Genomic DNA, 109,503 nt, shown 5'->3' with positions numbered 1-109,503 from the left:
TCTCTCTCTCTCAGTGTGGGAGTGGTCGGTCCCCTTTGCTTTATCACTACAAAAGTCTCGTGAATGTACTATAGAAATTATGCATCTCTCTATATAAAATTGCTCTCGTAAATGTATTACAAAATATGAGGTACGGTCAAAGGTAAAAATCTCGTGAATGTCATGTACTATATAGAAGATGAGATACGTACATGAAAGTCTCATGGCAAAACCTGAATAGGTTTGCTTGAATTAACGGAGTTTGGTGCTGCTGTTAAGTTTATGTTTGAGTGGAGGAGTAAAAAACTACTTCATTTCAATTATGGAGGAGTAAAATTACGTCGTTTCAATAGTGGACGAGTAACACTGACTATATATTAAAAACCACACTCTCAAGATAGATTTCCCTAGCTTTTTTCTATTTAGTTCAAAAAATAAAAATAAAAAGAAGAAGATATATTTCTCTTGATTGAATATTGAACGAACACTCTACAGTAAAACTAGACTTCTATAAAATGAATAATCTACTCTTTTCTTTGTAAAAAATATTAGTGAGTACTCTGTGTCGATCAATCACAAACTTAACAATAGCACAATACTCTATTAAAGGGCCCGGTGAATACCAAACCTTTCGGGATCCATTTTGATGATCAAGACCCTTAGTATTTTAGACCTCGTTGAAGGTTTTTTTTTTTCTTTTTTCCCACAGTTATACAGAGGTTAAAATGGGTAGTCTTCTCGTGAATGTTGAAAGGGTGGAGGACGAAGAATCTTGTGAATGTGAAAAGTGTTCGCAACTTGCAGTCCTCCTTAGTCCTTGCATACAAATGAGGTGTTTGGGGGGAATGAGGATCCTTTGTCCAGATTTTGCACACAGAGTGACAACAAAACACAATAATGAAGAATTTGATGATCCAGGGGCTGATTCGAATATAGCTAGAGATCTGTCAACTTTTACTAACAGAGTGACAACACAACACAGTAATGAAGAATTTGATGATCCAAGGGCTAATTGGAGAATAACTAGAGATCTGTCCGACTTTTACTCACAAAGCGACAAGACAACAAAATAATGAAAAATTTGATAATCTGTCGAACCGCATGATAACGGTATCAACAGCATCATCCACCGATGACGTTTCTTTTATCTGCCATTTGTGCCTTACTCGGTATGATAAAGATAAGAATGACCAACTTGAAGGGAAGATTTTGTAGAGAAACTTTTTAGCCATAGAATTTTCTCTACTTTTTTTTGTTTTTTTACAAGGACAATAGCCTTTAATAGAGTATTGTGCTATATATTGAATAGGTAGATAAGCGATCAACCAAATTTAAAAAAAAAAAAAACACAACTAAAACCCTAAATAACCATGGAACTAAAATCAGTTTCATGTCACAGACCTTTGGGGAAGAATCCAAAACAGAATTCCAATGAAGCCCAGGACAAGCATAATGAGGACAAGTAGCATTTTGGGTCTTGTATCCCATCACCCCGTGAAAAAAAAACACACACGTTTATTTGGAAAAGAAAAACATTGAAAGAGAGAGAATGGGTTAAAAGATGAAGTACCATACATAGGTTAAAAGGGCCGGGCAAGTCTTCTCGTGAATATAAATTTTTTTTTTTTGTCATGGTTTTGCGGGTATGGGGGAGTTAATGAGTTAGTAGGTTAGTTCACAAGAAGTCCGAGACTGTCTATAACCCTGAGTCCCACCCTCGCCCCTCTCGGGACTCGAACTCCTACCTCCACTGAGGGAGGAGGGAGAGAAGACCAACTTGACAAACTTGGAGGACGAAGAATCTTGTGAATGTGAAAAAGTGTTTACAGCTTGTAGTCCTCCTTAGTCCTTGCATACAAAGTTAGGGGAATGGGAATCCTCGGTCCAGATGGAGGATGAAGACTCTCGTAAATGTGAAAAGTGTTCACAGCTTAGTCCTTGCATACAAAGGGGGTGTTTGGGGGGAATGGGAATCCTCGGTCCAGATTTTGCCCACAGAGTGACAACAAAACACAATAATGAAGAATTTGATAACCCAAGGGCTGGTTGGAGAATAGCTAGGATTTGTCCAACTTTTACCAACAGAGTGACAACACAACACAATAATGGAGAATTTTTATCCAAGGGCTGATTGGAGAATAGCTATAGAACTGTTCAACTTTATTCACAGAGTGACAACACAACAGAATAATGCAGAAAAGTGCTGACATCTCTCTATCACGACTGTTGGACAAAAAAGTAAAGAAAATATTACTATTAAGTTGTGTTTCTCCTCTCTTTCTCTCCTGCAGAAAATGGGAAGTGAAAAGGATTGGGTTTAGTTGTAAACGAAGATGGGCAGCTGGGAGATTGGGTGAGTGATTGGACTCTCGTGATTGTACTATGTATTCTATCTATAAAAAAAATGTACTACTCCTATATAAGAATCTCGAACTCTCTCTCGTGATGAATGTACTATGGATTCTATCCATCAATAGAAGGTACTATAGTATATATTGAGCTCATTTACTAGATGACAAACTTTATGATTCCCATTTTACCTATCGTAAGCCAGGACAAGGCACAACGGCAATGGAGCTCTTGTTTATCAAATGAAAATTTTGTCAGTTCTTTTCTAAATCAAATTTCCTTGTAATTTGAGATCTATAAATTTGTTTAGAGTCCCCGTGAAAAATAAGTTTCATCGGATACCAGTAAGGGGTTTAAGATACATCCAACTTTCTTTTAGAATTTAGGCTTATCAATATCCAAATAAACTTAATTTTTACAGGGAACCTAAATAAAGTATTTTAATTGAAAAAGATGAGTGGCTCTGATCATTTTTTGAAACCCGTCCAAACCATCTGCCTGAATTTTGAAATAAAATTGGATGTATCTTAAATGCTCTTACCAGTATCCAAATAAACTTAATGTTTATAGAGACTATAAACAAAGTATTTAAAATAAAAATTAGCGGCTCCGATTATTTTTTTTAGAACCCTTCCAAACCATCTATGTTGCTACATCTGTACCGGTAGCATCTCTTTGTATAAAAGTACTCTCATGAATGTACGATAGAAGATGAGGTAATTTTGAACCCTGCTATTGGTACCAACCAATAGCATACCGATGGGTTACAGACGGGCACGCGGGGCCTTTTCTAGATTTTGCACGGATGATTTGAGCCGTTCAATAATTTTTTTAAAAATTGAGTGGGTCCATTAAAAACCAGTTCAATCCGATATGTGTAGATTCTCGATCCAATTTTTCATTCAGACTTCGAATCTGAAATGTGAATGAAAAAATAGAAGATTGGATTGAGCATTTAGACATATCAGATTGACTGCTGATTGTTAACTGGCCCACTTGGGTTTATTTTTTTTAAATCATTGAATGACTCAGATTATCCATGCAGGAAATAGAGTGGGCCTTGGGTGCTCATCGGTACACTATCGGTATGGGAGTGATTGGTCTCTGGCCTTGGCTTTATCACTACAAAAGTTTCATGAATATACTATAGAAATTATGCATCTTTATATAAAAATTCTATCATAAATGTATTATAGAATATGAGGCACGGTAAAAGATAAAAGTCTCGTGAAGACGGAGTTCCTTTTTCTTTTCTTTTTTTGTTTGTTTGAATTAACGGAGTTTGGTGTTGCTGTTAAGCTTATGTTTGCGTGTAGGAATAAAACGTCATTTCAATAATGGAGGAGTAAAACTACATCGGTCCAATATTTCCCTAGCTTTTTTCTCTTTATCTCTATCTTTATTCAAAAAAGAAGAAGATGATATATTTCTCTTGATTGATTGAACGAACGCCCTACAGTAAAAGTAGACTTCTATATAAAATGAATAATCTACTCTTTTCTTTGATATGTGTCAATCACGAATTTGAACAATAACATAATACTTTATTAAAGGAACGGGAGGGTCTTGTCCTGGTGAATACCGGGTCTTTCTTGATCCGTTTTGATGATCAAGGTTGTTATTTTAGACTTGAGAACATTAGGCACGTCAAAATGCTCATGTTAATAAGAAAACCGTTTATAATATAATTTCAAAACACGTTTATTTGAAGAAAAAAAATAGAAAGAGAGAAACTTGGGAGTAGAAGATGAAGTACTATAGTATACAAAGGTTAAAAGGGGTAAGTTTTCTCGTGAATGTTAAAATGGGTGGAGGACGAAGAATCTTATGAATGTGAAAAGTGATCACAGCTTGCACTCTTTGCATACAAATGAGGGTGTTTGGCGGAATGGGAATCCCCCGTGAATCTCCCGTCCAGATTTTGCCTCTCTAGATATGTCCAACTTTTACACACTAGATGACAATACAACACAATAATAAAAAATTTGATTATCCAACGACTGACTAGAGAATAGCCCTGCTGCCCCATCGCCCCCTCAAATATTACTGAAACCACGTACTATTTTGTTTCTTTCTACTATTTCTCTTGATTGAACAAACTAGGGGTGAAAGAGAAACTGACTGATAAAAAAATCGACCGATTAGTTCAATTTTCGGTCGGGGTAAAGGTGGGTTTGGTCGGCTTTGGTTTGGACTGAATCGAACCGATTAATTTTCGGTTTGGTCTCGATTACCAGAAAATTTCTCTGAACTGAACCGATATTCCCAAAACCATACTAATTTAGACCAATCAATCTTGGTATGTGAAATTACCCTCTTGCCCTCCCTCAAAAAATCAAAGTCATCCATCTTAAACCCAAAATGAATAACAAATCCCAGCCGTCCGTCTCAATCTCAACCGTCCATTTCAATAATAACGCAAACCAAAACCCCCAAAAAAAACGACCGGACCAAACCACCTCGAACCGATTTCGATCATTGTTTTTTTCTGTCGGAGCTGGTTCTTGGCTACATTATCCAAAACCGATCAATTCGGTTTCAAACACCCCAAAAATCGATGAACCAAACCGAAAACCAAAACTAGACCAAATTGGTGACTTAGTTTTGATTTCTAGAGGTAAAAGGTTTAGTAAGGTTTGAGTTTATGCCAAACTGAAATGGTTTAGTAAGGTTTAGTTAGGTGTCAAAGCCTCACATGCTACTTGTCGATGTCCAACTATCACAGTAGTTCTACAATAGGCAATGCTTCCCACAGAGACCAACCGATGCCAACCTAGTGGGTTTTTTTGCAGCTTCGGTAGAGAGCACTACGCACATGGGAAATACCTCATGCAACTAGATGGCCCATAAGCCAACTACAATGCAGAATTGATAGTGAAAATGCAAAATCACACCGGAACCATGGTTATTGAACTATGAACTATTAACAGCAAAGAAACCACCACCGCGAAATTGAACCATGGTTATTCAATTTCTTTGTAATTTCTGATCTATAAATTTGTTTAGAGTCCCAGTAAAAAATAAGTTTTATCGGATATCGGTAAGGGCGTTTAAATTACATCCAAATAAACTTAAATGCTCTTACCAATATCCAAATAAACTTATTTTTTAGAGAGATCCTAAATAAAGTATTTTAAAACAGATGAGCGACTCCAATCATTTTTTTAGAATCCATCCAAACCACCGTATGTTGGGTCTGTGTTTGTACATCTACATGGGTAGCATCTCTTTGTATAAAAGTACCTCATGAATGTACTATAGAAGATGAGGTAATTTTCAATTGGTACCAACCAATAGCATAACGATGGGGTACCGACAAGCACGCGGGGCCTACTCCTGATCCCGCGCAGATGATCTGAACCGTTCAATAGTTCAAAAAAAATGAGTGGGTCCATGAAAAATCAGCTCAATTCGATATGTATAGGTTCTCGATCTAATCTTTCATTTTTTTCATTCAAACTCTGAATCCTGAAATCTAAATGAAAAAATTAAAGATTGGATCGAGCACCTAGATATATCAAATTGGCTATTGATTGTTCACGGGCCCACTTTGGTTTATTTTTTTAAATCATTGAACGGGTCGAATTATCCATGCGGGAGATAGAGTGGGCCCCGAGTGCCCATCGATACCCTATCAGTATGGGAGTGGTCGGTCCCCTTAGCTTTATCGCTACAAAAGTCTCGTAAATGTACTATAGAAATTATGCATCTCTTTGTATAAAAATGCTCTTGTAAATGTATTACAGAATATGAGGTAAGGTCAAAGGTAAAAGTCTCGTGAATGTCATGTACTACGTAGAAGATGAGGTACATATATAAAAGTCTCGTGGCAAAACCTGAATAGGTTTGTTTAATTAACGGAGTTTGGTGCTGCTGTTAAGCTTATGTTTGGGTGGAGGAGTAAAACTACTTCATTTCAATAATGGAGGAGTAAAACTACGTCGTTTCAATAATGGACGAGTAACACTACTAGATATCGAAACCACACTGTCAAGATATATTTCCCTAGCTTTTTTCTCTTTAGTTCAAAAAATAAAGATAAAAAGAAGAAGATATATTTCTCTTGATTGAATATTGAACGAACGCACAACAGTAAAATTAACTAGACTTCTATAAAATGAATAATCTACTCTTTTCTTTGTAAAAAATAAGTGAGTCAGTGTCAATCATAAACTTAAACAATAGCACAATACTCTATTAAAGAGACTGGAGGGTCTTGTCCTGGTGAATACCAAACCTTTCGGGATCCATTTTGATGATCAAGACCCTTGGTATTTTAGACCTTTTTGAAGTTTTTTTTTTGTTTCACAGTTATACAGAGGTTAAAAGGGGTAGTCTTCTCGTGAATATTAAAAGGGTGGAGGACGAAGGATCTCGTGAATGTGAAAAGTGTTCATAGTTTGCAATCCTTGCATACAAATGAGGTGTTTGTGGGGGAATGAGAATCCTTTGTCCAGATTTTGCACACAGAGTGGCAACAAAACACAATAATGAAGAATTTGATGATCCAAGGGCTGATTCGAATATAGCTAAAGATCTGTCAACTTTTACTAACAAAGTGACAACACAACACAATAATGAAGAATTTGATAATTGGGGAATAGCTAGAGATCTATCCGACGTTTACTCCCAAAGTGATAACACAACACAATAATGAAGAATTTGATAATCTGTCCAACCGCATGATAACGGTATCAACAACATCATCCACCAACGATGTTTCTTCTATCTCCCATCTGCGCCATACTTGATATGATAAAGATAAAAATGACCAACTTGAAGGGAAGATTTCGCAGCTAAACTTTTTAGCCATAGAATTTTCTCCACTTTTTTGTATTTTTATATGGACAATAGCCTTTAATAGAGTATTGTGCTATTGAACAGGTAGATAAGCGATCAACCAAATAAAAAAAAAACACACACACAACTAAAACCCCAAATAATTATGGAACCAAAATCAGTTCCATGTCATTGGGGAAGAATCCAAAACAGAATTCCAATGAAGCCCAGGACAAGCATAATGAGGACAAGCATAAAGATCATGCAGCAGGGATCGTGTAGCATTTTGGTTCTTGTATCCCATCACCCCTTGAAAAAAACACATTTATTTGGAAAAAAAAACATTAAAAGAGAGAGAAACTTGGGGTTAAAAGATGAAGTACTATACAGAGGTTAAAAGGGGCAAGTCTTCTCGTGAATATAATTTTTTTTGTTTTGTTATACATCAGCGGGTTTGGGGGAGTTAATGAGTTAGTAGGTTAGTTTACAAGGGGTCCAGAGACTGTCTATAACCCATTTATATGAAGAAAAAAAATTATATTCACGAGAAGACTTGCTAGCGATGATGACGCTTGCGTAGATTCGTACATTATGGGTAATAAATAGTTGGATTTTCTGACGTACCAAAAAAATAAATAAATAATGAATGATTGGATTCTTCTAATAAGCGTACCGGACCAAAATTGCAAATACAATTAATTTGGATAAATGATTTGTCACTCTCTTTTTTGTTAACGTCACTACCCTGTAAGTGTATTTTTGCACCAAAAATATACTTGTAGGGGAATAGCATTAATAAAATAGGGAGTAACAAAATCAGCGGCCTTAATTTACCAGGTAATCATCATCGCTGGCAATAGGAGGATATATCTTATTTTTTCTTTATATATAAAAAGAAGACAACAGCAGCAAGAAAAAGGTAATCATCATCGCTGGCAATAGGAGGATATATCTTATTTTTTCTTTATATATAAAAAAAAAGAAGACAACAGCAGCAAGAAAAAGGTATCATATCGAATCTTTTCATTCACTAAACCGTATTCCTCAAAACATGACAAGAAGAAAAGTGACCATTGCCTAAATGGAAAGAGAGAGGAACTGGGGGGTAGAAGAAGAAGTAGGTTAAAAGGGGTAAGTATTCTCGTGATCATCATCGCTGGCAATAGGAGGATATATCTTCTTCTTCTTTTTATATATAAAGAAGACAACAGCAGCAAGAAAAAGATATCATATCCAATCTTTTCATTCACTAAACCATATTCCTCAAAACATGACAAGAAGAAAAGTGACCATTGTCTAAATGGAAAGAGAGAGGAACTGGGGGGTAGAAGATGAAGTAGGTTAAAAGGGGTAAGTATTCTCGTGAATGTTAAAAGAGTGGAGGACGAAGAATCTTGTGAATGTGAAAAGTGTTCACAGCTTGCATTCCTTACATACAAATGAGGGTGTTTGGGCGAATGGGAATCCTCCATCCAAATTTTGCCTCTCTAGATCTGTCCAACTTTTACCCACAAGATGACAATACAATACAATAATAAAAAATTTGATGATCCAAGGACTGATTGGAGAATAGCCCTGCTGCCCCATCCCCCCCCCCCCAAACATTACTAAAACCACGTACTATTTTGTTTCTTCTACTATTTCTCTTGATTGAACAAACTAGGGGCAAAAGAGAAACTGATTGATCAAAAAAATCGACCGATTAGTTCAGTTTTCAGTCGGGGTAAGGGTGGGTTTGGTCGGCTTCGGTTTGGGCCGAATTGAACCGATTAATTTTTGTTTTGGTCTCGATTACCTGAAAATATCTCCGAACCGAACCGATATACCCAAAACCATACTAATTTGGACCAATCAATCACAGTCATCCATCTTAAGCCCAAAATGAAAAACAAATCCTAGCCATCCATCTCAATCTCAATCTCAACTGTCCATTTCAATAATAACGCCGGACCAAAAACCCTGAAAAAACTGACCAAACCGAACCACCTCAAACCGATTTCGATCATTGGTTTTTTTAGTCAAAGCTGGTTCTTGGCTACATTATCCAAAAACCGATTGGTTCGGTTTCGAACACCCAAAAACCAATGAACCGAACCGAAAACCAAAAGTAGACCAAACTGGTGACTTGGTTTTGGTTCCTAGAGGTAAAAGGTTTAGTAAGGTTTGAGTTTATGCCAAACTGAAAAGGTTTAGTAAGGTTTAGTTAGGTGTCAGAGTCTCACGTGCTTGTGCTTTTTGTCGATGTCCAGCTATCACAGTAGTTCTACAATAGGCGACGCTTCCCACAAAGACCAACCGATGCCAACCTAGTGATTTTTTTTGCACTTCCAGTAGAGAGCATTGCGTGCATGGGAAATACCTCATGCAACTAGATGGCCCATAAGCCAACTACAATGCAGAATTGATAGTGAAAATGCAAAATCACACCGAAACCATGGTTATTGAACTATGAACTATTAACAGCAAAGAAACCATCACCGCAAATGTTTATCTACCCACCCCCAACATACAGAAAATTAAAACTGAAAACTTGTAACAAAACATAGAAAACTTCAACTCATGCATCTCAATAAATCACAACTGCAGCCGGTGGCGGCCAACAAATAGCGCCACCGCGTCAATCAAGCCACTTGATCTATACCACCTGAACCAGCAAGAAAAGAACAAAACAGGGAACCCCAAATGAAAGCACAAGACATTCACGCATAAGTCAGACCCGAGATGGCCGATCATGCCGGACGGGGAAGGGGAGAATGAAGAGAGAAAAGATGGAAGGGGGAAGGGGGAAGGACAAAGAAAGTTTCGATCGGTTGGGGTGGGTTAAGCCGGAAGGGGAAGGGGGGTGATCGAAGCAAAAGGACAACCTGTTGAACTGGGAAAAGGAGATGGAGCAGTGGAGGTTGATACGTGGACGAGAGGAGCTGCTGTCACCAGATCATTACAGACTACAGCTGCAGAGGACCGGAGCCAAAAGAGCTGAGGTATGGAGGATGCTTATTCGGAGGGGGTGGGTTTACAGTGGAAGGGTGGTGTAGCGGGGGTGGGGGATGCTTATTTGGAGGGGGTGGGTTTACGGTGGAAGGGCGGTGTAGCTGGGGGAGAGGCGATAGCCTCCCGCTCAAAACCTAGACCAGTGTTTTGCTTCCTGTGTCAGCTGAGTTTCTCTCTAGAACACACAATATTTGCCATTAACGTTGCCACAGTGCTGCTACATTCTACTCACAATATTTGGAACACAATAACACTATTGCGACAAACGAGCCCATAACACGCTTACATAGTTTGTCAGTACACTTGCCACAAAGTTAAAAGTAATTGTGCTTTCAATCCAAAGATAGTAACAAGAGTTCTATTAACATAACTACAAAACTACATAAGTGTATTACTACATTGCAGTGGCCGCTATGTCTCCCCCGGAGACCTGCAAATAGCACAGGAGATTAGTAAGTTGAACAAACACCGTGAAACTACTGTGATGTCTCTTTGGGACCTGCAAAATAGCATAAGAGATTGATAAGTTTTAAAAACAAACATTAAAAATCTGTAAACGATTAATATATTCTATTCAGAAGCCCACATGGTTTACTATATCCTCAAGAATTTTCACACACACACTCCAACGGTCCAACCACACAATTTCCATTTTTTTAAGCAAACACTCAATGTAGATGTACACCATTATCAACGTTGATGAACATTACAGTTATTGCTACTTCCTTTTAAGCTTCCTAAAACATCATCAACTGCATCACTAAATAATCATTGCTTTACACTATTTTACACATACAGGCAACCTAAATTCATTCCCACCTTGCAGTTTTATTAACTCCTTCACAAACTATTGCCCCCCACGCATAGGTCTCCTCGCAGTTATATTCAAGGTGGTGTTTTGGATACGATGTGAACTTATTTTCCAATTATATTCATGCAAACAATAGGAACATGGCTTCAAAAGAGTCGCTATCCATTGTACAGCTACAAAAGAGTCGTTTCGCATTCAGAAGATTCTACATATACCAAAATCAATGATTTCAATGAACTCTCTACAGTAGTTTAGCTCGCACGAGACTGTCCTTAGGTAACACACCACAAGGACAACAAAGGAAGTTCGACTTTTTTTCTTTCCAAGCCCATGATCTTGTGTTTTTTTCGCAGGTAAAGACTTTGATTGCCATATAGTAAAATGACGATATCATTTACCAAAATCAATGGTTTCAATGAACTCTCTACAGTAGTTTAGCTCGCACAAGACTGACCTTAGGTAGCACAACAAAACGAAAACAAACGAAGTTTGACCTTTTTTTCCCCTTATCTTGTGCTCTTTCCATAGGTAGAGTATTTGGTTGCTCGTATAGTAAAATGATGATATGATTTCGTTTTAAATGATGTCTCTTAAGTAATAAGCACATTGCAGTTGAATTAAATGACACGTCATTGGAACAAATTTGGCAGTTAAGTTGAGATAAATTGGGTTTTTTCCCTCAACTAGGCATCTAATTGACTCATAAATCCTAAAAATGCTACAATAGTTGCGGTGATTGCAAGTAAATAAATGCCAATGGTGTTCTATGTACATATACATTTTGTTTTTCCTTTCTCTAAGTCGGTGAAAATAAGAGCAAGGGGAAATAACACAAAACAAAGCAACACAAAAGAACAAAGATAGCAAGACAATGGAAAGTTATCCAAGGAAAAATGATGGCAGACAGTCAGACAACCCCCTTATTAAATTCATCCCCCAAACCTGCTTCGGTTTCCAGTACTGCTTCTGTTACTAATACGTTAGTGGGCTCTCCATGAAAATCAAAACCAATGGATTTCACAACTAACCTTACCCTTTTCCACCCACATTTTGTGCTGCCAAAGGCAAAGCCTCAATTGGAACTTGTGAAGAAAATGAACAAGGATGGAATGGAAATTTTTGTTTGATTACCCGACTATTAATGATCACTTGCGGAGGAGACCCAGAACTGTGTTGATTTCAATCATGTTATCTATGCACGTGGATGGTAATTCATGCAGTCGAATTCGATTCTTAAGTTTTTGTGTTTACTTTTAGCCTTGTCACCTGATTCACTATCATATACTTCTGTTTGTCCAAGAATATTCTACTTCCTTCCTTTGGTGTTATGTTCGGTATCTTCATTGGTTCGTTTCACTTTTTCCAGAGTCATTACATCACTGAAGCTCATTCCCCATAAAAGAAACAAGGGAAAAAAATACTGTCGGGTGCATGAGAGCTTATTGATGATTTTATGATGCTTTAATAGTGATACTGTTATGTATAGATTATGATCTCGATACAAAATTTGTGTGCCTCAACTTCTAGTTCATAGAATTGCATTGAAACTCTAATATCAAAAAATACTAGCTGACATTATACCAAACAGAAGATAGGCAAGTGAATTTCTAATACACAGAAACATCAAATCCTTTCACCACAGTAACAATATGTTGAGATCCTCTTCTTTGTTACCGCCTAAATGTTCCAGAATATAGTGGTTCACTGAGAAACAGTTGCTTGTTAAATCAGCCCCCCAAAAAAAAGGGGGGGAAGGGGGGTGGGGGGGATGATCTTTGCATCGAGAATTATGAATGCTTCAAAATTTACAACACAAATCATATTAGAAGGAACGCGAAAGGCGACACACAAAACATCAATCTTTGCTAACAAATCTACCATATGTTCATAGTCCACATATATAACTTTGGGTTTTCATGTTTTGGAATAACATGCAAGGAGGAATAACCAAACCAAATTACTGAAGTATACTTACAGCCATTATGACAAACTGGGCATAGGCATGTATTTTGTGGAAAGGGAAACTCAAGATAAACAATGGTGCAGGAACACAGAACAATTACCAAAGGTGACAAATGCAAACACTAGACATTGGATGGGAAAACAATTTTGAATATGCTGAACGAATCCAGGTTCTCTTCCTACCATTTGTAAACAACACTAGCGTGGCATTTTATCTGGATTGAGGATAAAGTCAAAAGAAACATTATTCAGAAAAAGGCCATCAAACTGACAGCTGATTTTCACTTTGTGAAAGGTGCAACAGTGCAGTGAACAAAGAAAAAGGCCAATAACATGGAAAGCGAGAAAACAAGTTAAGGGACCAACTAGTGGTCAAGAGCCATGGCATGAATTTGAAAGCAGCATAAAAGCAAACAAAATGAAACAATTAGTACCTCCGGGTGGTTTGGATACTTGTTCAACCCTGCAAAAGAGGACCTTAGTGTTGTCCATAAATTTAGTCACAAGAGCTTGGAAGTTCTGTGGAGGAGAACAAGTTGTGCCGTCCTTGGCCTGGAAGGTAATGTTATATGTACTACCTCTATCCCACCTCATATTGGCTTTGATGACCTCGACAAACTGGTACGACGTGTTCTACAATTTAACGAGCTAAGTTACAACTAATAACAAGAAACATAGTCAAAAACATGAAGGACGTTAATGAACCAAAGAGCGCGAATATACATTTTGGTCATTGTAGTGTTTCATAGCTAAGTCTGCCATATCTTCCAAGCCCTTCAGCTATTCCACTTTAACTGGCTTGAGGATACCAGGGATAGCAATCTCAGGGGGAACGTAAGGACAATCAAAACCCTGTACGTATGTATAGGAAACAATGAAAATTAGAGATCCTATTGAACATACACATATTGGACACACTTGTATACATACATCGCTATCGAAGACCATCTTGTTGTAAATCTCCCTCTCCTCCTTGGTGAAGTTACGAACTCTAATCCGTGGTACTTCGAGAGAAGGCAGTAAATATGGCACTATGGAAAAACGAGGCTTCTTGGTCGGCCGTTCTTCTCCTTCTCCATGCTCCTCCTCCTCATCCTGCTGTTGGGAAGTGTGGGGAGGATACCAACCAAGGGCTCGTGCTCTTGCTACTCTAAAATTCAAATTCCGTTCAAGGCCCTCCAACCAACTCTAGATGAAAAGGGGACAATTAGTTTGATCAAACGTAAACCACAAAGCCCATATTCTTGATTTAACATTGCGGACTTTATTTAGGTCTACAGGGGAAATTCCAATAAATATACTATCTATCGACTTGATTCTCAAAGAATATACAATTTCAGTCCTCCACCAAACCCTAGATGAAAAAGGGGACAATTAATAATGTAAGAAATTGACCCCATATTCTTTCTTAATAATAGTAATAGATTCACAATTTGTATACCTTGGGAGGTTTGTTTGGGTAGTCGGGCAAGTTGTAGGCTTCGATCATCGGATGCACATCGATAAAGGCTCCGTAGAAACCATACGGCGAGTAAGACGACGACGACGACAGAGGTTCGGGAGGGAGCAGGGATCGATAAGAAAGTGGATCGGTTTCTGGGGTGGTACTTGGAGGCGGTGGGTTGTTTGCGGTGGTGATCGGTGGTACATCTTCTTCGTATACCTCATTGAATAGCGGTCCGGACACAATACGACCGGTAGGCACGTAAAACGGGAGTTCCGAAGCGTACGCCGGCTTGTTTGCGGTGGTGGAGCTCGATGGTACATCGGATGCCTTCTCGGATACCGGTCTGGACACAATAGGACCAATAGGCACGTAAAACGGGAGTTCTGAAGCGTACGCCGCCTTCACCATAGATCCTCGTGATCGAGAGTGAGAGAGTTAATTCGGAGAATTTGAAGAAGACGAATTCACTCAAATGTCCTCTGGCTCTATCAGATGGCCGTATAAAAGAGTTTTGAGAGTTCGAATTTTAGAAAAATGGCGTCAGTATTCGCAGCCCTTTATTTTCTCCCATAGCCCGTTAAAATTTTTTAATTATACTCGACAGTTAGTTACTGAAATTGAGATATATTATCAGCATCCAATTATCGAAATATAATATTTTTTTCAACAGCTATTTACCAAAAATGTATGTTCGGCAGTTGTTTACCGAAAGTTGAACATATTTTCGACATGTAGTTACCGAAATATAATCTTGTTTTCAACAGTTATTTACCGAAATGTTATGTATGATTTCAATAACTATTTACCGAAATGTAGTGGACTATGAGAGAAAATAAAGGGCTGCGAATAGCAGCGCCCTAGAAAAATTATTCGTGCAAATAGTTTTTTAAAAATTCGGACAATTAATTGTCAAAACAGACGACTAAGATTGTACAGCTTCGTAAATACGTTGTTTATAACTGCACGAGAAATAAGTTTCTCTCATTAGATATAGTAGACATATATCCCCATGGCCCTGTTTACATCTCACTATTTAGGTTAGGAAAATAATAACGCCAAAACTGTTTTTATTGGCGTCAAAACTTTAGTAAACAAAAGACTTGTACCATATGCAATGTACAAGACTTTTATGCACCGATTGTGAGTTGAAAAAAAACCATTTGATAAACATATTAATCATTGAATTAAAACAAAAGATGAATTAATTTTATTTCCTTTAGTTATAGTGATTATTTTTTACTTTTACGAATGGTTACCATGTAATGTGGTTGTGGTGGAGTAGTGATTGTGATTGCGCGATAATAAAGTGGTGATTATGGTTGTGGCATGATGATTGTGAATATACTCCACTACTTTGCGAGTCTTACAAGATAAACGGTTTCAATTTTTGCAATGAACACACCACAATAGGTGGTGGGAAATTGGTATTTTCTACCTATGGTGGAAAGAGTTTAATCCTTATACAAGTTTTGAAATTTTCATTATGTGCATATATAAAATTGCCATGATATGCATATCTCTAGGTTTGCGAGCCTAATATAGCCGAAAATTGTTAGGTTCATGTTCGACTTATTTATAAAACAAGCCTAAAAATAAGGCTCAGGTTTGGTTTATTTAGACGAATCAAACTCGAACGAGTCTTTATCGAGTTGAATTTTGAACATTTCACGGACAACTCAATTCATTTACCGTCCTAGTTTTAGTTGGTTTTTTTTTTGGCTTTTCGGTTAATAGAAACAATCGAGTTTAAAGGGTAGCTATGCTCGTAAGAGCTTCATCTTCTCGATCCAGAGCATGTAATGCAGTTTGTGTTTACCATTGCATGCATAATTTGTGGGATTTGCTACCCAAAACTGCCCAGCCGGGCTTACAAGGAAGCAAAAGATTCTTTAGCTAAAAGAGAGGAAACAAAATTTGTGGGATTTGCCACCCAATTCCATGGCAGCAGATTCCTAATAATAGCCTTAGAAGTCACCACATGAGAAAGACTGTTTGCAATTAATCCAGGCAAATCTAATCTTCATCTCCAAGTATCCACATCCACTATCCATGTCCATATAGATAGAACTACTACCATTGTCTACTTTTGGAAATTTTGCCAATATTCCTGATCATGGAAGAAACGTTCACACTCTTAATTTCCCGTCTATGAAGTGGTAAATTGTTTTGTAAAGTTATGACGACATCGATCTCATTCATCGAGAAAAATAGACTCTATATATACCAATTAACCAATTAACTAAGCAACAAGAGCCAAAGCGCTCACCAACAAAAACAGGATCTAATTGAAGAACCGGCCGGAAGCACCAACAAATCCATGACCCGCCAGTGAATAAATTAATATCATCTGAGGCATTCTCTAAATCATGTTTGTAAAACTTTTCTAAAATAAGAAGTATTAATTTTATTCAAATAGTATTTCAGAGCGGATATATTTACGTGCAAATCAAGTACATATTCGCCTAACCGAGTCAATTACAAACCCGTGGCTCATTGTTGCCACCAAATAAAATAGAAAACGTGCAAATCAAGTACATATTCTCCCGACACAATAAGGCTCTGGATTTCGCAGGCGGCCAGCGATGGAGCTTCGTTTCAGTCCGGGGAAGAAGCCAGACAGCTTTCAGATTTGCTTGGTGACTCTTTGCTTCAACTCACCTGGGCGACTCAGCGAGTTAAATCAGGGTGATAACTCAGTGGCTTCTGGTGGCTGTTCAGTTTTTTCTTTTATGTTCAAGTTCCGGTAGGTTGTCAATTTCTGAGTCGCTGATGGGTCTCTCATATATACCAGCACGTAGTGTAGGTTTGCTTCGGCAGAGTGTCCTAGAGTCTGTAGCGTGTGTGCTTAAAGCAATAACTCGTGTCTCGATTTGGTAATTTTTGGTTCTTTCCTTGTATTTATGATGAAATCTTCCCCTTCGGGTGATATAATGAATTGACATTTTCAAAAAAAAAAAAAAAAGACTACATATTCACCTAACGGCGTCAATGACAAACCAGTACGTGGCTCATTGTTGCCACCAAATAAAATGGAAAACTCACAAGTCTCACAATTCAATATTACAAACCGCAAATCCGATTTATTGAAAGACAACCACTACAACTGCAATCACCAAAGTAAATCACTCGATAATAGTATCACGTACCTTTAACCTTGAATTTCTGAAAGGGTTTCATACAAAAACAAATCCATTTCAATGAGAATTATGATATACTAAGGTTGTATAATTAACACAGGAAATAATTGAAACACAATTTGATTCTTTCACAAGATATGATTATTAATAATTTTAAAGAGAGAACTCAATTTTCAGGCTCAAAACTGTTAAACCGTAATATTGAATTAAACATCTATGTTGAGCGGAACACCAACAACTATTTGAGGAAGTGACTCCGCCTATTGGGAAATGATATCAAGTCTATAGGATATATACCTTACTATATCCTTAATCACTTTGGACACCAAATCATCACCCAGATGTTTCGATATATAACAAAATGATTTCACTCTCTTTCCTTTTAAATGTGAATCCCATGCTTATCATTGAATTTTCATTTTAGCAATTATTGCTCATTATGCACTAGACGCTTTCATACAAGTCATTTATTTTCCCAAATTCAACATTTCATAGTCGTAGAACATTATAAATAAACTATGTAACCAAGTTATATTCGTAGTACTCACCTCTGTAGGGTGGATCCAAGCTAGCACACGTACGAATTCTAATAGTTTACTTCGGAACCTGTACGTTTCGGCTCACAATAGTAGTTCCCAATTAAGAGCTATTTAAGTCATGAAAATCTAATTCCTATAAAACTATGTTTTCAGAGAAAGACACATCAGATTCTACTAAATCCAGCTCCCATTTAGACCAAAACATATCAGATTCTTTAAGCGAGAAAAATGACATATATGTTTTGGAGGGAGAAAATATTTGCGGGAAAAGAGAAAAGATGGAAGGTTACGCGGCAGTGGGAGAGAAGAGAGAGAAACCACGGGTCCGGGCGGGGCGGTTATGAGCGAGCAAAACGTGAGCCTGAGAGGTGGTGGTGGTAGGAGGTGGTGGCGTACGGGATGGCGAGGGAAGTGAAAGGTGGTGGTTCGGGTAAGAGGTGGTGGTTCAGGCGGCCTGCAGCGGCCAAGGCTACCATGCGTGCTCTCTCTCCATTTCCATTTCTTCTTCTTTTTGTTTAAGCCGAGAAAAGAGAGACCAAGAGGGAGAGAGAGATTACCTTGGAAGAGCGAGAGTTTGCCGGAGCAGAGTGCTGCTCGCCCGGAGAAGGTTTGGTGGAAGTGGTGGTGATTCTTTATCGGTGAATGAGAGAGAGAGAGAGAGAGAGAGAGAGAGAGAGAGAGAGAGGTATGTTTGCAGGGAAAGGAGAGAATGGGATTTGCTTGGAAAACAGTTACGGAAGGAGAGCTTGTTTAGCGCAGTTGATAAGTCTCAACCTTCCTTTCGTGGAAGGTCTTAGGTTCGAGCCTCACAGGAGACAAACTCTTTGAAGGCCAGGATTATGAATTGCTTTAATTTGGACCTGACTGATTATATCGCTTGATAAATAAAAAAAATACCGACAGTGTATAACCGGTTCCCAACCGGTTGCACTGTCTGCACCAGCTCATTTACAGAAAAACATCCGATATTTACCTTGACTTTTAAAAAAATATATATCCCAAGATTAATTGTGGCGACGGAATTACACGAGTAATTTTGTTAAATTTATTTTGGATTTTAATTTAAATAAGCAGGTTATCACAATATATCATTTTCCATTAGATTTTGTCGTAAACATCACATTACACAATTATCAACGAAACAAAACTTATTCTTTACACTTATACAAATTAACGGGTACGACATACGTGTTGTGGACGTCACCTTTCACCTAGTTTATAACACTAGAGTAGAGTGTATACCCATAATTTTTACGTCTCTATTATGTGCCTTTACCCCATAGTCTAATATTTTCTTAAATACCACAACATTCAAAGTGAGTCCACTAAATTATTTTGATGTAATCGATTATCTCGTAAAATATGTAGCGATAATGCTACGATGTCCCCGCCTTTTTTGGGGACATCAATATAACAAATCACAAAATAGCATAACATGTTATGTAATTATGTGGATCATTTTTTAAAATGACATAACATTTATTATTATTATTATATTATGTCATAACACTTTTTAAAAAATAGCATAACACAACCACTCGAAGGTATAACACTTTTTTAAAATGACATAACAAATGTTATGCCATTATTACAAAAATCTATATTATAAAACAGGACGGGTATCTTACAGAATATTCTTTCTCAACGGTTCAGATTTATCCCTATCCAAAATTTATCTACCCATACAAACAAATCCGATGGTCCATATTTGTTTTCATCATTCCTTCTACAACATGGCAGTTGGTAAATATCGAAAACTTCAAGACCACAAAAGGAGCTCATTTGAATTGAAATATCCTAATCAATCATGGTAATCTAATATTACAAAAATTTGAAGTTTGAAATATTGGAAAGGAACACAATCAAACCTTCAATTGATTCCAAACGGCAATCAAAGCTTATTTTATTCCCAAAATAGTTACAAAATAGTTAACAATTCAAATTTCGGGTTTTAGCTTGAGTAAAGATCTCTTGCTCCATGTTTCTATAGATGGTATAGAAAAACGGCAACCAAAGCTTATTATTTGATTCCTAATTACTAGCAATTCAAAGCTTAATTGATTCCTAAAATAAATTTAAATTGCTGAATTCCAGTTAGGTACGTAGGCTGTATCAATTAGGTAGGTTCCATAAAAGCTAATTCCTATGATTTTATACCTCTATACATAGAAACAATTTTTTTGGGTAAAACTATAGAACCAACAAAGTATTTCAAGTTTTCAACCCCGGACGCCGACGCCGCTACTTCAAACCACTTCAAGTTAGTGGGCTTCCGAGTCTGTTCTTTTTCGTTTGTTTTTTTGAGTATCTTCGTTTCTCTCCGAAATTTTTAGTATCTTTGTTTTTTTTGTCCCGCTTACAGAATGAATAATAAGAATGTTAATCCTAATATTGTCCGACGCAATCGAAAGCGGCCATTATCTGTATGCCACACCGATACTGAGATGTCCAAACAAACACGCCATGTTAGGTCAAGGGTCCCACTCAACAAAAAAACTTATTCGTGAAGATACTAATATCCATCACCCAATACTTCTTTTTAATCAAGTCTTGCTTATGATCAAAGATGCTACATGCACAACGGTTGTGCAAAACATCAAACACAACCAATTTTCATCCGTCCATTGTTGTAATAAATGGTCAAGATTCGTTCAAACTTTTCCTTGAAAGAGTTAAACTTTTCTTTTGAAGAGTTTTTTAAAAATCTAGAGCGTTCAAACACATCTGAACGGTCAGAATTAGTTACACAACACACACAACGGTTGTGTGAGTATCATTTGCGTATCAGTTACCATGAAGTATTTTTTAATAATGATAATGTTAAACGATAGGGGTGCATACTCAAGTTCAACCAATGAGGTGTACGCTAGAGCATTGAGGGAGATAAATTTGAATGGCACAGCACCGCATGGTAAAATTTCTAACCGCACGGTTGGGTCAACTGATCATAAATCAAAGTCGTGATAATTTTTAAAAACGCACGTGCATAGAAGAGATTCTCTTCTTCATCAAACAATATTACTTCTACTTTGATAAAGACCACCTCTACTGCTAATTAACAAGGATTGCAGCCAAAAATATTATTTTGAGTTTTTTTAAATTGATTCAAGATCCATTTGGAATAAGCAAAATCGCTTGGCTTACAATTTCCTTAACAATTTGGAATAAGCAAAATCGATTGGCAATTCAAATTCCTTTAGCTTGAGTAAAGATCTGTTGCTCCATGTTTCTATAGATGGTATAGAAAAATGGCAACCAAAGCTTATTATTTGATTCCTAATTACTAGCAATTCAAACTTTCTTTAAATCACTTAGACTTACAATTTCCTTATCGATTTGAGTGTTTTTAAATTAATGATTCAAGGACTTGTTGCAATTATTGATTTCCTGAAGAATCTTTATGATGGTATCGGGTAAAAGTCCTCGGCAGACATATAGCTAGAGAGATGCTTTTAGTTTATCCAAATCATGATTTTGTTAGTTTACTTTGACTTTTATAGTTTATTTTTAATTTCAGCTATAGTTCCTAATTATTAACTCTTTTTTACTTTATATGGTAGCAGAAAGGAGGTGATGATTGTGTTTTTTGAGGGAGCCCTCAAAGTTAGTGTTTTATTGTGTTTCTGAACAAATTTTTTCTAAACAAAAGTCAAATGACTCACTACGCACCCTGGTTGAAATTAGTGTTTTTACTTTAACGTTAGTGTTTTTGCACCAACATTTAGATTCAATATGCACGTATCTAGAGATAGAAGGTGGTGGTGGAGGTCATACTGTTGGCTATCCTTTTCCGAATGACTCACATTCTATCTTCTTCTTCTTCTTCTTTTTATATTGTTGGCTACCACTCTATTTTTTTATTGTTGGTAGCTGTTAAGTGCTACATCAATTATGGTGGCTTCGAATTTTAGGGGGATGGCCCCCTCTATGTACTGAATTCATTAGTCTTTAGTGACATTGAATACATTTTGATCGACTTAGTTAATGTTTGTGAATGGAATAGCAGCTTCGAAACGGTTTTGATTCCTAAGTAATATTTTTTATTAAAAGTAGGTAATTTTATTGTTGACAGTGCTAGAAACTTTTATATTAGGTTAATGCCTTTTAATTGATAAGCGCTTTCAAGCACAGACTCATTTGTTGAGAACGTGTTGCATCATGCCTTCAGGTGCACAATCTCTAGGGATTGGAAAATTGTTTGTTCTTTATTTGCTCATTCAAGTTAAATATGTCAATGAATATGCTTGGGTTATTATTTTCCGCATAGTTGGATTTGTTGGGCAGTGATTGATATATTGCACGTGGGTTCAAAATTTATTTGTGTGTACTGATCGTTCGTTCCGTGTCTTCAAGCACGGGCATATACTAGTAATATAATATAACCACTCCAAAGCACTACATTAAACTTTTGGGAGGTATAGCAGTGTCCCCTTTGGCGGGGGACACCATTGTTTTTTCCAATATGTAGGCCAAAGAAAGTCTTTTTGTTTTGCCTTTTCCCACACGAGTGGTGCTGAAAGCTTAAGCTAACCCAATAACAATGACCTTATTATTATGATGATAATAATCTTGATCATTTTTTTCTAATAAAGCAAGTATATGGTTCAAAAGAAAATGTGGGGATCATTAGATTAAGATTTGATAAAATTTTTTTTGCTTGAGCAAAAAAAATTTATTAATCTTTATAAAGGATTACAAAGATTAAAAGGATCAAAGGCACACCGGCAAAAGCCACTCGAAACCTAAAAGAAGGTAAGACGCCAACTAAACACCAAAGTAAACCACAGAACCTTAACAACCAACAACCCAAGCGAGCCCTCACACCCTAAGTCTAAACCCCCATCCGCAACAAGCCGAAAAATCAAAGAACCAAACAAAAAAGAGAAAAAAGCCAAAACTAAATTAAACCAAAAAAAATAGCCAAAACCAAAACCACAAAGCCACTAAGCAAAACCAAAATAATCAAAATACCTCAAACCCGCCCAATCTTGAGTTCAAAAAGCCATAGAGAGAGACATCCTCCTGGAAAACAACATCGTCCTCTGAAAACACCATTAGATTTGATTATTGGCAAAAGGTTGTTAGTTTTGACTATTTAAAGGCTAAAATTTAATGAGTTGCCAAGAGATTGCTAAATTTGGTTATTACAATGTGAGCACTTTTTTGAGCAAACATTATTAACTTTAACAACCTTTTGGTTTTGATTATTATATTGCGGATTCTCTTATAATAATAATAATAATAATAATAATAATAATAATAATAATCTTTATCATTTATCTAATAATAAAGTCAGTATATGGTTCGAATCGATGACATTGACAACCATAAAAGAAATAATTAGGTTAGTCTTGGAGCCAAAAAGTCTAGCTGGCTGGAATCTCAGTTTTCTAATTATATAATCCCATGTGTAGAGTTTCGATTCCCGAAAGCAACATATCACCCAACTCTGATGATAGCAATCTGGCAAATTTCCAAATAACCCCTAGGTACAGATTGCGTCATTCTATTTTCTCCCTCTATATATGGACATCAACCAGTTTGCTTTCCTTCATCACAATAAAAATTTAGCCTCTTTGCCCGTCCTTTAATTTCCTTTGCTTCTCAGTATCCTTCCATAACTTCTTGTCCTTCATTCTGCTCAACAATGGCTTCTATCGGTTACCTTTACGTACTTACCTTTGCACTTCTCTGCATTGCAAGCACTGAAAGGTGCGATGCGGCTCGTCATCTTTTGTCCACGCCGAGTCCAACTTTGGATTATGATATAGCCTTAGTGATCACACCATCAGCCATAACCTTAAGTAATACAACAGTCCTGGCCATAACCTTAAGTAATACAACAGCCCTGGCCTTCGGTAATACAAACCCACCTTAAAAGAAGTAAGCCATGAAACTAGGCAACATGGGGGAACTCTAGTTTATGTATTGTGCCCGTAGGAGTTCACCAATAATCCTTTGCTGGTCTGGCATGGTGTGTGGCGCTCTGCACTTGTAGTGTGTGCTAGTATATGTATTTGGAGTTTCATTTGATGTACCTATATATTGCTCTACGTGGCTTGATGTAGTAGTGTGTTTATATGATGTGTACCTATTGCTCTTTTGTAATGTGTTTATCATCATGGTATTTATAAAGTGCATTTATGTCATCAATGAGTACGGTAGTTTTCCTAATTCATAATGGGAATTGATGTTCACACCCCCCTTTTATCCAAATACAGTCCTTTTCGGTTTCCAACTAATGCCTTGCCTATTTCGGTTTCCAATCGTTTAGACACGCTGAATAGGGACTTCCTCTGGGGTTCAACAGCTGAGGTCCGTAAGCTCCATGCCATTAGTTGGAATAATGTAGTGACACCAAAAGCTTTGGGAGAGGTCTGGGCATTCGGAGTTCCCATGAGGCGCCTAATCATGTGGCCCTTGCTAAATTAAATTGTAGGTTCCATAATGAGCCTAACTCGATCTTTTTGGTGCAAAGTTCTTAAAGGCAAATATGGCAGTATTGATAAACATGCTTCCAAACCTTCTCCTTCTCTTTGGTGCAAAGTCCTTATTTGGCAGTATTGATAAACATGCTTCCAAACCTTCTCCTCTTTGGCGTAGTGTTTGTAAAGGGAACGAGCTGTTTAAAAAAGGAGAAAGGATTGGTAGTGCATAACATGGGGCTAGTACCAGCTGTTGGTTTGATAATTGGCTCGGATCTGGGCCTCTTAGGGTTATGATTGAAGGGCCTCTGCTTAATTATATCTGATTGAGCTCTAAAAGTCAGAGATATGTGGGATTTGGATAAAACCTCTTTGAGTATTCCTTGTCCTATCAAGAGTTTGGTCACGAGTCAAGCTGTCCAATGGTTTAGTAATGTTCCTGTTGTGGTTTCCCGGAACTCTTTGTCCGGTCGTTTTATAGGTGGAATTTGGTTATTTGCTAAAAAACTTGTAACTTTGCTTATTATAATGTAGAGTGTTTTTTGAGCATTGTTATTAAATTTGCTTATCCACATTATTTACTTATTACAATGGGGATGCTCTAAGTTTCTATTTTGATTTTTCCAATAGCCGAACTGAGTTGTTGGGGTGGCTATGTTGTGGACTGCTCTATAGCCTTTAATGTAGCATCCCTGCCGTCCAGAAGTGTCTTCAACGGTCCGAATACAAATTGGGAGAGTTTTGACATCCAAACCATTGATTGATGATATGAATGGTTGGGAAAATGACCCCGAATCCAAGTTGCACCGTTGCCATCTCTTAATAACAATATTGTTCAGAAAATTTGGAGAAGGTTTTTGAAAGTAATGAGTAGAGAGAGATAGATAGAGAAAACAAATTGGAGTTTGTGTTTAAAGGTTTTGAGACCCCCAAACGAACAAGGATAGATTCGGGTCAAATTTTTTTGCATCACATTATTCATCTCGACAAAAAAAATTTCAAAAGTATAAAAACATACACTAAGGTAAAAGAAGTCCACCACAGACAAAAAAATTCAAAGCCTCTCAGGGGGAAGGCCAACCAACCGGTATCTAAAAAATACGATCTTCTAGAGTATTTTAGCGCTAACTTATATGAATTTTTCAAATTAAAATTTTACACTTTTCGGACTCCTCGTTGAGACAATCGATATAACGCAAAAATGATAACGAAAGAAGACTAAAAACATACTACTACCACCTAAAAGTTACTAAATAATATCCACGGTCTTCTTTGGAAAAATTAATTTCGTACAAACTCAGCCTTAGCTGTTTTTTTTTTTTTTTTTTCACGGTCAGCCTTAGCTGTTAAATTCCTTTGTTTCAGCCAAAATGAAAATCTTCATTTTGCCTGAAACAAATGAAGATTTTCATTTTGGCCGAAACAAAGGAATTTCATGATACTCCACAAGATTTGATTCAAATTTTGGGATAACAGGATCTTGCATTGTGATAGGGGACTAGGATTCAACTATTGTGGAATGGAAATCGTGATACTCCACAAGATTTGATTCAAATTTTGGGAAAACGGGATCTTGCATCGTGATAGGGGACTAGGATCCAACTGTTGTGGGATGGAAATCGTGATACTCCACAAGATTTGATTCTAATTTTGAGATACCGGGATCTTGCATTGTGACAGGAGAGTAGGATCCAACTATTGTGGGAAATGTTTCCATCCAATATTAAGGTCAAGCATCTAATCTAAAATGTTTCTTTAATTTTTGCTTCTATTGTACTCATCAAGATTTTGCTCGAACGTTGACAAATCTTTCAAAATATAACAAATCAAAAAATTATCTTAATACATTATATGGTGGTCAATTATTATCATGTGGCATTGTAATGTCATAGTCCTTGCAAATAAAAGAACGAAACCATACAATATGGATCACTCATTAACTCCTAACTATGTGACAAAAGTGAACTATATTTCCATACCACGTAATCATTTGTCTCTATATGATAATGGTTAGGAGTGTCAGGCCATCTGGGCCCGTTGAACTCCAGGAACGCTGAGTAATTACTCATACATGGTCTGGATGCTTAGTTGGTTTCATTCAATGTTTATAACCCAGATCTGACGGCCCCATTCAACCAATTGAATGTCGACCGTCTAAGCTTTCGGTCCGGATGAGTGTCCGAAACCATTTGGTCTTGTTTCATCAGTGCTGGGCCATTTGGAAGTCTGGGAATGCCTTCATCTTTTCGGGTAAAACCTCTGAATCCGACGGAAACAATTGAAGCTGCTTCTGTGGGTGTCCGTGATTACTTGCTTGATTACTTGCTTGCGTTGTTTAAGGGTTCTAAAATTAGTGCCTCACGGCAGGTTGGGGAGAATAGATGGACCCCTCCCCCCTCCTCTGTCGTGAAATTCAATATTGATGGAGCTTTTAAATTTTCCGCAGCTTGGCTGCCTTTGGCGTTATCGCGAGAGATAGTGGTGGAACAGCTCAATTCTGGCGTATGGGAAAAACGATCGCAACTTCGGCTATTAGCATTGAGGCTTGGGCTCTCATAATAGCTTGCAGCGTAGCAATGGAACTGGACATTTCTGAAGCAATCTTTGAATCGGACTGCCTGGAACTTATCAACTGTTTTAAGGACTCCAATTTTTCTGGACCATGGGAGATTAGAACTCTAGTAGATGACATCAAAGAGTAGGCTACCTCTGGGAATTGGTACTTTATTTGGTGTTGTAGAGAGAACAACAAAGTTGCGCATTGGCTAGCCGCAAATTATCTTAGTAGGAATTGTATTTTCTTTTCGGGTTGAATTCCGCCCACTTTGCAATTCCTTCTCGATTCTAATGTAATGCATTGACTTTGTCTTAGATAAAATTGAACTCTTCAAAAAAAAAAAAATTAGAGACTAGTCCTTATTTTTAGGTTCGGTTTGATCCCAACCCTAAATATTATTCCCAAACCTACGTAGGCTTGGTTACGTTGAATAATTCCTTTTTTGCCCGTCCAACCCAGATCTCTTCTTTTCTCCTCACTTGCTTTTTCTGCAACCATACTCCATCACTCGCTCTCTCTCCTCTGCTTATATCTATCTGCTTTGTAACAAGATCTGTAATTCCACGTGAGAGATTCACCGGAAAGCTACCGGACGCTCCGATTTGTCTCACGAGCTCCGGTCATCATCAATAACGACGGCGAGCAAGCTCTCTTCACCGACACTCCCTCAACCGAATCTATCGAGGGCTCAGCCCGTCGAGGCGGAGCCGGTCGCCGGCGACGTTCTAAGTTTTTCATGGACGGGGATGGAGAGGAAGACTGGTGGTGGAGTCGCCGATTGGTTTATGCACCGATGCTGGAGGAAGTCGGTGTTGGCAGAGTGCTCCGGCGAATATATACAGTTGTGGAAATGGCGTCGGCAGAGAGGAGGTGGAAATGGTGTAAACTATTCAGGTTTTTAATACTAATTTTAGAAACCTCCCCAAGTTCCTCGTCTTTCCTGCCGTTAGCGGTGGCTGTGGACATGCCGTGGATCGGGAAGTTGAATTTGCAAGGAATTTGAACCAGTTTAGATTACTAATGACTATGGTCAGTAGCATCTTTCCTTTTTTTTATTTTTTCTTGTTGCCACGGCAACTGAAATTACCACTTGGGGGGTCGTGATGCAGTTTTAAACAAATTTTAATACTTTGTAAGAGATACTTTGACACTTGAGGTGTATTGTGGGGGTAATGTTAGTGTGGTGAGACCACGAGAATTGAGTATATTTTTTTTATAAAAATTGTGTATTGTTCATGACAATTGTCTATGAAAATTGTGTATTTTTTATCATTTATATTTTCTATGAGAATTGTGTATTTTCTATGAAAAATGTGTATTTTTCATTTGAACTATCTATGAGAACCGTGTATTTTCTATGAAAACTGTGTATATTTTCAATTTGATCTGTCTAAGAGAAATGTGAATTTTTTGTTTTTGTACATGTGTGTATTTTCTACGAGAACTGTATGTTATTCATGAGAATTTTTTATGAAAACTGCGTATTTTTCTATGAGAATTGTATATTGTCCATAAGAACTGTCTATTAGAACCGTATATTTTCTATGAGGACTATATATTTTTTATGAGAACTGTATATTTTAGTGTATGGTAAGATTATGTAAACTGTGTATTTTTCAGTTCACATAGCCAATTCACATAGTACAGCTCTCATAACTGGTTCATAAACCTAGTTCTCTATGAGAACAGTCAGTTCTCATAGCTAATTCTCATAGAACTGAATATAAGAATTGACAGTTCTCATAACTCAGTTCACATAGCCAGTATTGAACAATTCTCATAAAACTGACTATGAGACTTTGCAGTTAAAAATTCAATTCTAAATCAATTTATTTTCTATGTGAACTATTACTTTTTTACTTTGATTACTTTTTTAAGACATGGCGATGAAAACAATTATAATTATATTTGGTTTTGATTACCTTTTTGTTTTTGTTCAATTTTTATTCGTGTGTGTATTTTCTATGAGAATTGTGTGTTGTTCATAAGAACTGTATATTTTTCTATGAGAATTATGTATTTTTTTATGAGAACTGTCTATTAGAACTGTGTATTTTCAATGATAACTATATATTTTTTATGAGAACCGTGTATTTTAATGTATGGTAAGACTTTGAAGTGTGCATTTTTCAGTTTACATAACCAGTTCACATAGTCCAATTCTCATAACTAGTTCACAAAATTAGTTCTCTATGAGAACAGTAGCTTCTCATAGTCAATTCTCATAGAATTGACTATAAAAAGTGACAGTTCTCATATAACTGACTATGAGAATTGGCAGTTCATATTGCCAGTTCTCATTACTCAGTTCACATAATCAGTTCTCTATGAGAATTGAGCAGTTCTCATAGAACTGACTATGAGACTTGGCAGTTCTCATAGCCAGTTTACATAGCCAAGGATATTTTTGTCAGAAATAATATGATTCAGGAATTACTTTTAAAAATATAGCTCTCATAGCCTCAGTTCAGGAGTATTTTTGTCCAAATTAATATGTTAACTCGGGCTATGTGAACTGACAGAGATATTTTTGTCCTAAATATTATATTAACTCGTTATGAGAATTGACAGTTCTCATAGCCAGTTCTCATAGCCAATGGTATTTTTGTCCAAAATAATATGGGCCTGGAGTTGATTCTAAAAATATAAATTTTACTAAAAATGGACATGTACACAAAAAGTTAATAAAAATAGGCAAAATAGTAAAAATACATGAAAAGTAAAAAAAAAAAGGACTGAAATAAAGAAGAAATATTTTTATCAAAACTAAATTAAATCCAAACCTACTTTTTAGGATTGGCCTCTAAATCTCCATAAAAAAAACCATTTGGTCTTGGGAACCACTGGAATTTTTTTTTTTTTAGTCAAGCGGAAATTCAAACCACTGGATTTACCCGTTGAGCCGGTAAACCTTTTAAACCGGTCCCGGAACATGGGAACGAGCCGCCCAACCGCTTCACCAGTTATACTAAAGCTGGAAAAAATTCATGTAAGATGACAAAAATGTCCCCAACAGACAGCCTTTCCCATATAGACTATCTTATAGACTATCTTTTTGGGTCACATGTGAGAAAAATATTACAAATAACTAGGTGCATCGAGACTTTTGTCATGTCTGTTTTAGATATCGATTTTGATTGTTTCTAATATTATAAATGTGGATGAGCATAGCAAATGTTGTATGCGAGTTCTATTTAAGCAACAAGTTCCGTTGTGTGGAAAGCAAATCATACACAGTTCGTCTTTCCAAGCCAAAACAACCATATGACCGCATACAAAATCAGATCCAAGCAACACTAACTCATTTTGAATCCAGCCAACATGACATGAGGGGTAATATGAATCTGGCATAACCATTGTTGCATATGCCACAAATCAATTATTCTTGAACAAGCTCTCCAAGCCAAAGTAGTCAATCCCGTACCAGCCAGCGTACCATTTTTATTACTGGAATGGTACGTACCGGTACCAGGCTGTATCTCGGTACCGTCCTAGATTTACCGCAATTAATATTTTATATATATCTGCCAAGTTGCAAAACCATTTCCGTAAAACAAATGGCAGCAAAATATTGTCCAAAAAGACTCAAACAAAGTTATGAAACAGAGCAGGATTCCATCGTGATCTTAATCGAAGAAAATCATATATAAGTTTCTTTTAATTAGTTTAGAGTCCACAACTTATGTCATAAAAATAAAAATAAAAAGAGAGAGAGAAGGTAATTTTGTATTGTCCGGAACACCGGAAAATGTCCGAAACAGACCGGTATCGTCCGGTATTGGCCGAAACAGGCCGGTATTTTAACCGGAACGGATCTTGAGTCTTTGTGTTTTGTTTAAGCAATGGTACGGTTCGTAGCGGCCGGTACGGAACGGATTTCACAACTTTGCTCCAAGCTGCATTGTAGTGAAGTAGGAAATGCTCAGCTGACTCCTCTGCATTTCTACAACGGCGTGCCAATAAAATCAGCAAAAAAAAAAAAAAAAACTCTGCGTAATCTTAGACACCCCTGATCAACAGCAAAAACACTTTAACACCCCTGAATCAATGGACAACACTTGTACCCTAGCAACACTACTTGATTCCTCACTTAGAAGAAGCAGATTCATCCACAGGATCAGCCTATGATTCATCCAATCGCAAACACCCACCACGTACCAATTGAACACACCCACACCCAAACTCTACAACCCAAGCACCAAAACCAACTGAAGGGAACTACTTTAAAAGATAATCCATCGTACTATGCTACACACACACTCACTCACACATCTACCTACATATCATTCTCATTGCAAAATTTGGGAGGATGAGAGTACAAACTTAAACTCAAATCGGCATTCCGGTAGGATAAAAAAATGAAAACCATAATATTCTCATAAGTCATGTATAAAAGTCATAATTTCTCATAAGTCATGCACACATGTCGTACTATAACATAATACTTTTAAGGGTTTGGTAATCTACCTGCACCACCCAGTCCAGATTCTGATTGTAAAGTTGCTTGTCCGTAAACAAACGAAGGATCCATTGGCAAAGATTTCTGAGATGCACCCATATTAACTTCTTGAATGATGTCCTGCTAATTCCAAACGTGAAACAAGATGAGATTGGTGCAGGACGTGCTTGTACCAGAACGAATGACTAAGTGCACAGGAGTATGATCTGAGTAATTACAGTGGTCATTTGAGGTCTTCCTTGCATTTGTTTTGCTCCACAGACATGTTCCCAGAGTTGCCTTAGGGCTTGGGCTAACTGACTAAATCAAAGGAACAGCGAAAAAATGACCTCAAACTACATAAAAGGTAGGCAAATATATTGAGCTCATAAAGAACAAGAATGAAGTTGACAAAAATGTTCAAACACCTCACCCTTGCTGATTCGTTGCTGACTTAAGTACGGCCATCCTATTGGAATCCATCGCATGGGGGTGTTCAATTCTTTCTTCGTACATTCTTACAACAAGTACAGATGGTTGATGGCTGCCCTATCATTCCTTCAGAGTTCATACTTCATACCATTGATAGGACCACCAAGGGCAGGATGGTTAGGGTCCCTTCGCTGCAACTTGACATTATGCTATTGCATGAGTTGCAACTGCTTCTGCATTTATAGTTGTTGCTGGTGCTCTCTCGCTTTCATGTGTTGAGTCTGAATTTTGTCAACTTCTGCATTTATAGTTGTTGCTGGTGCTCTCTTGCTTTCCTGTGTTGAGTCTGAATTTTATTTTAAGAACAATTAAGGTAAATAATATCTTCATAAGTTAGCATATATATAATATAAATGAGTATTGAACCAAAAATATATAAAAGAGCCAGCTCTATATAAGCTGCTACAGTTTTAGATTCTCAAAATGTTTCACATTCATTCTTGCAATGAAGATGTCCCAAAAGACAAACCACCATTCAAGAGAAATCCCCTAGGTGCATCAATCGCTACAATATTAACTTCTACGTTATTATCAGATAAATTACTGTCCTAGCCTACTATTAGCACGAGATCTACAGTGTTTCATGAATCAAAATTGTAGAAATTACTTACAGAAGAAACAATTAATTCTGCCAACAAACAAAAGAGATACACTTACCTATAATTATGTTTGCTAATATGGTCGGAGAGCCGATTCTGCTTCTCCACGAGACGCACATGACTTCCATCACTTCCTAATCTCTGTATAGCCAAGAAAAATATACATACGAAGATTATATGCAGAATAAAAGAGATTCTGGAAGGAAGAGAGTTTTTTTTTTGGTGGATTTGTTTTTTCGCAAAGGCATTGGAGGAGTGGAGAGTGAGAAGTACCAACCAATAGCATAACGATGGGGTACCGACGAGCACGCGGGGCCTACTCCGGATCCCGCACGGATGATTTGAACCATTCAATAGTTAAAAAATAATAATTAGTGGGTCTATGAAAAACCAGCTCAATCCGATATGCATAGGTTCTCGATCCAATCTTTCATTTTTTTTTATTCAAACTTGGAATCCTGAAATCTAAATGAAAAAATTAAAGATTGGATCAAGCACCTAGACTTATCAAATTGATTGCTAATTGTTCACGGGCCCACTTGGGTTTAATTTTTTAAATCATTGTACGGCTCGGATTATCCATGCGGGACATAGAGTGGGTCCCAGGTGCCCATCGATACCCTATCAGTATGAGAGTGGTTGGTCCTCTTAGCTTTATCACTACAAAAGTCTCATGAATGTACTATAGAAATTATGCATCTCTCCGTATAAAGATGCTCTCATAAATGTATTATAGAATATGAGGTACGGTCAAAGGTAAAAGTCTCGTGAATGTCATGTACTATGTAGAAGATGAGGTATATATATAAAAGTCTCGTGGCAAAACCTGAATGGTTGGAGTTCCTTTTTCTTTTCTTTTTTCTTTGTCTGTTTGTTTGGTGCTGCTGTTAAGCTTATGTTTTTTGGACTAAAACTACTTCATTTCAATAATGGAGGCGTAAAACTACGTCGTTTCAATAGTGGACGAGTAACACTGATTAAATATCAAAAACCACACTGTTAAGATATATTGCCCTATCTCTTTTTTCTCTTTAGTTCAAAAAATAAAAATAAAAATAAAAATAAAAAGAAGAAGATATATTTCTCTTGATTGAATATTGAACGAACGCTCTACAGTAAAGCTAGACTTCTATAAAATGAATAATCTACTCTTTTCTTTATAAAAAATAAGTAAGTCTGTGTCAATCACAAACTTGAACAATAGAACAATACTCTATTAAAGAGACTAGAGGGTCTTGTTCTGGTGAATACCAAGCCTTTCGGGATCCATTTTGATGATCAAGACCCTTGATATTTTAGACCTTGTTGAGGTTTTTTTTTGTTTTTTTTCCATAGTTATACAGAGTTTAAAATGCGTAGTCTTCTCGTGAATGTTAAAAGAGTGGAGGACGAAGAATTTTGTGAATGTGAAAAGTGTTCACAGCTTGCAGTCCTCCTTAGCCCATGCATACAAATGCGGTGTTTGGGGGGAATAAGAATCCTTTGTCCAGATTTTGCACACAAAGTGACAACAAAACACAATAATGAAGAATTTGATGATCCAAAGGCTGATTCAAATATAGCTAAAGATGTGTCAAACTTTTACTAATGAAGAATTTGATTCAAATCACTACAAGAAAATTAGGATCTAACGACGGTCAAAAGCGTTACTAAAAAACACAAAAAGCGCTGCTAAAAGCAACACCAATGGTTCTCCAAACCGTTGCGAGATATCCGTCAGTGTAGAGGTATAGCAACGGTTTTGACGAGCGTTGGTACATAATTTTTTTTAGTAACGGTTTCTTTAGCAACGGTTGTACTGTTGCTAAAGGCAAGTTTTTTAAAAAAAATTTGGGGTAAAATATGACATGGCAGCCACGTCAGCGCCACGTGGCTCCAACGTGGCGCTGAATGGCCTCCGCCTGTCACCCACATGGCAGCAGACGTGGCACCCGCATGGCGCATGGAAGGCAACACAACAATTTTTGCTCCTCCTAGGAATCGAACCCGGGACCTCGCGTATGCGCACGTGAGTGCAAACCAGTTGGGCTAGCCCAGCACTAGTGTAATTTAAAGGGCCTTCTAATATTTATATTATGCAAACTGGTTGGGCTAACTTGTGTCATTAGAGTTTTATCGATTTATTCTTAATCCAAGTTTTTAAATTCGGTTTATACTATACAATCACCTACTTTTTTTTTCCGATTGGAATCGTCTATTTTTTAAATAAGCCAAAGTGGATTATTTTTTGTCCTTATTCAAATTTTTTTGCATTTGTTAGTTTCTCGTCAATTTTTTTGGGATTATTGCTTCGTCATGACGAGAGGAATCTAAAAAGTAAAAAAATTCGATCAAAACTTAATTTTTTTGAATAAAGACCAAAAATAAGCCAATAAGTCAATTTTTCATCTTTATTCAAAAAAAAATTAGATTTCGATCGAAATTTTTTACTTTTTATATTCCGCTTGTCATGACGAAGCAATAATCCCCAAAAAATTGACGAGAAACTAACAAATACGAAAAAAAATTTAATAAGGACAAAAAATAAGCCACTTTGGCGTATTTGTCCAAACACCCTACGAAAAATGAATTTAATCGGGTATCGTTACATACTTGATTGAGTAGAAAAATACAACACAAGTATATATTTTAAATATAATAACAAATCCGATTGAGTCAAATTTTTACGAGAATGATTTAATCAACATGAAAAAAAAGTCAACCGTCTCGATCGTTAGTTCGAATTTGGAAAACCGATCACATGAAAAAAAATTGGTTTTGGCAGTGTAAAAATCTTCTAACGGTTAATAAAAACGGTTGCTATAGTCCGGTTTATAGTAACGGTTATTAGAAACCGTCGCTATAGTCCGGTTTTTAGTAACGGTTATGGAAAACCGTTGCCATAGTCTTGTAATCTAGTAACGGTTGAATGAAAACCGTTGCTATAGTCCTGTTTCTAGTAACGTTTTGCAAACCGTTGCTAAACACTATCTATATTGACGGTTTTTTCAACCATTACTTAAAAAACCGTTGGGAGATCCTAAATTTCTTGTAGTGAATATAGCTAAAGTTCGACAACACAATACAATAATGAAGAATTTGAGGATCCAAGGACTGATTGGAGAATAGTTGGAGATTTGTCCAACTTTTACACACGGAGTGACAACACAACACGTACAATAATGAAGAATTTGATGATCAAGGGTGGAGGACGAAGAATCTCGTGAATGTGAAAGTGTTCACAGCTTGCAGTCCTCCTTAGTCCTTGCATAAAATGGGGTGTTTGGGAGCTAAAGATCTGTCCAACTTTTACCAACAGAGTGATAACACAACATAATAATGAAAAATTTGATGATACAAGGGCTAATTGGAGAATAGCTAGAGATCTGTCCAACTTTTATTCACAGAGTGACAACACAACACAATCATGAAGAATTTGATAATCTGTCCAACCGCATGATAACAGTATCAAAAGCATCATCCACCGACAAAGTTTCTTCGATCTCTCATCTGTGCCATACTTGGTATGATAAAGATAAAAAATGACCGACTTGAAGCGAAGATTTTGCAGCAAAACTTTTTAGCCATAGAATTTTCTCCACCTTTTTTTTTGTTTTTTTAATAAGGACAATAGCCTTTAATAGAGTATTGTGCTATTGAACAGGTAGATAAGCAATCAACCAAATAAAAGAAAAACACACACAACTAAAACCCCAAATAACCATGGAACCAAAATCAGTTCCATGTCACAGACCGTTGGAGAAGAATCGAAAACAGAATACAACATTTCTCCACAAGTGAAGTAAGATAGAATTCCAATGAAGCCCAGGACAAGCATAATGAGGACAAGCATAAAGATCGTGTAGCATTTTGGTTCTTGTATCCCATCACCCCTTGAAAAAAACACATTTATTTGGAGAAAAAAAAAACATTGAAAGAGAGAGAAACTTGGGGTTAAAAAACGAAGTACTATAAAGAGGTTAAAAGGGGCAAGTCTTCTAGTGAATATAATTTTTATTTTTTTTTGTCATAGTTTATACATCAACGGGTATAGGGGAGTTAACAAGTTAGTAGGTTAGTTCATAAGAGGTTCAAAGACTGTCTATAACCCTGAGCCCCACCCTCGCCCCTCACGGGACTCGAACTCCTGCCTCCACTAAGGGAGGAGGGTGAGAAGACCAACTTGAAAAACTTGGAGGACGAAGAATCTTGTGAAAAGTGTTCACAACTTGCAGTCCTCCTTAGTCCTTGCATACAAAATTACAAATGGGAATGTTTGGGGGAATGGGAATCCTCGGTCCAGATGGAGGACGAAGAATCTCATGAATGTGAAAAGTGTTCACAGTTTGCAGTCCTCCTTAGTCCTTGCATACAAATGGAGATGTTTGGGGGAATGGGAATCCTCGGTCTAGATTTTGCCTACAGAGTGACAACAAAACACAATAATGAAGAATTTGATGATCCTAGGGCTGATTGGAGAATAGCTAGAATCTATCCAACTTTTACCAACAGAGTGACAACACAACACAATAATGAAGAATTTAATGATCCAAGGGCTGATTGGAGAATATGTAGAGAACTGTCCAACTTTTACCTACAGAGTGACAACACAACACACTAATGAATAATTTGATGATCCAATCGCTGATTGGAGAATAGCTAAAAATTTGTCCAATTTTTACCCAAAGAGTGACAACACAACATAATAATGAAGAATTTGATGGCTGATTGAAGAATAGCCCAGCTGCCCCATCCCCCTCAAACATTACTTAAACGATTTGGTTTAACCACGTACTATTGTTTACCAAAAAAAAAAAAAAAAACCCACGTACTATTTTGTTTCTTCTACTATTTCTCTTGAACAAACTAGGGACGAAAGAGAAACCGATGGATCAAAAAAAAAAATTGACCGATCAGTTTGATTTTCGGTCGGAGTAAGGGTGGATTTGGTCGGCTTCGGTTTGGGCCGAATCGAACCAACTAATTTTCAATTTGGTCTCGGCTACCTGGAAATTTCTCCGAATCGAACCGATATACCCAAAACCATACCGATTTGGGCCAATTAATCAAAGTCATCCATCTTAAACCCAAAAAGAATAACAAATCCCAGCCATCCATCTCAATCTCAACTGTCCATTTCAATATGAAAGCCAGACCGAAAAACCCGGAAAAAAAAAATCGACTAGACCGAACCACCTTGAACCGATTTCAGTCATTGTTTTTATCGATCGGAGTTGGTTCCTGGCTACATCATCCCAAATCAATCGGTTCAATTTCGAACACCCCAAAAATCAAACCGACCGATTTTCACCCCTAGAGTAAAAACTAGACTTCTATAAAATGAATAATCTACTTTTTTCTTTGAAAAAAATAATCTGTGTCAATCACATACTTGAGCAATAGCAAATACTCTATTAAAGGGATTAGAGGGGAGTCCGGATGAATACCGGGTCTTCCCGAATCAGTTTTAGACCTCATTGAAAACATTAGGCACGTCAAAATTAATGTTAATCGGATATCATTTAATAAGTTTTCAAAACACATTTCTCTCACCCAAAATGAATTTTTATCCAGCGTTGCAATATTTTATAAACCCATTTTTCTTGAGATAAATTTATTTTGAAACTATATTATAGCGACATCTTATTATCATGAATTTTGACGTGCCTAATATTCTCAACGAGGTTTAAATTATAAACAGTCCCGTTTACAACAAAAATAATAATAATAAACGATCCTGATCATCAAAACGGACCCAAAATGGCCCGCAAAGTATTGTCCGGTCCCTTTAAAGGATCTCATTCCGTGCAATAACACACAATTACTTTTTGCAAAACTCTGCCACTAGGGTACCCTAGGTAACGTAAAATTTGACCAAAGCAAGGTGACCACAATATGTATCTTGCATAAATCATCAGTTGCAAAGTCACACCAGCAGAACTCGCGGCTAATAAATAAGCTCAAATATCCAAAGACCCAAAATAATAAAATATATATACTACTGTAACATCTACAAAGTTCCAAGGCAAAAGGCAAAACAAAAACAAAAGTCATTTCATTTATAAAGCAGTAAAACACAATAGATAATTAGGCAAGGAACAACCACATAGTAATGGTATCAACAGCATCATCCACCGACAACGTTTCTTTTTTAAAATCATTGTAGGATCCGGAGTAGGCCCCGCGTGTCCATTGGCACCCTATCAATATGGGGATGGTCGATCCCTTTAGTTTTATTGCTGCAAAAGTCTTGTGAATGTACTATAGAAGATATATCTCTTTGCATAAAAATACTCTCGTGAATGTACCATAGATGAGATACTCTAGAAGGTTTTCTCCTATCAAAGGAATTTCTATAGTTTTGGCCAAAAAAAAAAAACCTAATAAGAAGATAATAAATAATGAAACAGAGGGTCCTCTCCTCCCTATACTATAAAAGGTAAACGTCTCGGACTCTCATGAATGTACTATATATTTTGCACTATATAATCTATAAGGTACTATATAAAAGTCTCGGACTCTCGTAAATGTACTATATTCTATAAGGTACTATATAAAAGTCTCAGACTATGTACTATATATTTTATAAGGTACTATATAAAATAGTCTTGGACTTGCATGAATGTACTATATATTCTATCAACAATGATACAGGCATTGCACGACATGTGCGGCCTACTCTAGAACTAGCAAAGATGATCCAAGTCGTTCAATAATATATTTTTTTTAAAACCCGAGCGGCTTTCGTGAAAAATCAGCTCTATCCGATATGTGTAGGCGCTCAATCCAATTTTCCTATTTTTGAAAAATCCGAAAAAAAAAAAAAAAAACTCAAAAAACCCAAACAGAATCAAACATCCAAGCACCCCAAATATATATAACATCTACAAAGTTTCAAGGCAAAAGGCAAAAACAATGTCAAGATATCCCTTCCTTACAGAATACCCGAGCCAAAGCAGTGTTCCGATCAAGGGCAATTTATGCAGTAGTCTTGATAATGAGGCCATTAAAATGGTATACATAGGAATGTCATTTCATTTATAAAGCTATTGGTATGGGGTTGGTCGGTCTCCTTAGCCTTATCGCTACAAAAGTCTCGTGAATGTACTATAGAAATTATGCACCTCTCTGTATAAAAATACTCTCGTAAATGTACTATAAAATATGAGGTACTATAAAAGGTAAAAATTTCGTGAATGTCATGTACTATGTAAAAGATGAGGGCAGTTTATGCCTTTCTTGCCAAAGCAGTGTTCCGATCGAGTGCAGTTTTAGCAGTAGTCTTGATAATGGGCATTAAAATGGTATACAACTATACATAGGAATGTCATTTCATTTCATTTATAAAGCTGTAAAACACAATAGATAATTATGCAAGGAACAACCGCATAGTAACGTTATCAGCAGCAGCATCCACTGACAACGTTTCTTTTTTTAAATTATTGAATGGCCCGGATTATCCATGCAGAATCCGGAGTAGGCCCCACGTGCCCATCAGTACCCTATCGTTATCAACAGCATCATCACCGACAACGTTTCTTCCATCTCCCATACGCGTCATTCTCTATTTTACCTCCTGAGAATGGGAGCTGGTAATCCGAACCCAAAGACATTCATGAAAAAATAACACCCGAGGGGCAGGCAAGTCACAACGATTTACCATGAAAAACACAAGACAACAATGACCAGAGTGGGCCCCACGTGCCCATTAGTACCTTATCTGTAAACTGTATGGGGGTGGTCGGTCCCCTTAGCTTTATCGCTACAAAAATCTCGTGAATATATTATAGAAATTATGCATCTCTCTATATAAAAATACTATCATGAATGTACTATAGAATATGAGGTACAGTAAAAGGTAAAAGAGTCGGACTCTCGTGAATGTACTATATATTTTATAAGGTACTTTATAAAATTCTCACGACAAAACCTGAGTAGACAGAGTTTCTTTTTGTTATTATTATTATTATGAATTTACGGAGTTTGGTGCTACAGTTAAGCTTTATGTTTGTGCCGACGAGTAAAACTTGACTAGATATCAAAAACCACAATGTCAAGACATATTTCTGTTTTTTCTCTTCAGTTCCAAAAATAGAAGATATATTTCTCTTGATTGATTGAACGAACGCCGTACATTTATTTTTTTTAAACTAGACTTTTGAGGAAACACAAACTTATAGGGCGCTGCTATTCGCAGCCCTTTATTTTCTCCCATAACCCACTATATTTCGGTAAATGGTTATTGAAAATCATAAATAACATTTCGGTAAATTACTGTTGAAAACAAGATTATATTTCGGCAACTACATGTCGAAAATATATTTAACTTTCGGTAAACAACTACCGAACATACATTTTCGGTAAATAGCTGTTGAAAAAAATATTATATTTCGGTAATTGAATGCTGAAAATATATCTCAATTTCGGTAACTAACTGTCGAGTATAATTGAAAATTTTTAACGGGCTATGAGAGAAAATAGAGGGCTGCGAATAGCAGCGCCCAACTTATATCATAACTCAACAGTAAAAACTAGACTTCAACAAAATGAATAATCTACTCCTTTCTTTGGAAAAAAAATAAGTGAGTGTGTCAATCACAAACTTGAGCAATAGCACAATACTCTACTAAAGTGACTGGAGGGTCTTGTCCGGGTGAATACCGGGCCTTCCCGGATCCGTTTTGATGGTCAAGACCATTGGTATTTTAGACCTCATTGAGAACATTAGGCACATCAAAATTCATGTTAATTAGATATCATTTAATACATTTTCAAAATACATTTATCTCACCCCAAAATAGATTTTTATCCAGTTTTGCAATATTTTCTAAACCTATTTTTTTGAGATAAATGTGTTTTGAAACTATATTATAAACAGTATCCTATTAACATGAATTTTGACGTGCCTAACGTTCTGAACGAGGTTCACAGTATCCTGCATAAATCATCAGAACTTAAGTTGTAAAGTCACACCAGCAGAAGGCATCACGGCCAAATAAACTCAAAAAACCCAAACAGAATCAAATATCCAAACACCGAAAATATACTATATAACATCTACAAAGTTTCAATGCAGAAGGCAAAAACAGAGTCAAGGATATCTCTTCCTTACAGAATATAGGCCAAAACAGTTTTCCGATCGATGGCAATTTATGCAGTAGTCTTGATAATGGCCATTAAAATGGTATACACATAGGAATGTCATTTCATTTATAAAGCAGTAAACACAATAGATAATGAGGCACAGAACAACCGCATAGTAACAGTATCAACAGCATCATCCACCAAAGACATTTCTTCCATCTCCCATCTGCGCCATACTCCATTTTACCTCCTGAGAATGAGAGGTAATCCGACCCCAAAGACATTCATGAAAAAATAACAGCTGAGGGGCAGGCACGGGGAAGTAGAATCAAAATTCCCCACAAGGAAATAACCAAGTCACAACGATTTACCATGAAAAATAGAAGACAGCAATGATCCCTCCAAAATCATACATACATCCCAAGAATGTCTCGCTACTAGCCTTCGCCATGAGAGCCCTTTTTTTTAACTTCTTATAGGTAGTACTCTTATTTTTTTTTTAAAGTTTTCCCGATTTTATTTCCGGTTCGTAATTTTGTTTGTCTATTTGCCCCATGAGTGACACCAGAACTAGACCAAGACCCCTAATCTCCAGAAGTATTATTCAAAATATTCACTGTCGTTGAGCGCTTCCTTCCCTCCTTCCATCCCTCCGAAGAATTTTCAAAAGCTCAATACTCATTTACTTCTTGCTGAAATAAGACGGCTCGCCAGCTTGAAAAGCAGCTTGGCCTATCCCCTCACCACTGGATCGTTGAGACTGGCTATTCAATTCCCCGGATGATGATCTACTTAGAAATCCCTCCTCCTGACCTTGTTTGTTCATGTTCTCATCTAGCGACATACTCTGGATGTTCGCTGCAAGTATATCATGACTTGACCTTCCTAGTGATTGAGGACTCGAGACATGCGGAAACTGAGCAGAAGGCATGATCCATCTCCACCAATCATCACGCTTTCGTACTTTCTCATCCTGCAAAACAAGGAACACATGTGAGGTGAATAAGAAGTTTGTCACCCTAAGGCCTAGTTCAGTTCCTGGGAAAGGAAAGAAAAATATGGAAGTATACTTCGCTTCCATTTCTTCTTGTTTGCCACTCCTATCTTTAACTTTTCCAACTATGAAGTTCTCCTTTAATACTTGTCCCGTAAGAAGTACAAGATTTTGCAAGAATCTTACTTTTAAACATAGTTCCCTACACAATTAAACTACTTATTAATTATCTCACAAATCCTTCTATCAAATGAACACATGCAGGGAAACATCATCTCTTTTCCTTTCAACTTCACTGTATTTTCTCGGAAATAATTTCCTGCACCAAATTCATCTAAAAAAACGAGGCCCCAAACAGCAAAAAATAAGAAATCAACAATAAACTTGCTATCACAATTGGCTGACTGAGGGCGCTCAGAAAAGGGAAGCAGAATGCTGCAAATATCCCAAATTAGTAACTTTGATAAAGCAAGCTGAATGGCTTGTTTAACAGGTGCAAGAATAAGAGTATACTGGGTGGGAAACTCTGATGCTATATTTACCCACTACCAAGCAGAGGTGAGTCCTCTAGAGGCCCCAAGCGAGTAAGGTGGCTTAGGAAACAAAGTAGCACCAAAACTAAGAATAAAACTGAAACTGAACCTTTCGTAAAGAGAATCGTGTGTATATTTGAAAATACCTTCACTTCCACAATATTTGAATAGCGCAAAGCATCCAATATAAGCGGGATACTGTCTGTCAGAAGCTTAACCTGCAATAGGAGCCCAGGAGGGCAGCATTACAAGGTATAGAAGAAATTTTCTCTTGAGCCAAGCTTTTAGGTAAAATAACTGTAGTATCACCAAAAGCGGAGGAATAAACTTCTTCTGAATCAAATCTGAAAAGGGAATTTGCTCTAGAAGCCAAACATGCTCTAGGTTTGCATATTTGTATTATCACCAAATTTCATTTTGGAAAAAGAACATGTAAATAAGCTGTCGGTGAAAGACTAAAAGATACGCAAGCTATCAAATATCAGCAAACAAGAAAAAGAGGAAAGAGGGGTTAAAAGCCACTTTCAAAATGCTTAAAGTGCAAGTTCCTCTTAAGTGTTCCAATTTTCTTACCAGGAGAAATTGAGATATGCCACTTATTTGCAATTCACTTGCCAATAGAGCACCAAATGGCATGACACTTCAACTTTCATAAATACATAATACATATATCGATACATGTGGAAACCCAGCACTCAAGATAGCTATCTGAACAATCTCATTGAAAGGTATATCCTAAGATGCAGTCGGAGAGCACTACAATGTTTTATTGAAAAATGAAAAACGTACAGGGATCGGGATTGGGATGATTAAAGTACAAGGGAAGATCCATCTTACTTTCTTAACAAACAAGCGCCAAGAAATTACAGCAGACGTCGGTGGCAGAGAGAATGAAAAGGCGGTCAAGGACAGGATGCATCATACGAATACAATGAAGAATGCATTCAACTTCCATTTTAACAAAAAGTGACAATGAAAATGACAGAGGCTTTTATCTATATGCACTGGAAATTGGAATTAATTTGTTCACTGGCTGTAACCAGAACTGTAAGGTAATGCTCTGACATACAAACTTAGGCCCTCACCTCAATCAATTTCAACTGAATCAACTAAAAACTGTATTCAACTACTTAAAAATTCTGGACAGAAGGAAAGAAGGCGGGGCCTAAGAAAAATTAAATACTAACAAGAAAACTCATTTTCCCAAACTTCTTTCACAAGGCTATGAAGCCCCCTTCCTTCAGCTGGATCATATTCTGCGTAATCATTTACTAAATCGCTTAATCTGGACTTGCAACTACGATGACTTATACTTCTCTGGCTACTTGTGCTGTGAATCAACTACACCAGGGCCAGTCCTGAAAGGCATTTGAATTCCCAGACAACTCACATTCATTTCAGAAATAAGAATGCCACCCTAATCTAACTATCCTGGCCTATTTGTTGGTGAAAGGGTTCCGGCTGGTGAAGTGTCCTGCCCTTTGGCCTTGATTCCAGTCTCAATGTCTCCCATGACAGCAAGTACTTCAACTTTAAACTGGAAGAGAAGGGCGGCTAGCAAACTAAAATGTTGCTTTTACCCCACTCTCATTACATACATGCACACTTAGTAGGAAGAGTATCTTGCTTCTTTCATACTTGAGATGAGTCATGAGTGAGTGGATTAGTTGGTGTAAAGAATAACAGATCATTACAACCTGAGGCAATACCTAGCTAATATTGTGCCAGTGGAAAATTATTTCCACCATACATTCGAAACTCATTTTACAACTACCGACCAATGACCTTGGTGCACTACAAACTATATTGCATTAACCCATGTTAACTTGTAAATTGCAAAGTACCCAACAAGTACCCATGTTGGGGACTCAACAATTACTCCCTTTGTTCCTTTTTTACGGTCCAGTCCAGTAATCCACTTTCGGTTGTCCCCTAATAATAGTCTATTTTGAAAGTTTGTGGGCAAAAGTTGATACATTTGCCATGTCGCCATGAGTAGATTCCAAAGAAATCCATAAAAAGTGTAATAATGATGTCTCCATAAAGGGAAATAATAAAAAGTTACAAAGTTTGACACAAAGAAAGGGACGGAGGGAGTATTAGTTAAGAATATGTGATTGTGTCCGATAAGTCTAGTTGGAATGCATCCCAACCAAAAAAAAAAAAATCAAGTAGTGAACTGGAGTTCATCATAAAACTAATTTTTACGGCTCATTACTATGTCAGCATTCGTGCTCTCCTACGCTATCCTCACAATCATGCTTCATTAAGTTCCACTCTTCATCCATTGCTTTATTAGATCAATTGATACATCAAATGCTGAAAATTTTGTCATTTTGAAGTTTCAGTCAACCCACAATAATTCCCAGCATCAGTTTGAATGAAAAAGTACTTTTGCAAAATTCAGTGCATCATTTGCTATGTAAGGAGTATCTGAGACAGAGAAACAAGCCATTTCCATTATATTCAACCAGGAGAAATTTCTTTCTTCATGGATCACAATCATGAAACCTCTCTATAAAAAGAAGCAACATCCGTTTCCCTCCCACCCCGCATCCTGGCCATTTAGGGGCAGTGTTGGATTACTTGAGGAGAGAATTGTGTGGACATCCTTCTTCGTAGGGAGCTACGGGATTAGGAAATGGCAGAGATGTTGGCCCTTCCAGAGAGGTTGTATGGGGTGCCTACTCTTGGTTTAGGTCAGGAGAATTGGAGAAGGAACCTTAATCCTTGGCTGCTTTCCAAAAGAAATCTCTCTATCGGGATTTGAGAGGTGGAAATAACCATGATGGTTCACCATCATGGTTCAAAGGATCCGATACTAATTGCATCAACTGTAGACACAGATAAACTGAACCATTCTCAGTATACAGTACAGATTCTCTCATCCTTAGTTGCATGATGCGGGAGCGGGTGCGGGAGTGGAAGCAGAGGCGGGAGCAGGGGAGTACATAAGCTCCCAAGGTTGGGAGCGTGTACATATACTATGAAAATAATGTAGCATAGAGTATTCACTTTAAAAGTACAATCATTTTAGGAAGTAAAAATATGGGCCAATGGGCAAGTGTTACAATATATGGTTTTCTTTTCAAGATATATCATGACTTGGGCTAGGTATATGAGTTCATCAAATACCAATTCATAAAGCCAAGTGATAAATCCCCGTTTTTCTATACAAAGATCATACAAAAGCTCCCATCTTCGTAAGGACCGAGCTCCCTGTCAAGCTCCTTAGTTGGGAGCGCAAAAGCAGGCTCCTAAGGTGGGAGCGGCACCACTTTAGGAGCTCCCTCATATCATAAAAAAACATGCAGACCAGGATGCATTGTACATGGATCAAGCTCAAAGTTCATAAAAAGTGTTCATTTTGATCACTTAACAGCAACAGCGGTGTTCTCTCTCAAACATGCCAAATGGTAATGTCAAAAAAACTTAACACTGAAACTGAGAGGGTACCAACTAACAAACTTCCTATAACTTCACTAAACTCCATTTACCTGGAAAGCGTAACTTCAACTATAGCATCTCAGACAAGACAACCATATGACTACGAGTGACCAGCTCAGCAGATTAGGATAACTATTGTTTACAACATGATTAGCAAGCAAGACATTAAGGATCCTATGGGCTGAGTTTCTAAATCACCATTTAACAGCTTCCCAAAAGATGTCCCCAGCTCCTAAACAAAACGGCAACCTACTAGTAATTTCATTAAGTTCTTAACAATCGCTTGAATTACTGAAGCCGGAAAGGACAGCAGGTGCTATGAGACTAAGAGTTTATCCAGTCTCCAAGAGTATTAGTTACTCAAATTTTCTAGTCTCTCTAGAGCATTCCTATAAAGAATAAAGACGTATGTTCAATACTCCATGGATAGTGCCATGAAACAGAATGGTCTGTCACCCAGAAGCGCATGGACTGATAACAACTTGAGCCAAATAAAACTTCATCAAAACTGAAACTGATGAACCAACTTTTATTTCATCAAGCAATAATTCCAGGAGCAAATTGAACACTACCTGGTAAACCATAGTTTCCTTGCACACTTTAAAGGGTTGTATGGTTACCATGCAATATTATCAATTTATATGAACGACTATTTTTGAGGAACTTCTATATGGTTTTGTGATTGGACTGGGAAGCAATTGCAAACAAGTTTTTACTACAAAGGTTGGGTAACAAACACACACTAACTAGACAAAGTAAGAGTAACAACGAACAAATCCTATTGGGTAACCCACATTAACCCAGGTCAGATGACATGATTCCATATATATTTGAATGGTGACCAAGCATAACAAATATTGACCTAAAACAAAAGATTCAATATTGAACTACAAAAAAATGAACGCAGCAACAAAATAAATTAAGCATAAAACAAGTCTGCTCAGTCTCACATTTCAAATTCCTAATTCAGTTAGACAATAATCGAAGGGTAGATCCAGTCCTCACATAATTCCAAGTGAATGTAAAAAGCACATCAACATGCAAAATTCCGGATGTACAGGTCAATCCCATATATTAGTCAGCAAAGGGAACCGGTAATCCCATACCAACTTTACAGAGCATCTTACAATATTAAGTTCCTCATACAAACTGCATCAAGCATTACATCTAAAACATAGCAGAGCGATAAGATCGCTAGAAACAGATTAGTAAGATCAAGACCTTTTAGTCTCCCATCACTAGAAACATAGCAGAATGATAAGTAGGCAGCCAATGTTCAGGAGAAAAGAAAAAGCATAACATGAAACATTTTAGTCTCCCATCAGTTGAAGCAACACATATATAGCTTGATTTACAAAGTACAGAACTAGAATGATTCTCGAGACAGAATGCAATCCCCAAAGAAGTGAAACATTTCAAAAGTCATGATAGCACCAAGGGCAATCCAACAGAGAGGATACTAGAAGAAAAAGCAAACAATGCCTTCAAGATGTTATTTAAGGTTCACTGGAACTTCTGCAAAAACTTACTGTAACGTTTTAACTCATTAGTTCTTCTTCCATCTATTTCCCTAGCGGCTAGGTATGAGTTTAAATACAGAATATGCACTCTGTCATCTTACATTTATTTAATTCACAATAATTAAGATCAAGAAAGATGTGGGGGAAAAGGCAATCATAGTGAAGGTCATAAATATAAACACAATATCCTAATAGGAAGCCATAGATACAGAATAAGATTTCATTGTCTAATTGGTATCTTTATCTTACTATAAGCCATAGATATTATACTCTATTCTGTCATTGCATCAGTAAATCAGTCAATTTGGCACATAGTTGCATGGAAAAAGATACCAAATGCATCGCGAATGAAACTGACAGCAGAAAACCATACTGTTCTAGGTTGTAAAGTGATGAAAAAGAAACTTCTTTTCTTGAGTTATTCTATAAGAGTTACGTATGATAAATGCCAAAGGTCTTATCACATAAGAAAAAACAAGAAGAAAGCCATAAGTTGCCCAAAAAACTCACTTTGGCGAAGCCTGCTATTAAATTAATGGGAACCCAGCCCTGTTCATCCATGTTCCGCCGCAAGTACGTATCTCTAATTAAATTTTCATTACTGCAATAAGTGAATAAGAGTGCACCGACCATTAAGTTCCCCAAAGACAAGAAAATGGAAGCAACTATTTCTTATTCCAATCATAAGCAGCACACACAACAATAAGGTACCTGAAATAGTAATCTATCTGACTCATTATCTTCAGACGCAACTGATCCGGTATAAAAAACATGGGATGAGGCGGCATTTGTGCAACAACAGGCATACCCCTAAAGGAGTCTGGATGAACATAAATCATCGGAGAAGGCATTTCTGCAAACAGATGCCATCAAACATTGAACTTATGATACATCAAAAATATCTTATGAAACGTAAAAGAAAAATATCTTACCAGGGTAAATAATAGGGTTGCCAAACGGTTGCACGGGCACCGGAGGAGGAGGGGGAATGAAGGGGGTAGGATTGTGCGGTGAAGGACGAATGAAGCCCCTAGGAACAACTCTTTGCGGATGCATGTGAGCATCTCTGCCACTAAAACTACGAGGAGAACTCCACTCATGATTTCCACCATCCTGGTCCCTCCGGCCCCTGTAGTTTTGTTGATAAGAACCATCACCACGAGGATAGGGTCCACCGCCATTGCCCCTCCTAAATGAATTGCGTTGCTGTGGGTGGTCATTACCACCATGGGATTGTGACCCAAATCCTCCCCTTTGTCCACTTTCCTTGTTTGTATGGTCTCTCGGAGATGACTCCGGAACAGCTAACCCCGATCTTCCAGTATTAGTAGAAGGCATTTCAACTATTGGACCCGATGGTGGCGACAGTTGAGGGAAGCCACCGTTAGCATTTGGATTTCCACTTGAACTCCCACCAACTTTCTTCATGGACTTCTGCCGTGTGGGTGGCATTACATGGTTCGGCGTTACAGTAGGGTTTGCATTATTTGTGATGACCAATTTCTGTGTGGAAGAAGATGCAATTCCAGCCCCCTACAGTACATAAAGACGTATACATGAAAAAAAAATCCAGATAGAGATATGGAACGAATAGAAGCCAATTATTCAACCCGAAGATACAAATACAGCAAGCTAAGCCAAAACAGCGTCTCATCTTCAAGAGGTAACAAGAAGAAGAAGCTCCTATAAATAATTGAAATCCTTAACCTTGCTAGAGAAAAACCAGTAGCAAACCTCTCAAAACAGTGTCTCATCTTCAAGAGGTAACAAGAAGAAGAACCTCCTATAAAGAATTGAAATCCTTAAGCCTGCTAGAGGACAACCAGTAGAAACCTCTCAAACAAGCATAGGAAATTTGCTTAGAAGATAGTGTTCTCTCAGGTTAGGAGTTCTTGTACTTAAATAGCACTCAGTCTGTCACAATCTCTAGGCTTACTTCATCCTGTTTCTCAGTTTTCTTCGGTGGTTTTCTCTTCAATCATCTTACCCTTGACGATGCATGTAACACCATTCTACATCTTCTGTAGGATTTGGTTAAATTTAGGGCTGCAAACGAGCCGAACCGAGCTATGAAGTATTTGAGCTCGGATCGTTTAAAACTAGTCTAGCTTGAGCTCAAGTCGACCCCAAATAATCGGCTCGAGCTCGGTTCGTTTAGTATGGAGTTGTCTGACCTTGATTCGTTTACTAAACTGAGTCTCTATAAACGAGCCGAGATTTTACAAACGACCTACAACCTGAGTTAATTCAAGCTCGGCCCATTTACTAAACAAGCTTAAAACTCGAGCTGCTTGAGAACAACTCGGTTCCTTTGCAGCACTTTCCCGCGTTCGAAGTGTGATCTTTTTTGCTTCTCCTGTTTTGGAAAACTCGATAGCCTTTAAATTGAAAAAGGAAAGAGAAATTCATGCTCTTAACAAGAAAGCTCGTCAGTGGAAATTGTAAACAATCTCGATTCTGAGGAAGAAGGATCTGTTCCCATGTAGTCAGGGTCGACCACAATTTTTCAAGTAAGAGATAGAATCTCACTAATTGGAAGGAAAGGGAGGGCTTCGATCCATTGTGATTTGGTTCCTAGGGTATGACTAGACTAGCTCCAGCTCGGATTGCTCAGTATGGAGGTGTTCGAGCTTGATTCATTTACTTAACAAGCCTCTATAAACGAGCCGAGCTTTTACAAACAACCTGAGTTTAATTCGAGCCCGGCTCATTTACTAAACAAGCGTAAAACTTGAGCTACACTGGTTTACTAACGAGCCAAGCCTTGAGCTGCTCGAGAACAGCTCGGTTCGTTTGCAGCCCTAGGTTAATGTACGACTAATTACCGCAACACATACTCAAGCAAAAAACCGATACACCAGTGAAGAAATAGATCATTCATCAGAGACGAACAGCATGAGAACAACCTGCGAAGCAGAGACCGAAGCCGGATCGGAGAGAGGTGGTTTCAACGAATCAGACGAAGCTGATTTAAGAGAAGCCCTAGTAGACTCAGAGAGAGCCGGCCACGAAACTGCCCCCATCACTGCTCCACCAACAGCCTCCACGGCACCGTTTGAAGGCTTGTTCCAGACCTGCTTCTTGCCCGCATTACTGTCGGAGTAATCCGCCTGAGCAGCCTCGCCCGCGTAATGATCTGGCGACGATGAATTGCTGATTGGTCCCCGATCAGGAGAAGAATTACCGATTGGCCCCCGACCGGCAGACGGCGAGGAAGGGGCGTCGAGCGGTTCGGACTCGGCGCCACGAACGAGCTGCGACCACGGCGGAGCAGCAGCGCCACGCGGTGGCGCGGTGGCTCGCTTCGATCGAGGGCTGTTGGCGGCGGGGTCGGGAGAGTGATTGGAAGCTGTTGCCATGGGAGTTAGGGTTTTCAGAGTTGAAAATTTGGAATTTTTTGATTAGATAGTTTGTTTTTTTTTTGATTCAGGGCTCGAAAAGGTTTGAATGCTTATGGTTGAGACGCCGATAGATAGACGAATTAACAAATAGAAGGATCAAAATTTAGGTGAGGAGAGAGAATGGTGTGGGGAGTGATCAGAAGCAAGGAAGGAATTTCTAGGGTTTCTATCGATGAGTGGAGAATGCGGAGATAGTGAGTTACAAAGATTGGTCGACGGATGGATCACTGAGAGAATCCGATCGCGCTCGAGACGACGAGGCTGAGCTACAACGAGCTTTCTCTCTCCTACCCTTCTTCTTCTTCTTCTCCTCTCTCTCTCTCTTTGTCCTTTTTTTTTCCCAGTCGCCTCTCTCTCCTCTCTTTCTCTCTCTACTATTCTTTCCTTCTCCGCTTTGGTTTTGGGTTGCGGGAGCCCACGTATTGACAAGTTACGCAAGTGCCCCTTCTTTTGCTTTCGTCAGGTGGTAGGGTTGCTGCTTAGGATTCAACAACGTTATTCACACAATAATTCAAACACAAATACAATTTACACAATTTTTTCACATACATATAGGGTTCACATATAGCAATATATGTAGAACCCACATGTATATGAAAGGTTGTGTTTTGTGTTGTATTTGAATTGTTATATGAGTATCATTTTTGCTTATGATTCAAGTTAATTACTCAGCCTAAAAGAATATGAGTACTGCAATCTGCGCACAACGCAATTTTGCACCCGTTTTGGGTTAGAAACTTATTTTGTACAAAATATATTGTGTTTATGGTTTTCGTAAAAAAATCAACTCTATACGATATCAATAATGATATTTGGAAACGTTCAACTTTGCCTCAAAATTTAAGACAAATTTTAAAGTAAATTTAAAAGTTTCATAAATGCATTTACCATATCAAAATGATCTCAAGGTCTTCTTCCACCAAGGGCTTGAAGATTCAATTGATGGCCCGGGTAAAGACTAGAGTTAAAGCCTGTGCTAAGTAATTTTATTTGTGTCTAGACTTTAAATTTTGTTATTCGGATTGATTGAACTACTAGGATGCATTGCGTTTTAATGGAGTGATTTTTGATGTCCTCATTTTTTTTTGTGTTTGTATATATATGGTTCAAATATGAGTCGTACAATGGTTTTTCTTGGCTTGTGATATGGATGATCGAGATAACTTATACTCATGTGAAGGATCGCGCAATTGGACGTTTTGTGGCTCGAAAATGAACATGTTAGTGAGACAATCCGTGCTATGGGATTAGCCTATACCGATTGACCACCCGTAAATATTTTCTTGATTATTAGTATCAATGAGGATTACAAGCAATAATAATAATTTATTTCAATGAAGGGAAGGGAAGGGAAGGTTCGAGGGAGGTGGAGGTTTGTTTGCAGCAGAACCTTACCCAGTTGACATTGACATTCACTTCTATGCTTTTGGTTTTTCTAATTGTTGGGACCAATGCAGAATTTTAAACTAATTCAATAGCACCGGACGATTTTGCAAATGGGTATTACTAGCTTTTTTCAAGAAAAAAAAAAAATTTACTCCGATTGCAAAATCTACAGAGAGACGTGTTTTTTTCCTTACACAGTCAAGAGTGTCTTTTTTTAGACCGAAAACAAAAACAATCCCCCGTCCTTTCAAAACCATCGTCAAAATAAGGTTATCACTGCTCCATTCTTGTAAATTTATTTTTCTATTCTCTTTTGTGTTCACTTCGTCTTTTTTGAAGTTTATTAGATTCACGTCATATATTTTTTGGATTAGTTATCCGTATAGACGAGATGAATCTAAAAAGTACAAAATTATGATAAAAAGCCAAAAAAAAAAAATACTAAAAACGAAAAAAATATCAAACTGTTTTATTTGTTTAAAGCGCCGTCTTATTAATTTTTTCAATATCGGTTCATATTTTTATATTTTTCCAATTCGTCTTGTCGAAACGAACTATTAACTCCCAAAATTACGACAAAAAACTAAACAAAAAGTTACGAAAAGTAAAAAATATTCAAATAAGTTTCTGACTTCAGGAACATGAAATGAATCTTGGGCTCCCTAGTTTTTTTTTTTTTTTGAACTGCACTTGGGCTCCCTATTTTATTTTATTTTTCCCCTGATTACCAAAAATCGTGCCTCAAGGGCTACAAAACAGGAAGCAAATCTCTAGCTAAAATCAGATAAACAAAACTAGGAGGGTGGGAAACCCAATCTGCTCCCTAGTTAATACAACCCTTTTGCTTCATATAAAGGTGTAATAGGAAAAATAATGATATCCAAAAAGAGGATCAATGGAAAAGCACAGCTGCAGCTTGTGAGAGAAGAAGAAATCAAAGGTAAAGAAATCCTCTCTCAATTACTATGATCAAAATCATATGTATATATACAACAGCAGGTTCAAATTGATAACGAATATACTAAAGCTATAGGAAGCCAGCAAATGCTTCCTGTATGTTGTGTATCAAACTGCAAACAAATCACCCAATGAGGGGGGAAAAAATGAGAACCGATAAACTATGCTATCGTGGCTAATAAGCCTCAGGATGAACCAATGATCGCAAAATGGATAAGAACGGTGAAAATGACCACGAATAGGGTTGAAATGGAAGATGTCAAGCGGGTTGAATCGTTGGGTGGAGAGGGACTGGTATTAGGGGAACCTTTTGATGTGGCTTCTGGATTCAGAGATGAAGGAGGCACTGCACTAGATCCCGGTGGGTAAAAGGTACCTGTTTCAGTGCCATAACCTGGGAGAGGAAATATCATCATCATCATCATCATCATCAGAGAGAGAGAGAGAGAGAGAGAGAGAGTACATTTAAAAATACAATCAATTTCCAGAAAAATGTACTCACAATTAGATTCCTCCCAGCCCAGAACCATATTTTCGCGATCAAAAACCATACTGTAGCCGGTCATGAAATTTTCTGGGAAAAGAAAGTGCATATATAGCAGTTTTAGGAACAAATTCCCAAAAACAAATTTGAACTCATGTAGAAGCAACATTAAAGTTGAAAAAGTAAATCCAGAAAATGTGCTGGAAACCATAACATAGAGAAGGTCATTATCCTTTCAGTGTTAAACTGTTAATGACTCGTTCAATTGGCAGGAACCTCAATCAGAGCCGTGCAGCTGTTCTAAAACTATCAATAGAAAGGTCTCTATTGCAGTATTAGCAGGCCAATAGGCCATAATGTGACAGAGACATAATACCGGAGTAACTTAGCACATAGAACTGCATAGGCCACCCAAAATTAAAAAAGCGGGATGGCATCTGCTAATAACACTTCAGTTAGTTATAAGGAATTGTAGAACTTTTGCCAGTACAAAAAAACTATTCCGTTATGTGAAATGAAATCAACATAAATCTTCTTTCATTCTTAATGTGTATGTGACTGTTACAATAACATGTACTTATGAGATATGCTCTGTTACCAGACATTCAAAGTCATGGCAAAAAAAGAACAAAAAGTCAGGCATGCTAGATTTCATGCACGAACATAGATGCACCGAGTATTGTGTAAGTCATGGCAAGAAAAGAAAAAAAGTCAGGCATGCTGAATTTCATGCACGAACATAGTTGCACCGAGTATTGTGTAAGAAGATACTTACGTCCAATGATATTTATATCCTCGCTTTTGACAAGGGCCAAGCAATATGCATAACCTCCATTCTGAGAATCATGAGAACAAACTTCAGTATATTCCAAGAGGCAGGACCAGTATAAAATCTAAAGAAGAAAAAATGCATGCCTGTATCTAGCAAACCTTACCTGAAAAGAGACCATTACTATGGGATCAGTGAGATAGAATTTGTCTCCACCTTTCATTGTAAGATTCACATTGGGAATCTCAAAGCTGCTCTGATTTGCACTGAGCCCGACAAATAGTAGGTAAGTCATTGTCGTTTCAGAAGAAGTTTCACAGTAATATAGTCACAAGTTGAGTTTCCAAGGGGCACTGACCTTAGATCATAGCAATACTCAAAAGGGATCTGAGAATTAGAAGAATGCCTTTTCTCTTTGGCCTGGGAATTGAACTGCAAGATAACCAAACTTAGGTACTCACATCAAAAAAACAACATCTTTAGAGCTGATTATTCATTTCTTGTTACTTACACTCTCAGAGATCATTGTGTAAGCTGGGTCATTTAAATTTGTGAAAGAGGTACCAGAGTCGAAGATTGCACTGAAACTGATATCAGTGACATTATCTCCCACGCTAACTTGTGTCACGGTAACATTGTAAATTGGACTGGTAAGAAGTTCAAAGAAATAGAAGATAATGAAGTCAGTACGACAAATAAGACAGTTACTCAGATGTGCCAAATTAAAGAGCTTGCCATCATGATTGGAAAATATAAACCGATCACTTACGTTGATTGTTCAACATTGAAAGGAGTTTGTCCTTGTCCTGAGCTGCCTGTATCTCCAAAACTCATTCTTCCCAATCCGTCAGGTCCAAAACACATGGAAAAAGAATTTGCGGTGAGCTCCTTGCTCGCTAAAACGCTGGGAACAGATATGTCATTCATACCAAGGCCAAATAGGCCATTGGGAGCTGCACCTTCCAAAAATGAACCAGTCTGAACTATGCCACAGCTGCAATGGAAATAACGAAGAATGATTGGAGGGGCAATAGAAAACAAAACTTCAAAAAAAAGACAGAGCTCATTGCAGTTAGGAGGACAAGAAACCCTTGAGAAAAAAGGCACAGGTGGTACAAGGCCATCAGTGGCAGAGTGAAAAAAGGGGCTGGGGAGACTAGAGAAAGTTTTTGCCCGAGATTCTAAAAGTATCATTGCTCTATCAGACACAATTTACATCCACCAGCAAAAATCCTTGTTTTAAATGGTCACATTTTCATTCACCACATTGCTTTTTAAAATTGGCATAGAGCTTAACTCTGATAGTACGTGGGATTGATGTAACACTATTCACTTCTAATATTGAAAACTTTGAGGTAGAACTTGGAAGGATATTAATTTTGAAATAAACCAAGTTGAAGCTGGTAAAAGTATCTTACAAAAACATATGAAAGGTACTACCTACCCCAATGGAACTTGTGCATCAACAACTTTTAATTGACTGTCATCTGAAGTTAAGTGCAAGATATCTTCTACCAAGACCCCAGTAGATGAAGTATCATTGGATAGATACTGAATCTTATAGGCACAAGTATTACGTGTCGAAGAGCATTGTCCTGGTTGTCCACAAAAGGTACTGTTGCAGGAAACTGCCGCACTTGTTGATGATGTATTAGGGCTGTAAATATTTAACTCTAACACCTGTTTCACAAAGAGAATGTAGGAGTAAACAATCAGCGATCCAAGTGTTCCAAACAGAGATGATTCGTTTGTATAAAAGGTTCTCCATGTGGAGAGATCATTAGGAATCCAAAGCCAAGTAAAAAATAATAATCAAAATCTTACAACTTCTGAACAAAAGAAGTGAACAAGAGTGGTTGGATTTCTAACATACTTGTCCTGATGTGCTCTTCAAGCCATGAACACAATTGTTACCGCAATCACACGGTAACCAAAACAGATCACTTCCAGTGTCGAGTGCCACAAGAAACCACAAGCCCGGAGACCCCACAGTTACATTTGCATAGTACAAACTGAAACACAAAAGGAAAAAATTTAAATAAAAAAAAAAAACTAGTAAGGAAAATCACGACAAGGAATTCACAATCACCATAGTCCAAACTGTCATTTTGTAACACACATAAGCAGAATTTAGCAAGTACAGAAATGGGAACAGTAATATTTCTTGTAGCTAGTATTTTATTCTATTTTATTTTCGAGGATGAATGAACTCCAGAATAAAAAAATATTGGACGTTCATTATTTCACAATCAAGAACTACAAGAAACAATATCACCACTCAGCCGTGCACCCCTGCCTAATGCAATAATTTGTTTTCCATTAAATCTACAGAAACATTTTGCTAGTACACCTCTATCACGTTGAAGTTACATTATGAAGTGAAAAGGAAAATACTGGAGCTTCATTTTTCCAAACTAATACAGAAATAGGAACAATATTACTGCTAGATCCCAAAGAAACCAACAGGAGTCTATCACAACTCAACATACAAGAACGAGCAATGTTTCTATGTTAGGGAACCTGAAAAGTTTCCCCGAAAATGTTCGGGAAAGAGAGATGAAAACATCAAATTGAATCTGAACCATTCAATTCTCTTTCCCAAACATTTTCGGGGAGACTTTTCTTGGATCCTAACATTTTTCGTACAAGAATTAAACCATAATTAATTAATCAAGTAAAGGGACGAAGAAATCGTAATTAATCAAGCAAGAGACGGAGAACTGAAAATTAAGCATAATTAATAAAGTAAAAGAAGAACTCAAAATTGAGAACAAGTAAAAGACCAACATTCTGTTTGGAACTTGTGGACAAAAAAGAGAAGAGGAGAAAGTAATTAAGAAGGAAAGTGTGAAAGTACGAGGGAAATTTTAGATTCCTTTCTCTTACTTTCCTCAAGTTCTAAACAAACTAGAAGAACTCATAATCAAGTCATAACTAATCAAGAGAAGAAGAACTGAAAATTAAGCAAGTGAAAAAAGAACTCCACAAAACTATAACTAATCAAGTCAAAGACGAAAGAGCACATACTATCCAAAGGATTCGATTTGGAAAGTCTCGTTGCCGCCGGAAAAGGTGAGCGGAGCAGAACCAGCGGTGGCGGCGAGGTGGCGCCCGCGGAGGAGGTGGTCGCGGTGGGCCATGGCGGCGTAGTAATCGACGCTGCCTTTCTCAGGCCATCCATCTACGTCAAGTATCCCCTTCACCGTATCAGAGTACCTGTGATGCACATCGAATCCGAAGGTACCGAATCCTTCGCAGCAACTGCAGTGATAACCCCACACCAGTATCAACAGAAGCAAAGTCGAAGCGCACTTACTGGAAAACGCCATGAGAATTTTGTTTCAAGTATCGAAAGAATGAATGAATGAGTCAGTCAGAAGTTTGTATGGGATGAATTGTCAAAACAAAAACAAAAAAACATGAAGACATAGATATGTGTATATATATGTATATTGGTAGAGAGAGAGAGAGAGAGAGAGAGAGAGAGAGAGAGAGAAATGTATGACGCGGTCGAACCGAACCTGTGAGAGTGTGCGGGTTGGTCTAGGGTTGACTGAGGCCGCATTCTACTTCTTTCGTTGGGGGAGCAAAAGTCGCCGGCTGAATGAAGACGAATGAGCCACGCTGGTGGAGAAGGTTCGAAGGTGTGGGGTCCATGTTTACTGCATAATAGTACATCTGTATTCTCAATTCTTATTCTGTTCTCACATTTTTAATTCTTGCTCTCCTGAATTTTGACAGTTTTTCTTACGCACACAAGCAGTGTGAGGGTGGACCCAGGGCCCTAGACGAGTTCAAATATTAAAGAAAATGTTAACTTTTTATTAGACTTATATTTTTATAAGTACTCCTGTATTTTTTGTTATCAGTCTGAAAATACACGAGATTCGAGTCCTAACTAGACATAGATCATGCATCCGTTGTTGCGCGCACACATTATGTAACTTGGGTCAAAGTTCCCACATTTTAAAATTTGTTCCAAAAATGGACATTGATTCAGAGTCGTCCGGTACACGTGAATCCCGCAATTGTATAGGACAATTCATAATACGCCTATGCTTACATAATTTGTCTAGAATTTTATCTTCCTCGGATGACTTTTCTCCATTGTGAACACGTAATTGTAAGGTTTGTACTGGGGAGGGTTCGGGTGTTGTCGGGTTTACTGAAAGACTGGCAGTGAGCATATTTGAATCGGCATATCTTAGCTACTTTTCGACACGTGGACCCGATTTGGCCAATCACTGGGAACAGTTAAGTTAGTTGCATCCAACCAATATTATATAAGTAGGAGTATCTAATTTTTTTTTAATCAAAAAATGGACTCCTCAGATGTAATAAGAAAATAAAATAATTGAGCAACCAATATTATATAAGTAGGAGTATCTTTTTTTTTTAATAAAAAAATGAACTCCTCAGATGTAATAAGAAAATAAAATAATAGAGCCTCAAATATGGGGCTGGTTTTTGGTAACCTGCTTATCTTAATGGATGATAAACTAAGTTATTTCCCAAACTACTCCCTTTGTCCCATAATTTTGGTTATGTCTGAGATTTCGTATTGCCTTTAAACGAAAAAAGGTATTTTCATAAATAATAAGCATCAAACACCGATGTAAAAAAAAATTTAAAATTTCGCTAGAGACTTTTTTTAATGGGGAAATAACATGTACTAATCCCATGCAGAACAAAAAGGATGCATTTCATAAATAATGTCAAACACCAATGTAAAAAAAAAAATTAAATTTTCTGTAGAGACTTTTTAAAATGTGAAAATGGCACGTAATCCCAATCAGAATAAAAAGGAAGGAGCATCTTATTTACTTAATTAAATGAACAATCAAAGGAGCCCTTGCTATGTTTTTGTTGAGACAATTTCTTAGGGAATTGATATTCACACTCCTTTTTTTTTAATATCCATACTCCCTGTTGTATTTTAGCAAAAAAATACACACTTTTAACATTAAAAAAAAAAGTGTGTGAATATAGGAAAAAGAAAGTGTGAATATTAATCTTTCTTTAAAGTTGACGGTGACAAGTTACTTGCATTTTCTATTCCTGGAAGTAGAAGGAAAGAAATTGCCATCTCTTAATTTATCAAGCTTACGAACACAGATTAATGTTTAAAAATAATTCAAACACCGATGTGTCTGGAGGCGGGAGCTGTCCGGTGCACGGGAGTCTTACAAAATCTATGTCTGATCAAAATATATCTGACGGCTTCAAACTCAATTCTGTACAAAAAATGTGACGAGGTCAGAAAATTTGTCCGAATATTTTTGTTCTAAGCATTTCTACAATGTGACCGGGTCAGTTGCTTAGAGTTCATATAGAATTAAAATTCCTATTTTGTTATCTATATTTTCATTCAATCAAAGTCGCACAACAATGAGGGCTATAAATAAATCAAGCAGCTCGCGAGTTCAGCTCAGCTCGTTAACGCTCGGCTCGGCTCGACTTATTCAGTAAACGAGCTGAGCTCGAGTTTTCGGCTCGTTTGGAGCTCGGTTTGTTCGACAAAAGCTCGGCTCGTTAAGACTCGAACCGAGCTGGAGCTCAAGTTTTTGGGTCATTTACAGCCCTAACCACAACCAAAAAGGCAGAAAACTACTATTGCTCAAGTTTTTGGCTCTTTTACATCCCTAACCACAACCAGAAAGGCAGAAAACTAGTACTACTTTTAGCAGGACCACAGCTCCATGTTCTAAAAAACAAAGAAACACAATTTGGACACCTGTAGTTTTCACCATGCAACAACCTTGGATTTGTCGTTACCCATCAGAGTCGAAGAGCCGGTTTTGACCGACCTAAAGCCGGTGATAGCCACTTTTTATGTCCCCAAACTTATGTCAAAAAATGGGACGCCATTTGAGAATGAGTAATATTTAACAGATAAATGATCAATATTAATTTTATGGACTATATGGTTTTGCACACATATTGAGCTGACTACTTTTCATTGGCGCTTTGTTAATTAATACTAGACGTTGGCCACACGCAATGTGTGTGCAAGTAGTCTTTCTTGGTTAAAGTAAACAAAAACGTACTTTGATTCTTTTCGTTGAGACCAGCCAACAATTCATAAAAATTTGACGCGACATTGACAAATACAAAAAAAAAAAAAAAAAAAACTGGATAAGGGAAAAAAAGAAAAAGGGCACATGCTTATTTTGGGAAGCTATGCCTGAATTTCTTATGTTTGGAAGGGCATTTTGGGCTTCTTTTTTTTTTTTGCTCAAAGGGAAATTCAAATTTGTACTTCAAAAAAGTCCATACAACTTCAATAATCGGTGATACTAAACTCGGGCTTTCTCTTTCTATATTATTGCAATAGATATTCAATTCAACATATAAATCCCAAGTTTCGAACTGCTTTATTCCCGAAAGTTCAGGATCGGCTCCGCATTATACCCATTCTACCCTTCTTTTTCTTTTTTGTGTGTGTGTGTGAGATGAGGACAGACCCAATTCATTGAATCCTCGGACTCAAAGGCATACACGTAGGTGAAGTGACACATTTGAAAGCCAAACAAAACATTTATAAAATTGGCGTTAGTTCACCCAAAATAAAAAATAAAAAATACTAACTCCTTAATTAATTATTCATGGAGTAATTTATTTATTGCTATATATGACAGGAAGGTTCGAGGGAGGTTGTTGCAGAACCCGGTTGACGTTCATATTATTCCCTTCTATAATTGGTTCGTTCTCTACTTGTCGGGACCGATGTGGAATTTTTATTTGAAATCATCTTTTTTCAAAAAAAAAAAAAAAGAAAAGATCCAACCAGTTGATAAATTTTAAAAATATTTTAAAAATCACTTTCATACTATATGTAAGTACTTCATCCAATCTTTTAATTTTTTCATTCAAAAATTAAGCGGTCGAATCATTTGTGTCGGATCCGTTGTGGGCCCCACACGGTGATGAATGCGCATCACATGATCAGTGCCTTTCCACTAAAGTTTTTTGGTGAAAAAACGTAGGTCATTTTATCATCTTGTTCATACGAATCAACAAATTTTGGCATTTTAGTTTGTTGTTCACACTAACTAACAATTTGTCAACAGTTTTTTCACTCATATACTCATCTACAATTCATTCACTACCGAAAACAGCTTAACAGTTCTTTAACAACTTATTCACTATCGAAAATAGCTAACAACTTGATTGTAACAAATTTTTTCTCAATACTTATTCGATACCGAAAACGCCTAGTAGCTGGTCGATGTTTACTGGCGCCAATCACTGCCAAAGGACTGACGTCGCTGACCAAATCGGGTAACACGCGTCTTCAATAAGGAAAAAAAACAAACTCAGCGGATCACGGCTGTGATGGTCAAAGTCAAGTTAGAGGGCGCGTTTAAGTTTTTTTTAAGTTTAAGCAAAGAAAATATAGTGTACTACTCCGGGAATAGTTAATTTTCAAACCCTGCTAACCATATAGACATATCTGTGTATAGATTGTGCATAGATTTTATTGTGAGGCCCATCATAGATCCCATACAAATAATCCAAGCCGTTCATTAAATGTAAAACATTTTTTCATAGGTCTTCTTAAAAAATCAACTCAATCTAATACATTTAGGTGCTCGATCCGATCATCTAAATTTTCATTCAGATTTTCGGATGATGAAAAGTTAAATAATTAGATCGAGCATCTATAGGTATCGGATAAAAAAATATTTTATATTTAATGAACGACTCGAATCGTTTTGTGGGACCCATGGTGAGCCCCACAACAAAATCTGTGCACAATCTGTATGTGCAGACGGATTTATTGTTAATTTTCTTACCATGTGCTTATCATTTCCAAAAAGAGCACCATGGATATGGAAAATTTTGGACGGTGATTTTCACACTCACATTTCTCCTTTTTATAACCGCACTTCTTCTTTTTTTTTTAAATCTTGTAGTGATGTGAATTTACAATATTTTTCTCCAATGTGTGAAAAAGTAGACAAATAAAAGATTAATTTTGTAAATTAATATCACTAAAGGACAGAAAAGGAGGGTGATTATAAGGAGAGTAGTGTGAAAATCACCAAACTTTGCATTTTCTTCCACTGAAACGTAATTCCCCATAACGAAAAATGATGTTTTACCTCCTGTTCCAAGTAATCAAACTTTGCCTTTTCTTCCACTAAAACGTAATTCCCCATAACAAAAATGATGTTTTACCTCGTTTTCCGAGTAATTAACAAGTACAGAATGAGAGAGAGACGGAGAGATAAGTCCGTAAATATTTTATTCAACAAGTCTATAATCACAAATAAGTACACAAATACTTACACATACACTCACAAAGCATGTGAGGCTCGTAGGCCACTGCTTTGTGAGGAATTGTGTGTTTTTGTTTGTAGTTCTAAACTTTTTGTTTTCTCTTTGTTAGTCATAGTTATTCACTTTTTTTACAATTTTGTCCCCATTTCTCTTGAAGTCAAATAATTTAATTTTCCTTCTCACTTAACTTCATTTCCTTCGTAAAACCAACGAAGAGAAGACCTAAGAGCATCTTCAAGTTTAAATAATTAATTTAGCTTTGGTGACACATCTAGCAAATTAGAGAGCCATTTGCAATAAGTGCACTCTAAGAGACTCGTTAAACCTTAAATTTTTTTATTACCAGTTTGACTTTACAAACCCACTCTACTAAAGAAATCAATTACTTATTTCACCAATCATATGTGGCAATTGAAGAGCCATTTCTCACTCTTCAAATTCGAAGAGTAAGAGAGCTACGCCACAATGGTGTGGCCTTGGAACGTATCTCATTGACATGACTCTTGAAATATGGTTTGGTTTTGGTTTTTCTATTTTCCTCGGAGGAGATGCTCTAAGGTTTGCTGCTTCTCCAAAAGTTCCATCGCACCCTAAACCTCTTTGCTCATAGAAGTCAAAGTTGGAATTAAAGACATCCAAGTAAAGTAGTAGAAGTATTAATCACATTGAAAGCAAATTTCTTAACAACATAGTACATACATAGACCAATTGTACCCTAAAAGTCCAATATATCTGCCCATAATGTGAAAAAGATATTCACTGGAAACATTTTCTTCCAGGACCCCATCCCTTGGATAGAAAAAGTTTCTGGGTTTTTTTTTTTTGGGGAAAAAGATGTCCTTGATAGAGACATAAAAGGTTCCACCCATCATGAAATTCACACCTTATGCTACGAGATAGTTTTGTGTTGAAAAAGAAAGATTAACAACATATGAAATTCATTAGGAGAACTTAGGGCCTGTTTGGTTCCTTCATTTTCACCTTCTCATTAACTCATTTTTGCATTTTGTATGTTTGGCTTGTCCATTATACAATCCATTCTAACAAAATGGGTTCACCGATTTTCACTTTCTAGGCAAGAAGCCAAAAAGAGGTCTGGAGGTCCTTTTTGGATTATGGGATTTTCACATTCTCATATCAATTACTAAAATACCCTCACTCAAGTTAGGTAATTACCACTTGTACCCTCACATTACTCTTATCTTTTTTAGGTGTTCTATTTTTTGCTTCAGTTGGTAATTTTGTTTATTTTCAATAACGATGGTTTGTAATACGACAAGTTTCCATTAACAACTAAGGGCCTCAGATAGCCTTTGGTTTGAGATTTGACTCTCACTCGCATGCTATCAATTCATGTGGCTTTGCCCACTCTTAATTGGGCCCCTCATTAGTAAACAATGGAATTGTTGAATTGGCCTTTCGGATTAGTTGGTCCATTAGGCTATATATAACAAGTTAAAAAAATTGATACGAACCCTTCATTTGCTGTATAATCGTGTGAATGCCTTGACAAAACCACAGCCAGCAGCAAAAACATTTCTGGCTTGCCCATGTGCATTAGGGATATGAACAAAAACTATCAAAATTCTAGCACACCTGGAAGTGGTATGGTGGGATTTTCATCACTATTTAAGCACAACATAGGCTACAAGCCCGTGCTACATGTAACTGAAACTGGTGTGGCAAAATGAGGTTTCTATATTAGCTACAAAACTAAAAAAAGTATGAAGAAAAATGAAAAGGAATAAGTCAGGTCAGAAGCAACCGAATTGTGCGAATTATTCCTTGAATTTGTTGCTGGTTTTGGAATCTGGGAATTACCTAGTCCAGCTGCAACAGCTGGAGGTGCAGTGGTAGAGTTGTGCGACCTCGCCAGAATTGTATCAGTGTCCTCAATGTCATAGCCTGCGTAAGGGCCAAATATTTCCATTAGGGGTTCAATAAGACCTTATGTAAAACCTACGATGTATGGACTCAAAAGCGGGTATGTGTCTAGGTAGCAGATTATCTTAATTCCCATTCTAAGGACAAGGGGACACGCAAAAATATTTATATTTTCTTATATTTTGTTCTTTTAATAAGGTAAATGGAGCGTACAAGGTGTCTTAGAGCATTCATGGTAAGTTTGAACTGCCAAATATGTTTGCTTGGCAATGTTTAGCTAAATATGTTAAAACACAAATTTTACACCATTATCCAAGTGTCAGTGTCTGACAGTGGTACTTTATGCATTTAGAACAGCTGTATGAATGAACTTGGAGCAAATATATTGTTACCGATTACCGATACATAATACTTACAATTGGACTTCTTCCAGCCAAGAATGAGTTTCTCTTTGTCAAATACAATGCGGTATCCAGTCATAAAGTTTTCTGTACCAACAATCAATAATCAGAGCATAAGCAATCACATTGCATGAGTAAATGCAACCGAGGATTTCAATTTACAAAATTTAAATTCCATGAAGTTATAAGACATATAATAGCTGTTTCTTCAGTGTTCTCTACCAATCACAGTTTACTACAAACATGCAGCTTTAGGAACTAAAGAAGCCTAAGAGTTTCTAGTATGAGAAAATTTCCACCATCAACCATGCCAGTATCATGCATCATTATCGTTTAGATTAATCCCGAGTATGTGCACTTCTTAATTGTGTCCTATCAAATATCAAGGTAAGATAAGCTTCAACTTAGTTTCCACTTTCCATATAACAGACGCATACAATTCCCATGCGCAGAACAAAGAAATGGCTTCTTCGATGCACATTCCATGGAAGACATGGTAAATACTCCTACCAACAAGCATAGCTTGCAAAGAAGACTTACGTCCAATTATGTTGAGTTCTGCACTCTTGACAAAAGCCAGACAATATATAAGTTCATGCTGCAAATCATTAGCGGAAAACATCTTTGTATAAGCACAAAAAACTAAAGACACAAGAGAAGACGACTTCATAGAACTTCTGACTCTAACCTTTTTAAGATTCTACCTGAGTGGAGATGACTATTACGGGATCATAGATAGCAAGTTGGCCTCCCCCTTTCATAGTAAGACTTACAGTCGGTATCAAACTGGTGTTTGAATCTGGGCTGCGCATCATCAAGAAACAGAAGATCATATTTAGTTGGAACTATAAACTGCACGAATTTATTGTAAGATTGGAAATGTACCTCATGTCGTAACAATATTCAAAAGGAATCCTTGGATTGGGCGGACGCCTCCTATCTTTTACTTGTGAGTGGAACTGCAGTAGAACGAAGCATGTAATGTCAATGCTGGTTGTTTAGGAACGATTAAAAAATTCCTCATGCTGAGTGCTTACACTTTCTGAGAACCAAGAATAGGCTGGGTCAACCAGGTACGTGAAAGAGGTCCCAGAATCGAAGAGAGCTGTCAAATCCAAGTCAACAAGAGTAGTTCCCACACGTGCTTGAGATACAGTTATATTATACGTCTGACTGCAATGTAAATATAGGCGCATGACATAGAATAGGAAGGGCAAAGAGACAACTACAAAAAATAGAAAAGTAAAAAACTCAATAAAGCAAATTAAGCATCACAAAAGTGAGAAATTACCACTTACTGTAATGGGTCAAGATTGAATGGGGTCTCTTCCTGTTCAGCGCTACCCTTATCTCCAAAACTAATCCTTCCAGTTCCATCTTGCCCGAAACACATGGAGAAAGAATCTGATGTATAACCTTCACTGGATAAAATGCTTGGAACTGATATCTTATCCAATCCAAGCCCAAACAAACCATTTGGAGCTGCAACATCTAGAAATGAACCAGTTTGAATCTGCCCACAGCTGCAGAAACAACTGCACTTTTATTTCAACCTAGGCGAGACTAACAGAACGAGGGTGAAATGGACCTGTCAATTGTAAGACTAACAGAAGCCAGGATACCTTAACAAGGAATCTGGCAGGCTAGATACCTCTAACATGCTTCTTGTTGTCAATTACACAGTATTTATGGAAAATTTTGCAACTAAGGTAGCGTTCGGCTCGTTGAAATGATCCAGGGAAGGAATGTAATTTTCATTCTTCGGCTTCTGTATGGAATACTCAATCACCAAAATTCATTCACCAAGATTGGTGATCGAGGACTCCATTTGTAGGGTATGTTATGTCATTTCTCAGTGAACAAAATGTTGAAAAATGCACTCTTAACAGAATGACCATTCCATTCCAGTCCTTGAGATCAACCAAACACTCCTTAAGAGTACCCTCACTAACTTAACTAGTAGTTTGGTAAAAAAAGAAAAAGAAAAAGTAGAACTGCAATAAAGTGGTCAAATTGGTTATACTAGATAAAATGGCAACTCACCCGAACGTGATATACGCCTCGACAAATTCTTGGTCCCTGTCTTCTGTCTTCAAGTGCAGAACATCTTCCACCAAAATCCCCGAAGTTGAAGTTTCAGATGAGACATAGGACACTATGTAAGGGCAATGGTTGAAGGTTCCAAGGCATCTAGTAGGGTGTGCACATAAACTGTTGTTGCAAGAGACATTTTTGCTTGTGGATGACTCTTTAGGGTTGTATATGCTAAGCTCAAAATCCTACCACAATAGAATGATTCAGACAATGCACGGGTAGGAAACAAAATTCTGGTAAAAAACTGAAAGATGCTTTCTAAGTGGGATTTGCTAACTAAGCATCTAATATCTTCATGTATGTGTCCATTTTTTGTCAAAACGTCACACTCGTGGAGCTCGAATATCTTTAGTATATTAAATATTTAGTCTTTTAATGTTTCTACTACAATGATTGGTAACACATTGCATAGGGATGAATTAGTACAACTGTTCTATCGTAGTTAAGGCGAAGGCTGGAGTGTCATCCACCTTTGTTAGCGTATCAAGGAATGGATAATTAGACGCAGCTGAACTGCTATCAACAGATTACTCATTGGAAGCAATATTTACCAAGTACTTCAGTAGGACACTGTGCTCTCACTCTCAATCTCAATCCTTGCTCTCTGCTTATGTTATCAATCCTTGCTCTCACAAATTTTAGCAGTGTGGGATGCTTTCTCACCCTCTTTCTCCCACTTTCGCTCATGCTCATGCATGCACACTTTGTGGCAGAGATATTAACCTTGCCAACCCTAACACTAACCTAAACCAATGCCCTTTTCCTAGATAATCATTTTGAACAATATTTCCAACAATTAACCCCATTAGAGAGTTGCACAAGCATACACATCGTGACCGCTCAAAGGCTTATGCAGAGGTAGAGCATATTCAGACACTATTCTTGTTCTCCATGAGATCCTTGCATTGTATTATCATGCCAATTAAGGGGGGTGGAGTCCCTCGGTCATGGTGTGACCAATGAACCCAGCTCGGGTTTATAGTATTTGTGGCTTGGGAGAATAGATTTCGATGGTTCACAGCTTTCCTCTAAGTCAAGAAAAATGTAGTCGTTATCAAGCATTAGGAGTATTACATTCAAAGGGTTACAAATTACAATAACAGGACACTATATCAACCGTGTGACGTTCGAATCAACTAAATCAAGCCCATACAGAACCCACAAAATAACCTCACAAGGGGGAAGAAATAAACTTAACCACCAAAAACTCCTAGTCACGTCTATCCCATGTCATCTTTTAGCAGTAATCCTAACTTACCACGCCTCATATATGTCTTGGCCCTGCTGCGTTTTAACTCAACTTAGACCCATTCGAAACAGACAACTATGACACTTTAAGCATAGCAACGAGCATGGTTTCGATTTACAACTAGGTTTTCAATGGAGAAACAAAAACTTACGGAGCTATAATGCTTGCCTTCAATGGAAGCACATTTACTACAATCACAGGGCACCCAAAACAGGTCACTCCCCGTGTCAAGCGCCACCAGAAACTTCATACCAGGCGTCCCCAACGTAACAGTCACGTAATGCAAACTACAAGAATAAAAAATAAACACAATTGAACAATAATCAACCAAAATCTCTAGAGGTGTGTTTGGAAGAACTTTTTGGGTATTATTGCCAGTCGCCACTGTCCTTCTTTTTATCGTTTTTTACTACATTTTCATCAGCTTCACGATTATCTAGAGGCATCGAAAAAGTATAAGATTGTGGCAAGAACCCCAAGAAGTTCACTAAAGGCCAAAGAAAAATTTGGAAAATTAAGTTTTCATGGTCTTTTTTGTTTTTCTAATGATCCAATCGATATTATACTTTTATGATTACTGTCAATCACAAGAAAATTTTAACGGAAAGCTAAACAAAGGATCACTACACGAAAATAACAACAACAATACCCATGCCTTCAGAAAAAATTAATTTAGGCCAAACACATCCTAATTCAAGAAAGAACTAGGGCAGAGTATGAACAAACAAAACCCTTACAATCCCAAAGAGCTGATGCGAAAAGTGGAGTTGCCCTCGGAGAAGGTCACAGACGAATCCGATTCCGACATTCTCCGGCCTCGCCGGAGCCGGTCGTGATGGGCCAACTGGGCGTAGTACTCAATGCTACCCTTTTCCGGCCAATTGCCGGCCGGAAAGTAATTGCCGGTGGTCTCCCACCATTTCTTGACCGGTTCAGAGAAACGGTGGTGCATTTCCAAGGTGAAGACACGGGCATTGCAGCTGTGTGATACCCAAATCGAGAACAATGTGATCAAGAAGATGCATAAAGACTTCATTTTTTTTTTTTTTTTTGTTCCAGTTGCATATGGTATGATTGGGAAGGTAATCAAATGAAGGACACTGTACGGTCAAAGGTTAAAGTTTGAAAGAAACCCTAGTCTTGGAATGGGAAAAAGATTGTGGGTTAGCTTTCTGGAGAGAGAGAGAGAGAGAGAGAGAGAGAGAGAGAGAGAGAGGAGGGGGTTTGGTTCAGTGTAGTATCTTTGTTTGAGACAGTTGAGGAAGTTAGGTTTTTTTGCTTCAGCAGCCTTTTGTAGTGAGTTTCTTTTCTTTTTTATTTTCACCCGCGCAAAATAGGTTGATAAAGCATCCACCAGGACAACCGCGTTCCGGGTACGCGAGTTTGTATTTGAGTAACTTCGCAAGTTCAAATTACGAGGTTGGTAGATTAAGACTCCAACCCAGAAACTTTCTTACAAGTAGGTTATTTCACATTTTCAAACTCAAAAATAATATAAATAAAAAATAATTTTTCAATTTTTTTTGCATCATATAAAAGATCTTTTAAACAAGATCCATATTGTATGTTTTTAAATTTTAATAAGCCGATAATTTTCGAGCTTGAAATTGTCTTTTTAAAAAATAAGGACCTTTTTTTGGTTATGGAACGGGGCCTAAGATTGACATTCGAGTTTGCCTTTGACTGCTCGCACATTTAGAAAATGTGGGTTATTTGAAAATCTGCCATTTTACAACCTATTAAATAGAAATACTACAAACAAAAATCCGTTCAATACCATCGAGACAAATCAATAATTTAAAAAAAAGAAGAAGAAGTGACGCACAAGTAGCAGTAACTGTAATAGGTTCATTTATACTAGTAGTTGAGAACTACAGTAGAATTATTGCCAACCAGTTAAGAAAACTCAAGTCAAGAAAACAAGGATGGGAACCATCTAACCAAACAAAGTAGAGGGCCATCGATGAGAGCAAAAACCAAACACAAATACCATCACAACCTGTCGAAACAAAATGCAAGGGCTGTACTTCCAATTCCAAACAAGGCAAAAGGCCAAAGGACCCGGACACCAGAATACCCATCCCTAGATCCATGTCTAGACCCCGAAATACGCGTTAGTAGATGTTGTTGGGTTTTGCCCATGTGGTGTTAATGCTACTTGGAAAAGAAAAGGCCATAGTGGTTTGTTTGGTGTTGGCTAAGTTAATTAAATGTTTAAGGAAATTAAGTGGGCTGGCATAGAGCATTAAATGTGGTGATGAGCTCTAGAATATTCTTGGCAAATTTAGAGGCTTTTGCTGCCAATGTATTAAAGGGATTTTGTGCCATGTGTGTGAAGTGTGGACTGAGAGACAGAGTACAGAAGGCAGAAAGATTGGGAGTCCTTTTGGGGGTCTTCCCCACCGTGAAAGGCTTTGTGTGAGAGAGAATAGTTGAGAGGAAAAATAGAGTTGTGGGGGTGAGTGTAAAACATTGTATAGAGCTATGTGTTAGGAGCTCAGGGAGGGTTTTACAGCTCACGTTGTAATCGTCTATTTTTCATATAGTAGAAGATTTATATCTCTCCTGTGGACGTACACGAGTTTGGAGAACCACGTATTTTGGTTGTGTGTGTTCTCTCGTTATGTGATTTGTTTTTGTTTGTTGCGCTTCTGTTATGGGTGGGATTACCGCGCTTAATCCCAACAGATGTAATCGTTTAACCGATTGGTATTGGTTTCTCTCATGTAGACTTTTTTGTTTTGTTTAGACGGCCACGATATCTTACTCAGCTTACGCGTACTTTAATTAATTCACTCTTCGATCCGATTAACGGCAGATCATTCACGCTGGAAATTTATGTTTTTTTCTTGCCACAAGGGCAAAGTTGTATTTTGTTACTGTGGGGTGGTCTCCCAACCTTGGGGAACTGTGGCCACCTGATGCCGGGTGCTAAGGCTCGATACTATCGAGATCACATAAGCAATCCTCGGCTGTTTGGCCTCAGTTACACGAGAAGACAAAACTCATCGGTAATACTCAGAAAAAAGACCGAAATACCCTTGAAACGACATGCTCTTTTAACTGGTCTCGGCAAGGCAAACCACAACTCTATCGAGCAAAAAGTAGATTTTCTTGGCCGTGTAGCCTTGGATGCTCGTGAAAACACGACCTATCGATGATTATTGATTGGGTCCTCTGCCTTAACCTTTAGTTGATGATAGCCCAAGCGAAGAACAATTTTGCACAACACCCTTGCTCTTTGCAGTTGATCAAACAAATCATCAACTCTCCGAAGTGGATACTTGGTAACTATCAATCACCAACCGGACTAATCCACTCACCAACCAGACTAACCTTTGAGTATCTTTCATATAGACTGCACATTGAATTCTCCTGAAAAATGATTTCCTTTTTTTTTGTTTTTTGTGCGTGTTGACACAGGACCCGCGTCTGAGGCCTCGAAAGGATTACAAAAATTGGGCAAATCATGTCCCACAATGTCGTTTCTTTAGCCGACCGAAGTCAATACTCATTGAATTGCCTTGGATTTGGCTTGGTTTTGGTATCCAAAAATGAGTGAACTCACCTGCTAAAAATGGGCGAACATTCAATTTGTGCGCGATCCACGTCAAGTTTCATTTCGATCGATCATACCCGTTCTTTTTGAAAAATTATAAAAATTTCCGTAAAAATCAGATCAATCTCATATCGATAAATACCAAAATCAGAAAATACTTTACTTTGATTCATAATTCTTGTTTAGTTTAGAATTTTAGACCAAAAGCTTAATGCTTGGATCGAATACTTACGATATCCACTTGAGTTAGATTTTTTGTAAAACTAGTTAGATAAATAAAAAAATGTGATCGTTGAAGTAAAATTCGATGTGGGCATCATACGAAATATGGTCTTCCACTATTTTGGCCGGTAGAATAAATTCACTCTCAAAAAATAATGTGAACCCAACTTTCCAAAGAGTCAATGACCAAAGTTTTCGTTTGTATCTATTCATTTCCCCAATGTGTAAATGACCAAATACCTTTTTGACAAAATCTGCCCCTGGAAATGGACTCCCTCTCTCATTTGGGAGTAAAAGTTAGGTGTTAACTGGGAATGAGTTGTTCCTCCACAGTAACGTCAATTTTCATCACCAAACACAATAATTTAGATAGCCTTTTGTGTGTTGAATGACGTGTTTTACTAGCTTCCTGTTAATTGAGCAGTAGTACTTTAGATAAGGTCGATGGTCAAGGTCGGACACTTAAGCGTTTGAACAGTGCTACACACCGCAATCTGTGTACAGATTGTGAACAGATTTCGTTGTGGGGCCCATCACGGATCCCACACAAATTATCCGAGCCGTTCATTAAATGTAAAATATTTTTTCAAGGGTTCCCGTAAAAAATAAACTTAATCCAATACCTATAGGTTACTCTAAGGTTGGATGAAGCACTTATAGGTATTGGATTAAGCTGTCAAATAAGTTAGCTTAATCCAATACCTAAAGTTATAAGCTTTGTCCATTTTGGTGTTTTTTAGGTTTTGTATTGGTTCCTTACCATCTTTGGATTTTTAGGTGTTTTTTCCTGGTCCGGGCTCAGCCTGTTGGGCTTATTTCAATTTCCTCCATGTGGTTAGAAGAAGAGGGTTTTGGATGGTCAGACCGATGTATTCATGGCTCTATTAGCTCTGTACTTTGTGTTATGAGTTAATGAATCTATCTTTTTGCCGTTTAAAAAAAAAAAATTCTCACTTCTATGTTAAATATTTTTCACTCTTGAAGAAATTATTTTTTTTAAAAGACTTGACGAAATTAATGAGGGAATGAGTTTTGAGGGGAAGCTCACTTTTAGGCCTATATTTTACTTTTTCCGCATAGTTGCAGCCTTCTTTTGATTATTTAACAAATTATTTGCAAAAGAATCAAAAATTAAAAACTTGAATGAACTCATTTTCTTCTTTTCTCACTCAATATTTTTTATTTATTTATAGAAATTTCATCTGACCCAATTCAAGCGCACACCCCATTCTCTCTAACTTATTTGACAGTTTGATTTTGTATTTTTGTTCATCTTTGTTGATTTTCTTGTTAGAGATTTGCGTCGTATTTTTTGAATTTATCATTCGTCTCGATGAGATGAATATAAAAATTAAAAAATTAAAACCAAAATAAAAAAAGTTCACGGCGGAAGAAATAATACAAATAGTTGGTATGTTTTGGTCCAAAGTGTCGTCTTATATAATTTTTTTTTCATCATTAGTCCACATTTTTTTATTGTTCTGATTTCTCTCGTCGAGGCGTTTAAACCCAAATATTACAACCGTAAAGCTAAACAAATAATAATAATCAGGAAAAAAATATCCAAAAAAAAAAATAGCTTGGAGAGGTTTTCGGTATTTTCCCTCTATTTTCTTCCAACTTTCACACTCCTTTCCTTTTTATGCAGCAAATAAGTATTTTTTCTTGGTGTATATGTGTGGAGCCCATGGCTACCCATTTTTCATTGTTGGCTGTTCTGCCATTGATTTGTTCGTTTTCTTCTCTATATTACAGGGGTTTTCCTGCCAAAATCGAGAAAGAGAGAGAGAGAAGAGAGAGAGAGTGGAAACTCTCAAACCCAGTTCAAGTTCGTTCAATCAGCCCACACACTGATTCAGAAAAACCTCACCTTTTTCTTTCCCCTCTCTCCCACCCTTCAATTATCTGTTACTCCACTATTCAGTATACGTATGCATCTGTAAAAAGTTTGGTTTGATAGATCTATTGATCTAACACTTAAAACCCCCACATGGGTTGCTCTATTCCAGTCAGATCGCAGTCGTTTTCGTTTGGTTTGGTTCAGTAGCCGCCTAATCACACTGTAAGTATTCTTGCTTCTGTTCTTGGAAATCAAAATATGTGATAGGTGTTGTTTATGGCTTTTCTTTATTATTTATTCATTCTTCTGGCATTAGAATTTTCTTGGTCTTCATTCTGTTGGCCAAAACTCTTTTTCATGCCTAATTTATCCAAATTTAAGAATTTTTAGGATTTGGGTCCTGGTTAATTTCCTTTCTTTAGCTTAAGAAAGGAATTGGGTTTTGTTGTCTGGACCCTTTCTTATGAGTCCTGTGATCTTAAGTCCAGATTATTGTTTTTAGCCCCTGCTATTGGCCACGACACTATTTCGTCCCACCTATAGTGAAATTTAAGTGTTCTCAGGATTTCTTTTTTGTAACTCGGGTGTCCGGGCCAGTTTCTGCGCACCTTGACTAATCCTCGGGGGCCAATCCCACCGCTCAGTTGCTAGGAGAGTTCTCAGAATTTCTTTAAGTAAGAAAGGAATTGGATTTCGGTGTTGAGACACTTTTTTTCTCATTTACCTGGTATATTGAGTTGAGTTCTCTCAGGAAGAAATATACTATCTTCTATCAGTTCTGTGATCTTATGTCCAGGTTATTGTCGTGGTTCTTATTCTAATTTCTCTTCTTTAACTCCTTATTACAGTATTATTGGTGGTCTTCTCGGGAGAAGGCTTGTTGTAAGTCTCCTTCGGTTGGAGAACTAATAGCATCCGTGTGAGATGTTGAGGCAGTGGTGGTGGATCTTGGTGAGATGAGGGATGTTATCAAGGTTGATAAACTTTTTAAGGGCTTGCTGGTGTCCGTTATCTGACCTATCCGCACGTAATAGTTCAGATGTAGGTGGTAAACAAGAAGGGCTCCTATGGTACAAAGACACCGGGCAGCACTTGAATGGCGAATACTCCATGGCAGTTGTCCAGGCCAACAATTTGCTTGAGGACCAGAGCCAGATTGAGTCTGGCTGCTTGAGCTTGCTGGATAGTGGGCCGTATGGAACCTTTATTGGAGTATACGATGGTCATGGTGGGCCTGAGACCTCACGCTACATCAATGATCACCTTTTCCCGAATCTCAAGAGTAAGATCCTCCCCGTGACCAATTTCTTGACGTGATAGGTCTTCTCTGATACACGCGGAGTGTAATCAATATATATGGAATTTTGGTTTTCACCCTTCCTTTTTGTTTGTTTCCCGTATTTACTTGCCTGGATTTGAGCATAGGATTGGATTGTAAATCCAAGGGAACCACATACTTTCTGTCTGGCTGAAACTTTTGCAGTCACGTTTCTATGTCAGTCGAATATGGAATTCCATAAAACATTCAATAGATGATAACTTGGGGGATTTGATATTACTAATCTGATTGCTATTAATTTGATGGTGTTACAAAAGGGCCCTTATTGCTGTGGTCTATAAATTGAATTACTTGTAGGAATAAGAAGACTAAGTGAATTCAACCTGATTGCAGTCCGTTTCAGGAGTCATTAGTCATTAGAATCACAATCCGGATACTTTTTCTTGTAATACCTATTTTGCAACTGGGTTTTAATGTTTGTGATATGGTTTTTATCCCGGATGGTTGAATTACTGTTGGTGCTTGGCAGGGTTTACTTCCGAGCAACAGTCTATTTCAGTGGAGGTGATTAGGAAAGCATATCAAGCAACAGAAGAAGGGTTTCTCTCTCTTGTTACTAAACAGTGGCCTATTAAACCTCAGATTGCAGCTGTTGGGTCTTGCTGCCTGGTTGGTGTGATCTGTGGTGGGACCCTTTACGTTGCCAACCTTGGTGATTCTCGCGCTGTTATGGGGAAACTTGTCAAGGCAACTGGAGAGGTTATTGCCATCCAGCTGTCAGCAGAGCATAATGCAAGCGTAGAGTCTGTCAGACAGGAGTTGCATTCTTTGCATCCAGATGACCCTCAGATTGTAGTTCTAAAGCATAATGTATGGCGCGTAAAAGGCTTGATACAGGTTAGTTGTTTGCAAATAGATACTGATGTTCAAATTGACCACGGCCTGCTTATTTCTCATTCTTTCTAGTCTTTGCTATTATGTTTCATTCACATAGTAAAACTTGTCATTTGTGCAAGTCAAATTAAGAGTGTGAAGCATTTATCAACATCTGTGAATTGCCTTCTTTAGTGGGTTTAGGGGGAGTATACGTGATGAATTCAGCGGGTTTAGCTGGTCCTTTACCCTTACTATTGGTGTCTGTTTTGTGAAGACTTTTTAGGGTATCTTTGGCTTTCACAGTGTGGAAATGTCATGCTAATATTAGATGGTTGAATAGTGAGCTTAAAATTGAATTGAGAGGTGAGGAGTTTCATTGGCATCCACTTTGACTTCAAAATGATTTTGTGGCTAAGAATTCGACGAGGCGTGGTAGCTGGTTTTTACCTTTCAGTTCCCTTTTTGTTTTTTGTCTTTTCCTTCCCCACCCTCTCTTCATCAAAGCAAATAAGTTTTGGCATTAGTTTGACTACAAACCATTGTTGCTGTACCCTTGGCTTTAGGTTCTACACGAATGACTAATTTGTGCTCCCATTATGGTGCCATGATTGGTAGGATTGTACAATGTGTCATTCGACTATTCTTGCATTTCGACTTCTTTGTCTCCTGAGTCCTGAGTGATCTATTTTATTTTTGATTTGTAGTTTCCTTCTTTTGTCACTTCCTAGACCGTATGTCCTTGGAAATCTGTATTTGTACAGTCTTGAAGTTATTTTATGCTTCTGGTGATTTGGTTTTCTTGAGAAGTTATTCTGAGCTTTTAATATGTCACCTAAGGCTAAGGATTGCTCTCCTATTTTAAATCAATTGCTCAGGTTGCGAGGCAACATCTAGGGAAGCATTACATCTTGACAAAGCATGTGCCTTTGAGCAAATTTATCACCTCAGGTTTAAAAAATGACTAATTGCTGCCTTACTGTCATATCATACTTTCCATTTTTCCAATCAACTTGTGGCCGATATTCTTGTACTTCTCTGCCATAGGCTTATTCACAGTGGAAGGCCATTGTGTAAGTTGTGTTGTCTTTGGTCTGTGTCACCCATCTGGCAGTTTGCCATGTTAGCTTATGTGCTGCTTCATGTCTCATGTCATGCTAACCATAATTTATTTTTTTTATACAAAAGCAAGCACTATTATCAGCTGTTACGGATTTACTGTTGAATTTTTTTATTTCTACCCTGCTGGATGATTGCGGGTTTTATGTTGTAGATTTCTAGATCAATTGGTGATGTTTACCTGAAAAAGGCTGAATTCAACCGGGAGCCTTTGATTGCTAAGTTTCGCCTTCGTCAACCTTTCGAAAGACCAATACTGAGCTCCGAACCATCAATTTCTGTGCATGAACTTCAACCAGATGATCAATTTCTCATATTTGCATCTGATGGTTTATGGGAGCATCTTAGCAATCAGGATGCAGTAGATTTAGTACAAAATCACCCCCGCAGTGTAAGTTGTTGACATTAACTTGGTTCTAATTCTATTGAGTATTGACTCTAACAATTGCTTTGCGGTGTTTTTAATTCCTGGATGCTACTCGATGCATGATTGAACCATTGGGTTCTTCTCGATAATCATCTTTACTCGTGTTGTAATCTCTATTATTGGGGTTTTGAAAAGCTAAATTTGATATCCTTATAGGCTGATTTTGGGTCATGGATTTTTGGAGGGATTCACTAGTTGAAAGTAAGTTTGACATGGATAGCGAAGAAATAACTTTAGCTTCTTCACTCCGTTATCTTATTATGTTATCTTCAAATACTCCTTTCCCTCCATAAGTTCCTCTACAAATTTATAATCGAAACACAACTGTTACTATATATCTAGAACCATTATGGAAATAGCATCAACCAGTTGGTTATGCACTTTTTGCGGTCTTATGCTGCGAAAGCATTGGCTGCTATGGTACGTGGACTATTCTAAATATGTTTTTGTATGTTACATGTTTCCACTATTGTAGTTGGACCATTCACCTAGGAATCACACATAGACGTAGTAATTCAAATTTACCCTAAAACTGTACTTAAAACACCAGTATAATAATGCATGAAATGCTCTGGTACCATTTTAATACAATTCATTCAAGAAAATAGATGGAGTATTCTCAGGAATAGACATACTCCTATTTTGTTGTGTCCTGGAGTCATTCATGTCAATAGGAATTGTACTATCATCATCATCATATTATTATTATTATTATTATTATTATTATTATTATTCGGCTTTAGCCACATAGTATTAGGTTATGGTGACAAATGAATAAGAAAACAGGAGTTATTTTCGGACAATTGAAGTAAAAGAATGAAATTTCCCTTGATGCAGGGAAGTGCTAAAAGGCTTGTGAAAGCTGCACTGCTAGAAGCAGCTAAGAAAAGAGAAATGAGGTACTCCGATTTGAAGAAGATCGAACGTGGGGTCCGGCGGCACTTCCATGATGACATTACCGTCGTGGTTGTGTTTCTTGATTCAAATCTTGTGAGCCGAGCCAGCTCCCTTAAAGGCCATACCGTGTCGTTGAGAGGGGGTGGTGTACATCTACCTGCAAAAACTTTGGCCCCATATTCTACAGTTACAGAAATCGCTACTACTTAAATGAAATCGACTTTTTTCGTCTACTAGAATATCATCCTTCTTCAAATAACTTGTGAATTCCATTCGCAGATTCACGAGCGATAAAAGAAGGTTCTCACTAGGATTTTATTCTTTGTATGTTCAATGTAACATTTAACTTGGGACTGGTATCTTGCTGAGTTTCTGATAGAGGAAAAAGATAAATGTAAGAATCAGGGAAAAGGGGGTTCTAAGGAGAGATTTCTTTATGGAAAGACTATCTTATTTCTACTTGCTGTTTTTCCTTGCCACTTTGTTCCTTTTCTTTGTGAGGACTGGTATCTTGCTGGTTGTTGTATGGGCTCTGATTTGCATGGAAGAAAGGGAAAGTTACATTACGTAGTGTGTAACATAGAAATGTTTCGTAATCTTAGGTGCGCTCAAGTTGGTCTGTACATCCGATTATAAAAAGAAAAGAAAAGAAATGTTATGTAGTTATGAATAGGTGTGTACTCTAAAAAAGTGAAGTTATGAAAGTTAGTTGCGAACTTTATGTTCATTTGTTTTGTTTTTGTTTTTTTGTTTTTGTGATTTTATTTGTTACGCATTTTGTGTGTGTGTGTTAATTTGGTAAAGACTTTTTTGATAGTATAGTTGGGACAAAGGAGAATGTAATCCATCCCTTGACCAATTTTTAGATTGGTTTGAGCTTTTCTATTCTCATGGCAGTGTATAAGGGCTTTGGTATTATTATGGTGAGTTATGAATAGGTGTGTAGGGTACGCACATATTCTCAATTTTGGTTAGATATGAAAATATTTGTATTGGTTACTAATTGTTGTTGTTAGTTATGCAAATTTTAGTTAAAAGTTTGTACTAGCCTTCTCCATGGAAGAAACAATTTGCCTCTTTCTATTCCAAATTACAGAGAATACAGAAGTGGAAGCATTTGGTTTCAGAAAATAGGTGCAGCAGCAGTCAAACAATGTGCAGCCAAATCCTCATTCAAACTGTATCCTCCATTATTCCCCCAATGTCTTCTCATCTATATCAATGGATACACTACTACTACTACTAGCTTCAAAACACCTCAAACTTGTGCTTTGAAATGAGATGCTATACATATTGCCGTGAAGTCTCGGAATCCGTAATCCATCAACACTCAAAAGGCTCTAAGGTTCATTGTGCTCTGTCGATCGAGGATTCCCTTGATCAGTTGGCTGCCGGGATGTGCTGGTCGATCTCCAACGAGGTTGATTGTGAATGGAGTTCTCTGCTGAGTAGAGGGCTGCCTCTAGCTCTTGCCATACTTGGGTCATAGTCGGGCGTTTTTTTGGTACTTTCGCGCGACGCATCTTAGACCAAGTTGCCCCATTTTCAGCATCATTTCGGAGTTGTAAGGCTCTAGTAGAAGATTAGCATCTAAGATTTCCTCAACTATGCCTCTCTCCGAGCTTGGCCTTGCCTGCATGTTGAACAGAACAATGAATTCCCATTTTCAAATGTTTGTCCACTTCAATTGCATTTGATACCAATATGGCAAACTTGGTGTCAAAAGAAAGAAAACATGTTTCGTTTCTCACAAAATCTCACCATTTTTGGTAAGATAGCAAAACAAATAGTTCCCTTTCACAATGGTTATCACAAGATTGCTAAACCAAACATGAGATTAAAAGTCAACTTTTACTCCATTTCCTTATAGTTTCTCCCAAATCCCTTAACCAACTAGACCTGTACCCATCTAGTTGCTATAGATTGTTCCAAATCAATGTGCTTTTTTAAGCTTAATAACTTACCCATTCAATAATGTGTTTACAAGATTGGCTTCTAGTTTTCTCCACAGCAGGCTCGGCAGCAACCAGTTGCAAAAGAATGACCCCAAAGCTGTAGACATCACTGAAGGGGGCTCAAATGCAAACTTGAGCAATAGGCAGGGTCAAGGTACCCAGGTGTGCCTTTGATTTGGCTGCTCACATGTGATTTGTCCCCAATAGGACCTGATCTTACTAACCCAAAATCTGAGATTTTAGCCTCAAATCCTTCTCCTACTACGATCTTACTTGGTTTTAGGTCCCTGTAGATTATGCTGGGCTTTATCCCTTGATGCAAATGAGCTATGCCTGCAAGAAGTGTACAACAATGTCAAAGTTAGGAAAATAGTTAACGAAATAGGAATTCTGTATAGTGATCTGTACAGAATATGTGACGGTGGCATTTTCGCGATCATGAGTTACAATGATAATGTTTTCGTTTCAAATTAATAGACTAGAAAAGACTTATGTATGCAAGTCTTTGTTTGATTAGGATTATACCCCATCACCAATTTAGTTTCATGCTTGAGGGTTATGTGTTTTAGAGTTACACCATATATCGCACAGTTGAGAGTGCATTTCGGGATAGACAACAAAGATTTAAGAGACAACATAACTCCTGACGCGAAACCTACCTTTTGCTGCTCCAATGGCGATGCTAACTCTTTCCCTCCGGCTTAAGGTCCTCCCTCCCCTCCCTATACATCCATAATCAAGAAATTTACAAGCTATATAGTGAAGAAATCTTTGACAAAAAAGAAAAGTAAAAAAAAATGTTATGGGTTAGTCGGAAATGGCTAACAAATTGAAACTTACCAATAATGTAATCAAGTAGTGAACCATTTGGTGCACAGGGCCGGCCCAAAAGGCCTGGGCCTTAGACATCCAAAGACATCCAAAAAAACCCCCAAAAATTAGGGACACTCCTATTATTTTTACTATTAGGCTTGAGTATGGGTCTTTTTAGCCCAACAGAAAAAAAAATGGCCCAATTTGATTTTAAAAAAAGGCCTAGACAAAAAAACTTCATTCAGCCTAAAGGCCCAAAATAAATTACACAACATTCATTAGGCCTAAATGCCCAATATAAGACCCATAATAAAATAAAAAGGCAACTAAAACAAAAAGGTGCTCTCGTCTGCATTTGAGAGGTAGCACCGTAGCAGCCTATTGGGTCTTCGTCTTCTACAATCGATTTTCTGATTGGGTTTTTCGGCAGGCCTGGGGTTTCCTGACTGGTAAGAACCTGGCGCTGTTCAGTGTTCTCTCTCGATAATCGATTAAATGGAAGGGGAAAATGAATTGGGGTTTTTATTAATCAGCTTGTTGTTCTTTATGTCTTTAAGGGCACACTTTTTTTTGTTAGGTCTTGGGCACTAAAAACTCTTGGGCCAGCCCTGTTGGTACATATTCATAGACCAGTATTTTCTCTCCTTGGAGCCCTGTTCAAAGAAAAACCTTCCCAATTGATTGGAAATTTGGTGACTCTGAAACAACAGATTTAGCATTTTTTGGTGCATACCAGGCTCTTCACAGAATCCCACCAAACCCACAAGATTTCTGTGCTTAACTTTTGATAGCAACCTCACCTCTGTTTCAAGAAAACTACAACCACATTAGGTACACTGAAAAGCCTTTTGGAGCTCTTTTCAGTTGCTTTCACTTTCCGATTTCATTTGTCGTGTATTACTGCAGCCGTCCAAAAATGTTTTTAATGGGTCTTATTTGAATCTTTCAAAAATTTGTATCATTGACCATCGAGATGCGTTTCCTTTCTGCAATCCAAGTGAAGCTGGGTCCAAAGTCAAAAAGGCCTTTCATTTTTCTAACAAGTTGATTTTCTCCAATCAGTTTTTCGAAGCAGTTTTACGAGCGAAAAACGAAAACGACACAAAACCAAAAGTGCAAAATTCTTGGGTCGGTGCTAGTGAAGGAATTAGCATGGGCCTTCTTGATTGCAAGGGTTCCCTCCACATCAAATGTGCCTGTATAAACATTTCCAGATGCACCATATCCAACCAAGCAATCCGGGCTGAAATTTCTGGTGGCTTTCGCCAGTTCTTCCAATTGGAATCGCCTCAATGTCACTTCCTCTGCATCCAAATTCCCTGATTTTTTTTTGGCACCGAAATCGATCGATTTGTGAAGTAACGTAACAAAAAATCTCTGCACATAGAGGGATAGGATAACTGCTAACATTTAACACACAATGTTTGGTTGCAGTTTTCCAATTCTGGTAGATAATACTAGTAACTTCAACAAACTTTGGACTGTGTGGTTCAGATTTGGACTGTCTCGTCCTGTCCAAAAAGTTGGACTGGAGAGAATCCAAACCCTTCTGAAAAACAGCAAACGGAATACAGAAGTACGTTTGCATTTCGAAAACTTAGTAGGGAAAAACCTTCTTGTTCGGAGCAGTGCCTGCAACTGCGGTTGAGTTTGGTCTTGAGAAAGAAGCACAAAAATGCACCAAACAAGATGGCTAAAATGCCAAAGGGAAATCCCCACCATATGTGTTTACGGCTAAGTACTGAATTATGCATTTCGGATGGCCCAATGCTCAATGCTTGTGAAGCTTCACTTGAAGAGTTTGTCTGATCCATTCTGATCATTTGCTCGCTATCTTCCCAGAAAACAGAAAGTCTGTTTCAGTCCAATATGGCATATGTTTGTATGTATAAATACATATAGACCGAGCGAGGGGGAGGGGGATACAGGCACGCGCGTATTGTGTCAAATCAAAAAGGAAAATGTCGCCGGCAGTGTTTCCCCACATCCCTCGCGCTGTCTATATATATACACATTGACATATAGATGTGTATACATATTTTGTTGCAGTTAAATATATCATGGTCTTGGTATTACGTACCTATTTTAAATAGCAATATCAAGACACGTAAGGGTAACGGTCGCAGTGTATAGGCAAAGATTATTGAGTGGTATGTGTAAAAATCATTCACAGAGAAATTGAAGTAGCTGAATTTACTGTATTGGTCGTATCAGCTGTGAAGCGAGACTTGTACCGAATATGAACGCTGCATATTCGATTTGACAAGTATGAGATTTTTAATGTCGATGAATTGGTATTCGGCCCGTTAAAGTAATGGACTCGGAGGAATAATCTCACCGTTCACTAGCCGGAAGAATTATTCAATTTAGCATGCGTTGAGAATCAGATGTCATTTTCTCAGATCAGCAAATATTGGATTTGTTGCACGGAAATTCATAAAAAAGAAGTATGTTTATGGACCTATGGTGTACCTAGGTGTTCCATAAATTGATATGTAGTTTTTTAGTGTATGTTACGCATATTTTTATTTTTTTTGGATGGAACACTTTGTTTTGGTTAGTTAGGCAAGGGTATACCTTGGAAGTATATGGTTTCGAATAGTTTTGGAGGATGATATGCATCTTTTTAGTATCTGGTGGGCATTTTTTTTGTGTACGTATTCTCAATGGGTCTCGCTCCTCTCTAGTCCAAACCACGAGAAAGTGCAGGATAGAACCGTTTATTGGTAGATTCAATGGTTTGGATTTTTTCACACTTTTATCGGTAAAAATACACTCTGTTTACACTCATTTTTGGCCAAATTCTAAAAAAGGAATTTGTTAATGGATTAATGGCCCAAAATGTTATTTTGGGCCTTGGTAGAATTAGGCCTTGATTGAATTGGACCTTTGGTAGAATTTAAGTGGCCACAATTAGGCCGAATTAAATTTGGAAGGGCTGAATAGAGTTTAAAAATTGATTAGGCTGCATTAGTTTGAAGCATGATCCAATTAGTTAAAGCCCAAAGCCAAATCAATAAAGGCCCAGGTTCATTGTCAAGCCTAGGCCCATGTAGTCCAATTGATTAAAGGCCCAAATATGTTTTTCAGGTTTGGTCCCATTTTGTAAGGGCCTAGATTAATCAGGTCACAAGCATCTCAAACAAGCACAAGCAGTTGCAAGCAACTCAATGGCCTAGAAAGATCTCTCTAACAATATACAAGCAGCTCAATCAGGCATGCATAAGCAGCTCAAGGCCTGAATGGCCGTTATCCTTCAACGTGAAGCAAGGACACATGACATTCATGCAGCCCATGTGGCCTAAGCAGCTCAATTAGGCCTGTACAAGCTGCTCACAAGCAGCTTACTTAGGCCTGCTTGGTCTTTTGTTGCAAGAAAAGAGGGCACAAATTCCAAAAATTCTCTTTGTCTTGAACCTTCCTGCAGAAGGAACTAATTTAGGAGCATCTTGATCTTTATAAAAGATTTCGGCCTTTAACCTTAAAAGTCCAAAGATTCTCCTTTCGGCAAATATTCATGCAAAAAGAGGCAATTCAAGGCCTGAAATAGTTGCTTTCAGGCCTAAGGCAAGGCATGCAGCTGAAGTTTTGGAGTAAAGAGTAAGGCTTGGACAGGTGACAATCACACATTTGAACCATTCTAAGTAGCTTAAGCCTGGAATGGACACTTGGCAGCCATGCATGAGGGCAGGAGGAACTTCTGCATATAAATACCAGAATTGAAGGCCTTGGCAAAGGTCCCTGCACCAACAAGCCCAACGCTTACCAAATTCATCTTTCATTTACTTTCCAGCAAAGTGTTGTATTACCTTTCAATCTAGCCCAGCCTAGATCTTGTCTTTCATTTCCTTGTACCCAAACTTTGTTAAGCCAATTAATAAAGTTTGCTTTATCTTTATCTTTAAGTCATTTCCTTTTCATTTCTCATTTTCTAATAACGGTTAGGAAATTCTAAATCTTTTTCATTAAGGCAAACTACGAACCATGAACAGCCATACCCCTTTGGTTGTACACAATCCGCTCAATATGAAGTTAGATTTGAGGTACGCAGGCCTTAAACAACAATTTGGACTGCAATCCAGTCCAGGCACGCCCGCAATGCAAGCTTACTTAGTTTTGCTCGTTTTCCAACAGAACACTCTCACCGGTAAAATAGAAAAAATACATCCAAACCGTTGATTGCAGCAAATAAACAGTCCTGATCAGGACTGTCTCGCCGCACAAAACCATGGGCCGGAGAGGATCCATTTCCATTTTCAATCAGAATTATTTCCTCTTCTAGTAACATCGATCGAATAATTGGGTCTTGGTCATGTTTATTGGGCGGCAGCATATAAGGCCAAGGAAAGACTGCGTTATAAAAATTCTGAAGAAAATAAGAAAAATAAAATGTCAAAGTGAATATACTGAACGGCTGCATCTAAACCTGCTTGCAAAAGTAGGTTGGCTTGAAAACAAAAAGTCTACACCCATTGTTCTCAATTTTACTGTCCAAAAGTGTTTTGGACGGTCCGGATTTTTAAAAACTCTTTCAGGGAAGAGTTTAATTTTTAAAAATTCTTTGCAGGGAAGAGTTAAAATCCGAACCATTGATTGCCGAAACGAACGATGAAATTGAGCGCTGCGGTAAAACAAAGTGGTGAGGGTAGACGGTCTGGCCTGAAATTGACCTCCCCGTCTTGTGTTGTATTGCATTATTATTATTATGGGGTAGTAGAATGATCCAAAAAGGAATCCAAATATAACTTCACACACTTAGAGCAACTCGAGCCATTACTCTACTCCTTCCCAAAATTCAAAATCACAACAAACAATGAAAATGAGTTTTATCTTCTCTCTCAGATTTATACTTGGATATTACTTACAATGGACTGCTAGTCTGCTATTTTGATTACATATTGTAATGGGTCAAATCATGCAAATTGTTTTCCCCTTTCCATGTGACTTGGTTTTATTTTTAGGTTGGTTTGCTTTCTATGAATGGTAATTTACCAAAAAAAAAAAGAAAAAGAAAAGAGGTTCATCTTGAGTTCAAATGATTTCGCTAAAGTTATAATTCAACTAACTACCATGGCCGGCTCTGGGCTAAGACCCATGAGGCGCAAGCCTTAAGCTCCAAAAATGTCCAAAAATTAGGACCTTCACTTGTTTTTAGTACCTAGTATATTGACCGAGTATTTTTTAATCCATGAATATGTTTTACATAAGGCCCAATGGCCCAGTAAAAATGGAACGGAGTAAGAAACAAAAAGAGAGAATACAGTTGGATCACGGGACGTCAGGATCGCTGATCTTTGAAAAAATTACTCGGTTTGGTGAGTGCATCATTAACATAGATTCATCTTTTCTCCTTAAACGATAAATTTCCATTGCAAACAAACCCAAGGAACTGACAAAGAAGAAATTACACGTTAAGTGATAGGGTATTAAGGGCCTCATTTTCGAAAATCGTCTTAGGCCTCCGAAATCTCAGAGCCAGCCCTGCTAACTACCGTGTAGAAAAGCAATAAGTGTTTGACCTCCATAATGTCACATGCTCGAATCTTACGGAAGCCAAACATTCCAAACCTTGGGGTTACTTGATGGTTTGTCCCATCGTTAAGCCATTTTGATAGTGTTGTATTTCTCATCTCTTCCAATTACCTTTCACCAACTTCAAAATTTTGTGTTCTAGAGCATCAATCTAACTCTAGCTAGAGTTCGGATTCACTTAAATTTCTTTTGCAGGAAATCACATCGTGAGAGGCCCGCGGCAACGGACATAGACAGTTGGGATCCATAAAATTGGTCCAAATAAATCAAAAAATTACTCATGTAAGAGTGCATATGAAGGTGAAAGCCTAGAGAATAAAATATTTCACAGGTAATATTCCTTGTTTGAAAAAAAAAGAAAGATAAAGATCTAAATAGTTTAGAGGTGCTTATTAAAATTTCAGGATAAATCAGAAAGTTCTCTTTATTTGACAACTGAGGAATTCATTGAAAGAGCAAGAAACAAGATACAGGGAACTAGGGAAGGTATACCTTCCGAAAATACAAGTCTAGCAACTAGCTAACATTAAACAAAAAAGTTATAAATATGCCAAGATTGGCATGAGACATGACAAGAGCAGGGTTTTGAACGGAGAATCATGTATTATCCAACCACTGGGGTGGTAGTTCAAGTGGCTAAGGCAGTCGGGTTAAAACCATCTCCTTCCTATCGGCCTTGAGTTCGAGTTGACTTAGGACCAGATGGTTGGGTTGTGGGGGCCTCATGTCCACTGGTATTTTGGTGGGGTTCTGGTGATGGGTCCGCAACATGGTGATAAGACAAATGTGTCCTCCCCTAACGGATCAACTATGGCTCAAATCTGAACATTCCAGGACGGGTGGGTTCCCTTATGGTCGCGCCCAAGGAAAATCAACTACGCTGGTCGCCCCACCCCACCTTTTCACTGAGCAAAGAAAATTGTATTGATTATCCAAGTTTTGTCCAATCATACAAGAGTTTTTTTGGGGGGGTTCGGGGGAGGTGGCATTTATTTTGTTACATTGCATATTGCATTCTACCAAGGATGAGGTAGTTATTTTTGCCACCAAATTTAGGGTTCTTGCATCACTTTAGTACAAATGGCCAGCTAATGTGGTAGGCCCAAGGTATAGCAGGATTAACCGAAGTTGGTGGCTCAAAAATATGCAATATGGATCCGTTTATTAAAAAATATGCAATATAGATTTTGTTTGAAAGATTCTTTAAACGATGCAAAAAAAAAAATTTAAAAATATTTTCGTAAGCACATTATTTTTAAGCTTGAAAATTGAAAATAAGTACTTATTTTTTAAGAAGGTGTAATGGAATGGATTCGGAACATCTTTTTGGTGTTTCTTGAAAAGATATAGCATGGTTTGTTCTTTTAAGAGTTAGATTTATGGAAAGAAGACTCTCCAAACATTTGTTCTGGTCGACGGTTTGTGAGACTTATGTTTGGTTTACGTTCAACGGCAAGTAAGATGGGAAAACGATATGAAAACGATGAGCGCTCTTATTTTCAAAGCAGATTGTAAAATATAGCATTTGGTGAAGTACTTATGAAAACAACCAAACAAGACCGCCATTCATGACAAGATTCAAAATGTTTGAAATTTTGCAAGCGTCTAGAACTAGAAGGAAGCCTCCATTCTGGAAAGTATTGACTAGTATAACTTTGCTCTCAAATAGGGGCAAACATTACATCAGAAAGCCAAAATCCAAAATTAGGCAGGCAAGCAGTGAGCAAACTTTGAAAGTAACATGCTAGTTGGCTGCGAAATTTCCCAAGGCATTAAAAACTTGGTCACTGTACAGGATGCAATATTTCAGGTGGATTCTTCAATTATTTTTTCGGTTTGGCCATTAGGGGTATCCGGGTCAGGTTACGTGCACCTTAACTGATCCCCTCCCCGATCTGATCAAATGCAGGCCATCCACATGGGAACTAGGTGGATTCACAACCAGTTTTTAAAAGGGTGATTAGTAACATTAAGGGCCGTTTTGTAGCCCTCTAGCTTGGGGAGAATTATTTACCATAAGAGGACGATATGACAGACGGTTGAAATTGTTAAGAAGAGAGATTAGTTTATACTCGGTCTAGTTTATAATTTGTATGGGTGGAAAAACTGGGGTGGGTGATTTTAAAAAATGACAACTTTGACCCTTTAAAGTTCCATTTCATGCCCAAGTTTGGAGGTGGGGAGAGGCAATTATGGACAGGGCATTTCCGTAAATAGTCTGGTTGCAGAGGGACTTTAGTTTCCGGGATAACCAATCCGGATGTGTGTGTCCATCATACACCGAATTAATTAGTCCCAGATTGGTTAGTTCGGACAATTACTCTATCCGGTCTGGTCACAAAACAGGCCCCAAAGGGGAGAGAGAAGAATTTTCATTCCAAGAGAAGAATTGAACAGTAGCAATAACTCATCACAGAACTAATCAGTAACTCGAAAAGTTTTTATACAGAAAGCTGGTGAAGTACAATGACCAAACTCGTGGTACGTTGCGCTCATACGAAAATGTACAAAGTGATCCGGAAAATGGTCTATCTGAGTGTTTTCAAGAACAAAACAGAAAAATCCTGCAACTAAAAAAATAACCAAAGAGCTCTTTGTGTCCGGAAAATTTACATCAAGACGTAATTACAGATCTCTTCTGCATAGAGGGCAAGAACCATGTCTTACCAGCCACTCATCAATGCATGGTAGGTGGAACATGTGATGACAATGGGGCAAACTTCTAACAGTCTCACCAAGCTGAAAGTCCTGAACATGTAAAATGCAGAGTGTGTGATTAGAAAAGGTTATTCACAAGAAAATCTTCCTCGTAAATGTCTACATCTATGTCGCATGGACTCCTCTAAATGTATAGTGTAACCGTGTTGCGCACTTGAGCAAGGACATGTGCAACGTGTTAAACATATCAACTGGTCATTCAGTTGGAAGTATATTTAGCGGTTGAAGTTACCGCGTCACTATGCATTAACCTCGCATATTAAATGAAACGCCATTACCTTGTTAACTTCGAAAAACAACAGAAATGTGTTACAACATATGAATATTTTGCGGTGTCCAGATCCAATACCTGAAGACACACGGAACAGGAGGCTTTCTCCCCGGATGCATCTACATTGTTGTTGCTAGTGATTTTGACCTTCGGAATCTTTTCAACTCTATCTCCAGCCAAACCCTTAGAGCCCCCAGTTTCAAACATATTGGGGATCTCTTCAAAACTTACTTCAACAGCACCCATCTAATCAAACACATTGAAATCATCAGCAAATATAAGTTTAAAAAGTCGTCATCAGTATAAGGCTTTACATAGCTTGTGTCTGAGGTGTAAAGTACCTGACTTTGCACTGCACTCAACATGGCCGGACCGATTCTCTCACGCACCAGTCTACCACTTAGAAGGCTTGCAATAACATCAATCTTCAAAAAATTTAAAAGATTCATCAAATGATTTTCAAATTGAGATTTTGCTTTTTAAATATGTAAATATCGGAATAATTCATCAACTAAAACGGAACATGTGTGGGCTGTGCTTGGATTTTGTAGAGGAACTTCACGGGAATGGACAATGAGAAGGAAACAAAGAAATCAATTTGATTCTTTGCCTCATTATCTTCTTATATTGTCATTTGAACTATTCATTCCCCTTAACAAATCCCTCGACAAATCCACGACCCCAACACAGCTATCTTGAAACGGGCCGGAAAAACGATCGCTTACCAAGTAGAGCAGACACACAATTCCAGATTCATCTGATTGCCAGAGAACAAGTGAAGCTTCGAAAACCTCAATAGAGAAAACAGCTCCAGAGATGGCTCCAACTGCAGCCCCACGCACAAACCCGCTCTCGGTCTCTTGGCCTATCAAAGCTCCCGTCATTGCTCCTAATAAAGTACCCACTGTCCATAACAAGGCAATTCCTCGCATTACTAGCTACTCAGCATAATATTTTCATAAGCAGACAAAAAGTGAAAAACATGCATCGTGTTCCTGTCATTCTATACAAATCTTTGTTTTGATGACACAGGGGTCAGGGCTAGGTTCCAACAAATCCTCGGGCTAAATCCTTGGGCATATCAACCGCAAGAAGTAAGGAATGAAATTAACCATTAGTCCACCCATTGAAATTGGAACATGAGACCTCCTGATTCTACGCATAATAGATTTGGATGGCCATATCTTACAACGAACACGTGTGTATCTCATTCTCTTCAACCATCCCAGCTCAAATCCAACAAACAGTAGAGTTAAATCCTTAACCCACAAGGCAGCCTTTTACTGTTCAAAGAATTGAAAGATCAGGATGCTAAGTGGATGTATGGGAGGGATTGTTTGGCTTCATTTCGGAATGTGCGATTGTGATTATAGATTATAGATTGTTCGCAAGGAATTCACAGAATGCATTATTAAACCAGGCATAAGGTAATCCAACGCCACCTCAAATTATTAAACCCCAATTCACATTCTATAAAACCTGGGAGTAAGTGTTAAACATTGAGCCAAAGAACACAACCAAATTCCAATCTTTTACCAACCAAAGACATTGCAATGATAAATCGCCATTTGATCAACAAAACCATAGAATTCAGACTCCGTAAGAATCTTTTTTTATTTGATAACTTAACTGTCCAGGCCAGCTCACACGTGCACCTTGACTAATCCCAGGATACCAACCCCACCGTCCGCTAAGAATTTGTACTAATCGAAGGAAGAACATCTACTTCTCAAAGAATTTGAAGGCAACGTCTCTAATTAAACACCGCGTATTATCAACCCCAATTCATTATCTACAACCAATTAACCATGATTGCGAAGGGTTGATATTACAGCAAAATAACCTCAAAGGCACAAACTAATACCAGTCTTTTGCAAACCCAGGTCAGAAAACAAATGCATTTTGCAAACCCAGGACAGCAATCTGGAAAACAAATTTGAGTAAAGGAAATATACGTACCTAAAGCGAAGAAGAAGGTGAAAATCGCAGAAAACACATTCCCAATGACCGTAGAGACCCCGAATCTGAAGAATTCTTTGGCTTTATCGATCAAATTCCCGAACGAATACATAGGCAGGGAATGAGACGGGTATCCATAAACCTCCATCGATTTTACCAAGAACTAGTTTAATTTGCCTTTCTCTGATCGAATTTTGCGTGCATATAAAAATACACACGCATACGTCTGTGTATATATATGGGGTTTACAAAGGGAAGAGGTTGGAGGGGATTTTCAATCGAGTATGCTTAGTCATTAAGAGAAGGTGAAAAGAACCCACATGTGAGAAACGAAACCAACTCGCATTAATTGGCTGCCTTTTTTTTTTTTCTTTTTCTACCCTTTCTATGAACGTCTCTCTCTCTCCCCGACGGACCAAATCAAAATGGGTTTCAATGAAGAAATGGTTGTTCAATCAAAGACACGAGACCATGTCAAAAAAAAAAAAAAAAATCAAAGACACGAGAGAGGGAAGGTTCTGGGTTGACAAATTGGAGGTGAAGAGTAGGCGTCCACACAAGATCACAGGCCAAAGTTGTTTTTATGATTTTATTGTCAAATCACTCGTTTTCTCTCCACGGAGAAAATTAGGAGAGAGATGGGCAGGAGAGAGAGAGCCCCTGGTTGTGAGACTAGTTGATTTGTGGATTTGCTACCCATTAGGCCTCGTTCCGGAACGTGAAATAAGTCCTTATTTTTTAAGTAGGTAATTTCAAGCTCAAAAATAATAAATTTATTAAAATCTAAAAATATGCAATATGGATCTAGTTTGAAAGATCTCAATGAGATCTTTAATACGGTGCAAAAAAAATCAAAAAATTATTTTTCATTTATATTATTTTTTAGTTTGAAAATGTGAAATACGTACTTATTTTTTAAGAAGGTGTTTTGAAACGGGCTCTAATCAGGTTAGATTTTTGAAGTCAAGTCACAACAAGAGAATTAGAGCCCATTCCAGAACACCTTCTTAAAAAATAAATACTTATTTCATATTTTCAAATTAAAAAATAATGCAAATGAAAAATAATTTTTTAATTTTTTTTGCACCGTATTAAAGATCTCAATGAGATCTTTCAAATAAGATCCATATTGCATATTTTTAGATTTTAATAAACTTATCATTTTGAGCTTAAAATTATCTTCTTAAAAAATAAGTTCTTATTTCGCGTTACGAAACGGAGCCTAATTAGTGTTGATGGTCTGCCTTTGACCGGATTAAGAGTTAGTTTTGTTTTTTTGTTTTTTTTAATCAACGAGGGCTATTCTTGTTAGAGAGAGCCCCGAGGGCTAATATGATTGGTTGGTAAGTTTGCTCTCTATTGATTATGGTTCAATTCTTGATGTTAGATCACAAGAAAATAATTATCTAATTCCAATGTTAATGGTCTGCCTTTGACCCGACCGAGGGCTAGTCTGGTTAAAAAAAACCCTAAGGGCTAGTTTGATTGGTTGGTAAGTTTGTTCTTCATTGATCAACGTTTGATTCTTGAAGTCAAGTCGCATGGAAATAACTTCTCATGAATTCTCTACTTTCGATGCATAGTCTGCCTCTCAACAAACAGACCGGAGATGAGATTAGTTGAGGTAATTTTGATGGAAAAAAAAAAAGGAGAGAGAAGAAGTGTATATGTATAGGGTAAATTGCTAATCCCCCCGACACCCCCGACCCCACCTCTCTTTTCCCGAATTACCCCGCCTCCCCCTCTCTCTCTCTCTCTCTCTCTCTCTTTTCTTTCTTTCTTTCCTTACAGTTTCCTTTTCTTCTTTTTTTCCCTTTTCTTTTCAGTTTGATTTTTTTTTTTTTTCATTTTATTTCCTTTTCTTTCTTTCCGGTTTGAATTTTTTTTTCTTTTTAATAATAGGTTCAAGTCTAATTCTAAGCTTTGTAAAGTAATTAAGAGAAAAAAAGTGTTTCAATTGATCATGTTTATACGACTGTTTTATTTTTATTTTTTTGTTCTTTATAGATTAAAAAATATAGTTACGAAAATAAGTGTTTCAATTTTCAATTCGTTTGAACCAGTGCAAAGATGTTATTTTCTGATCATTTCATCCTAAATGGTTGTAATAAATTTTTGGCTTCAAGGCCTTTCAATGGACACCTTAAAAGAGTCTTGAAACTAAATAATGAGTCTTATGGTGTTTGTTGAAAGACCTTAAACCAAAAAATTCATTATGACCATTTAAAATAAAATAATAAAAAAAAACGATCTTTACTCTGATTTAACTGAATTGAAAATTAAAGCACTTAATTCTTGAATTATATTTTTAAATATACAAAGGGTGTATTTATAGAAATTAAATAAATAAGATATAAGTAATTAAATAAAAAAATAAATTAAAAAGTAGGGGGACCCGAGGGCTCTGCTGTTTCCATTGGCACAGTAGCCCCTACGAAGCCCCTAAAACGTTTCCGTTTTAGTTTTAAAAAAAATAGAAACCAGCCATTTGCAATCCTATGGAGTAGAAACGTGATTTGAAGCAACATACTACTGAATCAGTTAAGAGGATCTATGCTAAATAATGGTTAACAAATTTATTAAATTGTACTATAGTTTCCTAAATATAACATTTGTATTCTGGGTTAGTACGTCGTTTGCAAAATACATTTCGTAATTAGTTCCCGAACACTAATTGTAATCTTAATGAATTTTTTGCTTCACGGCCTTTTAACGAGCACGCTAAAACTTATTATTTAATTTCAAAACTCTCTTAGGGTTAGGGTGTTCATTGAAAGGCCTTGGAGCCAAAAATTTATTACGTCCATTTAGGATGAAATGATCAGAAACATGACATCTTTGCACTGGTTCAAACGGATTGAAAATTGTAACACTTATTTTCGTAACTATATTTTTTAATCTATAAAGGACAAAAAAATAAAAATAAAACAGTCGTATAAACATGATCAATTGAAACACTTTTTTTTCTCTCAATTACTTTATAAAGCTTAGAATTAGACTTGAACCTATTATTAAAGGAAAAAAATTTAAACTAGAAAGAAAGAAAAAGAAATAAAATGAAAAAAAAAATCAAACCAGAAAGAAAAGGAAAAAAAAAAAGAAAGAAGGAAACTGTAAAGAAAGAAAGAAAGAAAAGGAAGAGAGAGAGAGGCGGGGGTAATTCCGGGAAAGGAGAGGTGGGGCCCGGGGGCGGGGGTGGAATAGCAGCTCTCATGTAGGTGGCAGAGATATTTTCATTGGGTGGGTCCGTTTGTATGTGATTAGGGGCGTGTGAGATCTAGACCGTGGAATAAAGTGCTTCTAGTCTTTTAATTGGTTGGGTTGGATCGGATGCTGGAATGTATACGTGTTGCGTGGAGCAAGCAACAACCATGAGATTGTGACCGTGCCAACATGCCTAGTAGTTGATACGAGTGTGTGAACGCGAGCGCGATCGTGAAAATGCTTTTTAAAACGTATCCTAAACTATTGAAATCGCGAGAACACAAGGATAGTGCGAGAATTGAGAGTCGGAGGACAGTGATCTCATGTGACTAAAATCTAACTACACAATGATTTTATTTTTTTGAATTGACCACACTATGAAATTGAAATTGAAATATGAAATGTTAAAATGCTTTAGGAGCCTTAAACATTGAGGATCGGTTCCTCGTCAGTACCTCAAAGAAGTTGAACCGTTTAATCCGCTCGTTAGTGAGTCCTTTGTACGCCCATTTCCATGATCAAGGTCGTTTCACTTTTTTAGACACCATCGAGAAAGTCAATTAGGCTAAAAATCATGTTTATCGACTTTGGTTTGTTATTTTTTCAAAGCATATTCGAGTAATCAAAAATGGTAAAATTTCTTTTTTTGAAACAAATCAGAACTCATTTTTCACAACAAAGATGTATTCTAAAAAGCATATCAGCGTTTTTGGATCTAAAATGGCACTATTATTTGAGGAGTCAGCCTAGTTTGTTTTGGGATTTCAAAACTCTGGGCACCGTATCCGATAAATTTTCTCTATCTATCTCTCCAATTATTACTTTAAATAAAAAACATCCCACAAAACTCAAACTTTTGACGAGAAATATTAGACTGGAGATTTAAAGAAGACAAGAAATATTTGACTGGAAGTCAAAATTTTTGAAATAAATAAGACGTATTTGGGTGGGCTACTTATTAGCCAAATCAAGGTCCACCTGTGCCTGATTGCGGTCAAAACGGGTACTAATATTTATTGTATCTTGCATGAGAAAATCTTCTTTAAAGTTGTTTCGTAAAAAAGAAGTTACGAAGCTCCATCGCGATCGTCCAAAGTATTTTTAGACGTTCCAGATATTAATAAAATTTTTCTGAGAAAGAGTTAATTATGACCGATCATAATTGAAAATGAATTTTAGCCATTAATTACGCGAATATATGACTGAGATTGCGCCGCTCCGTGAACTAATTGTTCACGGAGCCTACTTGAAATCCTATCTCATTGTACATATACTATTCCAATTTTGGCATACAATTTCAAAAACCCCATGAATAGTAGGTCAACAAGATCATCCCCTCATACTCTTGCGGCCTTGCCATTATTCCCTACTAGCTAGCTACCACCTGTAAAACTTGATTCCATTTCAAAGAGCATGCTAATCTTGATTGCAGTTTTTAGGGGTTTTCTGCTTATTATTTATGGTTCGTTTGTTTCGAAGTAAAATGTTTTCCGATGTAAATTTTTTTTTTCATGTAAAATGATTTTGCAAAAAACAAAAGTTTAATTTTTATTTTTCGGTGTTTGGTTGATAGTTGGTTGATTGTTGTAAAATGATGTATATATGTATGTACGTATGTATTACATACAAAATTTTATCGTCTTTGATGAGAAAGCACATGGTTAGGTCAAAGGTGGATGAGATTGGAACCATGAGAGAGCTCAGTAAAGTAATGTAATTATTAGTCAAGCAATGAAGCTAAGTTCAAAAAATAACTTACCACCTTTTCAAGGAGAAAACATTTTCAACCATATAAAGTAAAATGTTTTACCTGGTGTCCTAGTCTAATTCCAAACTCACTAGCCTATAAAAATAATAACTAATAAAATTACAACTCGATATAAATATGTGTTTTGTCAAATAAAATTGCCAATACAAGAAGACTCCGAAATTTGGTCCTTACATTTTTAAATTTTCCTCGTCAAGATAAATGATTAATTCCAAAAATAAAATGTGAATCTAACCAAAAAAAAAACTAGAAAAGACGAACAAAATACATAAAATTTAGGGAGAACTTTGCAAATAGTATGGGCTACAAGAAGTAAATCAGCCTGCTCATAATTTATCATCATCCAAGTGCTCTCTCTCTCTCCCTCGTAACATCTAAACATGGTGCAAGAGATATGGTGACTAAGAACACCTACAATCATAACTTTAACTTTCTCTTGCAAAATAGATCCTACCCGACTCGGGAGATGTGTTGTTCAGCACTGTGTTGTGCCCATCTGGGTCATTGATCTCGGAAATCAACAGTCCGGTTTGCCAAACGAGTAAACGGTTGAGATTATGCACAAGATTGTTGGATCCGGTCCGTTGATTGCCGAGCATGGACGATCTGGACCGTGATAAGTGCCGAAATAGTAATATTTTGGTCTTCCAAACTACATTTGTTAGTAATTTATATTTGTTACTTGATATATTTTGTTTTTATTTTGTTTATAGGTTTGATCGAGCTGATTGCCCAAAATATTGGATAAGAAGAAGATTCAAAAGAAGTTTGGGTCAAAGTGCAAAGGATTTCAAAGATGAAAATTTTACAGCCACAAATGTAAATTTCCATTCGTACGAGAGATCAGGGATGACATTTGCTTTCCTTCAACTGCACCAGGTTGAACAATCAAATGTGTTGCCTGATGGAGTATGTTTACGGCCTACTTATGAGGCAATAGCCATGGGGAACTCGATGTGGAACCGATTATCCGTGCCTGACAGCACTCTCTCTATGAGTGGGACAAGAGATCAACTTACATAAAGGAACCACCTTTTTTCGAAAACATGACGTACCGCATGGAGTGACAGAAGCCTACTGCCTGCTTGTCTTTGGAGACTCTCTTCCGATTGACCACATCGATCTCACCTGATGGAAGCATTCACAGCTAGCGATGGTCCTGCTGCCAAATACCTCATGGAACATGGGGTTTGATAGAAGAGCTAGACTTTCATTCATATGGGAGTCGTCGTGGTAATCATGAAGTGATGATGAGGGGAACTTTCGCGAATGTTCACCTCTGGAACAAACTATTGGGCGAAGTTGGGCCGAAAATGATTCATATTCCCAGTGGTGAGAGGCTCTCCATGTTCGATGCTGCCATGGTAAAATGTCTTCTAGACTCTTTACTTATTTCCTTGGATTTTCACAGCGAGAGATGCTGATACACACTGTCAAATGGAAAGGCTGAATCCAGAATATCCCAATTGGGGAAATATCGATCTCTCGAGGGGAAAAATAAGTAACCTAGGAGATATTGATGCTCCGACTCCGTTTCTCCTCGATAAAACAGATTTACTGCAATGGCAAAGCCTCCTACTTTTATCACTTACGAGATAGTTGAAGCAGCATGTGCGGGTTTTGTCGCAACTTAAATCACGAGAAAATTGGTTTCTGCTAAAAGCTGTTTTTGAACCATAAGCAAAAGCATAAGTTGTGGCAAACAACTCGCCTAGTTATCAAAATGGAAAAAAGAGAGGAGAGAGAACTAAAAGCTCGTTTTACAGGCTGCAACAACCACCCTCATGGATGATCATAACTTGTAGCTCTGGTGGTAAATTCTACAAGGCATTTCGCGAGGAGCCTTTTTACTTTCTTTTCAAATTTCTGGCTTAATACTTCTATTTCAATCTGAGCAGAGGTACAAGAGTGAGGGCCATGATACCATTATTTTGGCCGGCGCTGAATACGGGACTGGAAGTTCTCGGGACTGGGTTGCCAAGGGTTCAATGCCACTGGTCCGCCCCGATATATCACCGCTATGCCTTTTAATTCCCGTTATTTACTACTATTTCGCCTTCTAAATAGCACCTTAAGTTATTACTCTGATTCAGGGGGTGAAAGCGGTAATAGCCAAGAGCTTTGAAAGCACTCACAGGAGCAATCTGGTGGGCATGGGTATCAAACCGTTATGCTTTAAAGACGGGGAGGATGCCGAGACACTTGGTTTTACAGGACGTGAAAGCTACACCATCGACCTCCCAAGTAGCGGGAGCGAGATGAAGCCTGGACAAGACATTCCTGTCCCATCGGACAATGGGAAGTCATTCACATGTACCCTACGATTCGATACCGAGGTGTGAACAAACAAACTCTGCATTTTGTCTTAGTAAGGCTTGTTTATCGAAGAAAATGATGCAGAAACAAAAGATTCATGCAAAAATTTTACCAGAATCATGTGCAAAGTTGCATTTTTCGAGTTATGAGCCACCAGAATCATGTGCCACTTTCTCCCTATGTTCGTGTCACTCGACTATCAGATGTCAATGCATTTCTTCTTTGGTGCAGGTAGAACTGGCTTATTTTGATCATGGAGGTATTCTGCGTTATGTCATCAGGAAGTTACTTGGCGATGCAAAGCATCAATGAATCGTAAGTTTCCAAAAGCGGGGCATCACTTCAGAAACAACAAGAAGCATACAAATCTTTGGAATGACCAATGCAGTTATAAGTCACATTCGGAGTTGTGAATTTAGAGTCGAAACAGCGTTCATCGAATCATCGGTTCTTGTTTACTTACGTTCAATAGTTGCACTAATGCTTCACCACATCTCCATTGTTGCCATGAACTGTATGCAACTCTTAAAAATTAAGGAACAAATAGAACTAGGGGTGTAAATGCCGAATGGAACATAGAATGAGTAGAATGGCACGGAAGCGTGTATTAGCCTTAGTAGCTTCGATGATCTTTGAATTGATCTACTTTTGACCTATTTTTCATTGACAAAACTTTATTACTTTTATGGTTGAATTCCACCATCTTCCATTACTTTGAAAATACTCTTTTATCGATATGAAATAGGTTTTGATCCGATTTAAAATGTAGGTGATGCAAAGATTTTTCCAAAACGATGTGTTTTCCGACCCCGTTGAGGGTAAAATCATCGTACCTTTGCAAATAATTTTGAATCCAAACTAGTATGGTTAGAAAGTAAACTCATCAAGCTTTTCAACGGTTAAAATCACACACAAATCGAAGTTTGGGAATGTACATGGTATTCATGAAGTTTGGCCTTGTGTGCGATGCACCTGGGGCACTATGCAATGCGCCCGAGACGCACTTAGATGCGCCCGGGCGCATGTAATTGCTCCTGGGCGCATTATAAAACGACGCCTTTGAAGTTTGGCCTTGTGTGCGATGCACCTGGGGCGCTATGCAACGCGCCTAAGACGCACTTGGATGCGCCCGGGCGCATGTAATTGCTTCTAAGGCGAATTATACGACAACGCCTTTGAAGTTTGGCCTTGTGTGCGATGCATCCGGGGCGCTATGCAATGCGCCTGAGACGCACTTGGATGCGCCCAGGTGCATGTAATTGCTTCTAGGCGCATGTAATTGCTCCTGGGCGCATTAAACAACGACGCCTTTGAAGTTTGGTCTTGTGCGATGCACCTGGGGTGCTATGCAACGCGCCTGAGACGCACTTGGATGTGCTCGGGCGCATGTAATTGCTCCTGAGGCGCATTATACAACAACACCTTTGAAGTTTGGCCTTGTGTGCGATGCATCCGGGGTGCTATGCAATGCGCCTGAGACGCACTTGGATGCGCCCGGGCGCATGTAATTGCTTCTAGGCGCATGTAATTGCTCCTGGGCGCATTAAACAACGACGCCTTTGAAGTTGGGTCTTGTGCGATGCACCTGGGGTGCTATGCAACGCGCCTGAGACACACTTGGATGCGCCCGGGTGCATGCAATTGCTCCTGAGGCGCATTATACAACAACGCCTTTGAAGTTTGGCCTTGTGTGCGATGCATCCGGGGTGCTATGCAATGCGCCTGAGACGCACTTGGATGCACCCAGGCGCATGTAATTGCTCCCGAGGCACATTATACAACACCGCCTTTGAAGTTTGGCCTTGTGTGTGATGCACCCGGGACGCTATGCAATGCGCCTGAGACACACTTTGATGCGCCCAGGCACATGTAATTGCTCTTGAGGTTCATTATACAACGCCTTCTCTCCTCTGTCAATTTGTCTCACTCCTCATCAACTCAGCCTCCTCCTCTGTCTCACTCTTCATCAACCACGCCTTCTTTACTCTTCATCCTCCTTCACCACCACCACCACCACGACGTTACCACCCAAATCAAGATCCAATCCCGTGAAATTAGTTTTTTATGTACTTTCTCCCTATGTTTGTGTCACTCAACTATCGGATGTCAATGCACTTCTTCCTCTTGTTGCCCTTTGACCTGGGGTTCCTTTTGTTTGGTGCAGGTAGAACGGCTTCCTTTGATCATGGAGGCATTCTGCATTATGTTATCAGGAAGTTACTCGGCTATGCAAAGCATTAATGAATCGTAAGTTTCCAAGAGCGGGGCGTCACTTCAGAAAGAACAAGAAGCATACAGATCTTTGGAATGACCGATGCAATTATAAGTCACATTCGGAGTTGTGAATTTAGAGTCGAAACAGGGTTCATCGGTTCTTGTTTACTTACGTACAATGGATGCCGTGATTGTAGCTAGGTGTTCTTAATTAATCACCATCTCTCTTACACCATGCTTAGATGTTATGCATGTCTCCGTGTGTGTGTGTGTGTGTGTGTGTGAGAGAGAGAGAGAGAGAGAGAGAGAGAGAGAGAGAGAGAGAGAGAGAGAGAGAGAGAGAGAGAGAGAGAGAGAGAGAGAGCTTGGATGATGATAAATTATGAGCGGGCTGATTTACTTCTTGTAGCCCATGCTATTTGCAGAGTTCTCCGTAATTTTTGGTACTCAATTTTTTATTTTGGTATTTTGTTCATTTTTTCTATTTTTTTCGTTAGATTCACATTTTATTTTTTTTAAAATTAATTTTCTATCTCAACGAGAGGAATTTGAAAAGGAGTAAAAAATTGTGATCAAAAGAAGATGAAAAATAACCAAGCAGGAGTAGTATTTTTTGTCGTCGACTTTAAGTATAATTTTTTTTTCAACTTCAGTTCTCATTTTCATTCGTCGTCTTATTTGAATTTTTTTGACTCGGTTCTCATTTTCATATTTTTCGGATTTCTCTCTTCAAGACATATGATTAATTTCAAAAATCATACTGAAAAATTATAAACAAAAAATGCCAAAAAAAAAAAAAAAAAACTCAGACCAAAATTTTAGGGGAAACTCACTTCGTCTTCCCACCAGTCGCGTAGTTACTTCTGTTCCTAGTTGTTTGGTTTTACCGGAACGTTAATTTCTCAAAAGGAATGATCTTGCTAAAATATACATCAGTGAGTCCTTAGGAAAATAAACCCCTGGATTAACAGGGGAAAAAAAATGATGTCATGTATACATTCATTAGGTACTATAAAGTGGCATGATAATTCCTCACATTAAAAACATTTCTTAACAGAAAATAAATTAGCAAAAAAAAGTAATAATTGGAAATATGGGACAGAAAATAAATTAGCAAAAAAAGAGTAACCAAACTGAGCCTTATGTCCCAATCACTTAGGGTCGGCTACATGAATCATTTTCCATTGATTGTCAAGGGCCACTTGTTCACAAAACCGGAGAGTAATAATTGGTAATGATTGGAGAGAGATAAAAAAAAAATGAGAGTAATAATTGGAGAAAAATAAGATAATGATTAGAATCCAAAATTCAAAACCCTTAAACCAACGGGGTCTTGTAGACCAAAATCGTTGGTTGCAGACTCTCTGCAGAGGAGCTCTTGCCCGTATCATCCAATACAATCAGTATGCCCAAGAGAAGAGAAGTCATTTGTATACCTGCCAACAGGAAAAAGATACAAAGAAACAAGCAATCAAGTACTGCAAGTGGAGCAATTCCTATGTAGAAACTATATTTCAAACAATGTCTTTGATGATAATACACTGATAAGAGCACTTGACCTTTCAAGCTTGATTTGAAAGTTAAACGAGTTTTGAAAACATATTAATATTATAGCTGGGGTAGTTTATGAGATGAGCCGATTTCAAACGAGTTTTAATCGAGCCGATCCCGAACAGCTTGAATTTTTAAACAAATGAGCCAAGTAATATCTTGTTCGAGCTTCATTTAAAAACTTAACAAGTGTCAAAAAACATTTAAGCTTGGTTTGCTTGTGTAATAAGCCAATCTCGAACAAGTTTTTAATGAGCGAACGCTAGCACAAACTTTCTACGATTTCGTTCATTTCTCAGCCCTATATATAAACCATGCAATGGTAGGGTAAATTACAGGATTCAAATAATCTCATCTGGAAAATTACCTTTGGTATTGGCATATTAATAAGCCTTGAATTCGCCGACGTGCAGCCATTTTGTAGAAGACCACTTATTCCCTTTAATGACCGGGCAAGCACCTGAACCAAATCAAAGAAACTTTTAATTTCCTCAATAAACATGAAGGCGGATTTAAAGCTTTTTCAGAATGCTATTAGAGCACATGGTTTTACAACCAACAGGGTTTTAAACCCATCATATGGCACATTTTGGTTATCTAAACATTGCATAAGCCTACTAATCGCCGAGATGTGAGCTAGGATTCAGGAGGTTGCAGGTTCTAGGCGGGCGGCCGATGCCCCTTCATGCCTTGCAGCCCTCCTGGCTAGGTTGTGAACAGCTAGTCCTTCGAGGAGCGGTAGAAATTTAAGAGCGAGTGGTCCCTCACAGGGCTGGCTGTGGATCTGGAGTCCTTGTGGTCATGTCCAGGAGAGTCAGCTATAGGCGGTTGCCCCCTCTAAACTCTCCTCTTGACAACACACAGAAAGAAAAAATAGAACCAGCGTCTCTAGACATCTACACTGCACGTTTTAAGAGCTAAAACAATTGAAAATAACTAACCGTGCAAGCTTAAAGAATCTAGAGTTCCATCAGGTTTCATGCTCCAGAAAAGCAAAGCATCACCCATCTTTGGTTTAACGGAAAGTCCCTTCTTTCCAGATTGAGACAGTTCAACAGCACTAACATTTCCTTTGGCAGCAGGGAACACTGTCTCACCCCCTTCTTCTACATCTGAGCTGTGCCAATGAAAGCAGTGACAGAAAAGAGATTAGAAGGCTGTACCAAAAATGCCAAGCATTACGAAGAAAGATGCGGTGGATGCTTTAACTTACAGGTACATTAGAACGGTAGCCATCCGTTGACCACCATTCTTAATGCTAAACTCGTTCTGAAAGTAGTCATGGTGAGGCTCAAACTTTTGGCCCACCTCGTAGTGCAGAATTTGAAGCCCTTCGCCATGCTCTATAAATTACAACATTAAGACAAATTAATAGCAAACGGCAATTGGGTTTAAAAGAAAGTAGCAGTTAAAATTAAATTGTATCTGCTATGTGAAGACTTAAGCAAATCTTATGGTTGTACTCAGATTAAAAGGAAATCAAACTGGTTTGAAAAAATTTCGACTTCAGAAATAGAATAGGGTTGTCAAAACCTTGCGCAGGTGTACTGCCAGCGAGTGTATAGCATGAGGTAATGAGGTATACCTAAAGTTTGCACTTCTCATCGTCTTCTGTGTTTTTGATAAGTAGCCAAATCACCCTATAGTCCGATGCTAATAAACCAGTTGAGTCAAGTGTGCGAAGCAACAAGTTACGAGTCAAAACTAATTCATTCCCACTGGCCCACCAGCAAGGCTCGGCATAACTACGGACTCAGAAACTAATCGAGAACGTGGAAGCACCAAGGGACGAAGGGGAAGCGAGAATTTCAGCTAAAAAGTTGGTGGGCATTTGATGCCCCATCAGTACCACAGTTATGTCGTACAAATTGCAGAAAATGACTTGAGCAAAAAGATTTATGCTCTAGGACTCATGGCGGGGACAAAGTAGTTCAAACATATCAGCAACAGCAATAACAAATCTCTATAGCAGTAATCAAGGGATTGAGTGTGAATTTCGTAATAGGAGAATTATAATAAGGAAAAGATTCTTCTAATACGTTTTCCAAACTCCTTTTTAGTATACCAGTATACCACAAGCAGAATAAGGGTTCAGGCTCACTGATCTCCAATACTTATTTTACACCAAAAGCTCCATTAGTCAAGCACACCAAGGCCCTATCCAAAGCCTTCTCTTTTCCACATTAAAACTTGTAGGAATCAAAATTGAAGCTCACCCAAAATCAAAAGAGCCTTGAAACGCTCTTTGTTGAGATCAAAAGGATTAATGAGATGTTCCTCAGCCACGTACCTATGGGGATTAAAGTGAAATCTGCAATTCTTTTCTCAATGGTTTGGACTATTTTATCTCGCCCTCTAGCCAGAAATGTACCAGAGCTCGTACGTGCACTGTAAGCAAAAAGAAAAGAAAGAGGAAAAATCTCAAAGGTCTCGACATAAAAGAATGTCAAAAGCAATCAATAAATGGAGAAGTCACTTCAAATTGCCAAGAGATGAGGCAGGAAAAGCACACCTACTATCTATACCCTTGCCAGTTGTCCTATCTATAACTTTTGACCTTTTCAAGTGAGGCTTAGCAAGATTGATAAGGTATTCACATTCATCCTTGGACTGCACAAGAAAAATAGAATGAAGATTCACAAGGCGTTTAACGAAACTTCGATCAGGAACGAAATAGATCAAAACATAACGATATCAAAATCAAAACCCCAGCATTCTTTTAGCGCCAGCAGATATATGTAAGACAACCCTACAATTGTAGGTTCATAGCCAATCTGTGTAATTATCACGTGAAATGTAGTGTATTTCTCCAAATAATTTTACCAAAAGACATTCAACAGTCAGTGGCTGCAATTACCCAAAAAAAAAATTCAATAGGAGAGTTTGAACCCTTAAAATATCTTAAATACATACCAAGATGGCAAGATACTAACTATTCTGAGCCTGAGCTCAAAAGATTCCCAATTAATACATATCTGTTTAATTCTTATCCGAGCAATCAGTCTGCTCTTCTGGACACCTATACCAAAAATGTGTTTACCAAATGATACGACTAAAGAAAGTCCCAACTCACCTTATGAAGTATCAAGAAATAGTATTTTCAAAGGTTTCAGCGCAATCCAGGATCTCAAATCATGCAAAATTGATGGAGCTCTATAACTCTGTTTTGTGTATTAAGCGAGAAGAAAAGAAATGATATTTTCCCACCAACGCTCAAAATATTTTGTCCGAAACATAACTACCTGACTTCTATAGGAGAGTTTTATTTCTATCCATTTCTCATCCTTTCTTACGCCATCTCCAGTTTACGCAGTACACATAATTTCCCCCACATCAATCACATAAAAATTCGTGCATAACTATTACAACGAACACCTCTCTTGGTGTGAACGGTGATTCTGAACAAGGCTCCACACGTTTACTTTTCCTAATCTACTATCCGTTTAATTAGCCAAACAAAAAACTGCCAAGAATAGAAAGAAAAAATAAACGACCACCCTCATTTTCTTCTCCTTTCTTTTCTACTTCCACATCTCGCATAGTCATATTTCCATTTCTTTTCTACTTCCACATCTCGTATAGTCATATTTCCATTACACACGGATGAATTTCAATTTGAAGTTTTTTCACTTTTTCTCTGTTAGACAATATGATTTGCAAACACATTCCCCGGGCGTCTAGTAGAGAAAGAATACAGAGACAAATAAAAAACGCAGTTACCTACCCAAAGAAACTGCCAATAATAGAAGAAGAAAAAAAAAACTACCACCCTAATTTTCTTCTCCCCTCTTTTCTACTTTCACATATCAAATTTGAGATTAAATTATATACACCGGCAGTGTAAACATTCTTTTCCTCCAAATCAATTAAATTGTGCCACATGTCAAAACAGTGGTCCCAATTAGCAGAACATGGCGACATGGTGCAATCTAATTGATTTGGAGGAAAATAATGTTTACACCGGCAATGCATATAATTTAATTTCCTCAAATTTCATTACGGATGAATATCAATTGAACATTTTCACGTTTCCCGTTCTACATAATACAATTCCAGGCGTCTGGGAAAAAATACTGAGACAAATCAAAACGCAGTTAAAACGAAAACTGGTAAAATTTTACCAAGAAATTATGGTAAATGGAAGCTCTTGGCTCCGAAGAGATGACTTCAACCCACTGATCTCCTCTCCCATCATCTACTACATCACTCCTGCACACCAAATTCCCCGAAAGCCAAACCAAGTCAGCATCGGATCACATCATAGTTCAACCAAATTACAAAAAAATCAAAACAAAATAAACGACGTAGAAACTTTATATCCAACCCAAAATCAATTGGCAATGAGTGGAGAGACCGCCCAAACAATAATTAAACCAATGTGGATAATTGACAACACTCCCCCCACGTGCAAACCACCCCTGACTCGCACGAGGTCAACAAAGGATCCGGAACATACACAGATCACAACGAAATAAAGTGCAACTACGGCACAAAACAAAGGGTGAAAAGCGTCTAAAAACCTAGCTCTATATCATGTTAAAGCATCCAACTCTATTTCCTTAACAAACGAGCTCGATTCAACGCAAATGACCGGTCGACGGTCTTGTGGACGATTGTGCTGAGATCGTGAGCCTTGGGGGAGCTGCGAGAAGTGCTTGAGATGGAGATGAATTTGAGGGATAGAAGGACGACGATGATTTAGGAGCAGGTAACTAGGAGAGAGAAAATGACTGTAGCCGAGGAGGAGGATTCGCGAAAGGGATGCCGCGGAGTGTGTGTGTGTGTGTGTGAGAGAGAGAGTTTCAAATGTCTTTCTTCCTTCACAGAGTGGTGGCAAGTTGGCAACGGTTTCTTGAGAATACGGTGGGCTTTTCTTCAAAATTGCCGCCTGTTTTTATGTGAAAGATGTTTTATCGTAGTATTATTTAGTTTTCTTTTTCTCTCTCTATATATTTTGGCTATTAGCTTTGTTCGGATGTCGGGAATCTTGCGTTAAGTATGAATTCTCAAAATAAAAAGAATTGCGCTGAAGTAAAAGTAAAGTGTAAACTCTATCGAAAGTATGTAAATCACATAAGACTTACATAATGAAGAGTACAGTGAAATACTTTTAGCTTTTCAATATTTATGAACTGAAACCCGCTCTACAAGCATGAACCACGAATCGTGAACATGAATACGAACACCGTCTTCTATTCTCACCAAGTAGAGTTAATATCTGCACCACAAATTTCTAAGGATCTTAGATGGAACCTGTAGAGAAAACTGTAGAGATAGAAGATTATTTGACAAAAAGAATATTTTTTAGAGGAAGAGAGATGGGACTCTAACTCTTTTTTGTTGTGAAAGTCTTTAAACTCTTCCAATAGATAGAGATAAGGAGTCTATCTCATTCTTCTAACCAACACAATATATAACCCATGTAGACAACCCATGTAAGTTGGATCCGGTCCAAATCGACCCATTTTACTAACATAAAGAAAAAATAAATGTGTGTGTTCTATTAACCGACCCATTTTACTGACATAATGAAAAAATAAACGTGTGTTCTATTTATGAGGAATCTTGCGGGGGCATGTTGGGCGGCACAAATACAGTGCCATCTGATCGTGTCGTTTTCATATTAAAAATAATTTATAAAATAAAATAATTATTATTAGCAAAAAGATAGCAATAAGTATTTAGAGTATCGTCTGCAAAAAAAAAAAAAAAAGTATTCAGAGTATCGTCCTCAGGAATTACGAAAAAGTAAGTTACAGTTATTTCAATTAATTTCTAAGTTAATGGAGAAAGAGATTTGATTGTTTGGTTCTTAAAATATTAAAGGCTAAATTAAATTAAAGCAATCAAAAGTGGAAAGAATTTATGAGTGAAAAGATCTAGGGTTTCAAATCCACTGATCTGTTGTAACAATTTCTATGCGATAAAAGTTAATTATTCAAATCAATCCGGATATTGTTTGGGTTCGCGGGCCCTCATGGTATCGCCAAAATATTTTTATGAATCACCATCACCA

General features: G+C 37.7%; 8 protein-coding genes, 1 long non-coding RNA gene and 2 pseudogenes across 20 annotated transcripts; 2 read left to right on the top strand and 9 right to left on the bottom strand.

The window, feature by feature from the left end:
• Positions 1-10,334: 10,334 nt before the first annotated feature.
• On the bottom strand, positions 10,335-14,822 carry LOC131302547 (uncharacterized). Of its 4 annotated transcripts, XM_058329240.1 has the most exons (6): positions 14,313-14,822; positions 13,802-14,059; positions 13,595-13,723; positions 13,306-13,504; positions 10,566-10,597; positions 10,335-10,476 (listed from the first exon to the last, which is right to left on the bottom strand). In XM_058329240.1, the coding sequence occupies exons 1-3, from the start codon at positions 14,724-14,726 to the stop codon at positions 13,652-13,654; spliced, it is 744 nt and encodes a 247-aa protein (XP_058185223.1). In that variant the 5' UTR covers positions 14,727-14,822; the 3' UTR covers positions 10,335-10,476; positions 10,566-10,597; positions 13,306-13,504; positions 13,595-13,651. The 4 variants fall into 4 exon arrangements, with proteins under 4 accessions (XP_058185223.1, XP_058185220.1, XP_058185221.1 ...); XM_058329237.1 differs by having other exon boundaries at positions 10,335-10,597; XM_058329238.1 differs by lacking the exon at positions 10,566-10,597 and having other exon boundaries at positions 10,335-10,528.
• Positions 14,823-23,547: 8,725 nt separating this feature from the next.
• Positions 23,548-24,726, bottom strand: LOC131302542 (uncharacterized). Its single transcript, XR_009191799.1, has 2 exons — positions 24,579-24,726; positions 23,548-24,517 (listed from the first exon to the last, which is right to left on the bottom strand). It is a non-coding gene; the product is annotated as an uncharacterized LOC131302542 (long non-coding RNA).
• A 5,876-nt stretch (positions 24,727-30,602) lies between these two features.
• On the bottom strand, positions 30,603-32,777 carry LOC131302541 (transcriptional corepressor LEUNIG_HOMOLOG-like). 2 transcript variants are annotated; one of them, XM_058329230.1, is made up of 5 exons: positions 32,564-32,777; positions 31,848-32,127; positions 31,654-31,735; positions 31,444-31,555; positions 30,603-30,919 (listed from the first exon to the last, which is right to left on the bottom strand). In XM_058329230.1, exons 2-5 carry the CDS (start codon positions 31,928-31,930, stop codon positions 30,855-30,857), a joined length of 342 nt encoding a protein of 113 aa, XP_058185213.1. In that variant the 5' UTR covers positions 31,931-32,127; positions 32,564-32,777; the 3' UTR covers positions 30,603-30,854. The 2 variants fall into 2 exon arrangements, 1 of the variants encoding a protein (XP_058185213.1); XR_009191798.1 differs by lacking the exons at positions 31,654-31,735; positions 31,848-32,127 and having other exon boundaries at positions 30,868-30,919.
• An 8,732-nt stretch (positions 32,778-41,509) lies between these two features.
• LOC131302540 (la-related protein 1C) lies at positions 41,510-51,894 on the bottom strand. The gene is made up of 6 exons (XM_058329229.1): positions 50,969-51,894; positions 48,995-49,595; positions 48,774-48,915; positions 48,573-48,663; positions 43,242-43,313; positions 41,510-42,541 (listed from the first exon to the last, which is right to left on the bottom strand). The coding sequence occupies exons 1-6, from the start codon at positions 51,419-51,421 to the stop codon at positions 42,251-42,253; spliced, it is 1,650 nt and encodes a 549-aa protein (XP_058185212.1). The 5' UTR covers positions 51,422-51,894; the 3' UTR covers positions 41,510-42,250.
• Positions 51,895-53,783: 1,889 nt separating this feature from the next.
• LOC131302539 (aspartyl protease family protein 1-like) lies at positions 53,784-58,566 on the bottom strand. 2 transcript variants are annotated; one of them, XM_058329228.1, is made up of 10 exons: positions 58,087-58,566; positions 56,933-57,071; positions 56,504-56,739; positions 55,829-56,053; positions 55,571-55,706; positions 55,418-55,491; positions 55,226-55,325; positions 55,066-55,126; positions 54,309-54,380; positions 53,784-54,200 (listed from the first exon to the last, which is right to left on the bottom strand). In XM_058329228.1, exons 1-10 carry the CDS (start codon positions 58,386-58,388, stop codon positions 53,992-53,994), a joined length of 1,554 nt encoding a protein of 517 aa, XP_058185211.1. In that variant the 5' UTR covers positions 58,389-58,566; the 3' UTR covers positions 53,784-53,991. The 2 variants fall into 2 exon arrangements, with proteins under 2 accessions (XP_058185211.1, XP_058185210.1); XM_058329227.1 differs by having other exon boundaries at positions 55,226-55,332; positions 55,419-55,491; positions 58,087-58,524.
• A 6,224-nt stretch (positions 58,567-64,790) lies between these two features.
• LOC131302538 (aspartyl protease family protein 1-like) lies at positions 64,791-70,218 on the bottom strand. Of its 4 annotated transcripts, XR_009191797.1 has the most exons (11): positions 69,708-70,218; positions 69,122-69,257; positions 67,671-67,906; positions 66,926-67,162; positions 66,665-66,800; positions 66,513-66,586; positions 66,316-66,431; positions 66,168-66,225; positions 65,643-65,714; positions 65,164-65,247; positions 64,791-65,016 (listed from the first exon to the last, which is right to left on the bottom strand). XR_009191797.1 is itself a non-coding variant. In XM_058329224.1 (10 exons), exons 1-10 carry the CDS (start codon positions 70,004-70,006, stop codon positions 65,048-65,050), a joined length of 1,548 nt encoding a protein of 515 aa, XP_058185207.1. In that variant the 5' UTR covers positions 70,007-70,218; the 3' UTR covers positions 64,791-65,047. The 4 variants fall into 4 exon arrangements, 2 of the variants coding, with proteins under 2 accessions (XP_058185207.1, XP_058185208.1); XR_009191796.1 differs by lacking the exon at positions 66,168-66,225 and having other exon boundaries at positions 66,332-66,431; XM_058329224.1 differs by having other exon boundaries at positions 64,791-65,247; positions 66,332-66,431.
• Positions 70,219-74,455: 4,237 nt separating this feature from the next.
• LOC131302537 (probable protein phosphatase 2C 60) lies at positions 74,456-79,645 on the top strand. Of its 3 annotated transcripts, none has more exons than XM_058329222.1 (5): positions 74,456-74,813; positions 75,440-75,873; positions 76,400-76,767; positions 78,017-78,253; positions 79,127-79,645. In XM_058329222.1, the coding sequence occupies exons 2-5, from the start codon at positions 75,555-75,557 to the stop codon at positions 79,394-79,396; spliced, it is 1,194 nt and encodes a 397-aa protein (XP_058185205.1). In that variant the 5' UTR covers positions 74,456-74,813; positions 75,440-75,554; the 3' UTR covers positions 79,397-79,645. The 3 variants fall into 3 exon arrangements, with proteins under 3 accessions (XP_058185205.1, XP_058185204.1, XP_058185206.1); XM_058329221.1 differs by lacking the exon at positions 74,456-74,813 and adding an exon at positions 74,846-75,265; XM_058329223.1 differs by lacking the exon at positions 74,456-74,813 and adding an exon at positions 74,846-75,318.
• A 671-nt stretch (positions 79,646-80,316) lies between these two features.
• On the bottom strand, positions 80,317-85,729 carry LOC131303220 (probable serine/threonine-protein kinase PBL11; annotated as a pseudogene).
• Positions 85,730-89,905: 4,176 nt separating this feature from the next.
• Positions 89,906-93,107, bottom strand: LOC131302536 (NEP1-interacting protein 1-like). Its single transcript, XM_058329220.1, has 5 exons — positions 92,435-93,107; positions 91,201-91,379; positions 90,817-90,900; positions 90,554-90,721; positions 89,906-90,234 (listed from the first exon to the last, which is right to left on the bottom strand). The coding sequence occupies exons 1-5, from the start codon at positions 92,580-92,582 to the stop codon at positions 90,112-90,114; spliced, it is 702 nt and encodes a 233-aa protein (XP_058185203.1). The 5' UTR covers positions 92,583-93,107; the 3' UTR covers positions 89,906-90,111.
• Positions 93,108-97,963: 4,856 nt separating this feature from the next.
• LOC131303219 (aconitate hydratase, cytoplasmic-like) lies at positions 97,964-100,034 on the top strand (annotated as a pseudogene).
• A 3,045-nt stretch (positions 100,035-103,079) lies between these two features.
• On the bottom strand, positions 103,080-108,399 carry LOC131302531 (probable prolyl 4-hydroxylase 3). 2 transcript variants are annotated; one of them, XM_058329214.1, is made up of 7 exons: positions 108,008-108,399; positions 107,609-107,696; positions 105,778-105,875; positions 104,701-104,830; positions 104,429-104,604; positions 103,855-103,947; positions 103,080-103,372 (listed from the first exon to the last, which is right to left on the bottom strand). In XM_058329214.1, the coding sequence occupies exons 2-6, from the start codon at positions 107,680-107,682 to the stop codon at positions 103,871-103,873; spliced, it is 555 nt and encodes a 184-aa protein (XP_058185197.1). In that variant the 5' UTR covers positions 107,683-107,696; positions 108,008-108,399; the 3' UTR covers positions 103,080-103,372; positions 103,855-103,870. The 2 variants fall into 2 exon arrangements, with proteins under 2 accessions (XP_058185197.1, XP_058185196.1); XM_058329213.1 differs by having other exon boundaries at positions 107,609-108,399.
• Positions 108,400-109,503: the final 1,104 nt, after the last annotated feature.

This window comes from Rhododendron vialii, chromosome 10a, assembly GCF_030253575.1.
Source record: "Rhododendron vialii isolate Sample 1 chromosome 10a, ASM3025357v1".
NCBI lineage: Eukaryota > Viridiplantae > Streptophyta > Magnoliopsida > Ericales > Ericaceae > Rhododendron > Rhododendron vialii.
The sequence above is the reverse complement of the archived record's forward strand: the minus strand, read 5'-3'. Positions and strand labels throughout refer to the sequence as shown.

Coding starts and splice junctions, on each gene's coding strand:
- LOC131302539 (XM_058329227.1), bottom strand. CDS start 58,388: ATGGCGTTTTCCAGTAAGTGCGCTTCGACTTTGCTTCTGTTGATACTG. Junction 56,054..56,503: donor GATGCACAAGTTCCATTGGG/GTAGGTAGTACC, acceptor TTTCCATTGCAG/CTGTGGCATAGTTCAGACTG. Junction 54,381..55,065: donor GGATATAAATATCATTGGAC/GTAAGTATCTTC, acceptor TTCTTTTCCCAG/AAAATTTCATGACCGGCTAC.
- LOC131302536 (XM_058329220.1), bottom strand. CDS start 92,582: ATGGAGGTTTATGGATACCCGTCTCATTCCCTGCCTATGTATTCGTTC. Junction 91,380..92,434: donor CACCTTCTTCTTCGCTTTAG/GTACGTATATTT, acceptor TGTTATGGACAG/TGGGTACTTTATTAGGAGCA. Junction 90,901..91,200: donor TTGTGTGTCTGCTCTACTTG/GTAAGCGATCGT, acceptor AATTTTTTGAAG/ATTGATGTTATTGCAAGCCT.
- LOC131302540 (XM_058329229.1), bottom strand. CDS start 51,421: ATGGCAACAGCTTCCAATCACTCTCCCGACCCCGCCGCCAACAGCCCT. Junction 43,314..48,572: donor TAATAGCAGGCTTCGCCAAA/GTGAGTTTTTTG, acceptor CTCCTATTGCAG/GTTAAGCTTCTGACAGACAG. Junction 42,542..43,241: donor CAAATATTGTGGAAGTGAAG/GTATTTTCAAAT, acceptor CTTGTTTTGCAG/GATGAGAAAGTACGAAAGCG.
- LOC131302531 (XM_058329213.1), bottom strand. CDS start 107,682: ATGATGGGAGAGGAGATCAGTGGGTTGAAGTCATCTCTTCGGAGCCAA. Junction 105,876..107,608: donor CCATTTACCATAATTTCTTG/GTAAAATTTTAC, acceptor TTTTGCTTACAG/TGCACGTACGAGCTCTGGTA. Junction 104,605..104,700: donor GCTACCGTTCTAATGTACCT/GTAAGTTAAAGC, acceptor TCATTGGCACAG/CTCAGATGTAGAAGAAGGGG.
- LOC131302538 (XM_058329224.1), bottom strand. CDS start 70,006: ATGAAGTCTTTATGCATCTTCTTGATCACATTGTTCTCGATTTGGGTA. Junction 67,163..67,670: donor GAGGCGTATATCACGTTCGG/GTGAGTTGCCAT, acceptor ATAAAAGTGCAG/TTGTTTCTGCAGCTGTGGGC. Junction 65,715..66,167: donor AGAACTCAACATAATTGGAC/GTAAGTCTTCTT, acceptor TTGTTGGTACAG/AAAACTTTATGACTGGATAC.
- LOC131302537 (XM_058329222.1), top strand. CDS start 75,555: ATGTTATCAAGGTTGATAAACTTTTTAAGGGCTTGCTGGTGTCCGTTA. Junction 75,874..76,399: donor CCTTTTCCCGAATCTCAAGA/GTAAGATCCTCC, acceptor GGTGCTTGGCAG/GGTTTACTTCCGAGCAACAG. Junction 78,254..79,126: donor TACAAAATCACCCCCGCAGT/GTAAGTTGTTGA, acceptor CCCTTGATGCAG/GGAAGTGCTAAAAGGCTTGT.
- LOC131302547 (XM_058329237.1), bottom strand. CDS start 14,726: ATGGTGAAGGCGGCGTACGCTTCAGAACTCCCGTTTTACGTGCCTATT. Junction 14,060..14,312: donor ACCCAAACAAACCTCCCAAG/GTATACAAATTG, acceptor CTTTTCATCTAG/AGTTGGTTGGAGGGCCTTGA. Junction 13,724..13,801: donor AGATGGTCTTCGATAGCGAT/GTATGTATACAA, acceptor ACATACGTACAG/GGTTTTGATTGTCCTTACGT.
- LOC131302541 (XM_058329230.1), bottom strand. CDS start 31,930: ATGTACGAAGAAAGAATTGAACACCCCCATGCGATGGATTCCAATAGG. Junction 31,556..31,653: donor GAAGACCTCAAATGACCACT/GTAATTACTCAG, acceptor TGGAATTAGCAG/GACATCATTCAAGAAGTTAA. Junction 30,920..31,443: donor ATCTGGACTGGGTGGTGCAG/GTAGATTACCAA, acceptor ACGCCGTTGTAG/AAATGCAGAGGAGTCAGCTG.